Here is a 144179-nt window from a genome sequence, read left to right on the forward strand (position 1 = left end):
GCTTCCATTTTGAATGAGGCATATTTATACTCCAAATGCCACATTTACTTATGTATTTCCAGTGTGTCTGAATATTTTGGGAAGGAAACAAATAGGATGATTATGTAATTGCCACCAATATGTTTTGCGTTGCTTTGTTTCGCTTTTGAAATAACAACCGTATTACACCATAAGTGGCCGATTCAGTAAGGAAGGAAACAAATTATTTGTTGCATGTGCTGTATGTGCCAGGCACTGTCACAGGCTCTGCCCTCAGAATTCTGCCTCCATAAATTTTGTGGACTAAGGAGGGGAGCTAGCCAAAGAAACAAGCAGTTGCAATGAGTCTATGAAGGCAGGTGAAAACACAGTTAACTTCAGGGCATCTAGGCAGGAGCACCTGGTCCAAGCTCAGGAAACCAGAAAAGCCTTTGCAAAGGAGATGACCACGAAGCGAAGTCCCAAAGAAGAATGGAATTTCATCAGGCAAATTCTGCAGGCTGGGACTTTCCAGACAGAAGGATAGCTGCGTATGCAATGGCCCTGATCCAAGAGAAAGAATGAAAAAAAGGTTGGCAATAGCTGTAAGTAGTCCAGTATGGCTAAAGCAGAGTGTTACTGGTGTAAGGGAGGGAATGGTTTGTGGAGTGATGAGGGTTAATGTCAGACAGGAAAGCAAGGGCAAGATCATGAGAGGAGCTGAATGCCATGCAAGGAATTTGGATGTCATTCTAAATAAGAGTGATATGTAATGCTTTCCTCATGCTTATATGGGTACCATATTGCTCTAAACTTATCTCACTTAGTGTTCACAGCTGGTGACTTTATAGGTAATGAAACTGAGGCCCAAAGACTAAAAGTACATTACAAAAGTTGCACAGGTGGGCAGTAATAGAGCTAATAAAGACAATGGGATGGGGCATGATGTAATATTTGTTTTGTGAAGATCATTCTGGCTCAAGTACGAAGGTAGAAATTGAGAAGACATTTCAGTAACCCACATAAACTAAGCTGAAGACCTGAGCTAAGCTGAGTCAGTTGGGAAAGAAAGAAATAGATAAGTAGAGAGATGATCAGGGGCTATGGTAGGACTCAGTGATAGGTCAGTAAGATGTGAGAACAAGTATGTGACCAAATGGGCTTCTCCAGATAGGGCATGAGTACCAGATTTTAGGTCATATACAATCAAATATGCATTTCCTATGACCATATTTGTAATTGAAATGACTAAAATAAATATTAACTAATCTCTGGTGACACATAAATTAATTTGAATCATGGCATAATTTAAATGAAGAAATCGAAAGACCTAGGTTTCACTTTATAAAAAATACTCTATCATCTACTATGATGTCACTTCATTCTTCTGTTACTTATAGGACAGCTCTCTGTCTCTCCGTCTTTTATTTTCCTGCCAATTCTAATTCCCCAGCTGAAGAACCTCATCTACGACTGTGTTCTCTCGATGTTGACAGAAACTCAAAATTCAGGTAATTCTGCTGCAAATTTCAGTCCATTCTTGATAACTCAGATTCCAAGGTGTGAGTATCCTCTCTGATCCATTTTTCTGATTATCCTGCTTTGTATACTTGGGCTTTGCTCCCTACAGTGCCTGACATTCGCGTATCTTTGAATCCTGGCCTCTCAGGCTCAGGATCCCTGTTACCAGCTGCGAAACCTATCTATTAGCTCATTAACTAACTCATATTTCATGGTCTCTTCTCTTTTGCAATTTTTTGTAAAATGGTAATTTTTGTGATAAAACTAACATCTTTCAAACACCGTGTTGCTTTCAAATCTTCCCCATAATCTGTAATAAATTGCCAACTAATTAGTATTCTTTAGCTGTGTCCAATGGTCTAGTTCATCTTTGAAAAGACATGTTTGAACTTCTAGAACTTTTGTCACTTATTTTGGTGATGTGCCTGTCCTTTTTCCCTTGGCTGTAGAGCCAAGCTTTGAACTCTCATTCAATATTGTATCTCCACCTCCTTATCTTTATGACAATTATCTTTTTGTATTCATATTTCAGGTCTTCACCCAACTAATAGTCCTGCTTGTGCTTTTGGTTCTGATCTTCCAAATTCTGTCCAGTTACATTAGGGCCAATGTTCAGAGCCAATGTAATGAACAGCCATTGATCTCCATTTTAGATTAAATTATTATTGGAACAGCCAAAATTAGGGGAGTACCATAGCCATATTTTAAAGATAATCTGTAAATAAAAGGAAAGGTGAGGGATGAACATTTTATGTTGATTAAAGGACAGAGGAACACAAATTGCATTTATAAAAACTTTAAACATAAAAACAGAGTACGATGCCTTCATCGAGGCAAGAATAAAGCAGCAGCTAACATGTTCTTTGTTTTCATTTATCTCCCTGTATAAATAATATCTGTTATTTATTTCTCTGATGTAAATAACAAGGAAATCAAAGCAAGGTTTGAATAATACAGGATCAGGGCAAAATGATTGGTTAACAGGAACAAAAGATCCTGGATTTGGAATGCATTGTAAGTGCAGAAGGAGTAACAAAAGAAAAGCAAATTATCTGTTGAAGATAAAAATTACCAGGAGAGATTAAAAAGTAGAACTAAATTAGAATGATTAAAATGCTACCATCGGGTGCCTGGGTGGCTCAGTTAGCTGGTCGACTGATTTCAGCTCAGGTCATAATCCCAGAGTCCCAGGATCTAGTCCCACAACAGGCTCCCAGCTCCAATGGGGAGTCTGCTTCTCCCTCTAACCTTCTCCCCTCTCATGCTCTCTCATTATCTCTCTCTCTCGAATAAATAAATAAAATCTTTAAAAAAAAATGCTACCATCTTTCTGTCTTTATCATCAACATTTCAGAAATCATTCCGTTGGCGGATTTTTGTTGTTTACCCTACATCTGATTTCACAGTTTACTTGAGGGGTCAGCAAACTACAGCCCATGGGCCCATCAGCTAAGAATGCTTTCATATTTTCATAGGGTTGAAAAAAATCACAAGAATAACTTTTCATGACACAGAAACATTACATGGAATTTAAGATTCAGGGACCATAAAGTCTTCTTGGAAAATAACCACGTTATTTGTCTCTTGTTGTCTGTGGCTGCTTTTGTGCTCAAACAGCAGTTCTGAGTGATGGCCACAGAGACCATATGGCTGGGAAAGACTGAAGGACTTCCTCTCTGGCCATGTGCAGCAAAAGTTTGCCAGTCCCTGATTTCATGACTCAAATAAGTCTCTCTTATTTGATAAGAAAATTTTAACCAACATAGTTTGTAAGTATTCATTCCTAAACCAATGGACATTATATAATGCTATAATTTGGAAGTGAATAAAATAAGCCATTTCCTATACAGATAATCATGTTACTTAATTACCGGTCATAAAAAATTTAAAAACAAAAATAGTAATTTAAATAAAAAAATAAAAAATTACCAGTCATTTAAAAACAGGTTTTTTTTATGGCATATATAACAGTTGAACAATCTAGAAAAGTTATCTAAAATATTTTATTGCTTGTTTATTGACTCCTATTTACTTCTCTGGAAAATTCTTTATAAGGAAAACAGGTTGATTCGGACATATAATGAGAAATAAAAATACTTAGAAATCCCAAAAAAGAACAGAGAATAGTGACAAGTGGATAAAGGAAACTATGTAAAATGTCATTTTTACAGCATATAAGAATATCCCTTCAGCAATTAATAGGACCCAAAAAAAGGATATGTATTTTTGGAACAAGTTTACCATGCTAAATTGAACTTGACCCCTGATATGTGAAGGCCATTGAAACAATTCCCTCAACAAATCTATTATATTTATCTAGATCATCAGTGCACTCAATAACTTCATTTAGCTTTTTAAAAAAATAAGAGCTTTTAAAATAAACAAGAGCTTTAGTTTTTGTTTACATATTCATAAATTTGGGGATTAAGACGACAACAGTATATACATCACAAGTAAACACATGGATAAGAAATTATCAGAAGGCAGGTCATGTCTATATTAACCAACAGATTTTTTAAAGTTTAGACAGAATAAACTGATAAGCTGATTCAATTTGATAAACTAAATTTGGGACACTAATAAAATAAATTAATAAAATTATATAGGAATGAATGAGAGGTTTAAAAACTAATATTCCAAGAAGTTAAATGTTCTATCATTCATGTGTTTAATGTATTTATTTTGGAAATAATATGTGTTTATTCAGCCTGTATCCATCATAGCCAGTGGTGTGGCTAAGCACATAGGCTGTGGAAGGTAAAGATTTGAGTTAAAACCTCAACCCCATCTCTAGCTGGCCAGATGTACTTAGACAATGCAACTTCCTTGGTTTCTGTCCTCAGTTTCTCTCCCTAGAAAGTAGATACAATAATATGTTCATGTCATAAAGTTGACTAATATGTTATTTCATTGTTATCATTTTATGCCAGGCCTTTTGTGAAGAATTTTTATGTCATACAAGCATGAACATTTACCGTCTTTTTTTATTTTTCCTTCCATCAGCTTATTAAGCAGATCCTTATTCCAGGTCTCTTTAACTGTAATTTTTTTTTTAAATAATCTTGGTGCATTATGAGAAAACTAAAATGTTTCAAACAACTCTGTCACTTATGAAATCTACCCATCATCCATCCATATTAAGTCTTCAACCAGTAATCTTTAGTTTGTATGTATGTGATAAATGATAAAAATACAACCACCATTGACTGTCACAATATGGGAATTTAGGGTAGCTGGTCAAAAGCAACTTCTGGATACATATTCCTGCTCTGTGAACTTTCCCTGTAATCACAGAGCCAGTCCCACAGCAAGATTGTGGGAGCCAGTCCTACTGTAAGCTTCGCTGAATGAGGTCCTGTTTTGGTCTGGTGTTGGCTTGAGGAGATTGGAGCACACCCAGTGGTCACATCCAGGACCTCGCTGGGAATTTCCTTTAACACAGGCATGACTCAGGTTGGGTGAATAAAACCAAACATTCCTAAGAATGGGAATTTTATGTTGCTGATTGAATTGCCATTTCTGAATGCCTATTCAATTGTCTGACTTCTCTGTCATACCACTGTTGGGAAGTTTGGATCCATCCTATAGCAAACCACATAGCAAATGATGCAACATTTTGGCAAATCATCTCTTTGTTCAAAAGGCATACATGTTTCTCTGAATTTATTAGACCTAGGTTGAAAGTGTCGTGCAGTTCACTAATAGGCGGGCTGGGGGAACCACTACAAGTGAAATCTTTCCGGAAGATTTGGTCTTGGTTTGGTTTGATTTGGTTTGGGCTGCCAAAAGATCCATCCAGGGGGACTCCTTACAAGTTTGAGAAACTCCTTAATAGATATACTGTAGAAGAGGAAGCCGGACAACTCTGGAATGCTGTCATCTTTTCCTCCAAAGAATACTTGTGATCTTCCCCCAAAGGGGAGAGAGAAGATTCTGTATTGTCTTGAAAAGGTTGGATCATCCTCAGAGGTGACATTGAGGCCACTGAAGGAATGACTCAGATGAGGTGAATTAAATGGAAAGTCCCCAAATTTCCTCATAGAGAACCTTGGAACCAAATCTTTCATGAAAAGATTTCTGTACCAAGAACCCACGCTCTCTTGGGAAGGGTGTTTCCTGAGTTTGCCATTCTCCAGGCTATAGGCTATCTCTAGACAGTCAAGCTGTGTTGGAGTTCAGAAAACAAAATGACACTATGTCTAAAAAATCCCCACATTTCTGCATATGCAATGGAAAATTAGATGTATAACCATTGAATTTAACCAACTTCAGTCAATAATCTTTCATACACACACATGAAAACAATCCATTGTAACTTCAAAAGTTAGCCAGTTTGTTTCACCAAGAGTTTCTTTAATAGTATAAAACTAGTGCAATGGATACTGCCAAGTCCTAGGCATACGGCTCCACCATGTGGATGAGCCTCTGCGAATAATACTGACAATAGTTTTTTTAAAAAAGAAGTTAGTTATAATGAAAATTAGCAATCATAGGTCAAACCCTCATATTATGTATGAGGAAGAGAACTAGAGAAGTTAAATTATTTACCCAGTTATGTGCCACTATCAAAGCTAGACTTGGGGACTCTTATTATAAAAGAAATTGCTTGAATTAATTTTACTTTACTGTTAGTTCACCCATCCTTTTTAATTATTAAGTAATTAGATAATCATGTTCAGTGGGTATTTGCTTTATTTTTGACTGCCCACAATCCAAACCCCTTTCCTATTTGGTTAGGAGTTCTGTTTGTAAACATGGTGAGGCAAACCCCCATTTCCCTCGAAGGAACTGGAAGAGCATTCATCCCCTCTTCTTACCCCAAGCGTGATGCAGGCGTGTCACTTAGGTGTGACTGGCAGGAAGGTCTGTGTAGGAATTTCAGATAGTAACTGAATCAGAGGTAGGTAAGGGCTGTTCTGGAGGCAACAGAGCAGTTAAGTCACCGTGATAGCAGCTGTTCTTATCAACCGGGTTGGCACAGATCTGATGGCAGCCTGCTGTGGCAATGTCCCCTCCACGCTGATCATGAGATATGAGCTTCCCTACATTCTGTACTTCCTAGTGCCTAATTCAGACCCACTTTCTGAGCTTGGTTCTTCAGCCCTCCCATGGACTATCTAAGCCACCCTGTATTCTTCCACTGGAGGTCTTTTCTGCTTAGTGGACCCGGAGTCAGTTTTTCTTGTGCAACTAGGACCCCAGATTAAAAGAAGTTGTTACCAGTAATGAGTGGTAGCACAGAACCTCAGTGAAATTGGTAAAACCCAGCTTTCATCTGGCCTGTTTGAGGGTGAAGGAATTTAAAATCCTAGTCATTTTAGGAATGGAATTTTGATCTGCCTGATCCTAGTATGCAGAAGTGAAACATCAGTTAAATTATTTTCTGTGATCACTGGGAAAGAAATCCTGCTACCCTGTGGCATCGTGCTGTGTGTTCACCAAGAGAGCCCACGCGTGAGTGCTCCAGTTGCCAGTCCTAGTCCCTGAGTCAGTCCAGTCTAGGCACCAGGTATGGACTCTAGCCCATAGCTGCTGAGTCATCACCAGGCTTTAAGACTCCTCGCTGAGGCAGCAGACATCACAGAGCAGGGAAGGGCCATCTCCAAGGGCCCACAGAATTCCTAATCTGCAGAATTCATGATCATAATGAAATAATTGTTCCAAGCTGCTATGTTGGGTGAATTTTTTTGTGCCACAAAGATAACCAGAACAGGAATCTACACCCATTTCAATGACTAATGGACTAGTTGGATGGCAAGGTAGTTGGAAAAGCAGGATTGGAGGGTTGTGGAGGGAGTTTAGGGAAAGGTTACACTGAATGGATCTGATCTCTCAGAATGAGCCTAGAATGTGAGTGTATTTCTCGGGAAGTTATATGTTCACCAAAAGGGCTGTAGTGTAGATAAGATGACCCACTCAGTAGATACGTATCAACCTCCTTTCTCAGCAAGCCCAGTGGATTCATGAACCAGGTGTCCATTGTGGAGGGAATGAATATTATGTATAGCAATGGCCATCTGGCTACAGCCTTGATGAATACTCCATTTTCTATTATCGGTAACTGATCATGAACTCTTGAAAAGCATGATACCTAGTGGACCAAATGAGTATTTGGTGTTAGTTTGTCTGTGTGAGATACTACCCTATTATCTTCTGGACAATGCAGAGTAGGGAACAGCAGTTTTTCCTTATTGCAGTTGATTATTTAGTTTGGGTTTGTTTTGTTTCCCTGGTCATTTTTCTTTGTCATTACATGAGCCATAGATTAATTGGTTGCCTTATACAAGGCCATGGTATTCCAAGCAAAAGGCTTCAGTTTAAAGGAACAATTTTGTTAAAGAAACAAAGCAAAGGGTTAATGTTCAAGGAATTCATTGGTATTATTGCATGCCCCATTACTCAGAAGGAATGAATCCTTGAAGATTTAGATGTGTTTTATCCAAGAGTCAACACCTCGGGAGTCTGATGTTCTACGGGGCGTGGTTTGTGTTCTGAACAAATGACTGTCACGTGGACTTCTTTTTCCCCTTGGCCAGAATACACAAGTCTGGAATCCTAGGGTTCAAAATTGTGATGGAGGCTCTTAGGATTATACTTACTCTCTCTTTTGTCACTTGTTTGCTTTCTGTCCTTTTGATTTTGGATTCTAATAGCACCATGAGAATAGGGGTTCCACTGATCTGGAAGCTAAGGCTGAACCTAATTAATTTGGTTCTTCATGCCCTATGTAAGCAAGTAAAAGCAAAAATCGAAAGAGAAAAGATGGTTACTGTTGTCACTGTGTTACTGTGTTTGCTTATTCCCCTGGAGGGAAAGTAGAGTTATTGCTACTCTTGTGGGTAGGAAGAAAATGTCCCTGTACAGCTGCCTTATTTAAGCAAGGCCACCAAGGGCTCGTATCCCTCACCATACTGGGTCAAGAATCATGACCCACTGAGTTTCAAGCTGAAGGCAAAGGAAAGTGTAGCGGAGGAGGGCAGTCATAAAATTCAGTTAATCTCTCAGCTGCAACACAGAAGAAACACACTCAGTCCCCCTGTTCCCTTTTTACTGAATCATGTTGCTTTGTTTTTGCTATTTGCAACCAAGAATTCTGACTAGACACAGTCTCCTAATTTGTTGTTGATTCATTTTCTGGAAAATGATACAAAAGGCCATAGATCAATGTAAGTTTATAACTATTGGAGTAATATAAATTTGTATCTATTTTAATTATATTACTTACAGGAATTATTGCTCTGAGTAAATAGACATAAAAATTTCAAAATAGAGTTTATTTGACTTAAATGTTTCATCAGGTAGTTTTTTAGGCCCCAAAGAGTTTATCATTTTTGGATTTTATAGTTGTGGAGATTGTACCTGGGAAGTTATTGGTTTTAGATAATATTTTTATGACTAAAAATATTTATTTCTCAACTTAACATAAAATTTTTCCGGTGCTCATCGTAAGAGTGACATTTCAACTAGTCTCTATCATGAAATTGAACTGCTTTCCTAAATATTCTTGATAGTAAAGTAATCGAGTCTACAAATAGAGCATTATTACTTTAGTATATTAAATTAAGTACCTTATTATTGGGAGGAAAAGTGTCAGATTTTAACTCTAAGCATTTTTCATATTGGAGAGACTAAAAATCACTGTGATACTTAATATATTAAAATATCAAAATTATTTTGGATTTTAAAAAATGATAACCAACTATGAGATGGAAATAAGCGTCTTACAAATGTTAGAATTATTTGCTACAGGACAGTAAAATAAATTCCTGAAGGATGCAAATTTTGGATCATACAACGAGAATAATATAATATTTGAGGTTGTTGGAACCTTTCAAAATAAATTGGTAGTTATGACAGAATATTATTTCAGTATTTAAGAGTAATTTATCACAGAAAAATATTCAATTAAGATCCCAAAATGATTTACCACAGACATTTTAAGCAGATCCAAACATTTCCACATAAATTAAACATGATGTAATTTGAGTGTTACATTGAGCAATGCACCACTGTTGATTCATGTGGAAATCACAGAAGTTTCACTGATCACTGTCCTTTCAGTGTGTGCTAATGGAGATGCCATAGCCGTTTTCATGAGGGTCATGCTATAAATCAGCCTTGATATACTGACTGAGGTAGAGTTGTCAAAATGTCATAGTCTATTTATGCAGATTCATATTGTTTAAACTTAATTTATGAACAAGTACTATTAGGACTACTTCAAATAAAGCCATATATTTAAATAAGTCACTTTTCCATGCTAGCTCTTTGTGTTTATCAACACAAATTACTGTCTGTTAAAAAGGGACACTTTTTAATGGTTATTTTCTATTTCAGCATAAACAAAATTAAGGCAATGGGCTGTTTCATAATTCTGGTCTTTTGCATTTCCCAATAATCACAAAAATTATTTGATCCCTATTTATTTATTTATTTACATCCACATATGCACCAAAAACAATTTGGGGGAGATTACTGAGTTTTTTTTTTTTTTTCATATAGAAAGATTTAGAGAAAAATTAAAAATTAAAAATAAATAAATAAAAAGACTTGGACTAAAAAAAAAGATATAGAAATTTTCTAAATTAGTGTTTTTAAACATGGTAAGGGAAAATTAAGAATAGAAAAGTTAAATGGAACCAGAGTAAGGTTAATATCTAAAAACCATACACTTGCTAGTGATGAGCCACAAATTTGGCTCCAAGCTCTTCAGCAGCCAGATATTCCTTAAATAGCTTGGGGCTGTCTTCCTACAGAAGCCAACAACCAGTCTGAACGACCTTGAGGTTACTCAGCCTTGCTTAGTATGGTATAAGAAGATTGCAAGTAGACTGAGCTTTACACAATAGGTTTGTTACTGAGAAACTGGACAAAAACGGAAACTTTGCACATGGATCATGCTAGAAATGTAATAGTGGAAGGATCCTAAAGAGTTCCTTTTAAAGAAAATCTGCAAATGATTCCTTGTGTACCATGGTACAAATACACCTACTTCTCATGCATTTGGAATGTTCAAGATTGGATTTTCTGAAATCAGTGTATAATATTCTAGGACTGTCCTTTTATCTCATTATCATGGTAGTAGAAATATTCAATAGATGTGCTGAATTTTTCTGTGATTTTACCATTATGACAAAACCTCTCACTTTTGTTTTGTCATATTCTGTTGTGTTGGTCATGTTTCATTGCCTTGCTCAAGTTTCTGAGGGCACAGGGAAGCCTCCACATTTAAATTTTTGTGTGCAATACACAAATATTTGAAAATATAAATACACATATCTATAGTCATATTCAGAGATGCCCCTAGTTAGTGTCTACCCTGTTATTGTCTACCAAACTCTAAATACAGAACCAGGCATCACTCAAAATATCTTTATCTTTTAAAAAAGTTTTGTTTGTACTAAAATGTGTCTCCTGATTCTGGAAATGAAAACAATTAGATTTAGCAGAGACTTAATATTTAAAAGGGGCCTTATAGATAAGTTATATTTCCCATTTAGCAGGTGAAGAGCACAGGATGAAGAGAGGATGAAGTTTCTTGTCCCATTGTGTCCCAGGACTACGCACTGAGCCCAACACATAGTAGGTTCTCAGTGAGTCCTGTCCAAGAAGGCTGAGTGCTGGTCTTCCATGATGACACTGCTCCAGGAACCATCCGCAATGCTTCAGTTAAGCAACAGAAGTGCATGGACACGTCACCTATGAAAGCAGAGAAATCGCCCTATGGTGTTACATTCCCATTTAAGAAGCATAACTTTCTGTACGAATACGTGGTGGTTTCACATGCTAAAAGATCTAAGTCAAAAAGTAAAGTCATATTAGTGTCCTTGCCTATAATCAAGACTCATGACAAATAAAAAGCCCCATTTAAACTAACATTTATGAAGTTGAAAAGTGCTTTAGGGCAATGATCCTCTTGGGGAAAAAAAAATGTTTCCGGTGTGGATGACTCAGAAAATAAATCACTAGCAACACAAAATGAGGGCATAATCACTGCAGACAGACTAAATCTGTAGATGTCTAGCTAGTTTACTCCAACATGAATGAAAAATAGATATACTAATCAGCCATACAACAAACTATATAACCTAAGTGACAGAAACTATCTTAATAGCAGGTGAAAAGAGCCTTTAATTTCCTCACAAGGCATCTATTTGTATGGAATAAATGTAAAGAAATCAAAAGCATTTCCTCTGTTTGCAACAGAGAATTGAAATAAGAAAATAAGACAGGAATGATTAGATATTCTTAGTGACAGATCATTATCATTTAGTTCTTCTGACAAATTATTTAACCAAATATAGTGCTATTTAAGACCTAAAGCTGTCCACTACCAACAATGAAAATATAGCCAGTCAGTCAGTGTATCCTTTGAAAGAGACATAAAACAGATTGAGAGTGAATAAAAGGATATTAGAGAATCAACTATGCATAGCAAAGAGAAATGAATGGTAAAATAGTCTTATCAAGATAGAAAGTAAAGGGGAAAAAATGAAAAGGTACTAAAAAAGGAGCACTCTTGTATTTTATCTTTTTTATTTTTTAATTTATTTATTTGAGAGTGAGTGAGAGAGAGCACAAGCAGGGAAAGTGGCAGAAGGAGGGGGAGAAGCAGGCTCCCCACTGAGCAGGGAGCCTAGCCAACATGGGGCCATTGATCATAGGACCCTGGGATTATGACCTGAGCCAAAGGCAGACAGTTAACCCTCTGAACCACCCAGGCGCCTATGGGAAGCACCTTTGCAAAAGGAAAGAGGAAAGGAGCCGTATCTATATTTGCTGTAGTTTGCTAAGGTGTGTGTGGGGGCGGGGCAGGGGGGAGGAAGGAGAAAGAGGAAAGAAGGAAAGATGAATATAGTTTTTTGAAGTGAAATCTTACTGCCAATTGAAGACCCTACTCCAGAAGTTCTCAATCTCTTTTCTCTGCTAGACAGGCCATTTCTTATATATAATTTATAAACATAATAGCTCTCTTTGAAGGCAAGAAGTTTAGTTTTTGATGTGTTTGATTATTTGGTTTCAGTCATTGGTTGTGGGAAGACGATTGATTGACCTGCTCTTCTGATGACAAAGAAACCTCTTCATCCATCTCAGCAATCTTATTTGTTAATTATTTTGCGAATCTCAAGCAACACTTAAATTCAAGAAGAAAAATCGCACAGTCCTTACTTCTATTTTTGCATCATTGCCTCCATTATTCACTGCTACCTTCATGTTTATTTACATCCTATGGTATAATCAAACTATACAGATCACTTAGTGCTCTGCTTTTCAGCTTTTTGTTTCCCTGTGTTATTATACAGTCCATGTTTATAATTATTTGAGCGAACAAAATATTCCAAGTGGATGTTCCATTTATCTGTTTGTCTGTTGTTGAACAATCAGTTTGCTCCTTAGGTTTTATTTATAATTAACACTGCATTTGAATTCTCTCTACTTTTATGGTTTTTTTTTCTTTTTAATTACTGCCTTCGGATAAATTCCCAGGAATAGGGGAAACTGTGCCAAATGAGATGAACATTTTACCGTACACTCCATAAATGTTGCCAAATTGGTTTTTTTTAACAAATATACTAGTTTCCACTTTCATCAGCAATATCTGAATGTATCAGTTTTACCTAAAAGTTGACAGGAGTTTTGCTTATCATTTGACCATACTTGTGCTTTGGGTGGCATTTCTTTTCTTTTTGCCCCACTATCTGAAAGGGATGAGTAGATGAACTTGGAGGGCATGGAGTTTTCACTCAGGTTGGAATGACTGAGGAAACCTGTTTACATTCAATAGACATTGTTACAGCCACGCAATGGAATATTACTCAGGAACAAATAAGGATAAAGAGAAGTGCTACATAGTGACATCAAAAACACATTCTGGAATTCAATTCAAAGGATAAGGAAGACTTAGAGGGTTTGGCTTGTCCACTTATGTTTCCAAATCCACACCATCTGAGAGACAACTGTGTATACTCAGCCTTGTTTTATGCCAAAGACTTTCTTGCAACACAGTCTGTTTCCAAGGGTAATACAAATCTATTTTTCTAAGAACATTGCTCGCTGCCTAACCATTTCTAGCTACCTACAAAGTTCAGAAGAAATGGATCGAATGTGAGGTCCTGTAATTCTGCTGGATGGACATAAGGGGCCAGTTGGGAACATTGCAAAATACTATCTAAAAGAATAGGACATCTAATTCTTTTCTTGGTATTTTTCTATCTGGTCTTTTTCTGATTAATTGCAAAAAATGTGCTTTTTAGAATGTTTGACTTAAACTGTAATATTTACAAAAATACCTGCTCAATATTAAACTCTTCTGTATTTGTTTACAAGAGTGAACTCTGGAACTAGATTGATTGCATTCAAATGCCAACTTTGCCACTTAGCTGTGAGACTTTGCATGTTACTTCACCTGTTCTCTGATTCAGTTTGCCCACCTGTAAAATGGGGATAGTAATAGTAATAATAATACTACCACCTGTCTCATAGGACTGTTGTGAGGATTAAATGAGCTATGATGTCATCGTGTCTGGAACCACATAGTAAAGCACTCAATGAATTGTCTGCTATGTCATTATGTGAGAAACCGGATTTTCTGTACTACACAGACTCCAGAAGCCACATCACAATAGCTTATTAGTGACCTTCATTTCCTCTCCTTGAATTGCCATTTTTCCATTTAAAATATAATGCATAGCAGAAATCCTAATAACACTAGCTGACATAATTGAAGGATTCTTATGTACCGTGCACATGCTTCATACATATTATCTCATTAGTCATCTCAGTTACTCTTTGAAGCTGATGCTGGTTTTCAGATGCAGTGACAAATGCTTAGAGAAACTAAACAACTTAACCAAAGTCCAACTAATAAGTGGCAGAACTTGAACTTGAAAGCAATCCTGCTCATCAGAATATGTGTAGAAAAGGAGAGAAGATCCAAATATTGCTAGTGGTTTTCTCTGGATCATAAAATTAGGAGTAATGTTATAAAATGTCTCTACATTTATCTCTGTTTTATGTAATAAGGACATATTACTTTGATAATGTTATTTAAATCTCTTTCAAATTGTGTCGATATTAACATTTCTACTTCAAAATGAATAATAGTTACTTTATTGCTCGCTCCTTTGAACTAAAAAGTAGTCTATCTTTGAATCAGTCTTTTTATCCTTTGGACAAAGCAGTTCTATTACAGCTTTCTAAAAATGAATAGAGTGTTTTAGAATTTGAATTTCATCTACTTGTTCTTAGCACAAATGTAACATGCACAGATCGTTTAAAAATTCAAGTTAAAATCCAGCGTTCGTTTTAACTTGGCATCAGAAAGTCTCCTTGCTCTTCCCCTTTATGTCTCTAAGGGAAGTGCCCTCATGAGTTCACATGGGGATCAGCAACAGAGAAGAGAGGCCTAATGGAAGCAGAAATGGTCTAGTGACATTCAGAGGAGGCTGGTTTGTCCCTCAGTCACTTCCCAGAACTTAAACAGAATGGGGAAGAGGAAAGAAAAGCAGAGTGTGACAGACCAAATTCATGGTCAGCTAACATTTATTCTAGTGCCTACTAGATCCTAGGTGCTTTTACCAGTGCTATCCCATTCTGTTTCCCAAGACGGGAGTGAAGTAAGTATGATCAGTCCCACCTTACACTTGAGGGCAATAAGCTCAGAGATCAAGCGGCTTACTTGAAACCATGCAGTTGGTAAGTAGCGGACAAGGGATTTGAAACCTGGTCTTGACCCTACTCTTTCCCTCTATATAATGCTGCCAACACATTCATCATGCGTAATGCCCAGAAGTTAAAAAAAAGAAAAAAAAAAAGGCAGTTAATCTGTTAATTACTATTATATGTAAGAAAGTACCCATAAATCAGAATATTGTAACAAAAAAGAATTAGAAAAAAAAGAAGTACGGGTCTGTGTGCACATCAGCTCTGTAGCTCTGTACTTCCTTCGTTTTTGTTTTGTTTTTTTTACATAAGAACATATTCTTTGATTGCATGTTTCAGTTCAGGATAGTGTTTACTAGACCTATGGTTCTTGCTGTAAAGTACAAGGCAAATTTTCATTTAATGATTTATGGTAAGTAGGTCTCATTTATAAAAACAAATAGTTGGGCCCATAATATTACTGCAGCTAGAACCACAATCCACAGACTTGCTAATTATTTTCTCCTCTGAGGTCTCTGGAAAGGTGAGGATAACCAATTCCGTGACCTATTTCTCTAAGGCTCTCATCATCTTTGACGTTTCTGTCAATTTATTATTCTATGTATCTGTCAACATGGAGATTACACAGAGAAGAGTGTGGACTTAGATTGCTTTCAGAACTTTATGAGGATAAGGACGTTTAAACAATGGAATATGTTACTGAAGCATGTTATGAAGATTTTTTTTTTTTTTCTAAGAGGCGGAGCTGTCATTTGCCTGGAATGTTTCAGGACAGCTCTGCCTGGAGGCAGGACTATGGACTCATTAACCTCCTAGCCCTGCAACTCTGTCAATCTCAATTCTCTCCACGGTTTCAATCAGATACAGCTGCCTCCAGTTTCATTCTGGTTGGTTTTCATGGGGCTGTGTGCTCTTGCAATTTTCTGTATTTCAGGGAAAAAAAGCATCTTCAATATGTGTCTGTAGCTGTGCATGAGGCAGTGTGTATGGTGTATCTTTCCTTACCAAAAGGCCCAGCATAAAATGTATTAATAGATGAGTGCACTGGTATATAGAAAAGCGCCGTGTGCCAAATATAGATGACTCTTATTATTTCTCTTTGCATATAGATGAATACACAGCTGTGGTGCTCTCAGGAGGCCTAGGAGTCGACTTGGTCCAAAGGAATGACTGTGCTATTTTTGCTCTTTCCCTCACATTATTTCTCAAGGCTTGAGGGAATTTAAATGTGACTTACTTGGCTGACAAGTCTCTGTCCCCTCGGTGCCTTCCGAATGAGATCATTTACACAAGTCACTTCACCATAGCTCATTCTATTTCTTCATACAGAAACAATATCACTTAGATAGAATCTAGATTTCAAGAAAGGACAGGTCCCCCCCCCCCACCAAAAAAATTGGCTACTTTGAAACATACTACTATTAAATTCTTAGTACTGGTATGATAATTCATTAAATATATGTTTTCTAGAAGAGACAAGGATCATTCAATAGAACCTCAGTATTACTAATGAAGAAACAGAGGCTCTGAGAAGTTAAGTGGTGTGGATAGGCTCTCTCAGTGAAATGATGGCATTGTGGAGACAGGGACCCAGCTCTCTGGTGTTCTGGCCCAGAACACAGACCTCACTGCCTTACTCAGGTTCCTTTGCTCTCCCTAATGAAATCGATTTTAGCAAAAGCAATAAAATCTCTCCTCCTGAAATGTTTGCAATCTTATCATGAAGTAGAATTTTGAAACAAATATATTTATTAATACACATATATGTTATTCCTTATGATTCTTAAAGAATTCTATTACTTGTGAAACAGTGAAATTTATCCCTTTGTGGAAACCTATTAAAATGGAGACAAGCAATAGTCAAGCCAAGCTTAAAATACACAGTGAATACAAATTTGGAGAAAGTGGCCATTCAGTTGTTCTACTCTATAGAAGGAATAATAAAGGTCTTGGAGAGAAGTGGGGAAATGGTTAGAAGCAAATGCACTTTACAGAGTGGGCACTTAATGAATGTTTTCAAATTTAATAAGTGAATTCACTTAAAGGAACTTCTAAGTTTGTAAGCCATTTTTACAAGTGCTTTGAGAGATTCTGTGCGTTCTTAATGTACATATGTGTATTTATGGCAGAATATGTTTAAATGGAAATCAGGACAACTTTGAGCAAATTTAATCTGACTAACCAAAATTTCCTTGATGTCTCTTTTGAATTTGAGGAAATTCTGCAATGTTTGTATCAAGATTGAATCTGGCCATTGTCATGGTACAGTGCTGTCACTCCTATTGGCTACCACTGTTTACATACAACACTCGTAGGGAGATGGATCAATATTTCTAATGAGATAGTACAAGAAAATATAAAACGATCTATTTCTCACTTAGGCAAACTAAAAAAAAAGTAGTTTACTGAATTTCTCATTCATTCTTTCAATAAATATTTGTATCTCATGCTTAATACAACAGGCAGTAAGGAAGAACGAGGATTCTGGACTCAGAGTACCTAGGTTCGTGTTCTGGTTTTCTATTTATTAGATATGTTATCTTGGAGAATTTGTTCCTTAGTTTTCTCATTTGTAAGATGGAGGTAATAAGCAATACATATTGTTATAGGTTAAGTGACTAATACCGATAAAGCATTTAGAAGAGCATAGGGAAAGGATAAATTAATGATAGCTGCTGTTGGTAATATTCTGCATTGTGGACTACAGAGGAAGGATTTATATAAATAGATTAGCTCTGTCCTCATGGAGAGAAAGGTTAGTAAGAGGGAAATAGTCATTAAATAACTTGAACAACTTTATAACTTTATACTTACATTAAGTGCTAAGGGCAATATAGTGTGAATAATAGAACACAGATGTAACATTTCTCTAAACAAGCATTCATGTTTCATTTTCTTCTATTGCAACCAAGTGAAACCACACTTCACTTTGATATTCCACACCCTGGTGACTGAGTCTCAACATCTTTGATATTTCTAGGGTAAATCATACCCTTTCAAGTTTTTTACATCAGAATTTTACATCAGGAACATTGTGTTGAAAGATGCCCTTGAAATAATGTATTTTCCCATTATTCTTCTCATTTTTTTATGACCACTTAGAGTTTTAAGGAAGCATTCCTAATTTCATGTTGCAACATTCCTTAAAGCAAAACTCTTCGTGATGCTCCAGAGACCTTCGTGCTGATCAAGACAAGTACTTCTGGGAAGAAATGAAAAGACCAACTGCCAGTGTTTGTTGAAGAGGAACTTGGTTGTTCCTCACATTCTGCAACAGACGGCATTGACGGCCTGATGGAGGAGGAGGAAACATACATTCCCGTTCACCCAACCACTGCGCGCTCACTCCACGACACCATGACAGAATTACATATTCTTTTCTTCTTCCTCTTCTCTTCCCTCTGCTCAGCCTTCTAGAAGTGAGCTGACTTGGATGATCTGCAGAACTATTAGCCAGATATCCCTTAAATGCACGTGGCATTTTGGCCCCTACTCAGATATCAAAAGATGTTTGAGGCAGATTTTAAATTCCTATTTAAATGAATGTCAGCTTGTTCCACAGACAGCTCATCTAGACAAGGATTTTAAAAAGAAAAGAAAGCTGTCAAAGCATCTTCAAGAAGTCAAGCTTATTTCTCTGATTTTCTTTTCTTAAAAAATAAAACAACACGATTCTCACTAATTAGGATTCCCCCAAATCAAGACTGGGCAAGGAGTAAGCCCAAAGTCCCAGAGTTACTAAAAATTATTCACGCTACCTTCAACATCTGTATTCATGACCTGTCTTATTTCTGACACAAGATACAGGGATGGTCTCTTCCAAGATACAGGGTTGGTCAAAATATTTTATTGCCTTTTTTTTTTCTCCTTGCAACAACATGGATATTCCTTAGGATAGGTGAATAGGAAACTTTGGACTCACCCTCTAAAGTGGAAGACACAGATAACAAAAGTTCAGGCGGCCTACAATGCGGGGAGGTGCAGTCCAGGACGGCCCGGGTTATGGAGTGAAGTGTTAAAGCGATTCCGCGGTGTGGTGCTTGACTGCACTAAAAATAGGTAACCCTGAACTATCCTGCAGTTGAAGGACAAGATAAAAATAGGAAATAAACTTGAAAAATAATTGTATAAATAGAGTACTGGGATTAACAACTCAACCCACAGGATCGAATTCACTAATAAGATTTGTTATTTTTATTGGATGCAAAAGATCAGGGGCCATTTAGATATTTAAGGGAAATGTTGGTTATCAAAGTATTCTGAATTTAAAATGACTGACATTTAAACGGTGGTAACTTACACTATTATTTGGAATAGGGTTTCTTTAACCTTTTTAGCCAGGATATCTCTTTATGTCATTTAATGATACTTGTCCCACTTTTCTAGAAACAACTATACAAAAAAGGAAACAAAGAAACTCGGATATTCTCTATCAGATGGATAGATGTAACTCGTCTTGCAGAGTGACCTCAAACCGAGCAGTGATTTGGAGTGCCGCGGCTTTGCTCTTGGGCTCAGTTTCCAGTAAATAGTCAGAATGGAGAAGAGCCGAACACAGGGAGGAGTTCAGTATTCATTTAGCTACTACAGAGGCAATATCAAACGGTTTAAGATTCTTCATATCTCCTTAAAAGACAATATTTAAAGTTTAAAGATTCTGTTTTAGAAAAATCTATCCTGGGGCGCCTGGGTGACTCAGTGGGTTAAAGCCTCTGCTTTCGACTCCGGTCACGGTCCCGGGGTCCTGGGATCGGGCCCCACGTGGGGCTCTCTGCTCAGCGGGGATCCTGCTTCCTCCTCTTTCTCTGCCTGCCTCTCTGCCTACTTGTGATCTCTGTCTGTCAGATAAATAAATAAAATCTTAAAAAAAAAACTCTCCTGGGTTATTCACTCTTGGCCCATATTTCAGCCCTCTCCTGGTTCTGCCTCTGTGTTTCCATCAAACATACTATTGGTTCTTAGCCCTGCCTCCCTGTTCTGAATTTTTGTCGGTAGCTTCAAATGCTACCTCCTTGTGGTTTTGAGGTATATTCCCTTGATTACTGATGAAGCTGAGCTGCTTTCATGTTTATTAGCCAGACATATCAATTCTTCTGTAAAATTCCCATTCATGTATTGTGGAACTTAACAAGTTTATTCTAAAATTTAAATAGAAAAGCAAAGAGTCAAGAATGGCCAAGACATTTCTGAGGGAGAAGAAAAAGGAGGGACTTCTTTTCAGTATATGAAGACTCGTTACAAAGCTATGGTAGTGAAGAGAGCCATATTCAGGAATTGGTGCAAGAATACACATCTTGACCCACAAAGGAGAGAAAATGAGCTCCAAAGGAGACTCATTAATTAAGGGAACTTCAAAAATGGCAAAGATGATGTGTCAGGTCCCTGGAGAAGGGCATGGTTATTTAGCAAGTGGAGTTGAAAATATGAACTCTTCATACAGAAGACAAAAGAGAAAATAAATTGCTGTCTCACACCATGTAAAAAAAAATCAACTTTAAATGCATGCAGACTTTAATAACTTTACAGTTTACAGAAAAAATTCCATTGAATACCCTTTTCTGACCTTAAGGTAGGGAAGGATTTCTTAACTATGATAAAAAAAAAAAAATCCTGACCATAAAAAAAGATAATTATTTACTGAATTACTTTAATAAGATTCTTTTTTCATTAAAAACACAACTTAGGGGCACCTGGGTGGCTCAGTGGGTTAAGCCTCTGCCTTTGGCTCAGGTCATAATCTCAGGGTCCTGGGATCAAGCCCGGCATTGAGCTCTCTGCTCTGCAGGGAGCCTGCTTCCCTCTCTCTCTCTCTGCCTGCCTCTATGCCTACTTGTGATCTCTCTCTCTCTGTCAAATAAATAAATAAAATCTTTAAACACACACACACACACACACACACACACACACAACTTAAAGAATAGGAAACGGGCTACCTCGGTGGCTCAGTCGGTTAAGGGGCTGACAATTGATTTTGTCTCAAGACATGATCTCAGGGTCAGGAGATTGAGCCCCGAGTGAGGCTCCATGCTGGGTGTGGAGCCTGCTTAAGATTCCCTTTCTCCCTCTCCTTCGGCCCCTCTCCACCCTTCTCTTTCCTCTAAGAAGAAGAAGAGAAATAGGAAACAATAAGCTACAAACGTGAAAAAGATATTTGCAATGCATAGCATGAAAAATGGCTAGTGTCAAGAATATATAAAGAATCCCCCCCCCCCAAAAAGGACATAGGACCCAGTAGAAAAATAGGCAACATAATTTTCTAGCACCCTTTTCTTTTATGACCATGTTTCATGAACTCTAGCTGGTTTATAATTCTTAGAGCACTGTAATTTTTCTTAGTTATCTTTGTTTCCTTATCACTCTGCTCAGTGCCTGATAGAAAGAAAATGAGCATTCAACAAATGCTCATTGAATAAATGAACAAACTTGCCACTCTAGAATAATGTAAGTTCCATTAGTAAGACTCACCGTATGCACAATCACTTTCAGGGTCTCTGCTCACATTTTCAGCTTGGACACTTTTGTTCCTGTATTTACATTACCAACTCCTGTCCATCTTTGGAAGTCTAGATCACCATCCCTCTTTACATCATGAAGCCTTCACTGCCTCTTCTGTCTACCAGATGTTCTTTTGGGACATCTCCTGCACTTGAATTGTATTACTCCATATTTCTACCTCTGGGCCACTTCTCTGAGATTCTAAACTCCTTGAGGACAAGGGCCACTCTCTTCTAAAGTATCCTTCACAGTTCTATGAGATATTCAATTCATATTTAGTGAAGACATGTCACAACATCAAGTAGAAATTTACAGCCATCCTTCATGTATCAAAATGGTAGAAACACTGGTCACTTCATTTTGAATTTTCCCAGTTTCAGGCATTAGAGATCAGGTTACAAAGGCTAGGGATATACTCTATAAGAAATAGCTTGTTGGAAAGGAAAAACAATAACAGCAACACAAAAATTTGGTGATGATTGATTGTTCAAGCACAAATTTGTGACTGGAAACAGGCAGCAGAGCATAGTGGAAAAAAATTAGGGCCTTGGAGCAGATATCTGTCTTTAACCTTAGCACCACCCGAGGTGAGGGCATGCCTTAGCTGCTCTAAGCTCGTGAGTAAAATGGGATGATAAAACTTACCTCACAGATCACCCAGCGGATTAGTGGTGCATAGATGATACTTAACACATTTTATTTTCCTTACTTCTCTCCTCCCTCTTACAAATAATGCTATCTTCAATCAGATCTTGGAGTGTATGTTTTTTTAGTTAACACTTAACTGTCAAAACTTTTAAGAAACTTTGCTAACAGCAAGTTGTTCTTGTCAAATGAATGGTTGCATTACATCATCTCCCCTGACTTGGCTAAAATTCTTAATTAGTGAAAGGGAAACCAATGACCAAAAATTAAATCTCTCCCTCCCCACATTATATAGTGCAGCTGGTTGCTATAATAGGAGTATCTCAATAATGCATTTCCCAACTTTATTATTAATAATTTAAAAAATACAGGAAAAGTCAAAATCATCTATAATTATAACCCATATACTTCCCACCTAGATTTAACAATTGTCCTAATAATTATCATAATAATAATGCTGAGGTTAATGAGGACATTAGAAGAATTTTTTTTTAATTTTTTTATTAACATATAATGTATTATTAGCCCCAGGGGTACAGGCCTGTGAATCGCCAGGTTTACACGCTTCACAGCACTCGCCATAGCACATACCCTCCCCAGTGTCCATAACCCAGTCACCCTTTCCCTACTCCTCCCCCCAACAGCAACCCTCAGTTTGTTTTGTGAGATTAAGAGTCTCTCATTGTTTGTCTCCCTCCCGATTCCATCCAGTTTCATTTTTTCCTTCCCTACTCCCCAAATCCCCCACGTTGCCTCTCAAATTCTTCTTATCGGGGAGATCATATGATAATTGTCTTTGTCTGATTGACTTATTTCGCTCAGCATAATACCTTCCAGTTCCATCCACGTCATTGCAAAAGGAAAAGATATTGTTTCTTTTGATGACTACATAGTATTCCATTGTCTATATATATACCACATCTTCTTTACCCATTCATCTGTTGATGGACATCTAGGTTCTTTCCATAGTTTGGCTATTGTGGACATTGCTGCTATAAACATTCGGGTGTATGTGGCCCTTTGGATCACTACATTTGTATCTTTAGGGTAAATACCCAGTAGTGCAATTGCTGGGTCATAGGGTAGCTCTATTTTCGACTTTTTGAGGAACCTCCATGTTGTTTTCCAGAGTGGCTGCACCAGCTTGCATTCCCACCAACAGTGTAGGAGGGTTCCCCTTTCTCCACATCCTCACCAGCATCTGTCATTTTTTTAGCCATTCTGACTGGTGTGAGGTGGTATCTCACCATGGTTTTGATTTGTATTTCCCTGATGCCAAGTGATGTTGAGCACTTTTTCATGTGTCTGTTGGCCATTTGTATGTCTTCTTTGCAGAAATGTCTATTCATGTCCTCTGCCCATTTCTTGATTGGATTATTTGTTCTTTGGGTGTTGAATTTGATAAGTTCTTTGTAGATTTTGTATACTAGCCCTTTATCTGATATAGAAGAATTTCTTATGTATATTATTTACAGATGATTTGAAGGTATCTAAAACCCACCAGCAAAAGTTACCCAAAGGGTTTCTTCACTGTGAACTCTTCAGTGAACCTTTCCCCATTCATCACAGTAGGGTTTTTTAGGTGGTGAACTAACAAAGAGAACAAAGTTTGGGCTACTCTTTTTCATAAGGCCACTTCCTGGTTTCTTGACTTAGCTGGGCCTTGGCCTGCTCTTTATCTTTTCCCCACAAGTACATATTCCTTCTTGCTTCCATTTACTCCTTCCAAATTTTCATGAAACAGTGGGGTTGCCAGATTTAGTACAGAAACATATAGGACATCCAGTTAAATTTGAATTTCTGGGGTGCCTGGGTGGCTCAGTTGGTGAAAGCATCCAACCATTGATTTTGGCTCAGGTAATGATATCAGGGTCCTAGGATTAAGCCCCACATCAGGCTCTGTGCTCAACAGGGCGTCTGAGATTATCTCTTTCTCTGCCTTTTCCTCTTAAAGCAGACAAATAAATCTTTAAAATTTTTTGAATTTGATTTTAATTTTTTTAGTGTAAGTCTAATCCAAGTATTGCCTGGGACATACTTATACTGAAAAGTAATACATTGTTTATCTGAAATTCAAGTTTCATTGGAAAATCTGTATTTTATCTGACAACTTTATTACACAGATGAGTTCAAAAAGCATTTGAGGGGGCTGTGGATCTCTTTGATATTTGGGCTCTTAGACTCACAAGTCTAAAGATAAAGTGAGAGAGGAAGATAGAGAAAGGGAGAAAATATTTCTGCACCACAAATAATAAGGGGATGATTAAGCTAGAATTGTTCTGAGCTAGCTGGGAGTTAGAGTGTCTGAGGTATTTTTGTGTTGGACCTAGTAAGTAAAATAGTCCTTGGGACTCTAGGGAAAATAGGGTATGTGGATCTGAACAGATTGGATTTATGATTAGGGTTAAAGTCATGCATGTATGAATTGGTTTAAGAACATGTATTGCATCTATTGCCACATTAATTCTGCAAACCCGCCAATCATGAAACCTCAGAGATAGCTAGCAGGTAGCATTTATGGCTCACGCATCAGCGTCAGTGAGGGCATGGCCATGTGGCCCTTCTGATGTTACCTATAGTTGCTTAGGTCTGGAGTTCTGACTGTTGAGAGCTCTAGGCTGGCCGCAGCTGGGAGCTCTGCTCCTTACATCTCTCATTCTCTTCTGAGGACCATCCAGCTCATTCAGATATCTTTCTCACAGCAGCATTCCAGGCACAGGGAGAGCATGCAAACACATGCAAAGTTTTGAGGCCTACTGTCCCAATTGGTACAATTTCTACCTTATTTTATTATTCACAAAACCTACTTATACAGGTGGGGAAAGAGCTTTGTCTCTTTACTGAGGGAAAGTGCAAACAGCAAAAGGTGCGGATGCAGGTGAGTAAAGAACTGGGGCCACCACAATGATCTGCCCCAAGGAACAAGGGTGGGTAGGGACATAAAAATCAGTTAGCAAGTAAAGAAGTCACTTGTTTTGAAAACTATAAGTTTGGAATGTAGCACTTCTCTTTCTCCAAGATGAGTAATTTGCAAGACTTCCAAATGAATCTCTCCAGTTTGTGAAGCAGAAATGCCAACAGCTCTACACAAATTACCAGAATGTTTCACAATTCCTCTCGAAATACCTGTCAGGAAAGTTCTTCTGAGGGAGCACATGGTGGCATTTTTCTTGCCATAAACAAAATCTATCCATCCATATGAAGAGTCTGAGGTGTTAAAAATGAAAGCTTGCAAGAAAGTGGTAACACTGAAAAGGAAGACCAACTAAGATCCAGAATAAGTAGATCACAGTGTTGTGTCCCTTGAAATCTAGCACCCTTTTCTTCATCATTGGCAAAGTTCAGCAACTGGAAAGAGCATACTGAAAATTAGATGTGGGGATCTGCCACTTGTTTGTTTGTATGACCTCTCTAAAGTAGCAATCCCTTTGTCTACTTTTTTGTTCCATAAGTAGCTCAAGTAATAAGAAAATTATGCGTAAACTCTAACACACCAAATAAATGAGCTATTTTTACATCAGAAATAATCTAAGAAAAAAGCATTCTGCCCATGGAAATCTTCATTGCGGCCTCTAATTTCAAGTTCTCTTTTCTTTCATTTATCAGAATCAATAGATAGTAAAAATGATTAATTTGATTCTCAGCTTTTTACAATTATTGTGTCTACTTGTAGTGGGTACAAAATGAGCTGGCACTAGACAAATAATTGTATAATTTGGGACTCTTTTGGTTTCAAGTGCAAGCAGCTTCAGGTCTCCGGTAAAAGACTGGTCTCATTAAAGGACTTGGATCAGGCAGCAGAGTATGGATTCTATTGCCAATGCCTGGTGGACAAGCCTAGATCAGACCTTAAAGTGGGAGGGAGGGTAGCACTCTTCAGAAGGATGGGGAATATATTAGGTAAGTAATACCTGTTCACTAATAGCAGTAGTAAAAATAGACAGCTTAGGGCGCCTGGGTGGCTCAGTGGATTAAACCTCTGCCTTCAGCTCAGGTCATGGTCTTGGGTCCTGGGATCGAGCCCCGAATCGGGCCCTCTGCTCAGTGGGGAGCCTGCTTCCCCCTCTCTCTCTGCCTGCCTCTCTGCCTACTTGTGATCTCTCTCTCTCTGTCAAATAAGTAAATAAAATCTTAAAAAAAAAAAGAATAGATAGCTATAGGGGCACCTGGGTGGCTCAGTCAGGCTGAGTGTCTGACTTTTGGTTTCCACTCTCGTCATGATCTCATGGTTTGCGAGATTGAGCCCCAACTGGAACCCCAAGTCAGCACTGTGCTCAGCGGGGAGTCTGCTTCTCTCCCTCTCTGCCCCTCCCCCCACTCACATGTTCTCTCTCTAAAATAAATATTTAAGAAATATATATATAGCTTTAAATAATGAATTGTATGCCAAACTCTTAAAATTCATTTAATCCTCACAACCAATTTCATGAGGAAAGTGTTTTATATTTTGAATATTTACTTATTTATTTTAGAGAGCGTGCACATGTATGTGTGCAAGCAGGGGGAGGGGCAGAAGGAGAGGGAGGGAGAGAGAGATCTTCAAACAGACTCCTGGCTGAGTGCGGAGCCAGACACAGGGCTCAATCCCAGGACCCTGAGATCATGACCTGAACTGAAATCAAGAGCTGGCTGCTTTAACCAACCAAGGTGTATTATTAATGCAGTTTTTCAGAAGTTAAACTGAGGCACAGAGAAAAGGTAATTTGCTCAAGATCTCATGTCTTGTAAGTGGCAGACTTGTGATTCAAGCCCAGGTATTCTGCCTTTACGTATAACTGTGTACTACAGCAAGAAACAAGTAGAACTATGAATTGAAATATGAAGGGGAACTCTCTATATGCAAAAAGCTCTTCCTAAATGTTGCTGGTGTAAAAGGCAACTTGCTAAATGATATTAGATTTTTAATGTTAAAAGCAGTAATAACAATGAAAGGGGAAAAAAAACTAAGTGCAAAAAGGCAATATAAATATACCTGTATGTATTGGGTACAAATATACTGCATTGGATATATTTATGTAGAGATTTATATCAAAACGTTAACAGTGCTTAGGGTGCATTGGTGGCTCAGTAAGTTAAACATCTGATTCTTGGTTTCAGTGCAGGTCATGATCTCAGAGTTGTGGGATCAAGCTCCGAGTTGGGCTCTGCTCTCAGTGTGGAGTCTGCTGCAAGTTCTCTCTCTGTCTCCTTTTTCCCCTCTGCTTCTCCCCCACCTGCATGCTCACACATGCACTCTCTAATAAATAAATAAAATCTTAAAAAAATAACAAAAACACTCATAGTGGTTATCTCTGGAGAGGGGAGTGGGATGCTGGAGACAAAAAGGAGTATTTCATTTCGTACCCCATAATTTATATAGAATCTGGATAACTTAAAGAATGTGTATTATAAAGAAATAACCTGATGGGGGAAAGGAAAAGAAAAATGTCTATATGCAAAATATTAAATATGAAAATGGAAAATTGGTTCTAAATCATTTCTGTATCTTAATTCTGCTATTACTTAAGGATATGGCTGGTGAAAACTACTTGTCTTAAATTTCTTTCCCAATAGAGTAGAGAGGATAGTGGATGTTTTTCTCCAGAAACAGTGGGGATAAGGCAATCTTTTCAGAATATATATTTATTAATGGCTCATGTACATATCATACCCTTAAGTACTATACAATCTTCGAAAAATATTTTAATTATAAACTACTTCAAGTATGTTAAAATCTGGAGTAATACAAGTACACTTGACCCTTGAACAAATGGGTTTGAACTGCTTGGGTCCACTTGTATGCGGATTTTTGTCAGTATAGTAGTGTAAATGTACTCTCCTCCTTATGGTTTTTTTTTTTTTTTTAAAGATTTTATTTATTTTATTTGACAGATAGAGATCACAAGGAGGCAGAGAGGCAGGCAGAGAGAGAGGGAGAAGGAAGCAGGCTCCCTGCCAAGCAGAGAGCCCAATGCGAGGCTTGATCCCAGGACCCTGGGATCATGACCTGAGCCGAAGGCAAAGGCTTTAACCCACTGAGCCACCCGGGCGCCCCCTCCTTATGATTTTCTTAATGTTTTCTTTTCTTTGGTTTTATTGTAAAATCACAGTATATAATAATATAACATATAGAATATGTGTTCATCAACTGTGTGCATTTTCAGCAAGGCTTCCAGTCAACAGTAGGTATTCAGATTTGAGGGAGTCAAAAGTTATTACGTGGACCTTTCACAGGGGATTGGCCCGCCGAATCCCTGTGATTAAGGGTCGGGTATATCTGTTTTAAAACTGTAGTTTATAAAATACTGCAAACACAATGGATGACACCTGTCCATCTTCCCCAATCCAGTCTTCATTTCTTGGTACCCACTAGCAAACCTGTGTATTTTTTTTTTCTATGTATACAGCCATAATATCCGGTGTTGTTTTGCATATTTTATATAACTGGTGTCATAAATCATGGACTGTTGCATAACTTGTTTTTGCTCATTTTTGTGCTGCATCTGTGTTGACATGCGTAAGCTTGGTTTAATCATTTTGACTGTTGTACAGAAGTCTATCATATGAAGGTACTAATGTTGAGTGCTGGTTAGGACTTCCTTGTGCTGTTGTACACAACGCTGTCATGACCCTTTTTTTTTTTTTTTTTTTTTTTTGATGTTTTAATCTCTACACCCAGTGCAGGGCTTAAACTCACAAGTTGAAGAGGGATTTGCCTGCCCTACCCACTGAGCCACCAGGACCCCATTGTTAATATCTCCTTATGCACCTGCAGAAGTACTTGTTTAAGGAAACATGGTAATACATCTTTATTAGATATCAAAAATTTGATCATTGTGCCAATATGTTTTCCCATCAACAGTGAAAGAGTTCCACTGCTTTGTTGTCCTTGACAACACTTGCTATTTTGAAACTTAAATTGTTGCTAATTTGATGGGTGTGATGTAGTACTTCCTTGTGTCTTAACCAGTATTTCCTTGATTAGTGAACAGTATTCTCTCATTATTTATTGGCCTTTCAGATTTACTCTTGTAAGAAATCTTTTTTGTTTTTTCAGTGTGCATATTTCTTTTTTTTTTTTTTTTAATTTTTTTTTTAATTTTATTTTTTTTTATAAACATATAATATATTTTTATCCCCAGGGGTACAGGTCTGTGAATCGCCAGGTTTACACTCAGTGTGCATATTTCTATTAGGTAGTCCTTCATGACTTCCAGGAATTTTTATTTTTTTATAGATTAAAAACATTCTTATGGCTTTTTTCACTTCTATAGTACTTAATATACATATAAGTCTCAAATTTTAATATAAATTTATACTTTTATGAATGTCCCTTTGTGTCCTATTTTTTTCCATGTTGAGGTCTGAAAACTGTTGAATATATTTGAATATATTCTATTCATCTAAGTTTTAAATGTTACTTTTAAAAAAGTGTCTTTAGGGGCATTTGAGTGGCACAGCTGATTAAGTGTCCAACTCTTGGTTTCAGCTCAGGTCATGATCTCAGGCTGCTCAGACTGAGCCCTCCGTTAGGCTCTGTCTCAGTACAGAGTCAGCTTGACTGCACCCCGCCCCCCCACTCTCTCGCTCAAATAAATAAATCTTTCCCAAAAAATGAAAAATGCTTTTAATCCAACTCAAATATATTTGTTTATGGTTTGAAGTAGAGATCCAGATTTATTATTTTTTTTAAAGATTTTATTTATTTATCCGACAGAGAGAAAGAGAGATCACAAGTAGGCAGAGAGGCAGGCAGAGAGAGAGAGGGAAGCAGACTCCCCGTTCAGCAGAGAGCCCGACGTGGGGCTCGACCCCAGGACCCTGAGATCACGACCTGTGCTGAAGGCAGAGGCTTAACCCACTGAGCCACCCAGGCGCCCCCAGATTTATTTTTTTCCCAAGTGGATAATCAATCATAATTCTACAAAAAGTCACTCCTTTTGCTACAATTTACAATAACAGAACTTAAGTTTCCATATATAAGGATCTCTTCAAGTCTGATTTTTTTTTTTTTTAAGATTTTATTTATTTATTTGACAGACAGAGATCACAAGTAGGCAGAGAGGCAGGCAGAGAGAGAGAGGAGGAAGCAGGCTCCCCGCCGAGCAGGGAGCCCGATGCGGGGCTCGATCCCAGGACCCTGGGATCATGACCTGAGCTGAAGGCAGAGGCTTTAACCCACTGAGCCACCCAGGCGCCCCTCTTCAAGTCTGATTTAAAGAAATGACAACATTTAGCATTTAATGTGCCCCTGACATGTATCAGGAACTATACTAAGCATTTTAAATGGTTATATCATGCACTCTGGAGTCTGAATGGGCCTACCTGTCCCCTAGAGAGCCCTGATGGATGGTAGGCCTTACTGTGACTTTTTTGTTTACTTGCTGATAGAGATAGGTCATCAGGTGAAATTCCTAAAGATGCTGATGGACACACACAAACCAAATATATAACTTGCTTTTATTAAAAGGGGGGGAGCGTGGAGGAGGGTAGAAGTCAACACATTTTCTGAAAAGGCAGATATCCCAAGAGCTTTAGTGAAAACCAACGTAATATCAATTTGTATGACCAAGCTTTTAGAATAAAAGAGTGATTAGATTCTTAAAGTAGGACTAGAACATGAATGAGCCCTAGATCCCAGTACAGTTATAAGCCAACAGATTAGGCATTGTTTTGCTTAACAGTTTTAGCTTTAATGTAAATATATATTATTATTTAGAATATTAGCATCTGAACTACATAAAGACTTTATCATTTTACTTTAATTAAAACCAGGACTTATGGAACCACCAAGTAGCCTTTGAAGTTTTCCAATATGGACATGGACTAATCCCCACCTATTCTTTGCTGCATATCAAAAGTGAAATAATTGTCACAATAGATCAACATTGTCATAAGGTGATTTCTAAGGCTTCTGGCACATAAATGTATAATATCTGTGTGACAACAATGTCATGATTATATAAAAAATATTTAAAATATTCCTTGTGCAACTTAAGTCCTAAAGATTAAAAAAGCAAATGTTCCATATTAATATCAAAATACTATGAGCTTCCCATAAATTTGACATTGATTTTGTAATTACACGAAGAACACATAAGACTTGCTCACTAAATGATTCATCATTTTAATTAACTGTTGAACCAAATATACTTATTTGGTATTAGTTCTCTATAGTATACTTTCAGCCAAAACAGACTTTAATATAACTTAAAAACATTTCCAATTAAACTGTAACATTGAGGCAGCAAAGGTCAGATCTATGTTTGCCTACCTCTTTATGTGTCACACAAATATAAGTCTATGAATCTCAATTTATCCTTTTGTCTAAGTCACCACGGTAGAGAATGTGTAAATGAAATCAACAAAAGGTGACCATTTCTCATGTGAAAGAAAATGAAAGTCATTAACACCTTGTCTTAAAGTTCTAAAGCAGCATATTCAACTTTTAAGGCCATAAAAAAAAAGGGCCAAAAATATCATAACTTATAAATTCTGTAATTCTTCTTGTGGCATTAAAAGCCACAGCACAAATTCTTACACTTTAATAGACAATATATTAGTGTACATCTGAATATACATTTGCCAACATTCTCCATTAGGATGAAGGTGTTCTTGAAATAGAGGTGATGAAGTGCATTATCACAGGCAACATTTAATGACCATCTTGGTCATCAGGTGACATGGAATGGCTGAGTCTTGACCTTCCATTCACAGATATTGTATTTGATGGAACAGTGACCTAAGAGAAAGAAACACATTTTGCAGCCATCCATTTAAAATGGAAAAGCTATCTAATATTCAGTAATTACCACACTTTAACTTCTGCTTAATTGTAAATGAGAATATTTAGCATTTAGTATTCAATAAATCACAAATAATCAAGAAGAAATGTTCACTCTACCATAAAATTAAAAATGAGAGAGTTGTTATTTCCACAACAAACAAGTTAAATAATCCATTAATACATCTTAGTCTTTACAAAATTACCAAATCAACTCAAAGGACAAGAGCACAAACAGACTGCAGGCCAAGCTGTTGAAAAGCATTTTTTGCTAAATCAATTCTGGCTCCCCAAAAGTGCTTTGGAGAATGTAGAAAAATAAAGTGAATTCCACAAAGCAAAGAATTTTACAAATTCTAAAATTGTATTGGTGATCTATAGTAACATGAAGTTCCCCTCCCAGGTACCCCTTATTTATAAGAAAATACAGCTTTTGTTTTTAATATGTTTTCATATAGGGATGCCTGGGTGGCTAAGTTGGGTAAGTGTTTGCCTGCAGCTTAGGTCATGATCCCAGGGTCCTGGGATGATAGAGCTCTGCATTGGGCTCCCTGCTCAGCGGGAGAGTCCACTTCTCCCTCTACCTTCCCCTGTTCGTGTTCTCTCACTCTCAAAAAATCAGAGGGGGAGACAAACCATGAGAGACTGTGGACTCTGAAAAACAAACTAAGGGTTTTCAAGGGGAGGAGGGTGGGGGTTTGGGTGAGCCTGGTGATGGGTATTATGGAGGGCACTACTGCATGGAGCACTGGGTGTGGTGCATAAACAATGAATTTTGGAACACTTGAAAAGAAATAAAATAAAAATGAAAAAAAATGCTTTCATATAAAGGGCTAAAAGAGTCAAATCTAGGACTATTATGCCAAAATAATTGCAGAATGAATGAAAAGTAGTTTTTTTCTCCCAATAAACTCCTAAGTAGCTTGAAATTCCAAATTATTTAGAACATTTTTAAAAAGACATATGCATTCTGGACAGTTAATAGGTATAATATTTTGAAATATTATACATAAAATAAGACAATATTTTAAGAAAAATTGTTAATCTTTATATTACAATTTGGCTAGTGTAGATTCTTAAACGAACATTATCATCTTCTCCCAAGAAGAAAACTGAAGTACAAGAGGCCATAGATTCTGCTTAGCAACAGAGTATGTTAGTGAAAAGGAAAATAAAATGGGCAAATTTAGTTTGGATTTGATTTCCTTGTGCTTTTCTGCCTTTTATTAAACAAAAATTGATCATCTAAACTAATCAACTTTCTTGACTGTCTATGAATCCAGAACGTAGTAGAGTGTTGACACTATCCACCTGAAAAAAAACAAACAAAAAACAAAACAAAACACAAAAGAAAAGTTGCCACCAGAAGAAGGAAAGCTCATCTGCATTTTGTTTAGTATTCCTGTGGGATTCCTTTCAATGAACAGCAAACAGGTAATGACTTTTCATTATGTAACTTTGGTCTGAAAAGTTTCAGTGTGTAGGAATTATTTTTGTAATAACTGCCAAAATTGCAGTTCTCATAACTCTTTGTAAAGTAAAAGAAATTTTGTTTTAAACGTTTAAAAAACACACTGATGACTCTAATACAAGTTAAGAGATGTTTTTGTAGCACCATTTATAGACTGGAAAAACCAGAATCCAGTTAAATGTAAGGAACAACTAAACCATGGTTCATTCATAGAGTCAAATACTATGTAGTCTTAAAAGAATTGTGTGTGTGTGTGTGTGTGTGTGTGTGTATAATAAGATGGAAAACTTCAAAGAGATATTCATGAATGTTTTACAGGATTCTATTTTTGTAGGTATGTAAATGCATTTACATACTACAAAAGTGTTCTGGAAGGTTTCACAATAATCTATCATGAGCAGTTACTTTGGGGGGATGGTATTTTGTTTGATATTTAGAATTTTGTATACTAAACTTTCAAGCATGAGAAGACATTATAGACTAGTTCATAAGTTTTGTGAGATCAGAAACCTTGTCTATTTTAATGCCCCATTATACGTGTGTTTATTTTAGTGCCTAGCACAGTGTAGGATCAATGGATATTTCTTGAATGGAATACAGTAACTTTTTATAAACATTATAAAGTAAAAAGGTACTGCTTGAGTTTTTTGAATAATGAACATGATACAATAAAGATATTTTTTAAAGAACATTAACAAATTTACTGATAAGAGCATCTGCTAGTTGACTGTCTACCCTTTAAAGACTTTTCAGGAATATTCACGTAGCTTTCTTATTCTTATGAGAAGCATTAACTATGAAACTATCATTTATTTTTAATTTAAAAATATAGAGAAAGAAGTGCCAACCTGAAGCCTTTAGACTGTTCAAATTCCAATCAAGGAAATAAGAATAAAAAGCAGACTAATTAAACAAATAAAACAAGCCAGCAAGATTCTGGGTGTCTTATCCAGTTTTTTTCTTCCTTCCAGATTTCCATGTAGCCAAAGATAAATTTTGTATTCTGAAGGAATGGTTAATATCAACCACTAAATACCATTTGTCAGTGTATTTTCAGACTTTATTTTTACAAACCTATATTCTACTTGTAATGACCTTTAGTAACTGAAGCATCATCAAGAACCGAGAGCAGCCAGAGAAGCTCTTTTATCAACACAAGTCAGAGATAATAGGTTCCTTAATCTCTTATTCTCTGAAAACAATTTGCTGATTCACATATAAATCTTAACACCAAACGCATATTGTCAAATTCTGAACCGGATTTACCGAAACTTTGTAAGAAGACAATACAGATCTCTGTGACTACACTGGGGTCAAATAGGGGTAAGGTGTGGAGAAAATCTGAAGAAATATGGAAAAACGTGGCATGTTCATGACTACATTTACAGTAAAGCAGTCAACTAGATAATTGTTCTAATATGAACCAATTATTATAATGAAGGTTAATTACTTGGGTATGAACCAGAGCCATAAGGCAGGTTGGTACCTGGAGTTAAACTGAACATTTGGGAGCCAAAATATAGGCAAACCTGGAGCCAACTTTCTGATGAACAATGTAAACCTCCTGTCAAAATCACTGAAGATTTTCTTTGGCACTCTCACTGTTGTTCTATAAAAGAAATGTTAGAATTTAAAACAAACCAGGAGAAATGTTCAGCACAGGACAGAAATAAGGGACTTAAGCAAAGATCACAAGGAATTAGAGCCTTCCTGTGCCCATTTCTATTTCCTTTTGCAGTATAATGTTTTTTGAAATATAATACGCATACAGAAAAGTGCCCTGAACGTAAACAAACAACCCAATGAAAACAAACACAAACATATATATAATCCAGCACCTAGGCCAAGAAAAGAATAGCTCCAGCTCCCTACTGAGCTTGTCTTTAAAATGTTGACATTTTCTCTATCACTAAATGTCTATCATGTAGACATTTTAAAAATACTGCATTAATATTTATCTTGATTACTTATATTTTTGGTTCCCTCTTAAATTGTGTGCCTGTCTTGCTCCCACGAGCCACCAGTAACCCCTTTTCTTTCCGTGTGGAAGTAACCCTATCATGATTTCTATAATTACTTCCTCACTTTTAAAAATAATTGCCACCTACGCATGCTGTTGAACTTTACACATATATATTTTTATAGGTCTTTACACTGTTGTGTTTAGCTGCATTTTGCCCAATTAATTGCTGTTTGATAGTCCATTCTTTGAATATACTATTTATCCTCTTTTTGGATATTAAGGTTATATTTATTTGGAGCTGTTACAAACAATATTTCATGAATATTCTTATATGTGAGTCCCGGCACACAACACACACCCTGTTCGGGTATATAATTAGAAGCAGAAATACTGATCATGGAGTGTGGATATCATTCACTTTACTTGACCTTGTGTCCATTTTCAGTGGGATAAAATGGATTAAGTAAAGAATTTTCATTAAACAGAATTTAGGAACTGGCACTCTAAGACTCCGAGCTATCGATAATATCCTACTGAAAGAGATAAAATTTAGCCTCGATAGAACCTAAAGTAGTGAGTTATAAACAGGGTACAATTATAGGATCATCATTTAGGGCCTGCTTTCTATGCTGATTCACATCCAGCTCATTCTGGAAGCAATGAGAGTTTTATAAGTGAAGAGACTGCCAATTCAGAGCCCAGAACACCAAGCACACAGCTGCTTGCCTGTACAATTCTGTTAGCCGAAAAGACATTCCCAGCTTCAAGCACTGTTTTCTGCGACGTAGCCATTGAAACGGGTTACTGTATCCAGTGACTTTAGTACAAAGGTACTGCAACGATTTTCTGTGTAGTTCCTTGGTTCTCCCCTGGACCCGATATACCACTGCTATTCAGTCTCAGGCTGTCAACACCCAGAAGGCAGAGGCTTCATTTTATTCATCTTCCTCTCCCCAGTATCTACTACAGTGGGTTTTTTAAATTTTGTTTTGTTTTTGTTTCTTTTTAGTTTGGGTAATTTTTTTTTTAATTGAATTCTTTTTTTCAGTGTTCCAAAATTCACTGTTTCATACTTTTGTGCTTAAAAAATGGTTATCAAGGGATGCCTGGGTGGCTCAGTGGGTTAAGCCTCTGCCTTCAGCTCGGGTCATGATCTCAGGGTCCTGGGATGGAGCCCAGCATCGGGCTCTCTGCTCGGCAGGGAGCCTGCGTCCCCCCCCCCCCCACCGCCTGCCTCTCTGCCTGCTTGTGATCTCTCTGTCTGTCAGATAAATAAATAAAATCTTTACGAAAAAAAAAATGCTTATCAAGTGTACTGAACTGAGAAAGCTTTAAATCAGAAGTGATGGATTTGAAACTCAACCTTAATTTAAAAGATTAGAAAGAGAAATATTTCCCTAAGTGAGAATGTACAATTTATTTGCAGGGGCCTATTTCCCCATAAAAATATAACTGTGATGACCTGTGAAATACTAGTTTTAATATTCAAAACCACTTTTTTTGTTTTTTTGCCACCTGGCATCTAAATTCAGACTCTACAAATACCTGATAAAATTCAAACCTAGTCCCCTGAATCACCCCTTCACGTTTTCCTCCACTCCTGACAGCAGGCAGTATTTTGCCCCATCTTCCTGCTTGCCCAATTGGGAGTGCCAAGCTCTACGTGAAAACAGCAGTCACTCATGGCTCCGCTGAAACACAGGGAGAAAAGTGGCTAGCGTAAGCAGGGCCGGCCGTGGAGATGTGCCCGAGATGCCCTCCCCTTTCTTTCTCTCTCTGCAGCATTCCTGTCCCTTCGCAGATTTCATCTCTGTTGAGCTCAGTGTTTTGCTGAACAAATCTCTTACTCTTCTCTAAATAGCTTCTAAAATGATTAGAGAAGGAATTCACAAAACGAAATGCCTAGGGAGTCAGGGGAATAATGAGTACTTTTCTTGTCTTGGGTGTTGAGGAACTTGCAACCAAGACAACTAAGGGGAGAACAAGAAAGACATTTAGGGAGACGACAGTCTCTGGGAAGTCTGTTATGATGCGAGGCTCCAGGCTTCACCACGTGCATCCTTTCTGAGTGGGTGAAAGTGACAGAGGGAGGAAACTCACCTACAAATAATTTGCTGTAATGTTTCTTTGGCATTTGCTCCAAAGAGAGGTAAACCAGGAGACCTGAAGTTCTCTTGCACCTCAGTAAAGAGGAGCGAGCCACTCGGGCAGGCCACTATTAGATCAGAGTTTCTATATTCGATGTCATCTAAATTCCTTAGGTTTTTCCTACACTTTTTTTTTTTTAATATTTTATTTATTTATTTGACAGAGATCACAAGTAGGCAGAGAGGCAGACAGAGAGGGGGAGAGAGAGAGAGAGAGAGAGAGGGAAGCAGGCTCTTGGCTGAGCAGAGAGCCCGATGCGGGACTCGATCCCAGGACCCTGAGATCATGACCTGAGCCGAAAGCAGCGGCTTAACCCACTGAGCCACCCAGGCGCCCTTCCCTACACTTTTTGTCTAACCTATAAAACAACACCCACCCCCACCCAATCCCCTGCATAGGGCAGTGAACTTTGATCACCGTGGGAGCTAGGACTGAAACCTTGCAGGTTCTTATATTGCTGGTGCAGCTTTTCTAGATTAAGGAGGGATTTTCTTTCTGAAAGAATTTTTTTCTTACTGTGCTGATATAATTTGTAAAGTAAGAGTCCAGGGTACTTTCTATGTAAAGTCATATAATAATGAGCAAAACCCATGTCCTGCACCTGGCCCGTGGTGTGGAAAATAGACCGGACATATTTTTAAGTATGTGTAAGACTCTGGACTCTTTCAGCTTGTACTTCAAAAATGACCCTTGACATCAAAGAGTAACTTCTGGCACCCGCCCTCTTCAGATTCAAAAGCCAGAAAACAACTTACCCTAAGTATTAGTTTGACAATGTTGAAAACAGACCCACTGCCACCCATTTGATAAAGAAAACTTACCCTTTTCAATTTGGCAGCAGCCTCTCCAGAACGGATCGCAGTCAGCAAACTCTGTCGGATCTGTTCTGGGTCAGAGCTTTGGAATGTTAAAGAACTTTGTCTCTTAAGAATGAACGATGGGCAGTCAGTTGGAGATGGTATTTGGGAATTCTGTTCATTGTGTGCAGAGTTATTTCCCTATAAAAATAAATGCAAAATATTTATATGAATACCAAGTGAAGAATGAGTCATTTTTTAAAAAAATGTCATCATCAATATTCTTTAAAAATCACTATTTGCCACACTGGTGTTTCAGACATAGCTTAGTTTCCTTGCCCACTGAATTATCTCTGCTGCCAGAGCTCAGCTAGAAGATGAGGGTATTACTTTCTCTTGTCTTGAACTCATGAGGCTAAGGAAGAAAAGTGGTACATCTCTTTGCTGTAAGAATACAGTGGTAATTTTACTATCCTTAAGTCAAATGATGCTGATTTTGCCAGTGAGAATTGGCTAGAAGAGCTAAATTAAGAATAATAAAAATTCCACAGACTAAAAAAAAAAAAAAACAACACACTTTTATAGTTACAACATAATACGTTATGAAATTATCACTTTTGACAGAACAAAATGGACAAATTGACAATTTTATATTGGCTGAATCTAACATATCTTCTAATAAAAGAATATTAATGACTGTGCTACATGTAACAGCTTATTTTGTGTTTCTGGAAGTCACAGGGGCTAAATGATGACCATGTTTTATTTTTCCCATGAACTAAAAATAAGTATTAGGAATCTCCAAATTTAAGAATCAGAAATTTAATTAAGCTTCTTAGGAAGGAATATTTAGTAACTGATTTAACTTGGAACTATTATCAAATAATCTTAAAAAATGTCTTTTTTAAACTGCCAAACATCTTTACGAAAGATGAACTAAACGGAGTTCAGGCATGACTCAAAAACTGTATTATCTAAATCAAACTTCTGTTGTTTAGTAATGGCATTCCATCCTAAGAAGAAACACAGGCTTTGTTCCCAAGTAAAGAATTAATCTCTATATCATATATCTCTTCCTGACATTATATCAAAGTGAAGAAACATAAATGTGAAATATACAAAGAAACATCCTTCGAGATGAATATTGCTTTGAGACTATGGAAAAAATCTTTACTTGGCAGTGTGGTTAATGTTCTATTACTCTAGGAATGTTTGAATAGTACTGTAAAATACTTCTGGAACTGTCACACAAATCTGAATGTATTCTTTAAACACTATCAGAGTAAAGGTACACAAAATATTTTTTAACTTGCAAGGGGATTATTGTAATTCATACTGTAAATGTCATCCTTTCCTCTGACTATATTATTTGAATCTACCAAATTATAACACTCAGTTGACCAAACATGAAGTCAACAAATGTCCCTTTTTATGTCAGTTATTAAGGTTAGACAGTGGTTAAATGATATTTTAGTCAATATACCAGTAACTGGTAAAGTTGACACTGAATTAACAAAAATGGGAAATTAAGAAAATTACATATTTAAACTCTGGTTTTAGCTTAAGTTATTTCAATGTATCAGTGTTTGGTAACTGAGGTTGAGTGTGTGTGATTGAAAATGTCTAGCTGGGAAATGTTTGGTTATTTTATCTAGTCTATAAATACTGCTTATGTTTCTATATAATTAAAACTATCTATTTTGCCACTATGTAGAATTGGAGAAGAAAAGAAACCAGAAAATCCAGAAAAGTTGTAAACAAACTGAGAAAAGCAAAACAGGAAAATAGAGTCAGAACTATAAAGCAGTAAGCTATGCAAATGTAGGAGCGAAGAAACTTTAAATTACAGTATTTGCTAATGATACAATTATAGAATGATAACCTTTATAGTACTACCCAATCATGTTAAATTGATAGTAACTCCAAGAGTAAATAATCAGATTTTATGTGTTTACTACTCTTTTTTTTTCCTGATGGTAGCTTGCTATTAGATTAACAGGAATTCAAAATTAAGTAACAGACAAACACAACACGCTTGTCGACCCTCATTTAAACCAGGCTGTATTGGAATCCCTTATTTTTAAAACGGTCACCTTACCTCCTCACTCACACACAGCTGTGGGATGCCCACAACCTGACGTTCAGAAGGAGACTTCCCTTCTTCTGCGTCAGGTGGAGGGTGGGCGGCCGCACCCTCGCCGCTCGGCTCTGGGCGCACTTTGCTGAGAGACTGGGACCGTTTCACCACAGCAAGGGCAAAGGGAGACGGAGCAGAGCTCACGTAAGGTCTCGGGGCCCCAAAAGTTTTCAAAGTCTTCAGATTTAGTGCTGCTAATTGACTGTCCAGAAGAGGAGCAGGTTTTGGAGCTCCGGGAGGAGGAGAGGTTTCAGTGGGCTTCTGGCTGCTGCTGCCATCCTGAGGGTTTTTCATACGGGGCTGTGGAAGGGCTGGAGCTGTCTTACTTAAGGGAGAAAGAGTTTGCTCCTCCGGAGGTGGTATCGCATCCCTTTCCCCCTCTTTCTTTAGTAGTTCTTTTGGAGTGGGGTTAGGGGCCACGTGGACACTCCTGGCAGCTGCAGATGTCACATACTGACCTGAAACTCTTTTTTGCATCTGCAGGAAAAAAGAACTTGGTTTGGTCTGGGGATTTGAAACCCGAGATTTAAGTTTTGACTCCAAAATATTGTTTATATCTTCCAAATTCGGCACAAAAGGAGCTGTACCAGTGTCTTTCGTCGTTCTGGGAGGAGGCTTCAGAGGATTTCCCATGGCGAGGTGGGGTGAGCTCTCCACGCTGTGCACTAGATGCCCTGTTCTTGGGGGAGGCTTCAGCTGAACGTCTGCCTGTGGCACCTTTGGGCTTTCAGAAATAACAAAATCTTCTGTTTGGATTGCAGTTTCTTTCAAACTCTCATGAATGTGCTTTCTTCCTAAAGGATGTATCTCCTGATCATCTTTATCCCCAGTGGTTTCTGATTCCCAATTTTTCAATATCTCCAGGGATTTGGGAGGCACAATTTTATAAGTAGTCATTCCAATTTTGGGTATGTAGTCTCTCGTTATTTCATTTGAAGGTTTTGGCTTGGGATCATAGTCCTGTCTATAAAGTGGATAATTCTTCACATGAGAAATAGCTGAATCCTTATCAATCCCATCTATAGGAAGCAAAAGATCATCATTACCGTGTGAACCAACTGGACCTTTGATGGGAAGTTGATTTTCTGAATGTACATTTAGGGGGCCCTGACTCCTGAATGTTCCTGAGGCATCTACAGCATCCTGGGGACTTGAAGAGGAAGGCCGAGTTGATTTATTGTTACTTGGAGTTTGCACACTTTCATTAACTTGGAAATCCGACAAATCATGATCTCGGTGGTTCCCGTCAGAGTTGTCAGTGGAAGGGATGGTCTGAATGGCTGCATCCTGCATTTTGGTCTTTTCTTCACTGGGTTGATTCAGTTTTGGGTCCTGTACTATTGAAGCAGCCAGGTGATCCTCCTTGTAACTGCCAGCAGTATCAGTTTTATGCGCTTGATAGTCTGAGAGTCTGTCAACTTCCGTGTCCACATTGTTACTTTTGGCAACGCCTCCTACGTTGATTATTGTTCTCCTCACTCCATTTTTCATATGATCTTCTGTGTTTGGTGTAGTGACAATTCTTTCATTTTGATCCACTGAGAGAAAAAATATTGTCAAGTCAAATGTGAACAAAGGAGAAAAACCTCAAGTTTTCAATGCCTGCCTTCCCCAAACTGAAATACATTGGTTTGAATTCTACAGATAATTTTCAGCTCACTAATGATACAAAAGCAGGTAAGAGCATCAGGAAAAACAGCTTGGACTTTGGTATCATAGAAACCTGAGTCTAGAACCCAGCTGGACTTATATGTTACTTAACCCCTTTGAGCCAAACCCAGCTTCCTCAGATGTAAAAAGGTGAAAATATGTATTATATTTTATATGTCATTTATGTAACATGCTAATTAGGATAGGATATTCCCCAGAACAAAAAGAAACATGCATGCAAGAGAAAAAAATTATGTTGCCAGGTAAATTTGTATATGAACATACCTTCATCTTTGTACACCCTACCTAATTGCTTGTTTTTTTTTGGTCCTGGTTGTTAAATTTTCTATTATGTTGCAATGTTCTTAAATTAAATATCTAATTTTCAAATGAACTTCATTTTTATTCTTCCTTAAAAAAATGCAACTGATTTGCAGAATATTTGTTTTCTATACAAGTGACCTCTCAATGACTCATAATTATTAACTTTTGTGACACATTTGATTAAGATTCATGAAAAAGACACATTTCTGCCTATCTTGTTTTTTTACTTGGTTTGTAAGTATTTTTAATATCTATATGAAAAGTGCTATTGTCAACACCTCTATAAGCACAAAAGAAATGGTCCCTGGTACTAGGGAATGAATGTAAATGTATTCCCTTCTTTCTTGCCTATTTCTCATTTTGAGTGAATATAGGTATAGCCCAGTTACACAACAGAAATATTTTCCAAAACAAAGTAAATCAACATATTTTAAATTCATTTCCCTACAAGTCCTAACTAATTGCTTTTGGAACTCCAAATGTCTATTTTTCACTATTCACCAATTCTGAATTTCTCATCAAAATCTCACAGTTATTCCCAATGACAGGACTGGAAACCTGGAATCACTGCTGAATTTAGTAGCTAATCCATCCCCATACATACCTGATAATGACACCAACCAAATGTCAACGAATGGTTAGGTCATTTTCCAATGATAGCCAGTAGAAGGAAAAGGTAAATTTTGTACTATCCTTTCCTTCCCCTACTCAAAACTGACAACAACATCTACAAAATGAATCACCTGTCAGAAGAATGATTGAAACAAGTATATAGTGTAGATAAAAAAGGAAGAAAACTATAAAACTTTTTAAGATAATAGAAATAATTTATTTTAAAAATTGCCTAAATACTTTAATTTTAAAAAACAGGGAAAAAAAAACCCACCTAGAGTCAACAGAGGTCATTGCAAATCAAATGTAAACCAAAAAAATATCATTCTAGAAATATGCCTGTGACCCTAGCACTAACTTGATGCCAAAATCTTAGCTAAAATGATCCATCATTTTTAAAAGAAGGAAGCAGCATGATTTCTCAGTAAACTTCTATTGGCCATCAGAATGTATGTTGTGAAGAACTGAATCAAGAGGAAAAGGACGGGGAAATTATATACTTTTAGAACTTCTCAGTATTCTATCTCAGGATGGTACTGACCATGGGGAAAATGAACCAGAGACCTATTTGAAATAACCAACACATCCTACATAGGTAAAACAACATATAGCTACATCAGTCTATCCACTTGTGACACTGGAATAATCCACATTTTATCCAAATATGAATATGTATATGCCTATGTTTTCTAAGAATCTTCACCTAGTTTTGCATATTAGTAGACTGGACTATGAGAATTCATAAGCAAATTCCTTCATATCTTCTTAAAATACCATTGTTCATTCCTCGCATCTTCTATTTGTGTAGTGTCATTTTTCTGAACTTCAACCTTAAGTACAGATCTTCCTCAACTAATGATAGGGTTACATTGTCACCTAGTCCATCATAACTTGAAAATATTGTTAAGTCAAATGCATTTAGTACATCTAAGCTACAGAATATTACAGAATACTATACTACTTTAAATGTGTTCAAAACACATTAGCCTACAGTTGGACAAAATCATTCTCTCACAGAGCCTCTTCTATAGTAAAGGGTTGAGTATCTCATGTAACTTATTAACTACTGTACTGAAAGTGAACAACAGAATGGTGGCAGGTGTGAGGGCTCTTACCATTGGAAGGCTGACTGGGAGCCAGAGCTGCTGATGCCTAGCATTGTGCGAGAGTATCACACAGCACATTGCTAGCCCAGGAAAATGCCAAAATTCAGAATTCAAAGTACAGTTTCTATGGAATGTGTATCACTTTCACACCATTGTTAAGTCAAAAAAAAGAAATCTTAAGTTGATGACTTGTATATTTTAACAATAGGTCAGTATTCTACTAGGTGCTATGAGGAATTCAAAGTATTGGATGTAATTTCTCTGATCCAAAAGACTGCCCAATCTGGTTGAGCAGACAAGACCTTTTAGAGAAATACATGGCTTCTAGTAAGCAAGTAACAAAATTAGTGAAGTGACAGGATTTGGTGGATAGTTGAATGAATGGGTGAAATCATATGTCTTGCAAAGAAAAAAAAAATGAGCATAGTCCTAAAGACAGAATGGAGTGAAATATATCATAACAAGGCAAAGAAACATCTTGACTTGGGGGTTGGGGTGTGGAAGATACTGCTGAATAACATCACATAATTAGAGGTCAACATTACGTAATTAGATTAAAAATCATGCAGACAAGTTTCACCTAAGTAAAACAGTTTTGGACTTCGGAGTCAGTAAAAAGAAAAAAAAGGGAAATAGATCACAAATGGATGCACAGAGTATACATCTTTAAGATCCAAGATCTAGGTTAAACAACGTCTAAGATTTAACAACAAAAATAATACACACAGTAGTTAATAGCACTCGTGACAGTAATATTGCCTGAGTTCAAATCCAGGGTCCACTACTTACTAATTACGGGGACCTTTGTGAATTACATAGCATCACGTGGTTCAATGAACCATAAAGTGGAAGTGAAAATAGTGAGACCTGTAAATGAGTTAATATACAAGATTAAATGAGTTAATGTATATAAAGTTTTAAGAATGGCCCTTTGGCATACAGTAAGTGCTCTGAAAATGTTGGCTATTAGTGTTTATGGAACTCACCATTCTCCTGGTATGGGCCCAATGACTTCAAGTTTCTTACACTGTCAACTACCCTCTCTTCACTGCTTGCGTCATATACCATTATGTGTGGCCCTCTGCAAAACAGGATATTGTATGTTACATACTGATACTATATAAACACACACACACACACACACACACATATACATGTGCACGCGCCAGATGAGAAAAGAGGCAATAATTTCCAAAGACAGATGGATTGAAATAATCATCTTTCTTCTGCCAAATACTGGAAATTTAATAACAAAGAAAAAATACAACTGAGAGGAAATGCTGCTATGAACCATTAGCTTTCAAAGAGTGGTCCTATTATAAGGAAGGATCTAAGAAGCTTGGTAAAATGGATACTTTTCCAAAAACAGTGTCTTTCTGTTATTATTATTTGTCTTTTAAAGAAAAAGGAAACTGAATGAAATATTTAAGTCTTTCATCTGACAAAGCCAACTTCTGGCAAATCAGGATGTGGGCTGACCTCAACTGTTTTTTTGTCTTATTTTTAGTGATAGAAGGGTTTAATTTGGTGACACTCCCATGAAAATTATAGTAAAACTTTGATGAAGATGGTTTACTTTGCTTACTTAATTTCATTTTTACTCATGATGTGGCATTTCTAGCACAATATAAGCATACTGTACTGTAGATTTCAATTCCTAGGGCCAAGTGGAAAGTGCTCTCTCCGCATTATAAAGTTGACTATAAAAATTAAATTAGTAACTTAACATCATAATCTAATATGCAGAATTGTTTTATACATCAGTGAAAATTCTTGAGAAGCATTTGGTGAAAATTAAAAATTAAATGTTTCATTTAGATCAAACAGAAAATAGGCAAAACCCATACAATACAAACAAACAGATACTTTTATATTTGAGTCACACAAATTAACTACATGCTATGGTTTGTCTCACACAGGGATACCAGAACTGTTGATTTTGATTTTAGTTAAAAACAAAACATGCAGGGCGCCTGGGTGGCTCAGTGGGTTAAACCGCTGCCTTCGGCTCAGGTCATGATCTCAGGGTCCTGGGATCGAGTCCCGCATCGGGCTCTCTGCTCAGCAGGAAGCCTGCTTCCTCCTCTCTCTCTCTCTCTCTGCCTGCCTCTCTGTCTACTTGTGATCTCTCTCTGTCAAATAAATAAATAAAAATCTTAAAAAAAAAATGCATATGGATATTTTATTAATAAGCATTCTGGTAATGATGGTGAACAGAGTCTAAACTAAAGAGACTACTATATTTGTGTTTATAACATCAGATCTATAATTCAGAGACTAGTACTCATCAAACAAACCATCACCGACACTTCCAGCAAATAGACTACTTACTGTCTATCTGTGTTTCTAGCTTCTTGTTTTTCTTCTTTGGAGTTCTGTGAGGACTCTCCAGTAACATTGCCAAGGGCTGAGTCAGGATCATTTTTCAGTGTATTTATTATATCAGTAGATCCAAAAGGAATAGCTTGTGACTTCAGAGAAATATTTTCAGTCTCATCTTTGGGCACTTCACTCAGTTCTTCCTTTTCATCTATCTCTTCAAGGCTATGATCAGAGCTTATTCCAGCTACAAAGAAATGAAGATATAATCCTAAATATTAATTTGCCTCATTCATCCTATGCAATCCCAGCAAGAAAGGAATTTTAAAAATAATAATTAGCTGGACTCTTAAATGCTCATCCAAAACTAATAAGAAAATAATCCTCTAATGATGAGTAATCTCATTAACATATAGTCAAATTATCTCGGACATATACAATTCTAAAAATAATATGCTATCATGCTAGGTTTTATTCATGGTAGAGAAAAAAGTTATTTAAACTCATAATCTTCAAGTTACATGTCTCAGTCTGAGAGATAGCTATGTATCTTTGAATTTAAATGATTTTACATTCATACAATAGCTCTAAATATTAATTAAAAGAACATGAGATTTTAAAATTTTATATCTATACAAGTATACTTATAAAATCTGACTCAGAAGTTATCAGAACTACAATGGAGAACTAACTATCTGAGTCCCTTTTAAAAATACCAGTGTTCTCACCCTCTTCACACCTGTTAAATCATAATCTCTGAAGGGTGGCACCAGGAATTTTTAAGGCTCCTAAGGTGATTCTAATACAAAACCAGAATTAAAAGCCATTTAGACACTTAATATACTTTTTGAAAATACAAATAAGTATTATACAATGAAAATTATTCCCACTCAGTTTCTCAGAGGCAACTTCCTTTAACAGGTTTTTCCTACATATTATCAGAAAGTATAATGAGCATACAAGCAGATACACATACTCATGCTTCCTTTTTTTTTATGGGTCCATTTAATATAAATGGAAGCATACTATAGCTGATGTTTTTCACCTTCTGTTTCTCCACTTAACTATGGCTGAAAAAATTATCCCGTATCAGTGTGTGTGTGTGTGTGTGTGTGTGTGAAAGAGTGATTCTCTTCAAAAGCTGCAGTTACTATTTCATTGTATAAGAATGAGTTTTGTCATTGTTCCTTTAGTACCAACAACAAATGTCCAACAGATTAAAAGAGGAGACATCCTAATTGGTATTCATACTAGCTGTGAAATGTAATTTAAACCAAAGAATGAGTCTCTGAATCTTTGCTTATTTAAGTATAATTTAACACTGCCATTTACACAATAGCAGCTGAACAAAATTTAATTTTACCACAATGGGGGAGGGGGATGGTGTAGCATTAGATTATAGTGATCAGCACATCCACAAAATTTAATAAAAACTTCAATGTACTTGAAGAATATTTAAAGTAATGTATGTCTTTAATTTTATCTCTAGGCAGAAAAGTATGCTATTTATGCTATTTAACAAACAAATATGGAGACTTTTATTGACAGTTTCATTGTGAGTAAAAAAAAGGAGATTACTCAACAGGAAAAATATTAAAGAATTTGAATTTAAATGAATTTTTTAAAAATATATTTTGGCAAGTCTTATTTTATTATGACATGTGAAAGCATCATTATGATACCAATGTGTAATATTATGTGCCTACAATAGCATATCATGTTTGTGCAGTAAGAGTACATTTATATAATTTGAAAACTGTGTTTGAGAAAATTAACGTCTGTTCCGGTTTAGATGCAAATGTGTTTTATAAATGGCCCCTTAGCATATCTTAAGCTCCTTACAAATTAGTTTAACTGAGGAAACGCTTAGCAAGTTATTGTTATCCCTATTTCTCTCTTGCCCATCAAAGCTATTTCATATAGGCGTCCTGGGTGGCTCAGTTTAGCATCTGACTCTTGATTTCAGCTCAGGTCACGTATCTCCGGGTCCTGGGATGAGCCCTGCCTTGGGGGGCACACTCAGCAGGGAGTCTGCTTGAGAGTCTCTCCTTCAACCCTCTGCCCCTCCCCCACCATTCCCCACTGGTGGGCACAGGCATGCATATGCTTTCTCTAATAAATCCTAAAAAAAAAAAAAAAGTACTTCAAACAACTTTTCTTTAAGTATGGGACCCCTCACTGAGAAACCAGTCTCAGTTAAAGAATGAGTTATGTATTTCAATAATCTTTTCAAATTATTTTTCTGAAATTTTATAACTTGGTAGTTATAAGCATCATATAGGTTTGCTTAAATATATATATATATATATATATATATATATATATATATATATTATTAGCTTGAAGAGTATTCCTATTCTTAAAAGTCTTAGGAAAGACTATGATTATTTTTAAAAATTCTAATAATCCAGGGCATCTGAGTGGCTCAGTGGGTTAAGCCTCTGCCTCCAGCTCAGGTCATGATCTCAGGGTCCTGGGATCGAGCCCCACATCGGGCTCTCTGCTCAGCAGGGAGCCTGCTTCCCCCCTCTCTGTCTGTCTACTTGTGATCTCTCTCTGTCAAATAAATAAAGTCTTTTAAAAAATAAAATAAAAAAAAATTAAAATTCTAATAATCCAAAAAACTTTCAGAGTTGGTTAGTTGACTAACATAAATTTCCCCAAGCTTCGAAAAATAAGAAATCAACTTTGTTTTGTATATGTTATATGATAGCCACATTTTAGGACAATAAAAAAAACTGGGTGAGGGCTGTGAACAATGAATAAATTCCACAAATAATGCAGCACAATGATCGTATTTCAGCTTCATAAGTTTTAAGGGAAGAATACTCACTTTCAAATAATACAGTGTTCAAAATCTTTGTAAAGTTTTAAGATTTGACAACTTCGAAAGTATAAATGTTTAAAAAATCACAAAAGTCGTCTTTTGAAAGTTTAATTATTACAATCACAATCAAGATAGAGAACAAGTCCATCGATCTCCAAAAACCCCAGGCCCTCTGGTGATCATCCCTTCCCCCTAAGTCTAGACCCTAGTTACTCTTTTCCCTATAGTTTCACCCTTGCAAGAATGTCATATGAATGAAATCATTCAACATCTAGCCATTTATGACTGGCTTCCCCATTTAACACAAGGCTTTTGAGATTCAGCCGTGTCACCGCATGTAGTATTCATTCCTTTGGATGGGTAGGTGGTAGCTTTCCAATGTACAGACTGACCATAGTTCATCCGTTCCTCAGTTTAGGGACATCGGGTTGTTTCCCACTTGGGGCAATTATGAATAAAAATCCTAAAATAATTTACATGTCAAGTATTTGTGTGCACAGAGGTTTTCATTTTTCTTGGAAAATCCCTAGGAGTGGGACTGCTGGGCTATACAGAAAAATGAATGCTTAAATTTTATTTTTAAAAATTTGTCGTGGTGCCTGGGTGGCTCAGTTGTTAAGCATCTGCCTTCGGCTCAAGTGATGATCCCAGGGTCCTGGGATCGAGCCCCACAGTGGGCTCCCTGTTCCACAGGGCGCCTACTTCTCTCTCCCTGACTCCCCCTGCTTGTGTTCCCTCTCTCATTGTCTGTCTCTGTCAAATAAATAAATAAAATCCTTAAAAAAAAATTATCAAACTATTTTCCAAACTGGCTGCACAATTTTGCATTACTTTAAGCAGTATGTGATATTAATTTTAAATGATTTTAAATAAGGACTCATTTTGAGTTAATAAAAAATTGAATAAAATTATTTATAATGAAATGCAAGTATTACCTAACTATAAATTTTTGCCATCTGGTAACAAAATAATTCCAATAATTTAATATAAAAATCCCAATCAAAAGCAATACTTCAGAAAGTAAGTCAGGACTAGATAACAAAAGAGTGGTCCAAGAAAGAAAAAAATTATATATTATATATATATATACATATATATATATTCTTTAATATTCATAAAATTGAACACTGAAAATAACAGAGTTCAGAGTTTTGCCCAAAAAAGCAGAAAGCCAAATAGAAGAAAAGCTGAAATCCTCCAGAACCACTTGTTTTATTCATCTTAGGCCTTGTCATATTCATCTGGTTAGGGAAAACATCATAACCTCCAAACCTGTAAGAGAATTTCAAGTGAAAGGAGGAAACTAATATTTCTTTGAGACCTTTTTACACAAGGGGTAACCAAGTAATGAAATGCTGACCTGGTGATAATCTTAATCTGCATTAAACCAAGCACCAGGCAGGAAAGGCCCAGCCACCTACATGTCAGAGATGTTACGGCCGTCTCTGGTGTTCCAGGGCATTCGGAGAGAGAGGGTTCATCCAGCAGTCTGGGCACGGTGCAGTGTTCGTGACTGGGGAGCCCGGGGCCAAGGAAGGAGTCTGCCAAAGAAGTAAAATCTGTGGAAACGGCACTATTCAACAGAGTTAAGGCAAGCAGAGAACAAGAAGCATTTCAAAGAAATCAGATCTGTTAGCTCACAATTATCCATGTGTTAAACGAGAAGAGCTAACAAGGGGGAGAAAAAAGGAAGAAAAAGAGAAATAGATACCAAGCAAAGTCTGAATAGCATTCACACCTCTTTTCTAATACTTTTGAATCTTCTCATTTCACTTATATGGTTTGATATTATTTAAATAAAATTCCTTTGTGGAACAAAAGGAATTTTTTTTTTTACTTTTTTTTTTTACTGTGAAGTTTTATTTGAGAACAACTTCAACATTTGAACATAAATACAAATATTACTTTAGGTTTTTTAATGAGGTTGGCAAATATATATAGATGGTTGGGCTCTTTTAAGATTTTGAACATGAAATATACCAGGATTATAGTTAACGGACATGTATTATGCTAACATGTACATTTCAAAGTTGAAAGATCTTATAGTACTTGGTTTAACATTAATTCAATTGACAAAGGATTTCTAAACAGCAAATTTAAACATGTTTTGAACTTTTCCAGAAAGTCAAGACATGCAAAATGTATTCCAAAAGGCAGACAGACAAAACATTAAAGACCATTATCTTTCGCAAATAAATTCTGCAAATACAGCAAATGAAGAGACTACAGCATGAATTAGTATTTTCAAAGGTGCTGGAGGTCCAGAAGCCTGAGGTATCATTGATATTATTCTGGGTAAGACTTAAGAAATAAGAAAAGTCACGACTAGTTATATAAGGATAATGTTTTTAATCACAGAGGACAGGAGAATTCTTATATAAGATGGGTCAAAATCTCAAATTCCTAAAAATCACCTAAGTATTTAAAGATTTAGGAGCATTTAGGTGCTCCTGAGCTTCTCCTGTGCTTATGAACATTAATTATAAAAATCAGATAGGGTTATATTGAGCAATTTTCATACCTATAAAATTATACCCATGCTAAAGTACTGACAGAGTAATATTCTATTTTTGGTTAGACATTAGTCTTTCATATTCATTTATAGCTAACATTAAGTCTAAGAATTAAGAAATTTTACCATATTTATTCTTATAATAGCTACTATTAAAACATAGGGAAACAGTATTAAGTTAATTTTTACTGGCATTTCATTTATTTAAAGAATCCAAAATGAGACCATATAATAGGAAATACTTCAAGATAACAAATTTTTACCACTTAACCAGGACACTATGTACATCAGATTCATACCTACGACAGTTGTGTAAACAATGGTACCTTACACACTGGTGTAAGTTTCTTCTGAACACACTAAGGTACATTCCTAACTAACATGTGTCATTCCTCTTGGGAAGGACATTAATAAGTGGTAACCTGACTTTGCATAAGGAAAGTTCTTATGGTACCATCACAGAACTAAAATTTTGAGTCCTGTCAGTTTCATACTCAACCCAGGGTGGAAATTTTTTCGTTTCAGAATATAAAATTTGGGAAAGAAGAGTCAAAGCATCTGTGTCTCCTTCACAGAGCATTATAACTAGATTCATTCCTCAACGACCTTGAAATGTCTTTTTCCAGGAACTACCTGACTTGGAGTAAAGGTGTCCTACCTGGGCTGGGCAGCCCCTCAGGGGAGTTTGTTTCCAAAACACCGTCCGAAGGAACTGCGCGTCCTGCCTGCAGGACTGGGAGACAGAAGCAGCACACCTTACAAACAAGTCACAGATGTAGCAATCCCTTAGTAGCTTAATTCATGTGTATGTAATTTGGGAAGAGATAGCCCTAACTTTGTTAGAAGCCATTTCACCACCCAGCTTTGAAGCAACTAAAATCAACTTAGCTCCCCCTTCCTACAGGGAGTCAATCCTGGAACGAGAGTGTCCTGAAGAGATTCACAGATGACCACACGCTCAATCTGAGGGTCAGGGAGCCATGCAATTTTTTTTTTATGTTGCATATTTTCAAAAGGTAGTTAAGTGAGAATAATCAGGGGCTATCTAAATATTAAAATTAATTAAAAAGCCTTAGTGTAAGTATCATCTTTTAGTAAGAAGACCTGATTTATAACCTCTATCACTTTACTGTCTGTCTAAAATAAGACCTAATGCACACGTAATGTTAATGGGAAAAGTCACGTTACCAGTGATGGGACTGTTGTCATCACTTTGATGCAGGGGTACTTTGGAGGGTGGGGAAGGCGCTTTTCGCTTTGTCCTTTTCAAAGATGAACTGCTGGCAGATGTGCTGCTGAGCTGCAGAGAGCCGGTCCTCACTATGCCTGCTCCACACGGGCTCTGGGAAACAAAATGACCAGACACAATCTCTGTTTAGAAATTAATAGCGAACTCCGGGAAGATCCTGACCTTTACATCGACTGCTTCATATGCCGAGATGCAACATAAGAGTCATTCCTTCAAAACACATTTAGGGAGCATCTGCCATGTGCCAGGAGCTGAGCTAGGACATGGAAACACAGCAAAATAAAATAGGGTCCTTCTCAAAAATCTTAGGCCAGGATGGAAGAATGGCATACGAATAACCAATTATCATGTGGAGGACTCATAAGCATAAGAGTGAAAAACTAGCTTCCAGAGAAAAATAGGGAGAAAATATGGATGTAGAGCAAGAGGCGAAAAGGGAAGAATGTATGTTAGAACAGCTGGCTCAATTAATCTTTCCTTTTTAGTACTAATGTATTAATGACAAACATCTCAAAAATTTATATGTCTACCCACGGCAAGGTCACTTGAGGTCACCTACTCTCTCCAGAGCCAACGTTCACACGCCTGGCATGTGACTGTCCGTGGACCTGCAGACAGGCCTGCCTCAGCGCCACCTGCTACTCCCTGGCGCACTGCCACGTCGTCTCACTCTTTCTCTTTATGACTGACCTGCTTCCAAGAGCTGTTCATAGTTTTTGTTTTTTTGTTTTTGTTTTTTTTTTTTCTCTCCAACTTCTCATCCCCCACAGGAACACTTCCAACCAGATATTTCCCAACTTTTGATCCAGTAAAATTATTCCTATCAAAGTCATCAATGATCACCACCACAACTAAACTAGTGGTTAATTCTTAGAACTCATTTATTTGATCTGTCTGTAGCACTCGACGGAATAGGCCACCCTCTCACAATTCTCTTTTTCTTACTCCAGATTACCACATTCCTACTCTGCACAGATCTCAATGCTCCATTTTCTTTTAGGGTTCCTTCTCATCTCAGTCCTTGGGTACACTCTCTTCAGTATCTATGTTCACTCGGTTGGTAATCTCCTTTATTCCCTTGGATTTATGTATTATTCATACGCCAATTAATTTCAAACTTGTGCCTCCATCCTGGACCCTTATCTGATCTCCACTTAAAATACCCAGACCTAATCCAGCAAGGAAAGACTTAAAACCTGCCACCCAAACCCAGATTGATTCAGTCCCTACAGCCAATTCTGATTAAACCTAAGGGCCATCCCTCACCCCCTATCCCCTCCAGAGTGGATGTGTACACAGATCCTTAATTGCTGTTTGGACTTTTGAAACAATCAGAAGAAGGACTCTTGGCAATAAAGGTCTGAGAAAGAAATGCACTATAACATACAGCTGGATGAGCAGTATTTAATTATCCTTTTGAGTAAAATATAAAGTTTTCTTCTTATTGATTAATGATATATCCCTGTGCTTGGAAACTTTCATTTGCTATCTTATAAAATTAACAAGTTGAGAAGTCATTAGGAAAAAGGCCAAAAATTCTTCTTAAACAATGCAACACTTCACTTTTCAAAATGATGATGTAACTATCAAAAGCTGTAGAATATGTCATTTTATTTCTCAGGTGAATTTACTCTATAAAGCCCTATCAAGGCACGACTCCTTTCTCTCACAGACCTACTTTACCAGTAAGAACACAGTTAGTGATCAATAAGTAACTGCTGAATGCACAAATTTGGGGCAGCACTTGATTTTCCTCCTACGTCCACGCTGAAAACTTGTGTCCCCTGCTTCGACTGATTGCTTTCATGAGGTTTAGGATGCAAACCTGTGTTCCTCTTCGAGCCAGATTCCCAATTACTGTCATTTATTGGTCTTTTCTATTACCTGATAAAAGCAGTCATGACTTGAATTAGTCACGAATTTTTCAAATGACAGTATCTTTGTACGAGTTAGAGCTCTTAAATTTTGGTCATAATAAAACATACCGTATAGAAACTAGAAGGGTGGAATTTATATGGCAGACTCCAAAGTTTATATGAACCTATCCATAACTCAAAGACAAAATAAAAATAGACTCACATATTTCACTTATGTCCCCAGAGGTCTTAAAAGAAGCAAACTTTTATTTTTGTACAGGATATTTATATTTCTATGGATAAAGAATTTAAAATTTGTCAAAATATACAGACTTTAGTTTTACTAAAACATTTTCAATAGCATTTATGAAGACAGCTGAGGGAAAAGCAGAGCAAAGACATGAACTTTTTGAAGGAGGACATCTTTTATAACTTTATCCTACAGAATTTAACTCCCTTGACACTGTTGTGCAGGTATAACATGAAAACAAATGGACATACACTATAGAGCTGCAATGGAACCACAGAGGCCAGGAAGGAAGACATTAAGATAGCATGATTGTCACTGAGTGGTACCAGAAAGATGCACGTGACCTGTCATAACTAGATTCCATGCTATAATTAATGGTTAAGACTTACTAAGTTTATGACAAAAGTGTAAATTTAACAACTTATGTAGGATAAGCAAAGGGCAGAAGTTTTCAGGGAATACGAACGATCAGTTTAGATAATCAGCTAAAAAGGAAAGGTAAGGTAAATAAAAATCAAAGTTGGGAGTTATTTTGTATTAAAACAAAACATCACTATTAAGACCAAAATAGAGGAGATCTTGGACCATGAGAAAGGGATGTCCTAGGGCACCTGGGTGGCTCAGTCGGTTAAACCTCTGCCTTCGGCCAGGTCGTGATCCCAGGGTCCTGGGATCAAACCCCACATCCGGCTCCCTGCTCAGCAGGGAGCCTGCTTCTCCCCCTCCCTTTGCTTCTCCCCCTACTTTTTGTGCTCCCTCTCCTCTGTCTCCCTCTGTGTCAAATAAATAAGATCTTTAAAAAAAAAAAAAAAAAAAAGGAGGGAGAGAGAAAGGGATGTTCTATATCTACTGCAAACGGTCTTTTCCTGAGTAAAAGCCCACTGGAAAAGAAGCAGCATTCGAGTTAGAAGATCTAGGTGTTCCTAAATAGACCGTAACCGAGAAAAGTGGTGTATACTGAAGAATGTGGGTGCAGTACATGCAGCCAGCATATAAGAGTAGAGAGCTCCTAACCCAAGAAGGACAACTTCTAGAAAGCAGATTCACTAAACCGCCACAGCTGCTTAAGTAAACACATCATGAGTTCCCATACAAAATGCTACGGCAAGGAAAGCAAAAATGAACTATATGGACTTCATAAAGATAAAAGGCTTCTGCACAGCAAAGGAAACAATCAACAAAACCAAAAGGTAACCTACAGAAAGCGAGAAGATATTTACAAATGATATATCTGATAAAGGGTTAGTATCCAAAATCTATGAAGAACTTATCAAGCTCAACACCCAAAAAAACAAATAATGCAGTTAAGAAATCGGCAAAGGAATGCCTGGGTGGATCAGTTAAGTGTCTGCCTTTGGTTCGGGTCATGATCCCAGGGTTCTGGAATTGAGCCCTGCAACAGTCTCCATGTTCAGTGGGGAGCCTGCTTCTCCCTCTGCCCCTCTCCCTGCTCATGCTTTCTCTCTCTATATATATATATCTCTCTCTCTGACAAATAATTAAAATCTTTGAAAAAAGAAATGGGAAGAAGATATGAATAGACATTTTTCCAAAGAAGGCATCCAGATGGCCAACAGACATGAAAAGATGCTCAACATCACTCATCATCAGGGAAATGCAAATCAAAACCACAATGAGATGGGTCAGAATGGCTAAAGTCAACAACACGGGGAACTGACGTTGGCGAGGATGCAGAGGAAGGGGAACACTCTTACGCTGTTGGTGGGAATGCAACCTGGTGCAGCCACCCTGGGAAACAGTATGGATGGTCCTCAAAAAGTTACAAATAGAGCTACCCTACGACCCAGGAATTGCACTACTAGATATATACCCAAAGGATACAAAAATACCAACTCAAAGGGGCACATGCACTCTGATGTCAACAGCATTATCAACAAAGCCAAATCATATTAAAAGCCCAAGTGTCCATCAACTGAGGGGTGGATAAAGAAGATGTGGTGTGTGTGTGTGTGTGTGTGTGTGTGTGTGTGTGTGTGTGTGTGTATAATGGAATTAAATTACCATTAGCCATAAAATTTAAATTAGCCATAAAAAAGAATGGAATTTTGCCATTTGCAATGATGTGGATGTGGATAGAGCTAGAGGGTATTCTGCTAAGCAAAATAAGTCAGTCAGAGAAAGACAAATACCATATGATCTCACTCATATGTAGAATTGAAGAAAAAGAATAGATGAACACAGGGGAAAGAAAAAAGAGAGGGAGGCAAAAAAGACTTTTTTAAAAAAAGATGTTATTTATTTGATAGAGCACAAGCAAGGGGTGGGGTGGGTAGGGGCAGAGGGAGAGGGAGAAGCAGAGAGCCTGACTCAGGGCTTGATCCCAAGACCCCGGGATCATGCCTGAGCCAATCCTGGGATCATGACCTGAGCCGAAGGCAGACACTTAACCAACTGAGCCAGCCAGGCTCCCTGAGAGACTACAGAGAACAAACTGAGGGTCGCTGGAGGGAGGTGGGTGGGGGGTGGGCTAAATGGGGGATGGGGATTAAGGAAGGCAGTTGCTGTGTTGAGCCCTGGGTGTTATATGTAGGTGGTGAATCACTAAATTCTGCTCCTGAAACTAATATTACATTATATGTTAATTAGAATTTAAATAAAAACTTGAAACATTAAAAACAAATGAAAGGCTAAAAAAAAAAATGTTAAAAAAAGAAAGAAAAAAGGCCAGCAAGGCCATCAGTGTCTAATCAAACTGCATGCTTAAGCCCTAGTTTTCCTGTGCCCTTCAGGAGTGTGCACCTAATAGTCTCCTAACCGCCCTACCCGTGCATTACTCAGGCTCGAGCTACTGGGTATTTTTGAAGGTGAGTTTGTGTCTAACTGGAGAGAAGCTTCTAGAGGGTTTGCAAGTTGGAAGGCGGCCTAGTGTAATGCTTACCAAACAAATGAGCTTTGTTTGGGCTTTGCCAGGGCTTGAACTGGGGAGCATGGCTATCTAGTGTCTCTGCAGTGTTCAGCCTCCTCATCTATAAGGTAGGAAAAGTAAGAGCACTTACACCTCAGAAGGGTCCGGATGCTTATGGGAAATGGCATGTGTGAAAACTCAGCACAGTGCTTAGTATACAGAACCTGCTTCGTAAACATTAGCTAATGTTACATGCAGCTCATCTACTTTTAAGTACATGAACGTGATCTGTAAATAAAATAAGCAAATGATAGTTCCTACATAGATTGAAAAGTATGGATAAAAGGAGGTACTTATTCAAAGACTATACTTTGTCCTCAGTGATGGTGGTGGTAAGAGTCCCCTTAGAGTTCATCTCCATAATAATCAACCTTAAGACCCCAGCACAGCGCCCAGCGTTCAGGAACTGGCGTTTAGTCCACTGCAGAAGCCAGATTCATCGTGTGTAATTCACTGTGTGTAAAAACTCCTCCTTGGTTACCTCAGGCAGCTCCATCCTCCCCAAGGGAATTTAATAAAAGCACAATACTTCACATTAATTTGCTAAATCTTGGGTATGGGTATATGAATGTGTATAATACATAAATTTGAATATTTCATAAATTTAATGTAAAGAATTAAAGTTGAAAAACTATTTAGAGTGGTTTTTAGCTTCCGGCACCAAAACACATTTCCTTTGGCCAAATTATGGCTGAAATTTTTAAAAAGAAGTTGAGATTAAACTATATTTAAATCCAAAGGGTTTACAAAATAAGAACACAGAGAGGTTTCTACTTACTAGGGTAAAACACTTTGGTTAATGATTAGAGATGTTCAATTATTTACTTTAGTTAGAGTCACTAAGTCTGCCTGCCATTAGCAAAAACTGCACCCGTAACAGAAATGCACATCACTGAATTTTACAGTCTGTGAAAAGGAAAATACTGCACAGAGAAGAGAACACTAGTGAAAGTGGCAAGGTCAAGTTGAAAACATGCCAGATACTTAATCCCTCAGAATTCACACCCAGATCAGGATTTACTGGTTCAAAATGGAACTAAATTTAGCTGAAGAAAATAGAATTGAATGGCATTCAGTAGATTTACTGAGTCCTAGCTCTGTACAAGTTATTAGATCACTTATTAATCACTGTTGAATTATATGATGTGGGTCACTGAAATCAATAGATTCTGTAGAAAAGAGTAAAGGAAAAACTACAAGTAGAAAAATAAGAAAAAAACTTGAATCAAAGGACAGAAATACGGTAGCCCAACTTGAAGGACATTGTTAAATGTTTCTGTTACAAGCTTTGGGGTTTTATTTCCGTTTATAATTTCTACACGTGGGAAGAAATGGGTTAGAGGAGAAAACCTGGGCCACCCCTTGAAACTCGTAAAACTCACCTTTTTTCCTTAAGTGCCAGAATCACATTATCCTTCTCCAACCTGAATATTCTCTATAAATATTACAACATACTATTTAATTTACTATGAATTATATCCCTATGCATGACCTGTTACCTAAATAACTAAAGGTCAAGTCTGAACTCTTAACTTTTTTTTTTTTTTAAGATTTTATTTATTTATTTGAGAGAGAGAGAGAGAGCACAAGAGAACACAAGCACAGGGGGCACCAGAGCTAGAGAGAGAGAAGCAGGGAACCTGAAGCAGGGCTTGACCCCAGGACCATGACTCGTGCCAATGGCAGACACTTAACCAACTAAGCCACCCAGACACCCCAGGTCTGAATTCTTAATTCCTGATGGAAGAATTCTTTCTAAAATAAGTTTATAAGTTAGACAACAGGTCAGTTTTCTTAAACTTCAAAACATATAATTAGAATAAAGTAAATGTAATATAAAAGTATGAAGTATTATAATGAATTTGCAAAATAAGCAAAGTTGTACCGGCAAGTTTTTTTAATCACAATGAATTCAGTTTTATTGTTGATTTGATCATAAAATTGGCAAAATCTCCTATAAGATACAAACAATACATACAATGATGAGGGAAAAAAAGAAAAAATCCTTGTAAACTCCAACCAGTATAGGTTACCTCATAGAAGTTTTGGTGTCCAGCCTTTTATACATATCCTCTATACTTGGGTATACACACACATGCATTTTTTTACTTGAATGAAGGCATATATGCCAGTTTCTCTCTTCATTAAGTCTTTAAAATAAAATGCTATTTTGGTGAGGCTAGGACATGTTTGTATTTCTGTCCCGAATCTCCTTCCACGCCCATCCCCTTCCTTAAATGGCACTTCCTCCTGACTTCTAAAAATCTATAACTTCTATATCCTACTTTCATGTTCTTTCAATAAACCTGTTTAAAGATCCTTCACTGACAGCACTGAAAGTCTTCGCCTGTCTAGGTCAACGTAGACGAAGAAAACCCCTATCAGGGAAGGGGTGTAAGAACTAGAGGTGATGTGTCCGGTCCCAGACTACTGTATGTAGGGGAAAGAGAAACAGGGTAGTAGTATCAGGGCCTGGAGCTCTTAAAGCCACACTATGGAAGCAGTCATCTATTCTGCCAGTTTTAAGGGTGTTCCTATCAACTTGCTGAAATAAATTCTATGACAGCAAGCAATGAGATTAGAGCTGGATTCACATAGAGGTGTCTAAATACCACCACCACTTGTATCTTTTTTGGTTACTAAAATAATAATCCCTTCAGAGGATTCTGAGTGGCCAAGCTTGTTACTAGATTTCTCTCAAAATGGTCTAGATTCAAATTCCTTATTAGTCAATGATATCACCTACATCCTCCAATTAACAAATTCATTAACTTGAGCATATCTTCCTCAAACTCGGTATCCTCTACCTCATTTTATTGATGTCCAAAGCACCAGTGTTCACTTTTGTGTTACAGTCAGAGGTTCAGGGAGAAAGATGTCAGTTAATCCATGTTGTTGTTGTTTTTTAAAGATTTTATTTATTTATTTGACAGACAGAGATCACAAGTAGGCAGAGAGGCAGGCAGAGAGAGAAAGGAGGCAGCAGGCTCCCTGCTGAGAAGAGAGCCTGATGCGGGGGCTTGATCCCAGGACCCTGAGATCATGACCTGAGCCAAAGGCAGAGGCTTAACCCACTGAGCCACCCAGGCAGCCCAGTTAATCCATGTTTTACTTCATTATTGTACTTTAGAGTTTCAAAAATCCTCAGAGAAGTAATACTAGGACTAGGCATCAAAATCTGATTAATACTGATCAAACCAAAGATCCATGTAACAAAGCACTTTTATCTGTTAAAGGCCAATTCTAAAAGACAACAAAAGATAAAATAATTTGGCCACACTAGAGTTGGAAGAGACCTTTGGAAATTTAGTTACAAAATCTTATTGTACAGAGGGAAACCTAAGCCACAAAGAAGTTCAATGGCTTGTTCTTCAAGGTAGAAGACAAAGAAGGCAATGAGAAAAATTATGACAAGAGACCTATTGGTAGACTCAAGGCTCTCTCTCAAGCCAGAGTAGGGCTCCTTCTACCATAGTATACTTCCTTTCCAGCCCTTCTCCATGTAGGTCAGAGACAGGCAAACAAACAAAAAACCCACAAATTTTTCAACCTGGGTTATATACTCTTGCAAGATTTTTAAATTTCTCTCCCTAAGGCAACCTGTGCTTTCATTTCATCAACACTATAATACTTTGAGATATCATAAAACCAAGTCTTATTAGTGGTAATCCCTTACTAATGACATTTTTTAAATGTCCAAAGGGCCTAACTCAGTAATACGTCTCAGATGAAAAAAGAGAAGATAAATCAGGAGAAATCAGAGGTCAGGATCAAGTTAAAAAGACAGACTACGGTGGTAATTAAGGTTCTCCGTGGTCAGTGATCAGAACAAAAAAATGTCCAGGGGTAGGGTAGGAGAGTAGGGAACATCTATAGATTAACTGACTTATGGCCCCCACCAGAGTAAAGCAGCAACCAAGGGAACAAACAGTGATCAACTCAGTTAATCTTGGAAAGGGGGCCAAGGATGTATGGCAGATGTTACCCAAATGACCCCATAGTTTTATCCCCATGGCTCCAGGAAAGAGGCCTGCTTTTCTCTGCCCTGGTCTCTGGTATATGCTGGTTACCAAAGAAAGGCATGTTCTCACCTATGAGGTCCTAAATGTAATAGCGGTAGAAAGCCTAAGTAAGCTTCATTCTATAGGAACTTGTAGAGGAAGATTCCTAAAACTGATTATCTTAAATATTTTATCAATTCAGTATGTACTTCAGACAGACACAACTTTTGTGTACTGGTAGATAAGGGAGAGAAATCCACACTAACTCCATTAATGACCTATTGTTCTTTGAAGTGTATTATTCTTTAAAGTCTAACAGCTTTATAATGAGCATAGTTCCTTACATTTGGGTCGGAGGTAAAGCTGGCAGAAACCTAAAAAGTAATGGCTCAGAGGAATTTTCAAGAGCATTAAATGAGTAATGTGCTTAGTACCCTGGTCTCAAATATTAGTAAGTGCTCTGTAAACATTGGTCATTAATTTTGCTCTTGTGATTAAGACTCTTTGAAAATGTGATTAAAACTACCAAGACTAAATATATTTATATATATGGGAAAGCCTTAAAATGGGAAAGCAGATAATATTCTGTTATGCTGCACTGGTGCATTTCCCTACTGAATGAAACAAGTCATATTTTTGGAAATACAGACAGCTGTATCCCGTATATCAAACAAAAAATGCCATGGCAACCACTGTTCCTAGGCAATTGTAGAATTATGTGTGTGGTTTTCTTTCTATATGATAAATGTAAGTGGCGGGGAAAATCAAATGTTGTGTGATAACCTGGAGGAAAAAACCAAAAAGAGATATTTCTTAAAGATTACAAATACATGCTCTTTTTACAACAACCTTAATGACTCTGCATAAAACATCTAGGATTAAAACTCATTAAGTGAAACAAAGACCAAATATATTCTTGCACATTTTATAAACATATGACAATCTATCATCTTACCTGCTTATAAACCATAATAAATATTAAAAGGTAACACTGAGTAAAAAATGAATAATGTCAAATATTTCTTAAAAACAATTAAATCAGCTGTTAAAAAATGAACACACTGTAAGTATTACATTTCATTTGCATAATACTGGTTTGCAAAGTATTTCCATTTCTCGCCATTTGAGTGTTTGTTTGCACCAGAATGCAAAATGAGACCAAATAAAAAGTTCAAGATATGGCGGGCCTGGGTGGCTCAGTGGGTTAAAGCCTCTGCCTTCGGCTCAGGTCGTGATCCCAGAATCCTGGGATTGAGTCCCACATCTGGCTCTCTGCTCCGCAGGGAGCCTCCTTCCCTTCCTCTCTCTTTGCCTGCCTCTCTGACTACTTGTGATCTCTGTCTGTCAAATAAATAAATAAATAATCTTTAAAAAAAAAAAAAAAGTTCAAGATAATTCCTTATTGTGTTTCCAGCCAGAAGCCAATATCCTAAAGAAAATGGAGTTCCATTCTATTAGCCCAGGAAAAGCTGCTTTACTGCTGTATACACACATAACTCCAAAGAGCCAAACCATACCAAATGTGCAAAAATAAAGAATTCTCCAAAAGCTTCTGTAGATTCTGTGGGTCAAAATTATCCCCAACTCGTGTCCAACTCTTTCTCCTCTTCTTCAAATGTAAAATCAGCCTTCATGAAAGGTTCATTTGTTGGGGCACCTGGGTGGCTCAGTGGGTTAAGCCTCTGCCTTCAGCTCAGGTTATGATCTCTGGGTCCTGGGATCGAGCCCTGCATCGGGCTCTCTGCTCAGCGGGGAGCCTGCTTCCCCTTCTCTCTCTGCCTGCCTCTCTGCCTACTTGTGATCTCTCTCTCTGTATCAAATAAATAAAATTAAAAAAAAAAAAAGAAAGGTTCATTTGTTAATAATCCTAGGACATCCTTTGGCCACAGATTTTATTAAATGTGTTCCTCGCGGAAACTTGGTCAGTGAACGTGGTACAGATACTGGATTTCGAACTTACTGTCAATCTCCGAATGCTAAGTGATTTTTGATGTAAGCCAATGTCATTGCATTTCTGACTTTTGTCATGTGTGAAATAAATGACAATCTACATAAATAACTATATACACATAAACTTATTATAAATAACTGTATACATTTATACAGTAATATAGGGAATATGGTTTAGGTAAACAACAGTAGGAGCCAGCCATTACATATGTTGTTGCATAAATGGCATTTCAAATCTTTAGGCAGAATCATATTCACAAAAAGCTCAAAAAGATGGGAGGAAAACTGCCAGAAAATTTCTAACTGGATAGTTTTCTTCTGCAAATAAAGATTTCCATAGAGGACAGCATATTCAACATTATAAGGAACAGGAAACAAGGCTTGAAACGTAAAGGAGTATAAGGAGCACAATACAAGGCTTAACATGTAAAAGAGTAGAAAACTGTAGAAATTTAGGGACATGAAAAAATAATACAGTAGCAGTGACAGTAAACTACATGTTCTTCAAAATGTATTCCTTAGGTGGATCAAATAATTTTAGTTGCAAAACTGTCCCCAAACACAGGTTAGGATAAATCAGTTTACTGACTGGTGTCTTTATTGACTTCTCGTTAGAAACTGCACAATCAGTTGCCACAATTACCTCAGAAAATCAACAGCCTTTTATGTGAAGAGTTTCAGTTTAAGCTTTAAAATCACTATCCAATACTTTAATTTACCAGTATGGAGAAATGCCTTATGAAATGAGACAAATCATTAAATATTGACAGCCAAAAAGCATAAAATATGTGTGGTGAACAAAATTTTTGCAAGCTACCGGTAGACTGACTTATCCGTAAGCCTGTGTAAGGCAAACAGAATATCAATGACTATTTAAGAGAATACTAACATGAAGGGACAGTGCAAAATGAAGAAAACTGCATTAATTAGATATCACTTTGTCATACATTACTGTTATTTATCTAGCTCTATTTTCTGAAACTTCACACACAAGAGATAAGCATTTGCTATTTCTAATATAATGTAACTATTTCCAGTATTTTCTTTCTGCTTCATTAAAGGATGCTTTGGGGGGAAAAAAAAGTGTAAAATCAGACTGTTGTAGGTCTGTTAAACAGCGCACCCTTGTGGTTTATTCTGACTCCTGAACAATAAAAATCTCCAGGATAATGTATCCAAAATTCTTCAGGGATTTGAAAATAATTTTTTTTCCAGATACTTTATCCCCCAGCCTGCCATTACTTTTGATCATCAGAAACAGGGCCTTTTTAAAGCTTCAAATTCAAAACTAAGTTGTTTAACATAAAATGTCTATGGTAATAATGACATTTTTAAATTTTAAACATAAAACAAGCAATAAAGGGGCTCTTGGGTGGCTCAGTCAACTAACACTTGACTTCAGCTCAGGTCATGATCTCCAGATCATGAGATCCAGCCTCACATCAGGCTCCAAGGTGGGCGTGGAGCCTGCTTAAGATCTCTCTCTCCCGCTCCCTCTGTCCCCCCCGCCCCCTCAGGCTTGCGTGCACACACTTGGGTGCGCTCTCTTTCTCTCTCTCAAAAAAAAAAAAAAAAAAAAAGATAAATATGTGAGGTGATGGATGTGTTAATTAACCAGATGGCAGAAATTCTTTCACAATATATATGTATTTCAAATCACCACAATGTACACTTTAAATATTTTACAGTTTTCTCTCAATTATACCACGACAAAGCTGCAAAGAAACAAACAGAGGTATAACTGCCCCCCCCAATTTGATCGGTTTGTAGAGGGCCTTGAATGCATCAAACGTACCTGCGAGTTATCAAAGTTTCTGCATTGGGAAGACAAGTTAAGTACTGGTCTTATCCTTACTCTGCACCCTGGACTTCTCTAAGGCATGACTTCAGCAGAAGGAAAGAAAGGGACAAGGAAAGATAAGGGAGACTGAAGGGAGGACCCGCCAACTGGATGCAAAAATAAAGAGAAAACACAACCAACGCGATCCTGAGCTTTTAAATCTGGGAGAACAAAAATGAGCCTGATTTTCAGTATGCTAATTTCCAGGTAGTGATGAGGGAATAAGCAACCCCAACTTCAGTCTGCGGCTGGAATAAAACACTGGGATTGGAATTACAAAACTGACATCGGTTTCCCAGGGCTGTCGTAACAACTTAGCATGACCGAGTGGCTCAAAACAACAGAAATTTATTCTTTCACAGTTCTGGAAGCCAGAAGTCTGAAATCAAGCTTTTGGCAAGGCCATAGCTCTCTGAAAATACAAGGGGAAAATCCTGCCTTGCCTCTTCCAGCTTCTGGTGGCTCCTCGAATCCCTTGGCTATGGAGGCATGACTGCAATCTCTGCCTGCATTATCACGTGACCTTCTCCTTTCTATCATTGTGCATGTGTCTCCCCACTTACAAGAACACCAGTCTTTGGGTCTGGCCCAGCCTAAAGTCCGCAGTGATCTTACCTCTAGATCCTTGACTTGAACATACCTTCTGGAGGGACACTATTCAAACCACTACAGTTGAAAACTCAACAAAGAACATGTCTTCTCTGAAAGAGTAGAGTGAGTATAGACTAAGACCATGGATTCAGTACCTCCAGATTTAGGAGACAAGTAAAGGAAGTGGAGGCAAGGGGAAAAAAGAGAGAGAGAGAGAGAGAGCTGAAATATAAAGAGAATCAGGACCAAGGAAGAGAGAAAAACCAAGAAAAATCAAGACCAAGGGGGTGATTTTGCACATCAAATAGAGTGAGGAACTTAAGGAAATAAGTGCTGAGATGCCTAGAAGGGCACGAGTTCACATGAGCATGCACACACCCCAAACCATGGCTTAATTGTTAAGAATTTTTATAATGAATAAATTAAAAAAAATGGTTTTTCAGCTTCTCTAGGGAAGTACAAGTTATTCTGGGTCCAACTTAATAATACATCAAAGAACTACCCAGATGTCCAGATCAAAAGAAAAAATAATTAGAAAATTGTATAAAGATGTCCAGTTTGCCAAAGGCAACATATAAAAAAATAAGATTACTTAACATGGGAGCATCAACTGGTCATAAAGCACAGGGTGAGAATCAAAAGAAATGGCTTTTGGTGAGGCCACTGGAAGCACAGGCTAGAGTTTTAAGAAGCAGACTATTTCTCAGACAATGTAGGTCTCTTCAGGTCTAAACACAGAGGAAGTTTACCAAAACTGAATGCATGAGGTCATCTGGAATAAAGATTTGTGACCAGGAGCAAAGATTTATTTCTACATAAAGAAAAGACATAGGGCGCCTGGGTGGCTCAGTGGGTTAAAGCCTCTGCCTTCAGCTCAGGTCATGATCCCAGGGTCCTGGGATCGAGCCCCACATCAGGCTCTCTGCACAGCGGGAAGCCTGCTTCTCCCCTCTCTGCCTGCCTCTCTGCCTACTTGTGATCTCTGTCTGTCAAATAAATAAATAAAAATCTTAAAAAAAAAAGAGAGACTTTGGTAATTAAAAAATAAGTTAAGGTTTTATTTATTTCTTTAACAGAGAGACAGAGAGAGAGGGAATATAAGCAGGGGGAGAGGGAGAGGGGGAAGCAGGCTCCCCGCTGAGCAGGGAACCCGATGCAGGAGACTCAATCCCAGGACCCTGGGATCATGATCTGAGCTGAAGGCAGATGCTTAATGACTGAGCCACCCAGGTGCCCCGCTAATTAAAAATTTAAAACAAACCTGAAAGTGCTGCCTTTTAAAAGACTTACTATGGGCGCCTGGGTGGCTCAGTGGCTAAAGCCTCTGCCTTCAGCTCAGGTCATGATCTCAGGGTCCTGGGATCGAGTCCCGCATCGGGCTCACTGCTCAGCAGGGAGCCTGCCTCCTCCTCTCTCTCTGCCTGCCTCTCTGCCTACTCGTGATCTGTCTGTCAAATAAATTAAAAAAAAAAAAAAAAAAGATATAAAAAAAAAAATAAAAAAAAAATAAAAATAAAAGACTTACTATGACGAAATGTAAAGGAGTTACAGCCACAAAATGAAGTCTTTGGGGACCCTGACTTGGCCTCTGCTTATCTCACTCAATTTCAATCTCTCCTTCTCATTCATGCCCAGACATGCCACAGTCTTCACATTCCCACCTCTTTGAACATGCTTCCTGTTGCCTCAGGTACTTCCACATAGATGTTAATACTGAACCCAAGAATCACCTCTTCTGTAACACTTCACCCAACTACCAAGCAGTTACTTTGAAAAACTTTGTAGCAAATGATTCTATCATTTGAAAAAATAACAAATCCTCCTGATTTTTAAGGTGAGATTATATACCAGGGACATCAGACAAGAAAATCTTAATAGAAATAAGAAGACAGGGCGCCTGGGTGGCTCAGTGGGTTAAGCCTCTGCCTTCGGCTCAGGTCATGATCTCAGGGTCCTGGGATCGAATCCCACATCGGGCTCTCTGCTGGGCAGGGAGCCTGCTTCCTCCCTCTCTCTCTGCCTGCCTCTCTGCCTACTTGTGATCTCTCTCTGTCAAAAAAATAAATACAGTCTTAAAAAAAAGAAGAAGAAGAAGAAGACAGCTTAGCAGATGATTAGTTATTTTCCAAATAACTACTGAGTTTAAGCTTTTTTTGTTGTTGTGTTCATTTCTATCAGGGTTGTGTGTGTGTGTGTGTGTTTTGGGTTTTTTTTTAAGATTTTATTTTTTGAGAGAGGGTGTGTGCAAGAGCAAGCAAATGAGAGAGATAGCAATGAGTGCGGGGGGTGTGGGGGTATAGAGGGGTACGGGGCAGGCAGAGGGAGTGGACTCTGCTGAGCAGGGAGCCTGACACAGGGCTCAATCCTGAGACTCCAGGATCATGACCTGAGCTGAGCCACCCAGCTGCCTTGCTATTTACTTTCTAAAGGCATATATGATAGTTTATAAATTACAATTAAAAACTATATTAAAATTTTTTGAAGTTAAAACACAGAAATGTTTACCGTTGGTTGGGAGGAGTTAGATTACTTAAGTATTTAGTTTACTAAACTTCCAAGGGTAAATAAAACCCTTCAAGTAGATAAAAGAAAACTTCTCAGTGTCTCAAATATCTCAAAATAAAATTTGCTCTCAAAGTTACTTGAATCATTTGTCTGATAATAAGCAACAAAATATAGTGTCTCATGTTTAATCACATTTACTTAAAACTTCATTTATAGTCCACATGAATAAAGCAAAGAATGTAGACACTATAGGCATAAAAAGTAGTTGGCAAATGAATTTCCACAAAACAGCACACTCCAGGAAAAGGTGGGAGTACAAAGAAGCAATAGTCATTATAGGGAAAAGATGTACCCAGAACACTGCTTTGGGCATAAGAGTAGATAAAAGTAACTGCAATATAGTCTACATAAAAAGGCTTTTTTTTTTTTTTTTTAAACTATGGAGTGTCTCTGTACCAACAAGACACACAGATTTCCCTGTGAGCATCTCAGAGTCAGATCAAGAAGATACATCTAGTTAGAAACCCATGAATGCAACATAAAGATTTTGGTGCTATGAAAAAAAAGTTCAAAATTGAGTATTTGCATTCCCAATACATGCATTAACCAAGACCTCTGGTTGGGCCTTAGTAAGCCAAGACTTTAAGGTTTATGGGTGATTTATTTACTTGAAGATAAAAGCTACTTAGAATTGGCACATTGATTCTTTACTGTATCACAGAACTACGCATATGCAATCTCTTCCCAGGGCCAGTGTTATCAGCCACAAGGCATTCATCTTATCACATATTAGTGTTTGTTACTAATCTTATTAGCAGTCTACGTGGAAAAGGACAAGAGGAAAAATAGAATGGTCTCCTGCCCCATCCTAAAAACACAAAATGCAATACACATACCTTCTCTGTTTCGTCCATGCTCAAGGACTTCACTACACAAGAAGCTGGCCTCTCCTGGATGTGAGCAAGGTCCTGGGGGGTGCTCTGAGATCCCGGCATTGGAGGCAGCGGAGCCCGCCTCTTCTTGGGGGCATCCGATGGCAGTGTGCTTGAAATATATGGCTTGGATATGGTATTGGACCTTGTAAAAGTTGGGCGATGCTTACTTACTAGAGGAGTTGCAGGGGCACTCGCCGTCTAGTAAAGGATGAAAAGGCAAAACCTGTAGGTCATTTCAAGATAAAAAGCACAAGCAATTAAAAACAGACAAGAAGAATCTTACAAAATACTACATAAGAAAATACTTACCTGTTCCCGCTTTTTCCTACTGCGCTGAAAAAAGCTGAAAAACCCTTTATTTTCTTTCTCCTTCATAATGTCTAGGTTTTGTGATATTTGGCAGGATTCTAAAATAGAAGAAAAGCCTTTTAGTTTTGTACATGGGATTGTAGATTTACCTCCAAGTTTTCCCTCAGTTACTTTCCCTTGAAAAATGTACATGATGAGAGCTACTAATCATGGTCTACAATGAACCATGCATTCTTCTAGGCATCTTATATCTTATTTAATTCTCAAAGCAACAAAGAAATTTAGTATTATTTTTCCTATTTCACAGCACAGCAATCTGAAGGTTAAAGAAACAAAGATACTTGAGGCCAACCATCAAGCAATGACAGAGACAGGACATAAACTCAATTCTTTGTGACTCAGAGTCTGTTCTATCCATAATTACCAACACTTCAGAAGTAAAATGGGCATTTTGAATTAAATGAGATATGAAGCTCTCAACAGTTTGTTCCATTATTTTGAATTTTTTTCTCAGAGCTAAACAATTATGAAATATTTTAGTCTCTAAAACATGATTCACTGTAATTACTTAGTACTTATTAAGTGTTTCCAAAACATTATTTCTTTAATATGATGGTTCTCAACTAAGGGGCAATCTTGCCCCATCCCCATCCTGGAGAACTATAAACAATGTCTGGGGACTATGAACAATGTCTGGGGACAGTTTTGGTTATGACAACTAAGGGCTGGACAGGAGAATGTGCTACCAGCATCTACTGGGTAGAGACCAGTGATGATAGCAAACACAATGCAATGTGCGAGACAGCCCCCCAACAACAAGGGATCATCCAAGTCCAAATGTCAGTTGTGTCAAAATTAAGAAACCACATTTTAATCAGAATGGCAAATGTCAAACCTCACAAGTATATATTAACATTCCATTTTCCAAAAAGTATTTCCTAATGTCCACTGGAAAGGCCTACACAAACAATGACAGATCCAGTAGAACACTGGCCCAGTTGGTCTCTAAATAATCTTTGACCACTAAAAAGGGACCACAATCATGTAAGAATGGTTGATTCTCTGTCATATCAAGGATTATCTTTACAATGAGTCTGGAATATCTAATTAAAGCAGAGAGAAAGAAAGAGAAAGAAATCAGAGTTCACTGGGTCATTTTAAAAGGGCACAGGAATCAATCTGATACGCTTTTTACTGGCCAACATCAGGATAGTTTGGGTATCATGGAACTACTCAATAAATTGAAGCATTTTGCATATGTTTAATTCCATGATTTGTAGTGATGCTGAAACAATAACTGATCCTTACTGTTTACCTCTACGTACTGCTAAGGAAGAGTCTGTTATTTTAAGAACTGATAAAAAGGGACGCCTGGGAGGCTCAATCCATTAAGCATCTGACTCTTGGTTTTGGCTCAGGTCATGATCTCAGGGTCCTGAGATCAAGCCCCAAATCAGGCTCCATACTCAGCAGGGAGCCTGCTTCAGACGATCTCCCTCCCCCGTCTACACCTCCCTCACCCCATCCATATTCACTCCAAAATACATAAATAAAATCTAAAAAAAAAAAAAAAGATCCTCTTTATAAATAAATAAATACTGATGAAGGAAAAGAATCACACCTTTTTCCTGCCTCTTCTGAATGAATTCTACCTAGGTAGACAAGTAGCTGACTGGGGAAATTTGCTGTTTCAGAAATATCTCAATTAAAATTAAAGGAATATTTGCAGATTATGATTATTTTCCAACTCCTAATCAAGATTTAAGCAATGTCCTGGGATCAAGCCCTGAATAGGGCTCCCTGATCAGTGGGAGCCCGCTTCTCCATCTCACACTCCCCCTGCTTGGTTTCCCTCTCTCGCTCTCACTCTCTCTGTCAAATAAATAAATACATCTTTAAAAAAGAGAGAGAGAGGGGTGCCTGGGTGGCTCAGTGGGTTAAGCCTTTGTCTTTGGCTCAGGTCATGATCTCAGGGTCCTGGGACTGAGCCCTGCATCAGGCTCTCGGCTCAGCTGGGAGCCTACTTCCCCCTCTCTCTCTCTCTCTCTCTGCCTGCCTCTCTGCCTACTTCTGACCTCTCTGTCAAATAAATAAATAAAATCTTTCAAAAAAAAAAAAAAAAGATTTAAGCAATCATTATTGACAGCTAACATGAAAAAAGATAACTTGTGGGGCACATGGCTGGCTCAGTTGGTAGGGTATGCCACTCTTGATCCTGTAGTCATAAATCTGAGCCCCACACTGGGTACAGGGATTATGTACATACATACATAAATGTAACTTATCATTACATGACTGCTAATGTAAGTATATAATACTACCTATGAAGTATTCTTGCTGAAAATATCTCACCAAATCTGATCAAGTCTCTAGATTTAACAATCAATTTATAGGAAACAGAGACAATTAAGAAACATGTTAAATGGCACCACAGGATGCAAGCCACACTCTGAATGTGGGAAATTCAGTAAGACAAAGGACCCAGTTTCTTCAACAAATGAATTGCAAATTTTAAGAGACAGAGAAAGAGAGAAACAAGGAGTGGGGAATATGTCAATTTTGAAGACATTTCTTCTAAAGAGCACATATGTGTTTTGTGATAACTCACAGTATAATTTCAGTGATATTGGAAACAAAGTACGGCACTTAGAGGTAAATGTATGGCCTTAAATACATTTCAGCTTAAGTATATACACCTTTCTTAGGACTACATGTACAGTCTTTTTGTTTAAAAAAGTTTAAAAAATAAATTATGACAAAATAGGCACTACTCCAGGAAAGCAAAGATAGTCAATGCCAATAAATATATTAATGCAATATGCCTAATAACAAGTTAAAGGAGAATTATATTGCACAAATTAAAACTTCATAAATCTGATGCTTTAAATATTTAAATTATTATTAAATTTAAATATCTGAATAAGCAGTACACATTCTGTGCAATGAGTTTACTGAAAATACTAACTAATGAACATGTGGATAGCACTTTATGGTTACAGAATTTTTTCACATGCCTAATTTCTTTCCTGGAACAGTCAAAGAGGATTATCAGAAATTATCCCAAGTTATCATTCTGTGTCCTTTTTCTAAGTTAGGGAGTGTAAAGAAATGTTAGCAGATAGTATTGTCTCATCACACATCTGAAGCTCTGGTGACCACAGAGTTTAAATAACTTGCACCAAGACACACAGGCATTAAATGGTAGAATTCAGTATAATACCTACTCACTGAGGATGTGTAATACCCTTGACTTTTTTTTTTTTTTCCTAGAAATGTTATTTCCTTTACGCCTGGGTGGCTCAGTTGGTTGGACGACTGCCTTCGGCTCAGGTCATGATCCTGGAGTCCCGGGATCGAGTCCCGCATCGGGCTCCCAGCTCCACGGGGAGTCTGCTTCTCTCTCTGACCTTCTCCTCGCTCATGCTCTCTCTCACTGTCTCTCTCTCAAATAAATAAATAAAATCTTTAAAAAAAAAAAAAAAAGATAGAATCCTTCACTAACTGAATGTAGATATTTCATATGGTTGGTATGGGGCAATAAATATAACCAAGTGTTTCATATAGCTAATTTTGGTAAAGCAATTTCCAGGCACTCTGTCATCCTCCACACTAGTTAGTTAACCTAAGTCTTCACTTACAGATCTATGGCAGAGATCCCCACAAGTCAGAGTTTAACGCTAAGAAACACCAGGGCTTGAGCTTACTTAGAAAAACAACTCAAATTTATAGTTTCCTGTTTCCAGAAGAGAGGCTATAAGTAGCTACATACAAAAGCTCCAAGACTTCTGATAATATTAGACAAAATAAGGAGGCAGAGGCTTTTATAGCATTTGGATTGATCTTGTAAACTCTGACACTGGAAAAGGAGCTTGCTTCATTTTCTTATTCCAATCTCTTGAGGTTCTAGTCACAACAATTAGTACTCTGAATAAAGACCTACTTTCTAAGCTGGAAGGATTATTACAAACCAACACATTCAACACCTTCAAAATGAGCCCAATAAGATTATGGAATTTGCTTTGGGTTATGAATATAGAGAATGGCAAAGGTAGGAGCAAAAGCCAAGTACAAGTACCAGGATGTTACTACTAGAAAAAAAGCACAGAGACCACTTTTCCCAATCTATTATTATAGAAGTGGAAAGTGAGATTCAGACAGATAAAAAGCTATTTGCCCTATCGGCTTGCTAAATGATTTTGACATCTAATGCAGTTTCAGAATTAAAATGTCTTCTTCTGATTATTAGCCAGTATACACTTTACAAACCTAACAATTTTCAGCTTCTTTGATTAATCTAGTCTTCATGATATCAAGACACTAATAATAATCACACTATTACTTATGTAGTCTTAATCCTTGGAATTGAGAGGTTTACTGTGCCTCAGAAAACTGGAAGTGGTAAAGAAAGATTCCAGTAACACATAATGTGTATAGTTCCTTGTTTCTTTCTTTCTTTCCTTTTTTTTTTTTTTTTGTAGAGTGGCATTTATTATAGTAACTAATTATCTAAGCCTATCCTTTTTTAATGGAGAAAAAAGGCTTCCAGACTTTATTATTATCGGCTAATTTTTAATAAAGTTTTCTCCTATGAAAGTAATGCATTCTCATTATAAAGTTCTGTAATGTAAAGAAAAACAGGATGAAAAAAATCATCCATAGCCCTCCCACCCAAAGGTAACCAGTATTAAAATTTTTATGTACTTCCTTTCAGAAATTTTACATAAAAATTTTTTACATACTATATTAAGCACACTTAAGTGGTTTAAAAGTTAATTTTAGTCTAAGCATTTTCCATGTTATTATAAAATATTCACAATTTAATGCTGCAAAAAATTCCTATGATGAATATTCCCTGATTACTCTGAATAACTGTTCAAAGTACATAACCTGAGATCCTTCTATGGTACCACCAGACTATCAGCAACTATACTTAAAGAACCCAGAAAAATAATTTTTTCTTGTCTGAGTCAAAAATATGTTTCTTGGATGCCTGGGTGGCTCAGTTGGTTAAGCATCTACCTTTGGCTCAAGTCATGATCCCAGGTCCTGGGATCAAGCCCCACACCAGGATCCCTGCTCTGCAGGGAGCCTGCTTCTCCCTCTCCCTGTGCTCTTCCTCTCTCTTTCACAAATAAATAAATCCTTAAAAAATGTTCTTCACATTCTTAGGATGATATTAATTTTTAATCAATTATTGAAATATTATTATTGTATTAATTTCAGAAATCAAGGGGGAGGGCTTATAAATTATTTTTCAGGAAATAAAAGCCAATGGTTTTCTTACAGAATGTACACATTAGTAATATTAAGAAGACAGGTAAAATTAGAAGTTTATTTTCAATTTATCCAATAAAGTAGAGATTTCATGTTATAATTTTTTCTACTGATTCATGTCTTACCTTGTAAAGATGATTTATTGAAGGCAGTAACAGAAGTGGCTACAGAAGGAGGGGGTAAAAGAGGGTAAATTGACTGTAAAGATGATGTTTGTTCAAGTATAAAACATCACTGAGCTGAAATAGCAGTCTATGGATTATATAAATCCACAGTTTCAGGATAAAGTTTGAAGTGCTCAATGCACAGAGGATATAGGAAGAATTAATCCTTCACTAAACTTTTGTTTCTAATAAAACAAACAAAAAAAACCTCATCACTTTACCAAGTACAGAGAAGCTGAGCTGAATAAACAAGCTTGCAGTTGTCTACTAGCATAGGAACAAACACTATCTAAGATCTCCAAATTTAAATACATTCTATTAGTTCTATAGATTAATACCGCAAGCTATTTTTCTTTTTTAAATTTTGGAGTCAGATTTATTTTACAAGCTAGTTGATTTTGGGTGAACCTAGAAAAAAATGTGTCAAGAAACTTATAACTTTGAATGATAATTAAGACTCAGACAAAACCATGGTGAGTCTACAGTAATTCACATTTGATTAAAACAACAATGAATTGAAATGTAAGTCTTTATTTTCTGTTTAAATCTTACAGCCACAAAGAGTTCAGTTAAATCCTACCAAAAAAAATACTGGCAGATTGATGGAAAAGTATAAAATGTGAATGACAACTAAGAAAGACAAGTTTTTATTCTAATTTCAAAAACTGAAATCAAGTTGAATTTTATTACATTTCATTTTCTCTTATTCTCAATGACACATATTGACTTCTATTGATAGGATCCATTAACTCGCCATTATGAACTTCAGAAACCCTATACATAAACACGATACATGCACTTATATGCACATCCTGTCAAATGAATAAAACAAAAAGTCTTACTTACCTCTGCTGACATCCATGGCATATAGTTCTCTTAGTCCCAGGTCATTAAGAGATTGTGTCAAGTCAAGGGGCTCCTGAGATTGATAATCTTTCAACAATAGCGTATGGAGTGGATCAAACTCACATTTGCTGCATATAATGGGGACAAGTTCTTGCAGTGGTGCATGAGGGCTAACTCTCACTATTGTCTTCTGTGTTTTCTTAAAATTGATCACTACTCTCACAGTTTTCTGAAACACAGATTAAAGCCATAGTTATTACCATAATTTATTTACTAAAACTTTCTACAATGACATTTACAATAAGAGATGATCTACAAAATACAGTCATACAATAAACAGCATTTTTCTATTTTGGTATAAAATTATTATTTTTCTTTCCTAAAGCATATTCTTAGAAATAATTTAAGTAATCTAGATTAAATCCACAATCCCTTTAAAGTATTAGATCTGAAATCTAAAAGGAAACATAAGAGCCTCATATCTGATACTATGAATATTTTCATTTGTTCCTTAAAATATTTATTATAAAAAATTATTATAAAATGAGCAGTGTCCATAATAATACAGAGATATACATGTTCTATTTTATATTTTAGTTGAGGAATACTTATCTAATGGTTTGTCTGTTGTCTCAATGAAAAAAGGAGTATTTTGGTTAAAATATAAAATTTTTGTGCTTCTATTAAAAGGAATATAAATGAGATATCCCACATAAAAAACTTAGCATAGTATCTGGCACATAGTAAACTATTAACAAATAAACATTAGCTATTGTGATTACCTATTGTCTCTATTATTTGACAATAATACTTTGGCTCATTTTAATATATTAGTAAAGACTATTAAGATATTCCTGATTCAGATATCTAGTACTAATTAGAATTATTGAGAAAATTTTAAACATATCATTTTAATGTAATTAAATTAACTCATATACAAAGTGGAACTTAGAAACATGTTACCATGCTAAGTGAAAACTACAGTTTGCAGATCTTTAAAGTTTAACATGTATTAAATTAAAACACCAAGTATAATCCCATGCTGTAAAATAAATACTATTTCCACCTAGATATATAACATATGTATCTAGATTGGTAATAGCCCAATATCCTAATTAATTCTTAATATCAGTATTTTGTAGAACACAAATGTGTTCCACACAGTTAAAAATTAGCTTTTTTTTATAAAAAGTTGCATAACAATATGAAGAAAATATGAGAATATATATATTCTCAAGTCATATGTAAATAAATTATTAATTTAATTTATTGGCCTTCATATATTTCCTGAAGTTAAAAAAGCTGACATTCCTAATGAAAAAATATTTCTTGAAACCCACAAAATTCTACCTCTATAGCTTATAGAAACAGAACCATTTTATAAATAAAGAATTGCTATTAGAACAACTATGGTTAAAAATTTTTGAGAAAAAAAATTTTTGCTTAAAATTCATATATTTACAGAAAACTGAGTCATTATATAGCTTGAATTAACAACTTGGAATAAAACCACCACTTTACCGAGTACAGAGAAGCCAAAAAAAAAATTTTAATAAATTCTTAAATAAATTTTCATTGAAAGATTCTAAAACCTTCCTCTAAATATAAAATACTTTTTGGAGTGCCTAAGTGGCTCAGTCAGTTAAGTGTATGATTCTTGATTCTGGCTAGGTCATAACTCAGGATAGTAAGATCGAGCCCCACAGAGGGCTCTGTGTTAGTGGGGGATCTGCTTCTCTCCCTCTCCCTCTTCCCCTGCCCCAACTTGTGCACTCATGCTCTCTCTCTCTCTCTCTAATAAATAATAAATAAATCTAGGTAAAAAAAAAAAAAATACTTTTTAAAAGAGTAATTTAAAATGCAGATCATTTATAATTGTCAGATTCTGATATGGTCCTATAGATCATTTTAAAGTGTCTAAAACCAAAAGTATTCCCAAAATTCTTGTTAACCCAAAGATTAATAACCAAATGAATCCTAAACAATGCGGCCAAGGCAAACAAGACAGCCATGTTCACAACAAATTTAACCAGGAAAGTCCATTTTTATTTCATTTGAAATAAATATGAGCTGCAGGTTATAACTGAAAAATCAATTCAGTATTTTTGCCAAAAGACATCAAAATCCTAGTGACATTCATACCTCTGGTATTATAGGCGTAGGTTTTTTCTTATCCAAAATTTTTGGCTTTAAAATGACTTTCTCCACCTCCAACATTCCTATTGGTGTGTTTGGCTTAAATTTAATGGGGTTATTTTCAGCTGACTGCAGATCAATTGTGTAACTGGATGGATTTAAGTGATACTGTGCACAAAGGAATATCAACAAGTCCATCATAGGTTTGCTGTAAAACAAAAGTAATATTGATCGTAAAGTCCATAAAACAATTTCATTAAGTGTTAAAGTTACTGTTCCTAGCATTTTTCTTAGGGCCTTTTTGTTTTCAGCAGATAAAACAAGGCTATAAAATAGTATGTGTGAAAGCAACTTAAAAATCTAGCTACAAGGTCTTTTTTTTTTCCCCCACTGCAAAAGGAGATATATATATGGTAGCCTGGGCCCTGGACTAAAGTGTCTCCCTAACTACAAGATTTTTAAGTGAACAAAATTATAATACATAAAAAGTCCTGATTGGTACTCAAGACAGCTTGGATCTTAGTGTTAGTTTAACAATTATATTTTTTATCTGCCAAGTTGTCATCTTATTATTATAAATTTTAAGAGAAGTCCTTCCCTTACTCAAGAGCACTTACTTCAGCAAATGCTCTCCTTTACAATATTTTGAATACCAGCAGTCTTTGGCTTATAAACTGGTTATATTTCAAAGATTGCATAAAAATGAAGCATTAACAACCAGCACCCCCTCGGGGCACCTGGCTGGCTCAGTTGGTAGAGCATGTGACTCTTGATCTGTGTCATGAGATCAAGCACTGCTCTGGGTGGGGGGGGTGAGGGGGAAAGAATGAATGAACAAACTACCACCACTCTTTGAGCTTTAGAAAGTACAGTGAGTATCTATAGGAGGAAGCCCACAAAAGTATAGTATAGATTTCTTAATTCATTCGAATGACATTTAATATTTTCTACAGCCCTGGAGACACAATACAAGTGATATGCCCTCATTGATCTAAACAAGTAGATGGACTAGGCCAAGTGTCAGCAAACTACAATCTGCAGGTCAAAGTGGGCCCATGGCCTATTCTTTATAAATAAAGTTTTATTGGAATACAACCATGCTCATTTGTTTCCATAATATCTAGGGCTGCTTCTGTGTTAAAATGGCAGATTTGAGTAGATGTGATGGAAACTGAACGGTCCACAAAGCCTAACTTATTTACTATTTGGTTCTTGACAGTAAAACATTATGGGCACTTGTGCTGTAACAACTAAAAAGTAACCAAGTAAATGTATAATCTCAGCTCATGATTAAGTGTTAAATTTCATTCACATCCACAAAAGAACAATACAGTCTCCGAGTCCTTCTTAATTATCAGCCCTTAAGGAAAGACCACTAAAAAAATCTTCTGTAGTATGTGCTTTCCTCGAATGTCTGGTGATCTTAAGCTGTTAATTCATATTTAAGAGTGAGGCACTAAAACACTCTGTGAAAGTCCTATTTTCGTGAATGAAGGTATAAGTTGATGGGCTTCATCTGACAGCAATCAAGTATTTTTCCATGGGGAAATATAAATGTTGGTAAAAAAAATTCTCCAGTTTCTAAACTACATAATATGAACCTAGCTCCTGGCTTTCAGGAACTTGACAGGGAAATGAGGCTAGGAATCATCACTGAGTCTGACATTTTTAATTTAGTACATTTGTTTTCATATGCACCTCATCCTGGCTCTCTTAAGGGGAGTTCCCTCATCTGTAGCCTGTCTGGTTTAGCTTTTCTACAGAAGCAGTCTCCTCCTGGAAGAGGGTTAGTTGTCTGACATTGTGTGGTCTTGGGATTAAACAACACCTTATATGGATTCTCAAACCATCCCATGTTCACCCACCTACCTCACCCTTGCCTTCTGTGACTGTTGCCCATCCCTTCACATCTCTTCTCCTCTCCCACCTACAAGTAGCACCCCATTATACATATATCAAGAAAAATAATAAAAACCTAAGCCCCTCAGTTAAAAAAAAAAAAAATATATATATATATATATATATATATATATATATATATATGTATGTATGTATGTTTCAGTCCTCAAAATAAGTTTCCTATGCCTTTATTAGATGTTCCCACAATAATAACTTAGGAGTTTTATATCCTCTGGAGCCACTTGGTACGCTTATACATAAATTTGTCTATGATCACCCAAATGTTGACACTGAGTAGTAGATATTAAATTTCATCCACAGGAAGACTAGCATAATGGTTTTATTCAAGTTAGTTTTTTGGTAACGTAATACTCTATGAGAGCAATTTGATGCTACATAAAAATTCTTGACTTGGACATGGTACCTCCTTTCTCTGATAGTAAATAAAGTTTAAAGGGATTAGGTAATGTCTAGGTAAATACAATGTAATTATAAATACACTAAAGCTGGAAGAGGAGAGAACTTTCACTGACAACCAAAATGGAGAGCTGTCTACTACTGTTTATGAATAAACGGTGTTATGTTCAGATTGGATTTCTCTCTCCACATATTAATGTGCCAAGTAATAAATGTAAAAACACTAGAGCTTATACTTTAAACATTTTAACTCTTAAATGTGCATTCTGTAGAATCTCTGCCAGAAATACACAAAAGTTAACAAAATAAAAAGTTATTAATGCTACCATTTTTATCCCCCTATGTACAAAAATATAAACATTTAAGGAAAAAGATATTTTCCATTTTTAAAAGGTAAGTATTTAACACTCTCTACACACTTATTTGGCCTTTTTGATATGCCTTAATGAGTACTGTTTTTTTTATCTGTGACATTAGTTTTCTAATTTTTTTTTTAAAGATTTTATTTATTTACTTGACAGACAGAGATCACAAGTAGGCAGAGAAGCAGGCAGAGAGAGAGGAAGAAGCAGGCTCCCTGCTGAGCAGAGAGCCCGATGCGGGGCTCGATCCCAGGACCCTGAGATCATGACCTGAGCCAAAGGCAGAGGCTTTAACACATTGAGCCACCCAGGCACCCCTTGTTTTCTAATTTAATAAAAGAAGTGCATAATGGGCCAAAAATATTACAATAATGGCCTATTCCCTCAGTCAATTTGGTCATCTATAATCTTTGCACACGGTATCAGACTTCATGGCAAAAAGGCCGCAGGCTGACTGGACCTACATCATGCCTTTTGAATTCAACACTGACTAAATATTTTCTTATAAAAATGTCTCTTTAAAAGGCAACTAAAAAAAATAAAATAAAATAAAAATAAAAGGCAACTAAAGGGGCACCTGGGTGGCTCAGTCAGTTAAGTGTCTGCTTTAGGCTCAGGTCATGATCCTGGGGTCCTGGCACCGAGCCCCACATGGCACTCCCTGCTCAGCATAAAGTCTGCTTCTCCCTCTCCCCCTGCCTCTCCTCCTGCTCATGTGTGCTCTTTCTCTCTCTCTCTCAAAACAAATAAAAATCTTTAAAAAATAAAAAATAAAAATCATAGAACTTCCTTATGACTTTATTCTTTCATTCTATAATTCTACTTAATTCTTTGTTCAATAATTCAAGAAGCCAATTTTGTCTTGAAAATATTCCTATTTCCAGACAGACAAATGCAACAGACCAGAAAGTTCTATAACAGACACAAATGCAGATGAGAATTTAATACTACATATGATAATGGTATTCCAAATTTCTGGGGAAAGATCTGAGTCTTCAGCAAATGGTATGGAAAACTGACTCGGCATCTGACAAATAAAACTTATATCTCCATCTTATGCCTTACACTAAAATAAATGCCAAGTAGACCAGATATATATATATATGGGGATATGACTCTGGGTGGGGGGAGCAGAATAGAAATCCATCTCTATGTAGTTTATTATGTTCTAGAGCAGTGCTGTCCAACTGGAAATTTTCCATATTTGATACAGTGGCCACTTACCACATGTGGCTATTAGGCACTTGAAAAATACTAACATAGTGGACTAACAAACTAAACATTTCATGTAAACTCAATTTAAATAACCATAGGTAGTGAGTATTGGCCACTGTATTGGCCAGAGGAATTCTGGTACATTGGTTCTTAAAGTGTGACTCATGGACAGCAACATCAGAATCTCTAGGATCTTCTTGAAATACAAATTCTCAAGCCCCAGTGCAGATCACTGAATCAGAAGCTCTGGGAGTGGGGCCCAGCAATATATGCTTTGACCAGCACTCCAGCCAATTCTTACGCACATGCTACAGTTTCCTAACCTGCGATCAAAAGAGGATAAAGAAACAAGTAAAATATATAGTACGTCAGATATGATAAATGTTGTGATGAAAAATAAGATATAAGGGAGGTTAGGAACTGTTCTAAGTGGAAAAAAAAAAAAATGACACTAGAACAGAGACCTGAATGGAATGAGTTATCTGGGCAAAGAACATTCCAGGCAGAGTTGACAAGTTACAAAGGACCCGAGGCAGTCGTGGGCTCTACATGTTTAAGGAAAAATAGAAAGCAGACTGCTAGGCGGGGAAGTGGTAGTCTGAAACCAGAATGGCTTGTGATTTTACCAAGTGAGAAAGAAAACCAGTGGAGTTCTGAGGAGTGATGGGGTCTACTGTACATCTAAAAGGATTATATGCTGATTGTTTTCATTTTTTACTTTGACTTGAGAAAAAGTATGTTTTATTTTTAAAGTAAAACTAAAAAGCAAATGTAAATAATAGGGGTGATAAATGATTTAAGAAGCCACTATCCTACATGAAAAATGCTCAACATGACTCGGCATCAGGGAAATACAAATCAAAACCACAGTGAGGTACCACCTCATACCAGTTCGAATTACCAAGTCAGGAAATGACAGATGTTGGCAAGGATGCAGAGGATGCAGAGAAAGGGGAAACCTCTGATACTGTTGGTGGGAATGCAAGCTGGTGCAGTCACTCTGGAAAACAGTGTGGAGGTTCCTCAAAAAGTTGAAAATAGAGCTGCCCTGTGACCCAGCAATCGCACTACTGGGTATTTACCCTAAAGATACAAATGTAGTGATCCGAAGGGCCACGTGCACCCGAATGTTTATAGCAGCAATGTCCACAATAGCCAAACTATGGAAAGAGCCCAGACGTCCATCAACAGATGAATGGATAAAGATGTGGTAAAAAAATACACAAGGGAATATTATGCAGCCCTCCTAAAATGAAATCATGCCATTTGCAACAACACAAATGGAATTAGAGGGTATTAGGCTAAGCATAAAAAGTCAATCAGAGAAAGATAATTATCATATGATCTCACTCATATGTGGAATTTAAAAAACAAAACAGAGGATCAGAGGGTAAGACAGGAATATATAAGACAAGATGAAATCGGAGAGGGAGACAAATCATAAGAGACTCTCAATCAGAAAACAAACTGAGGGGGCACCTGGGTGGCTCAGTGGGTTAAAGCCTCTGCCTTCGGCTCAGGTCATGATCTCGGCGTTCTGGGATCGAGCCCCGCATCGGGCTCTCTGCTGAGCAGAGAGCCTGCTTCCCCCTCCCTCTCTCTCTCTGTCTGCCTCTCTGTCTACTTGTGATCTCTGTCTGTCAAATGAATAAATAAAAAAATATTAAAAAAAAAAAAAAGAAAACAAACTGAGGATTGCTGGAGTGGAGGAAATAAAGGGATGGGATCACTGGGTGATGGACATTAAGGAGAGCATGTAATGTAGTAAGCAGTGGGTGTTATATAAGAGAGGAATCACAGACCTGTACCTCTGAAACCAATATATGTTTATTTTTTAAAAAGCCACTGTGTTATTTATTCATTCATTTTTTTCATTTATTTTGTGTGTGTGTGTGTGTGTGTGTGTGTGTGTGTGTGTGTGTGTGTGTCTTAAAAGGTAATTTTCTTTTGTTGTTGTTGTATTCAGAATAGTTTGGAGAAAAAGTTACAAAGGTATTGCAAAAATTTAGGGGGAGATAAGGACGTAGTCAGATTTCAGATTATTTCGTGAGGTGCTGATACAATTAAAGCCAATGCCAGAAGAAAAGAGCGAGAAGACATGAGAAACAGGAAGAGGAGCTAAGCAGTAGGAAGAGGCCAGGACGGCTGAACACCAGAGTGTGGGAGGGCTACTGAAAGGACCCAACAGGAGGCCTAAAGTGCTTAATTAAATGATTTGCTATGTGATACACTTACTCACCTTTTCCTGGTGACCCACATACCATCACTAAGGTCCTGGTAGCTTCAGGGTGAGGTGTTAAATCAAGAAAAGAAAGGAAATTTCAGGGGTGCCTGGGTGGCTCAGTGGGTCAAGCCTCTGCTTTCAGCTCAGGTCATGATCCCAGGGTCCTGGGATTGAGCCCCACATCGGGCTCTCTGCTCAGCGGGGCGCCTGCTTCCCCCCCACCCCGCCTCTCTGCCTGCCTCTCTGCCTGCTTGTGATCTCTATCAAATAAATAAATAAATAGTCATTTTTTTAAAAAAAAGGAAATTTCAAAAGGAAGAGACTAAAAAGTAAGAATCCAAAAATAAGACATAAAGTCAGAGCCAGGACTTCAGGTTGGCTCAGTTAAATGCCTGCCTTCGGTTCATGTCATGATCCCAGGATGCTGGGACGGAGCCCCTCATTGGGCTCTTTGCTCAGGGGGAGTCCCCTCCCTCTGCCTGCCGCTCCCCCTGCTTGTGCTGTCAAATAAATAAATAAAATCTTTAAAAACAAAACAAAACAAAAAACAACAACAAAAAAGTCAGAGCCAGAACCTTAACCTTCAGGACTTTTCAATAATAATATAATTTAATAAAGGGGAGTGAACTTTCCCCAAGATCTAGAACAGGGGTTAAGGCCAATCTTATCTAGACCTGAGGGAATAGAGTGGCCTCAAGATGTTACCTGAGTTCCATTTATACCTAGATATGAACTCTCTCCTTTAGGAAGAGCTCTTAGCAGTGTTTATTCCCAGGACCTGATACAATGTCTGTACTAGTGAGGTCAGTATCGCTGAATGAGGATATGATAGAAACCAGTGATTATTTCTCTCTTAATCTGGTATCTCAAACACACAGCAGACAATATACAACAGTGTATGTATGTATACACACACACACACACACACACACACACACATATAACTCAATATATATGAGTTATCTGCATGGTATTGGATGTATGAAAAAGCAAAGTCACTGAAAAGAGATTCATATGCTTTAAAAACACACATAGGTATGAAAGCTGTTTTTTCTTAATTTACAAACTGAACTAGTAGCCTTGTATCGAAAGTCAAGACATCTTTACAGAGGTGAGATATAAGCATTAAGTTGGGTTAGACCTTTTCCAAAAATAACCTCAGACCAGTTCAAATGCTTCAAATAGTTCATTGAAGCCTCAGAATTTGGCACTAGAAGCACAGAAGAGAGGATCCTGACCTAGCTGACTTTGAGAGTGGGAACTGTCTTAACTCTCTCATGAAGGAGCCCTAGCACTATAAAAGTAGGACATAACCTTTAAGCAGGCTCCGCATGCCATGGGGCTGCATTGGGGATTTGCAAGTCACAAACTGCACCACAGAAAACAAGATCATCTCTTGCGTGTAGTTGAGAATTTCCCCCCCTGGAAGCCAAATTACTTCCAGCAAAAACAACAATTCTGTTCTGAGGAGAACTATCCCAAGTTGATGTACCAAACAGCAGTTGGCTAACAGGTTCTACCCCAGGATCACCCCAGGAAGGATGCTTATGTTCCTGCTTGCTAAAGTGGGAGCACATGCCAACAGGCCACCCAAAACTTGAGCCAAATTATTAAAAATAGGAAAGGATTGGCTGAATTTGGTCATCACTTCCTCAATCCAATAAGAAATAGTATTTTCCTCCTCCATATAACCCCATCACTTTGAACTATAGTTTGTTCTGTTATTTAACAGACTACTGTGCATTATTATTTTCAGATTTCTCTTGTGAAATAATTTCCTGGAGGGCAGATATTTTTTTAAGACCCTCTAAAATCTCTTTTCTCTTCTTTGAAATGGAGAAATCCCTATGAAATTTCCTACTCCCTTTAGAAGTAAATGACAATCCTTCATATGAATTTCATATCTATTACCTCATTTGAGCTCACAACCACCACAAAAGCTACTCCTACTTCATGAATTAAAAAAATTGAGCTTAGAGAAATTACATGACCAGATAATGAAGAACATATACACAATTAAGGTGCAGTCACAATTAGAATTTCCTGAGTCCCGACAGAGCTACATTTTAGCCTAATAATACTGTAAGTCAGGATTCAGAATAGGGTACATGGTTTGTAAGAGGCTAACTGCTATCTGCTGCAGTTTTACTTCAAAGAATGACGACATCACTAAATCACCCCCTAAATCCTAGCGTGACTCTTTCTGCATTCATGACACCTATTAGGGGTAAACTTGTCCTAGATGTGTTACCTGCTAGATAAGACCTCCATTTTTGTATTTCTAAAAATCCAACTGGGTATCAAAAATGAAGGTCATGGTTCACCAAAGAGCTCACAGATCAGCAAGAAGTCTAATAACTGTCTCAGTGAATTTCCAACCCTTGGAAGTGTTTAAACAAAGCCACTTACCAATAGGGTGGCTATGTAATTTATCATCCAATCTGGGACACCTGAGAGTGAAAGGGGGGCACTATTAGTACATAATCTGGGATAACAGGTATAAACAAGGACTGTCACAGGAAAATGAGGATGCATGATGATAAGGACTTATTATGAATAGATAGATTTCAAGTACCCGATAGGGGCTGAATTCTATGAATAAGATTCTTCCTTATTACGACACTTTAAATCTGTCTTAGTATCCAGTAAAGCATTATACCATTTTCACTGGATCCTCAAAACTGAGTTGAGTTGAATTAGTTCTCGCTTTCCCTTCCAAATGTATACCAACAACCCAATCAGACTTACCAATGATAGTGTGGGAAGTTTTAGAACACTGCCTGCCGGGCTGACATTTATCATATGCTAACCAACCTAGTTCAGTAGTGAGTTCACAAATGAACTAATGTTCTCTAATTATTCCTATGTGCATGAAATAAAGGGGATCAGGTACATAAAACAAATAAACCTAATCTCAAAATTGAGAATGCTTACTGAATTATGCTATAGGAAACACTTTGAAGAAAGTAACAGTTTTAAGATTTGAAGACAATAATATACATCAACTGACAAAATACATATTTCTAAAAGTAAAAAAAAAAATTGAAGCTCACCACTTTAGGCTAAATCTACTTGGTCATGTATCTTGGATGTTACATTCACAGCTAGTCATAAATAATTACCTTCGCAAGAACTGTGATTTAATAACATACCTATTAAACACACATACACACCCCTTATTTAAAAAAAGAGTATTATAAATATATCTCACAGCAATTGGGACAATTCAAATACAGACAAAGGATAAGATAAATTGTACTGACACAAAAGTTAGAAATCATTAACTGAAAAAGGGACAAGTTAAGAAGATGGCATGTGCAACATGATATCGGTTAAAAAGAAAAGTGACTATATAGGTATGTGTGTACACACACATTTGGGTGTGTCTGCGCATGTGTGTATGAATGAAAGATTATATACCATAAAGTTAATAGTTGTAATCTGCCTGTTTAAAAATGACATAGTATTTTAAATTTTTTTAGCTTATCCACATCTTCCTACTTTATATAGTGTCCAAGTGTTGCATTTGTAATTATAAAAAATTAAAAAAGAAAATTAACAAGGATCATTGTTATAAGGCAGGGATGCCAGGAAAGGAGAAAAGGGTAGTCCACCTAGGAATGACACTCAGAGGACATTTGTGAGTATTCTGTCACATTTTCCCACCAACCAGGAGTGCAATCAGCCTGCAGAGGCTTATGTGCTCCCTGGCTCAGGGCTGAAGGCTGTACTGGAGCCCAGTTAACAGGATTCTTCAGTCTCTCCAATAAAAACTCAAGCAGCTCTGGTATACTGAAATACTTTAGCAGTTACAATTCCAACTGTTATTTTAAGCAGTGACAACTGAATCAGTACCTAAACCAAAATTCAAGAATTCTTAGGGAGTTCAACATGATTTGTGCCATGGAATGGATTTTTAACAGTGTGTTCTTCAACTCTATTCACCTATTATATAATGTATTTACTACACACGTGTCATTATTTGACACTTTTCAATTAATGTAAGTATGTTATGAAATTGTGAAACTCTTCTGGGATTCATACTGTTGTATTATTGATTTTTTTTTTTTTAAATGAAACTGACCCACACTGATCCAGTATTGTCATTTTTCATAGTCTACTTTTTCCAACAGGTGGCACTGTAATCCATGTAAACCATGTCTGAGCTAGTTCTATGACCCACCCAGGGCCAGTCAAAACTGGGCTTACTCTCAACTCTGCTATAAACCGGTGCTGTTGGACAGGTAAATCCATGTCACAAATCATATGTAATGAGTCTCTGGGTAATTTTACAGGCAAAGGCCAGAAAGGTGAGATAACTTGCCTGAGGTCACACAGCAAGTTACAGAATCAACCACAGGGCCCAGGATCTCTAACTTCAAGTTCTATGCTTTCTTTATTTGTGTTTTCATTCACTTCATTTTCAGATTTGCTCAAATCAAAACAAATTTCTACTTAGGGTAGGAGCATAAAAGAAAAATATATCTTTGTTTATTATAAATGTTGTTGATTCCATTCCTCCCTTTTGTGGGAGAGTACTAGTATAGCCACACAATGCTCTTTCCACAGGCTAAAAAAAGGGGGATTAATGTCAATCTTTTGCCAAATCTCCCAAATGAAAACTACTTTTAAAGTATCCCAAAGAGAGGTGCCTGGGTGGCTCAGTCATTGGGCGTCTATCTTCGGCTCAGGTCATGATCCCAGGGTCCTAGGATCAAGCCCTGCATCAGGTTCCCTGCTTGGCAGGAAGTTTGCTTCTTCCCTCACCCTCTCCCCCTCCCCCTGCTTGTGTTCTCTTTCTAGCTGTGTCTCTCTCTGTCAAATAAATAAAATCTTTAAAAAAAAAAAAAAAAAAAAGGATCCTTTCAAAATAAATAAATAAATACATACCTACCTACATACATACATACATAAAGTATCCCAAAGAAAACAGAGGGAAAAGGAACACTTACTTTGTGAGGAATAATTACATACTGGGCAGACGCCTCATGATAAGGTAAGGATCTAGAGTGATAGGCAAACATACCCACATATTTCCTTATTCTCTGTAGTGTTCAGCTCATAAGCTCATTTTCATTAAAAATTAACTTTCCCCCACAATGAGATACCACCTCACACCAGTCAGAATGGCTAAAATTAACAAGTCAGGAGATGACAGATGCTGGCGAGGATGTGGAGAAAGGGGAACCCTCCTACACTGTTGGTGGGAATGCAGGCTGGTGCAGCCACTCTGGAAAACAGCATGGAGGTTCCTCAAAATGTTGAAAATAGAGCTACCCTATGACCCAGCAATTGCACTGCTGGGTATTTACCCTAAAGATACAAACGTAGTGATCCAAAGGGGCACGTGCACCCGAATGTTTATAGCAGCAATGTCTACAATAGCCAAACTATGGAAAGAACCTAGATGTCCATCAACAGACGAATGGATAAAGAAGATGTGGTATATATACACAATGGAATACTATGCAGCCATCAAAAGAAATGAAATCTTGCCTTTTGCGACGACATGGATGGAACTAGAGGGTATCATGCTTAGCGAAATAAGTCAATCGGAGAAAGACAACTATCATATGATCTCCCTGATATGAGGGAGAGGAGATGCAACATGGGGGGTTAAGGGGGTAGGAGAAGAGTAAATGAAACAAGATGGGATTGGGAGGGAGACAAACCATAAGTGACTCTTAATCTCACAAAACAAACTGAGGGTTAATGGGGGGGTGTGGGGGGGTGGGATTATGGACATTGGGGAGGGTATGTGCTATGGTGAGTGCTGTGAAGTGTGTAAACCTGGCGATACACAGACCTGTACCCCTGGGGATAAAAAGATATTATATGTTTATGAAAAATAAAATTTAAAAAAAAAAAAAATTAAAAAAAAAATTAACTTTCCCAAGTACTCAGAGACGCCACTACTTACGCTGTTGCATACTGCAGCACCTTCTGAGGAGGGCAGCCCCTAGGCACCTTATCTCTAACGGCAGTGTCCTTTAATGCTTACTTTAAGTAAGGCACAGAGCAGCTCTGTCTGGTGAAAAAGGTTGTTTACTCTGCCCACGCACACACACACACACAGATATATGTTTATGTGTGTATATATGCATATATGTACACATACAAATATATACATATACACACATAATATACATATTTATACACACACACACACTACATACATACAGACACACAGACAGACACACACTATGGTAAATATTTTAATTCCATCTCCCTTCAATCCAATCACCCATGACAAGAACACAGAAACGCCCGAGGGTTTGCGGGCTGGCATCATAGCTACCCTCAACATAAGCAAGGATTACAAAAAGGCAAGATGGCAGACAAGAGTGACTTCTGGTCCTTAAAGATGCATTATCATTAAACTCTAGTACCAAAAGACTGTAAATAAGAGTAAGGTTATCGACCTAAATCAGAAGTTTTTACTTTCCCCCTGAGCATAAAGTCTATAACCACTTCTGACCTTATTGTGTTCCCTAATCTGAATAAGCTCTTTGGTGAAAATCAATGTACAAATAAGGGCATTCTTCTGAAGATAATGCTATGTGTTCACATTCCTGCAAATGGAACATTCTAAGCATATCTCTGAGTAAGTTGTATAAGAAGACAGAGAGAAACTTGAAAAATCTTCCCCAAGAAGTCATTTTGGGGGTGGGGCTCCTGGGTGGCTCAGTAGGTTCAGCCTCTGCCTTCGGCTCAGATCATGGTCTCAGGGTCCTGGGATCAAGCCTTGCATCGGGTTCTCTGCTCAGCGGGGAGCCTACTTCCCCCTCTCTCTCTGCCTGCCTCTCTGCCTACTTGTGATCTCTCTCTCTGTGTCAAATAAATAAATAAATAATCCTTAAAAATAAAAGAAGATATTTTTGGGGGGAATATATATATATATTTACATATTTTATATATATTTATATAGAGATATATATCTGAACTTAAATGAAGCATTTAAGTTTTCTTAATATTCTAGTCTAATACTAATATTATTTTTCAAAGGAAATGCATATAAATAATACTATCAAAATAAATATCATACACAAGGAATATTTAGACAAATTAAGAAAAGATGGCCAAAAAAATTCTATTAAAGACTGTTCACAGTGACATTATGGAACTCTGAAATATCTAAAAGAACATTATATAGAAACTTATTTAAAATCACTCTTCCTTAATCTCCCACCAAATTCTTCTACTACTTTGCTGAAACTTTCCCTACTCCGTTCATAGTAACAAAGCCCAAAAGAAGTTTAAGTTATCCATGTCATGGGTCTTCACTTTAGGTAGCTAAAATTTGTATTTTGTGCAATTTGTTGTTACAGCTAAACAGTATTTCATTTTTTAACCATGGGCCAATGGTAGCTCCAACATTCAAGATACTCCAAGTTATACTTATTTTTTTAAAGGTTTTACTTATTTATTTGAGAGAGACAGAGAGAGCAAGAGAGAGAGAGAGAGAGCATGAGCAGGGGGACGGGCAGAGGGAGAGGGAGAATCAGTCTCCCCGCTGAGCAGGGAGTGGGAAACAGGGGTCAATCCCAGGACACTAGGATGATGACCCAAGCCAAAGGCAGACGTTTAACTGACTGAGCCACCCAGGACCTCCACTCCAAATTACACTCTTAATATATCCCAAATTGCAGCCTAAAATATCTATAACCACTCCTAACAACCACTTTTAATCATAAATACTTCATATTAAAAAATGAGTCAGTGCATCTACAACTTTAGTCATTCCTGAATGATAAAACTATTAAGAACAAGTCCCTGAACCAAACCCCCTAGTGAAAACACTGATATGAAACAAATTCTGCTCTCGGGAAAATTTTTCAGCCCTAAACAAATTTTATCATATGATCTCTCCGATATGAGGAATTTGAGAGGCAGAGTGGGGGGCTGTGGCGGGAAGGGAAGGAAAAAATGAAACAAGATGGGACTGGGAAGGGAGACAAACCATAAGAGACTCTTAATCTCAGGAAATAAACTGAGGATTGCTGGGGGGTGGGAGGTAGGGATGGGGTGGCTGGGTGATGGACATTGGGGAGGGTATGTGCTATGGTGAGTGCTGTGAATTATGTAATACTCATGATTCATAGGCCTCTACCCCTGAAGCAAATAATATATTATATGTTAGTTAAAAATAAACAAACAATCAAAACAAACAAACCACAAAAGCAATCAGAATTTGGGACATAACTTCTCTGGTCTCTATGTGGAGAAACTGTCTTTATTTAAAAGATCCTAGGAAAAGAACCAGGGACTATCCAAGCAAACGTCTCTAAAACATACCATTTAAGTCGTTACCTCCGTCTACATCTAAGAGTTTAGGGAGACAATATTCATGTTAATGTATTTATTAAATGCCTGCTATATTCCAAGAAACTGTGCTTAGCACAATAAAATAATGAAGCCTGCATGGATCTTGTGGTTTAATCAAGAAGACAAGACATGCATATTAATTAGCGCATAGAACACTATATGTTAACTCAATGGTATAAAATGTCAGAGAGTTTGGAAGTTGAGGGTAAAGTTCATGCTGGGAAGATTAGGGAGCTTTTATAAATAAAAGTGTCACTTGAGCTATTAACTTTCAAAAAGGTGTGGAAGTGGAAAAGTAGACTCTCTAGAACCAAAGAGTCACTTGGCTAAAGCCTGCGATATTCAAAAGTGAGGAGGGAAGGAAAACCCTACTTAAGAAGAAAGTCTGAGAAGTACTGGTGAGGAAACCATTGTTACCTCTCAGCATCAGTGAAGACCTAGGAAAAATACTGACTTTTCAAAAAAAATGACTTCGACTTCAGGGAGAATAAGAGGAACTGCCTTCATTACCCCTCGCCACATCCACTGTCATTATTTTTAAATCAGGGTAATAGGATTATTTCAATGATTGAAGATGATAGCCAGAGTTTCTAACTCCCAAGATGCCTTCCTTACCTACCAGAAGCACAACCCAGGTGATTACCTGCATCTGAGCTGGAAGCCCACCAAGGACAGACACACGTTTCTCAACCTCCTCAATACAATTCAACGTGTTATCTCCAACACCACTCTCCATACAAAGTCAAGGGCAAAATGCAACTTATTTAAATTTAATGAGAATTTAATACCCAATACTATGTATTGTTTGTTAATGCTAAACCTTTCTATTTTCACATACTTTCAATAATTTGTGAAGTGACACCTAAGCTTGATGGTAAGTCTTAAGATTAAGGTTATCTTGAATGAGTTTCTTCTAGATAAAACCACCCTGTAAGAATGCATTACCCAATACGTTGCTTATTCTTTTGTTCTACACACACTCTCTTTCTCTTTCTCCCCCCAAAGGTCAAATCAGCTTAGATTTCTAAAACAGGACTCCTGATAACAAACGGGCAGTTGAAGGTGAAAGGTAGAACAAGACCAAGCATACAACTCATGTAACTTTCCACTTCAAAATAAAATGGAAAATTACACCTGGCTTTATTCCATTTTTCCAATTTTTATGCAGGTATTAAAAATATCATTCTCCTAAATCACATTTTCACTTCTTGCTAGGTTAAAGTTTAATTTTACATTTCTATTAAACTTATCCACATTTTTAATACATTAATGAAATCCTTCAAAGAACTAAAAAATCCTACTAGTTTTACAGATACCTAAGAGAGTATGACTTTAAGAGTACTTAGTAACTTCTGCAAAAGCAAATTCAGAGAAGCAGCTTTAAAAAGGAAGGAATAATTTGAAGAGGAAAGGAAAGAATTTTCTTATAGGCCATTGGTGTGCTTTGTAAGTTGGACTAAACAAAATTAATATAACCAACAACTGTTCCTCTGGGAACGGCTTTTTTTTTTTTTTAAGAAAACTTATTAAATAAGTAACAACAGAAAAAAAAATCACTCTAAATTTCAAGAGTCACTTGACTGGGACTGTGGAATTCATTGATACTAAAATATTATTAGATAAACTTTATCACCTTTGGCATATTTAATTGATAACTGAGTGACGAATGAAGTATTTTGTCAAAGAAAAAATCAAGAAGTATACATGCAACAGAGAGTATCAATGACCGAAGAAGAAAAGGAACGCCTGCTCTTTCATTTGCTGTGTCGTACCTGCCATGAACAGTAGTCGATTTGATAATATCCCCAGGTAGCACCACTGAGAGTTCAATGTCTTTATCTATTGTGTTTTCTTTCTGTTCCATGATGCAAGTAGAGGATTCTACAGTATCATCAACTGGAGAGGCATCGAGATATCTGGTCTCAGCTGGAGGAAGTGGTGCCTTGGCTTTTGCTTTTCTCCTTAAATAAAACAAAACACAGAAAATAAAATATTTCTATTTTTAAAGTAACTTTCTAATATGATCTAACTTAATAAAAACACAATGTGCATGTGTGTTTTTCACATCTAGGTAAAAAATGCACCAAAATGTTTACTGCTTATTAGAGATGTTGGAATTAAGGGATTCTTGTTTGTTTGTTTTTGCCTTCTTTAACTGGCATTTTCTTTTGCTTTCAACAATATGACTACATTATCTGGTAATAAAAACATGATAACAAATAACTTTGATATTCACCTCCATTAAGTTCAACTAATGTGTTTTAAATATAGTGAAGAAAAAGTGTAATGCTTTTTTTGATGAGATAAATCATAAAAATCCTTACTATGTCAGGATGGAGATCAGCATCTCATTTCCACACCTCATAACAGCTCTTACCTATGTTTCTTTCATTCTGTTTCCAATCTAGTGTGTTCTGCCTCTCTATCCAGACAACCCCTACCTACTCTTTGAGGTCTAGCTGAAACCACCCTCCCCTAACCCCTCAACATTCAAAGTCTTTCCCTATATAGCATATACAACAGATTTCATAAATTTAACATTTTTTCCATTTTTTTCCTGGGTACCAGTTTCATCTCTCTGCCTACATTTATAACTCCCTACAAAAAAGAAGCATGCCATACTTCCCGTGGCACTTAGCGATGAACAATGAACTATGATTGGTTATTTGATGGAATATATTTCTGCTTCAGTGAAAAAAAATCTATAAATAATTACTCTAATAAATGTTTCAGTGTCACAAGGGCAACCTATTAACCTATTTATAACAGAAATAGGTAGTAGACATCCTGAAGAAATACACATGGGCCAATTCACTGACTTGATGGGTTGAAAAAATAAAACAAAAATAAATATAAAGTAACTACTAGTAATGACATATACCTAAGCTTTTGAAAATGTTACCTTTATGAAAAGCTAATTGCTTTTCGAAGAACAACTACTACTACTTTCCAGAAAAATATAAACTTTAATTCCTCCCTCTCCCCATTTCCTACACAAAGTAAAAAACCAAACAAGATAAAAGAGCTTCTTTGTAAGTAAATATGTAACATCCACCCATTTGTCATTTGCAAAATTTAAGGTTTCATAAATCCAAGTACCTCTCTGCATCTGATGGCATGGAAAGCAGAAACAAGCTTCCTACACTGTACATTAATTTTCTAAAATAATAAGCCTTCCATTTTTAAGATATAATTGGACAAATATAATGCACTTGAGAAAATATTTCTTTTACACTAGTGACAAAAGTGAATTTTTAAAAGTGTAACAATTAATACACTTATAAAATATCTATATAAAGAAAAACTTTATCCAGTTTCAAAACATTTTTAATCTGTAGAAATTAACTACTCATGGATTCAACAGACAATTACCTAACAGACAATTATGTGGCAGATTCACCTAAACACTGGGGATGTAAAAATGGTAAGACCCAGTTCCTACCCCAAAAGAGTTCGAACCTCCAACGGACTGATACATACAAAATGATGATAAAGTGTGATGATTGCCCTACTGTAGATACACAGATGATACAGCTACAGCTCATGGAAAGAGAAACTTTCTTAGGAACCCGGAAATGTATGACAGATGAGAAACACGAGAGGAGTTTAAGGGAATGAATAAAAACTCACAGGAAAAAACAAGAAATAATTGATATTTCAGGCACAGGACATCAAATGGAGACATGAAAGAAACTGCGACTTTACAGAATTGAACAGTTTCGTAAAAATGCACAGAAAAGTTAAAGGAGATAAGAAATCAGTGAATCAATTTTTTAAAAACATTGATAAATAAGAGAATTCATTAAAGCTGCTCAGTATATAAACACACTAAAGTCAATGGCCTATATAAACAAAAGCGAAACTAGTCAGAACATATAATGGGAAAAAAAAAAAACTTATTTTACAATAGCCACAAAAATGAATCTTAAAAATTGTTCTAATATGTATAACAAGAATTTTGAAAAATCTGTATGAAGAAAATTTTAAACGCCAAATATTCACCTTGGATCTCTCCCTTCAAACCCAGATTTATAAATCCAACGCCTGCCTGACATCTGGAGTCAGATGATTAACTGCAATCTCCAGCTTAATTTAACTTCGATTCCTCTTCCCAGCTCCTCCAAACCATACCCCTTTCTCTCCAAGTCTTCCCATCTCTGTAAATCACAATTCTTCCAGTTGCTTAAGCCAAAAAAGTCCCCTCACACACACGGTTGCCATCCAATCCATCGACAACTTCTGCCAGCTTTACGCGATAGACCTGGCTTCCACCGACAGCCCTGTTCACCGAACACCTCTCTGTTCAAGCTGCTAAGCAGTCTCCCAGCTCCCAGCATTGCCACTTTACATTCTCTTCTCAACAGCTGCTGGAGTGATCCTCTGAAATTGTTAAGTCAGATCCCCACACCTCCTCTCGTACCCTCCAATGACTTCTGACTTCACAAAGAATAAGATCTAGAGTTTTGTCCTCTTACCTCTGGTCTCTCCAATTTCCTTTCTACCTGCGCTCATGACCCTCCACTACTGTGTGTGACTCTTGCCCTTCCCTTGGACACACCTAGAATAATCCACCCTCTCCCCTTATTTTTTTTTTAACTCCTAGAACATTCCTGACAGAAGATCCTCACAGGATCTGCTCCTAACTTTAAAACTATTTGTTTTACGTTTTGCCTTAGGGCTTATCAGCAACTAACATACTTGTTTATCATGTCTCCTTCCATTAAAGATTAATTAATTACATGACAGTAGGGACCGCCCTGTGTCACACATATTTGAAAATGCATGGAATTTCTGGAACAATGTCTGCCTCATAGGAGACACGCATATTTACTGAATGAATGGATTTTTACCTCAGTGAGTACTTCCCACAAAACAAGAGTTACCTATGCATATAAAGTTCACCCCACCAAGGAAGAGAATGAATTTTTACATCAGAATTACCTGTTGGACTTTTAGACACTGATTATATCTTATTTTTAAGACAATGTGTACTGAAAAATACACATTGGATTCATTAGCAAGAAATAATTGGGAAACTTAAGGTGTTAAGAGTTTCATCAGGAAGGCTGAAGAGAAGCCACAGGCAGGGAGAGAAAGCAGCAGGGACAACTATGTCCTCAGTGGAGTTGGCTTCCAAGAGTGGCAGGACTGGGGTCTGACAGGCACCTTCTGCTGCTGCCATCCTCCTCCCAGCCCTGGCTTTCATCATGCCAGGCACTTTGTCATCTCCAAATGTGGCCCATCCTGGTCTCCATTTGAAAGCCACCCCCATCCTCTCTACCTTTACCATATTCTTTATCCTTTAAGGTCCAGACTGAGTCACCATTCCTTGGGACATCTTTCCTCTTCACTGCACACCACAGCAAATTCCGATTAACAGTTTTAATGTTCTATGTATGTGTGACTCTTATTTCTTAAAGTACTTGGAGTCTGTGATGAAAACTCAAATTACTAAAGATAAGGCTACTTAAAAAGAGAAATGGAGAGCAGAACAAAGCACTAATTGAAATATTATTTTACATGGAACTTCTATTATGAACATCCTAATGTTCCCTATTATTCAAATAACAAAGTATTTGTCACCTTTGGTGGTGATAATTGGAAAGCATATTGGTCATCAGACCAAGATCTTTCTATGGTGAACTAGCAATCCAACCAGGATAGATGCAATGTCTAAGTAATTAAATAATGAATACAAAGGAAAAATTAAGTGTCATAAAACATGAGTAATTTAAAAATTCAGAGCAATGAGAGCATCTTGAAGCTAGCTTTGGGGGAGTGGGAAGGTATACTTCAAAGAGAAGAGATATGTGACTCAGTTCTTGAAAGAAAAGTAGACTTTATGCAGGCAGAACCTGTAGGATCATTTATGTGTTGGTTCTCTATTGTGATCCATTTGCATTAGGTTTGGCAATGTGTCTGCAAATTAAAGTTTGCTTACCACACAACGTAATCCCTCCAGGAGAATACTGCGCAGAGGTCTGGATTTGGTCTGAATCCCGAGAAGCTTATAGATTTTGTTAACAGTTTTGTTTTGTTTTTTTTAAAGATTTTATTTATTTGACAGACAGAGTTCACAAGTAGGCAGAGAGAGTAGAGGAAGCAGGCTCCATGCTGAGCAGAGAGCAGGATGCTGGGCTCAATCCCAGGACCCTGGGATCCATAACCTGAGCCAAAGGCAGAGGCTTTAACCCACTCAGCCACCCAGGCACCCCCCCTCCAGCAAAATTTTTAAAATACCTTTTACCACCTCACATTTTTTCCAACCTTTTGAATTTCTTGATTGAGATGCTCTGAAGCAGTAACAAAATTAAATGTCACCCAAAGCCAAAGATATAGTGAAAATAATCAAAATTTATAGTGTAATCCAGGCGTAGGAAATTCTGGTAATACAAAAAAACAAAAACAAAAACAAGAAACCCACACCAATCAGCGTGCAATAACAATTATAATTTACTGCTTAAGAATACTAATTTTCATTAATATTTTAAAATCACAGTAAATGTCATTGAAGTCTCCCCATCCCCTTTATTTTTAAAAAACTTTATTTACTTGAGAGAGAGCAGGAGCAGGGTGGGAAGGGGCGGGGGGCAGTGCCCATGGAGAAGAAGCAGACTTCCTGTTGAAGGAATGGATTGACACTGGGCTCAAATCCATGGACCCTGAGCCTGAAATCATGACTGAGCCCGAGGCAGATGCTTACCCACCTGGGCCACCCAGGTACCCCCCACCCACCCATCCCCTTCCTTTTAAATAGAATATTTGAGCCAGTTTTCCTACCCAGGGGATTTTCACATAAGCTCTTCACCAGTGGCCTAGTTTGACTATCAGTTTTCACTGTATAGAGGTGTTACCATAACAGAAAACAATAGCAAATTTCACACAAGAGTGATGGAGGGGAAGTTATACTGAAAAGATACAGAAAACTCCTCTAGGTCTGGACAAATATGCACTAATCAAGTCTTAAAAATAACAAGCCATAATATCACAAATGAATACAGTGAATTGAGGAGCATTATTTACATCTATACTCTCATTTACAATTGATTTACATATGAATGCATGTTTCTGTTTAAAGCATGACATTGTTTTTCCCCCTCAGCTAGAGGTATAATTGGTATAAAAAAACACTGCACATTATTAATGTATGTGATTTGATAAGTTTGTACAAATGCATACACACGTGTTCCCATCACCACAATCAAGATAATAAACCTATACAAAATATTGATTTATTCATTAAAATAAATCATTGATTTATTTTAAAATCAATGATTGATTTATTGATTTATTCATTATCAAAAATATTGATTTATTCATTAAAATTATCTCAATATTATATTCAATTTTCATAATGAAAATTAAGGTACAATTTTACACTATGCCGTAACATTTTTAAAAATACCAAAACATAATTTTAACACAGAATTCAATCGGTATCTTATTTGTACTGATTGGGGTTTTTTTTATAACATTATTTCCAAAGTACTTCAAAATCATGTGCCCATTTTCCTAAAGATTTATTTATTTATTTGACACACACACAATGAGTGGCAGAGGCGCAAAGGGGGAGGGAGAAAGAGAATCTTAAGCAGGCCTCACCCCCAGTGTGGAGCCCCGCATCAGTCTCTGATCCTGAGATCATGACCTGAGCCTAAATCGAGAGTCAGCTGCTCAACCAACTGGGCCACCCAGGCACCGCTCATGTGTGCATTGTACACATTATTCCATCTCTGTCAATATTAAATCCTTAAAATAAATGAAAAGGAGCAATAAATGAGAAGCTCTGCAAAACAACAGTAATCTACTCAAATACCTCTTAGTTTGGAAGAAAAAAAGCTTTAAATTATATATGAGATATATGTACGTCTATAAGCGGCTACTCAAGTCCAATGGGATCTCATGTGTTTGCTCTATTTATATAGTATTCCTGTATTCACTCAGGGAAGTACTTTACAAAATACAGCTTCAATATTAAAGACAAAAATATAAAAGTGGAATAACAAGTCTTAAAACAATAGGCTTTTTACATATTACATTCTAATGACCAAAAATAAATTGAACAGCCACCCTTCCAATATTATAGTATTATACTATATAGTATTATAATATTAAAGTATATAGACCTTCAGTTTACAGGGCCCCCAAACATATGATGTATGATGTTGGTAAGTGTTGGTAAGGCAGCCCTTCAAAATAACTGGCCATGTTTGGTAGCCTCTAAGCCATGCATTTCAGCTATAAATTACGGACCAGTTCCTCAAAGCAATTTCTTAGCGTCTCTCTCTGCATTTAATGAAATAAGAGAAAATTGTAGTCAATAAAAATCTGTTCCAATGGTGGGCATAACATTGTGCTACATGCTTGAGGGAAAACAATTAAGAACAACAAAAGGTCCCTTTTCTTGATGAGCTTATTTGAAGTACAGTGAACACAGCAAAATGGCTTTAAAAGATAAACAGTAAATGAAAGGCAACAAAGGGAGGCCCCCCAAATTATATGACTCTGAACAGACATTTCTCTGGTCAAGGTCACCAATCACCTATGTGTGTCCAAATCTAATAGACAATTACCTGAGTCATCTCAGTTACACTTGAGTAAGTTCCTAAATTCCAATAAGGACACATTTCATAGTTATGCAGTAACTGTGCTTGGAATTCTTTTCCCTCAGTTTCTTTGTGTGACAACACAATCTCTTACGTTCCTTCACTGTCACTCCTCAATCACAATGCCCTCATCTCCCTGCCCAGGCTATTTCCCTGCCCTTTTCTCTTTCTACAACTCTCACCTGCAGGTGATTTCATCAAACTCCAAGGCTTACATCTGTAAGTTGATGACTCTCAAATTCACTTCTCCAACCCTGACCTGTTTATTGAACTTTGATTTATATGCCCAATAATCTCATGGTCATCTCCATTTGGATGTCCAATACGTATCTCATAACCCATATTCTGGATTCTCCTCTCTACCCCGATCCCCATTCTTATCCAATCCTCCCCCGCTACTCCCCATGCCTATAAAAGGCACCACACTAAACATCCCATTAACTCAAACAAAAGTCCTAGGTTTATTTTTATTCCTCTCCGTCACTACCTTCTATTTCCAAGCCACTATCAAGTCCTGTGAGCTCTTCACTCTAAAACACATCCTGAATCTGTGTACTTGCCACCAGCTTCTTACTGTGTACTTGCCACCAGCTACTTTCCACCTTGGCAATTAAAGCATAGTCTCTTGTTAGGACTATTGCAGTAGCCTCCCGACTGGTCTCTCCTGTTTTTCCTCTTGTGCCTTAAAATCTATTCTTTGCAATAGTCAGGAGTGCTCTTTTTTTTTTTTTTTCAAGATTTTATTTATTTGACAGAGAGAGAGATCACAAGTAGGCAGAGAGGCAGGCAGAGAGAGAGGGGGAAGCAGGCTCCCTGCTGAGCAGAGAGCCTGATGTGGGGCTCAATCCCAGGACCCCAAGGCCAGGACCCGAGCCGAAGGCAGAGGCTTAACCAACTGAGCCACCCAGGGGCCCCAGGAGTGCTCTTTTAAATATGTAAATCTGACACCTCGCACCTATGATCCTTCACTGGCCTCCAAGTGCGCTGAGAATAAAACCCAAATTCCTATCCTTGGTGTACAAGGCCCTAGATGAGCCATCCTGGTGGCTGTCAAGGTGTGATTTCAGAGGAGCAGCAGCGGCGGCACCAGGGACTCTGTCAGAAATGCACGTTGTCAGGCTCTACTGCAGACCTATACTAACAGAAACACTGCGAGTGGAGTCCTAGCAATTTGCATTTCACAACTCCCAAGTGATTCTGATGCCTGGGAGTCTCCAAATGCACTGACCTAGCCTCTGCAAACCTCTGAACTCCCCTCAGGTTACTGTTTCAACTTCCTCTGTAATTCACACTAGCATCCTTTCCCCTCCTCCAATAGACCAAATCCTTCATCCCTGAGGACTTAGACAGCTGCTCCCTCTATCCAAAGTGCATTTAACCTTCGAACTTCAAACTGCCTGCTCCCTGACCTCATCCAGACTGCAGATCAAATGTTTCCCCCATAGAGGTATTCTCCGACCGCATAAAAGAGATGCCAATGCCGATCTCCACCCATCTCTCCCTATTCTGCACGTACCTGTTTTGTACTCATCACATTTACCACTATCTGCTATCATCGTCTTCATTCCTGTATTCACTTGTTTCTTATTTGAGGTCAGCCTCTAGAATGAAAATTCCATGACAGCCGGGACCTGGCCTTTCTCATTCTCCACTAGCACCTAGAACGTCAAGTGCCACAAGGGTGGTTGGTAAGTGTTTGCTGGTTTAATTGAGGGAAGAAAAGAGAAGAGGGAGGGTTCTCTCAGTTCCCTGAGTTCACGGGACGATGAGAGCTTGGTAAGTTGCTGAGAATCAAATATTTCTGACCAGTCAGAACTAGAAAAAATTCAAAGAGACCAAAAAAGGTAAAAGTATTCAATCCTCAGGAATATTTTAAATCTTCTGCCTATTGGAGGGGGTGGCGGTGGGGGGGTGGGGACAGGATTAAGAATTAAATAGGACCAGACTGAATTCTAGCTTGGAAAGAAACCACCTCCATTTTGCCCAGATGTTCAGTAAGTTGCTGTGGGTCCAAATTCAGATGTTCCATCTATAGCTTAACGTGACCAGTGAGGACTGTGATTAATAGGAGGAAAGAATGACTTAATGGAATGCCTTTCTCAGATACATTTGGCATAATGTACCAGATAAAGAGGCAAAGATATTCTTCACATCAAAGTCAGCACTTACTAAATGCTAGTGCCTGCATGTCCCTAAAATGCCTCCCAATGGACACAACAGAAAAATAAAATAACTTCATCCTATTTTATTACCACGTCATCAAAACAGAAAATGCTTGAGCACTGACTCACTGGTGGAAACTGCCCAAAGTGATTTACATCTACTAACTCATTCTCACAACCCTGTACATGGTAAGTGAGCCCAGCATCATGTTCCAGATGAGAAAACTGATGGGCCACTTGTTTAAAGAACTTAGCTATCAGGGCTGGGATGAAGGTCTAAGCCCAAGTCATTGGATGCTAAAGCCAGTGCTCTTAACTATCATACTGTATCATCCCTTTGGGAGCTGAAACTTCCATACAAAACAACAACAAAGATGAATGGACAAAAGCCAAGTGGTAGAGAAAAAAAAAAATGAGCCGTTACTGAAGAACTACTGCTAAACACTGGGCAGGAGCCTTTGGCTACATTTAATCTCATGAGGCAGTTGTCATTGCCATTTAACTGGGGTCTACAGAGGTTAAGAAATTTGCTCCAAAGCACACAGAGCATGGTACCAAACCTTCGCGATAACCTTAACAAGGGCCGTCTAAATAATCCCTGATATTTAAATAGGAATGCAGATGCTAGATGTGCAAATGCCCACTCATACCGAGAGAGACTGCTACTTCGCCAGTTGGAGTAGTGGACTCAAGTACCAGGAATCAAAAAGCAGGGGAAGGTCCTAAATGGCTACTTACCTCAGCGTAAGTTAATCATTTCTCTGGTCCTCCATTCGTTCATTTACAAAATAAAGGTATCGAACTAGAAGATCTCAGGTCCCTTTCCTCATCTAACATGCAGAGATTTGTGCATAATAATGTTTAGAGCGAAAATAGTGGCTCAGATATCCTCCTCCTGAGGGCAGGGCACAATAATATTTTGGCGTGCCATCTACCCTGCACACCACAGTAGTATTACTGGTCACCAAAATGGAGAAGGAAAGGAAATTTTCTGTGATAATTTACAAATAACATTTGATTGAAAGAGTGGCATGGACAGAAACCCCATGCCCGGGGAGCTCTTCCTATCCTGAGAATACTCTGGTCCTGGTCAGGAAAGGGTCTCTCTCCTCTGAGCTCACAGGAAATGATTCCATTTCCAAGTGCTTTTCTCTGTCTTGGCATACACACTAGGAAAAAATGATGAACAGAGTGACAAACCCAAAAAACAGTTTGAAAAGCCTCTGGTTTCAGTCTCCCACACTCAATGGTTTCACATTTCAACACTCAGAATATAAGGTACCTACCACAAGCCCTTCATCACTTCAGGGTTTTTGTACCCACTGCACCTCCACTCAAATCTGATCAATAATCCAAACATGTTAACTGTATTCTGGGTTTCCATCACCCTAGATTTCTTTCCTACTCCCCAGAACACACACAAAGGGCACTGATTTCTATTATCTTAATTTCCACTTTCCTGTTCCTTCCAAGTATCATTTTATTTCCCGCCTTCCTTTTGCAGCCAAACTTCCAGGACTCTGCTACCTAACATGGTAGCCATCTGCCTATTGAGCACTTGAAACATGACTAGTGTTGACTGAGGGATTACACTTTTAATTCAATTTAATTTCTATTTTAAAACCGATACTTGATTCAGTTGTTGGAAAATATTTAAGTATATTTGGAACAGCTCAGATGTGTGGATCTATTTTTTACTATAAATTTTATACAACTAAATACAGATCAAGTCCTTCAAATGAGAATATACCATCAGGGGCACCTGGGTGGCTTGGTGGTCTGGACGTCTACCTTCAGGTCATGATCTCAGGGTCCTGGAATTGAGTCTCATGCTCCTTGTTCAGTGGGAAGCCTGCTTCTCCTTCTACCCCTCCTCCCCCTGCTCATGTGCACACACACGTGCACATGCGCGCTCTCTCTCTCAATAAAATCTTTAAAAAAAATAGAAAATAAAATACACCATCTGAATGGAGATGTGCTATAAGTGTAAAATACACACTGCATTTTATAGGCTAAGTAACAAAATATTAAATACCTATTAGTATTATTTTTATATCGATTACATATTAAATAATTTTTTACATACTGTTAAATGAAATCTATTACTGTGATGGAGAGCCTCTAAGATGGCCACCAGTAACCCTGGCTCCTTGTGAAATCCCCTCTCACTGAAAGTGGGTTAGATTTAGTGACTCGTGTTCAGTGAACAGAATGCTGCAAAGAATGTCACTTCAGAGATTATGTTACCAAAGACTGTGGTGTCAGTTCTAGACACTTTCACTCGCTCCAAGGGAAGCCCGCTACCATGTTCTCAGCTTCCCTTTGTCTCTGGCCAACAGCTAACGAGGACTTGCAGCCTGCCCACCAGCCAAGACTGTGAGCTTGAAAGCTGATCCCACCTCAGCTGAAACTTGAGCCCCAGCTGACATCCTGATTACAGCCTCACTTCCCTAACCAACAATCTAGAGAAGTATGATTCTACATAAACCCTCTGCCTCAGTTCCAGCATCAGGTGACCTAGCAGACCCGCTATGCTCGAAAGCACCCACTGCTCATGCCATGCACAAAGAGGACATTCTCTCTGCAATCAGCCAGTGAATATCCTCTCTCTGGATGCCTTGTCTTCCAAGAACCTTTCTTGTTCTATACATGGAAGTCCTTTAAAGTGCTTTAAAGGTGCTTTAAAATCTTTTAGTATCTTGTTTATGTTTATAGTAGGACATTTGAATAGATAGATCCTTTTTTTCAATAAGTAGCTATGATGAGCTATCACACCTAACACACTACGTAGATTAAGATTATATCCAAAGAGGGCACCTGGGTGGTTCAGTGGGTTAAGCCTCTGCCTTTGGCTCAGGTCATGAACTCAGGGTCCTGGGATCGAGCCTGGCACTGGGAATCTCTGTTCAGCAGGGAGCCTGCTTCCCCCTCCCCCTCTGCCTGCCTTTCTGCCTACATGTGGTCTATCTCTCTCTCTGTTAAATAAATAAACAAAATCTTAAAAAAAAAAAAATTTATATCCAAATAAGCTTTCCCTTCTAGCACTGACAGTATGGTAGAAAGAATAAAGAGAAAGCCAAATAACTAATTACAATAGAGGAATACAATACCCCAGGCTGCCCTGTGTCTTACAGCACACTTTGCTGTGCACCCCACCTTATCTGCCAGAAAAAACTTTTGAAGCAGAAATCACAAATATAACTTTTTGTATTTTTGGTTAATACATCACCTTCATCAGAGTATGCTCAATTATTTCTTAAAGAATGACCAATTCAACTATAGTTTTCATTTGGTTTATTCATTTTTTATTATATCCCTCTCAAGTCTTCCTTTTTTACTACTTTTAGGAACTTAGCAATTGTGTAAAGTGAGGTACAGGGACATAACAGAATCTCTTTGTAACACCAGGTCTTCCAGACTGAATCAGCATGAGTAAATGAAGCTTTTATGGCTTAGTTGTCATATACCCAGAGAGACAGAAGGGGCTCCCTTCTCCTATTTTAATCAGATATCCATTCCAAGAGCAGAAATACAACTTCCAAAAGTTATTTCTAGTGAGGAAACATTTAATATTCACTATGGTAGCCAGCTAATGAAATGCTAAATAACATAATTCACACTCCCCACTCCCATTCTACTTATCACCGGGTGATTTGAGAAATTTCTTCAACATTTAGTAACATCCAATAACATGTTCAATACCAAAAGCCTGATTTCTAGACGGCATTTTGTTTATGTATATAAAATAGCTAAAAACCACACAATATGTCACATTTTATCAAAGTCAGTAGGACAAAAATTTACTCCTGTTTCTAAGCCAAACTCTTTTTTTTTTTTTTTTTTTTTTAAAGAGAGATCACAAGTAGGCAGAGAGGCAGGCAGAGATAGAAGGGAAAGCAGGCTCCCTGCTAAGCAGAGAGCCCGATTCGGGGCTTGATCCCAGGACCCTGAGATCGTGACCTGAGCCAAAGGCAGAGGCTTAACCCACTGAGCCACCCAGGTGCCCCCAAACTCTTTTTTTTTTAATTTTTTTTTTTTTTTTAATTTGTCTATTTGACAGAGACAGACACAGCAAGAGAGGGAACACAAGCTGGGGGAAGTGGGAGAGGGAGAAGCAGGCTCCCCGCTGAGCAGGGAGCCCAATGCAGGGCTCGATCCCAGGACCCTGGGATCCTGACCTGAGCCAAAGGTAGACGCTTAACAACTGAGCCACCCAAGCGCACCTCTAAGCCAAACTCTTATTCAAACACACACAAACACACACACTCGCAATGCTTAAGATCGTAAGTGCATAAATTGGTTTTCAACTTCTTTGGTTGGAGAGGTGGGTATCAGTGGTGTGGCAGGAGGAAAACAAAAATAGCTCACTAGATCAACATACAGTATAATCTCCCTGTGACAACATGAAGATATGACAAGTAGAAAAGCACAAGGGGATAGAAAAAGGTATTCATTTGCAATTAAAAAGGAAAAAGAACCAACATATGAATCATCCAGAGGTACTAATGATAGAGTTCAAGATTTTGAAGTATGTTGGAGATCTTGGTCTGTGGTTGGGGCTGCACTTATTAGTTGGTCATTAATCTCTCTGAAACAATTTCTTCAGTCACGAAACTGGACAATATATCCCACCTCACAGGGTGGCTGAGAGGGTTAAATGGGTAATGCGTATTGTCTAGCCAGTGGTTCTCAAACTTGGCTACATGATAAATCCACCTGAGAAGTTTTAGAAAACACTAAGGCCTAGGTCTCCCTCCCAGAAATTGATTTAATTGGCTTGAGGGATTTTTAAAATCTCCCCAAGTGATTCTAAAGTGCAGCCAAGTTTGAGAACCACTAGTCTAGCATAATGCCTGACATATAATAGGTATTCAATTAGAGTTAACAATATACCTTCATAAGAACTTTGTAAATATTGGGGCACCTGGGTGGCTCAGTGGGTTATGCCGCTGCCTTCGGCTCGGGTCATGATCTCAGGGTCCTGGGATCGAGTCCCGCATCGGGCTCTCTGCTCAGCAGGGAGCCTGCTTCCCTCTCTCTCTGCCTGCCTCTCTGTCTACTTGTGATCTCTGTCTGTCAAATAGATGGATAAAATCTTTAAAAAAAAAAAAAAAAGAAAAAGAACTTTGTAAATACTAAAACACTGCCTGAAGATTGCTACTTAGGTCAATTCACTGTGTATAAATTTAGGAAGGTCTCAGAATCACTGAATATAACAAATCTTAAAAGCAGTCTAGGGGCGCCTGGGTGGCTCAGTGGGTTAAAGCCTCTGCCTTCGGCTCAGATCATGATCCCAGGGTCCTTGAATTGAGCCCCGAATCAGGCTCTCTGCTCAGCATGGAGCCTGCTTCCTCCTCTCTCTGCCTGCCTCTCTGCCTGCTTGTGATCTCTGTCTGTCAAATAAATAAATAAAATCTTAAAAAAAAAAAAACAGTCTAAAAGTTTTGTAATAACTTTTCCAAATCTAAACCTCCATTTGCTTCCTTTCACCAAATAAGGAATTCCTTATGAAAGAAAGGAAGCCTAAATCTCACTTGATATTTTCACTGAGATATAATACAGAAAAATGTACAGATATAAGTGAATACATTCCTTTTTTTTTAAGATTTTATTTATTTATTTGACAGACAGAGATCACAAGTAGGCAGAGAGGCAGGCAGAGAGAGAGAGGAGGAAGCAGACTCTCTCCTGAGCAGAGAGCCCAATGTGGGACTCTCAATCCCAGGACCCCAGAATCATGACCTAAGCTGAAGGCAGAGGCTTAATCCACTGAGCCACCCAGGCACCCCTAAGTGGATACATTCTTATTCATATAAACACACTCAAGGAACTACCAAAGACATAGATTAGAAAAATGTATCTATAAATTAAATATCAAATACTTAATTTCTCATCTGTTCCATAATATTTGCTGCAATTTCAGTTTGTCTTTGGGCTTTTCTAAATATCTAATGGGGATGTTTGTTTTATGCAAAGTTAAGAAACTCAAACATCAACAAGTGGTAGGATAAGGAAAGCCGCTGGTAGAAATGCACATTATCAAAGGAGGAGATAAAAAATTCATCAAAACAAATGAGCAAAGTTGAAAAACAGACCTGAAAGCAATATAAACAATGAGTAACAAGACAGTCAACAACATTAATTGGGCACCCACTGTGTGCTCAGTGCCACAGAAAGAAACTGGATAAAGAAATACCAGGAGGTCCTCAGATACCAGTAACTTAAAAACAAAATGAGTCCAATCGAACAATTTCAAAAATAACCTAAAAGGATCCTACAAAAGAAAAACTAAATTAACTGAATGCCCATCTAGCTCCAGGAACTAAATTTATTTAGCAAATAATTTCCCTCAAAAACAAATTGAAACTCTAAAACCATGCCTCAGTGCTCACTTGCTGCTCCATTTACTCTGTGCATAGATAGCCCTCTGCCTAGTAAGTAATAAATGTCAGGAGCAATGGGGCTCAGCATCATCTACTGAAAGCTTCCTCTGAACTTCATTATTATTCCCCTGAAGGCAACGTACAAGGGACAGTCAATGCACTTTATGAAAATTAGTCTGAAAAGGTAATAAAAATGATACTGATGCTACAATCTAAAAATTCAAAAATGATTAACAAAAACATGGGGACAGAGAATTATGCAACACCTCTTGGACCTCCTTTTTCGTAGCCACATAAAAATTAAGTATAAAAAACCCTATATATTTCCACTTTCTCAAAAGAGGTTAAATACTTACAAAACCTCAAACTAAGAGTTACTGATTAAATTTAAGATAAAAACTTATCAACAGATTGTTTCATCTTATTATGTCTCTGAAACAATAAAAGAGAGTAATTTTCATCCCTAAAAGGAAGTTCAAAAGCTCATAGTTGCAACCAAGATGTCCTTCAATAGATGAACAGACAAAATATGGTACATCTGAAATATTATTTGTCACTAAAAAGAAATGAAGGATCAAGGCATGATAAACTTTGGAAGACCCTTAAATGGGTATTCTAAATGCAAGAAACCAGTCTGAAAAGGCTAGCTTGTATGTTTCCAACTATACGACATTCTGGCACAAATACAAAGATAATAAAAAGATTAGTGGTTGTCAGGAGTTCTGGGTGAAGCTGGGGGAGATGAACTGGTGAAGCACAGAGGATGTTTAGAGCACTGAAAATTCTCTATATGATGCTATAATGATGAATACATGTCATTATATATTTGTTCAAACCTATAGAATGTACAAAATCAAGAATGATTCCCAATATAAATTGTGGATTTGGGGTGATTATGAGGTCTCAGTGTAGGTTCATCAATTGTAACATATGCACCACTCTGGTGGTGGATGGTGACAGTAGATGAGGCTGTGCATGTGTGGGGACAGGGTATGTATGGAAACCCTATGTACCTTCTGCTCAATTTTGCTGTGAACCTAAAACTGCTATTTAAAAAAATTAAGTCTTTAAAAGAAAGTTCTTAGATGGAATAATTTTCCGGTTTTCAAAAGCATTCTAGTAAAGAACTAAAAACATTAAATGTGGATATTATAATTATTAAAATACATACACATATGTATTTTAATACATATTATACATATACATATAATATACATATAATACACATATACCTGTAATTACATGTATATGTGTATACTATATACAATTTTTCAGTGTTCCAAGATTCCAAGATACATGTATATGTGTGTGTGTATATATATCTATATATGTATATGTATTTGTTTGTGTATATGTGTGTACCTATGTATATATGTATACGTATACATGTGTATACATATATATACCTAATATACATATAATAATAGATTAACCAATCATGAAATGAAAGCAAAGTTACCTTCAAGTCACAATTTCAATAATCTCTCAAATACAGGCATAACTCAGAGATATTGTGGGTTTGGTGCTAGACCACAATAAAGCAAATATCGCAATAAAGCAAGTCAATTTTTTTATTTCTCAGGGCATATAAAGTTATACTTAAACTATACGGTAGTCTACTAAGTGTGCAATAAATAGCACTATGTCTAAAAAACAATGTATGCACTTAATTTAAAAATACCATATTGCAAGCCTTTCTCAAGAAACAAGAAAAGTCTCAAACACATAACCTAACCTTATACCTAAAGGAGCTGAAGAAAGAACAGCAAATAAAGCCTAAACCTAGCAGGAGAAGAGAAATAATAAAGATTAGAGCAGAAATTAAGGAAATAGAAACCAAAAGAATAGTAGAGCACATCAATAAAACTAGGAACAAACCCCTAGCTGAACTAAACAAAAAGAAAACAGAAAGGATCCAAATTTAAAACAAAAAAAATCATGAATGAGAGAGTAGAGATCACAACCAACACTGAAAAAATTATAAGAACATATTATAAGCCACTATATGCCAACAAATTAGGCAACCTAGAAGAAATGGATGTATTTCCAGAGATGTATAAACTGCCAAAGCTAAACAGGGAGAAATAGAAAACCTGAACAGATCCATAACCAACAAGGAAATTGAAGCAGTAATCAAAAATCTCCCAACAGGGCGCCTGGGTGGCTCAGTGGGTTAAGCCGCTGCCTTCAGCTCAGGTCATGATCTCGGGGTCCTGGGATCGAGTCCCGCATTGGGCTCTCTGCTCAGCAGGAAGCCTGCTTCCTCCTCTCTCTCTCTCTCTGCCTGCCTCTCCATCTACTTGTGATCTCTCTCTGTCAAATAAACAAATAAAATCTTTAAAAAAAAAAAAAAATCTCCCAACAGAGTCCAGATGGCTTCCAGAGGAATTCCACCAAACATTTAAAGCAGAATTAATACCTATTCTTCTAAAGCTGCTTCAAAAAGTAGAAATGGAAGGAAAACTTCCAAACTCTTTCTATGAGGCCAGCATTACCTGATCCCAAAACCAAAGACCCCCCCCTAAAAGGAGAATTATGTACCAATATCCCTGATTAACATGGATGCAAAAATTCTTACCAAGATACTAGCCAATAAGATCCAACAGTACATTAAAAATATTATTCACCACGACCAAGTAGGATTTATTCCTCAGCTGCAAGAGTGGTTCAACATCCATAAATCAATCAAGGTGATATACCACGTTAATAAAAGGAAGGACAAGAACCATATGATCCTCTCAAAAGACGCAGAAAAAGCATTTGACAAAGTACGGCATCTTTTCTTGATTAAAACTCTCCACAGTCCCATCCATGTTGATACAAAAGTTGGGTATTCATCCATTCTGATGGAGGCATAATACTCCATTTTATATATGGACCATATCTTCTTTATCTATTCGTCTGTTGAAGGGCATCTTGGCTCTTTCCACAGTTTGGCGATTGTGGCCATTGCTGCTATGAACATTGGGGTACAGATGGCTCTTCTTTTCACTACATCTGTATCTTTGCGGTAATTACCCAGTAGTGCAATTGCAGGGTCATAGAGTAGCTCTATTTTTAATTCCATAAGGAATCTCTACACTGTTTTCCAAAGTGGCTGCACCAACTTGCACTCCCACCAAGAGTGTAAGAGGGTTCCCCTTTCTCCACATCCTCTCCAACATTTGTGAAATAAGTCAAAGAGAGAGTCAATTATCATACGGTTTCACTTACTTGTGGATTATAAGGAATAACATGGAGGATTCTGGGAGATGGAGAGAAGTGAACTGGGGGAAATCGGAAGGGGAGACAAACCATGAGAGACTGTAGAGTCTGAGAAACAAACTGAGGGTTTTGGAGAGGAGAGGAGTATGGGGTCGGGTGAGCCTAGTGATGGTACTAAGGAGGGCACGTATTGCATGGAGCACTGGGTGTGATGCATAAACAATGAATCTTGGAACACTGAAAAAAAAATTAATTAAAAAAAAAACTCTCCACAGTGTAAGGATAGAGGGAATATAACTCAGTATCATAAAAGTTATACATGAAAGCTCATAGCAAATATCATTCTCAATGGGGAAAAACTGAGAGCTTTCCCTTAAGGTCAGGAACATGACAGAGATGTCCTGTCTCACAACTGTTGTTCAACATAGTACTAAAACTCCTAGCCTCAGCATACCCCACAGATACAAATGTAGTGATCAGAAGGGGCACCTATACCCCAATGTTTATAACAGCAATGTCTATAAAAGCCAAACTATGGAAAGAGCCCAGATGTCCATATACAGATGAATGGATAAAGATGTGGTATACATATGCACAATGGACTATTTATCAACCATCAAAAAAATGAAGTCTTGCCATTTGCATATGGATAGAACTGGAGGGTAGGTATTATGCTAAGTGAATTAAGTCAATCAAAGAAAGACAATTACCATATAATCTCACTCATATGTGGAATTTAAGCAACAAAACAGAAGAGCATAGGGGAAAGGAGGGAAAAATAAAACAAGACAAAATCAGAGAGGGAGATAAACCATAAGAGACTCTTAATCATAGGAAACAAACTGAGTTGCTGGAGGGGAGGGGAATGGGGAGATGGGGTAACTGGTTGATGGGCATTAAGGAAGGCACATGATGTAATGAGCACTGGGTATTATATAAGACTGATAAATCACTGAACTCTACCTCTGAAACTAATAATATACTGCATGTTAATTAATTGAATTTAAAGAAAATTAAGTTTTAAAAAGATACTATATTGCTAAAAAATGCTAAACCATCTTCTGAGCTTTCAGTGAGTTGTAATTACTTATTACAAATCACTGTAACAAATAATAATTCAAAAGTCTGAAATAATGTCAGAATTACCAAAAGGTGGGGCACCTGGGTGGTTCAGTGGGTTAAGCCGCTGCCTTCGGCTCAGGTCATGATCTCAAGGGTCTTGGGATCGAGCCCCGCATCGGGGCTCTCTGCTCAGCAGGGAGCCTGCTTCCTCCTCTCTCTCTGCCTGCCTCTCTGCCTGCTTGTGATCTCTGTCTGTCAAATAAATAAATAAAATCTTTAAAAAAAAAAAAAAAAAGAATTACCAAAAGGTGACATAGACACAAAATGAGCAAATGCTGTTAGAAAAATGATGGCAATGACTTGGTCAATACAAGGTTGCCACAAACCTACAATTTGTTTAAAAAAAAAAAAAAAAAAGCAGTACCTGTTAAGCACAATAAAGCAAAGCACAATAGAACAAGGTATGTATGCATGTACTTTGGTAAATATTAAACAGCAGTCAGTCTCTGTTAAAGTTTTAAATCTTTGTTGGGGAGTGGTGTGTTAGAGTAAACTACATTCAAACAAAACCTTAACTGCATACTGATAAAGAAAAGTCCTTGGAAGGAATTTTCCCAGCTAGAGGTTTTATCGAATACTGGCTAGAAAAACTACTTGGAAATAGTGTCTCAGACTTTGGAAATACTAAAATCTAAAGTAGCACCTTATTAAAAAATTGGCCTAATGCTGATCTAAATATAAAATATAAACTTACAAAGTGTTTAAAATACAAGAGAAAATGACAAGATAAAATACAAGAGAAAAAACAGAGAATATACTTGGGACCAACACTTAGACAAAAGGCTCTTAGACATGACACCAATGACATAACCCATCAAATATTTTTTTTTAATATTGATAAACTGGACTTTATTAAAAATTTAATTTTGCTCTGTCGAAGACCTTGTTAGAAGGATGAAAGACAGAATGGGAGAAATATCTGCAAGTTATATGTCCAAGTGACTTCTAACCAGAAAATAGAGAGAGCCCTCTAAACTCAACAGGAAGAGGGGCGCCTGGGTGACTCAGCCAGTTAAGGGTCTGCCTTCAGCTCAGGTCATGATCCCAGGGTGCTGAGATCGATCCCTGCATCAGGCTCCTTGTTCAGTGGGAAGCCTCCTTCTCCCTCTCTCTCTGCCTGATGCTTCCCATGTGTACTCTCACGCATGCACACTCCCTATCAAATAAATAAATAAAATCTTTAAAATTAAAAAACTAAAAAATAGGGGTGCCTGGGTGGCTCAGTGGGTTAAAGTCTTTGCCTCTGGCTTGGGTCATGATCCCGGAGTCCTGGGATTGAGCCCCGCATTGGGCTCTCTGCTCAGCAGGAAGCCTGCTTCCCTTCCTCTCTCTCAGCCTGCCTCTCTGCCTGCTTGTGATCTCTCTCTCTCTGTCAAATAAATAAATAAAATCTTAAAAAAAAAAACAACTAAAATTAAACTCAACAGAAAGAAAACAACCCACTTATAAAATGGGCAAAAGTTCTGAACGCTACCGAAGAGGATACGAATGGCAAATAGGCACATGAAAAGATGTTTAACATTATTCTCCATCAGGGAAATGCAAATGGACACTATGATGAGATACCACAACACACCTAAATTGAACACTACTGACAACATGAAGTGCAGACAAGAGTGGGCAGAAACTGGATCTCTCACATGTGACTTGTAGAACTCAGAATGGTACAGGCACTTTGGGAAAGACTGGGAGTATAATATGAGGCCAAACACACACATCGTATGACCCTGCAGTCTACTCTTGGTATCTACAGAGAGAAATGAAAACTTACGATCATCTAAAACCTGCACATCAATGTTTACGGCAGCTGACTTTGCGACAACCCCAAACTGCAAACAACCCAAATGTGCTCCGGTGTGAGAATGAATAAAACAAACTGTGGACACCCATATAATGAACTCCACAATAAAAAGCAACAAAGCCTTGATACACTCAACATCTCAGATGACCTCAAGGGCATCATGCGGAGTGGAAAAAAAAAAAAAAAAACAAACAACAGTCTCACAGGGTTATGTACTGTAAGGTTCTATTTATGTAAGAGTCCGAACATGACAAACTTAAGGTCATAGGATATAGATCACCAGCTACCTGGGCTGGAGGCAGGGTGTGACTGTTAAGGGCTGATACAAAGGGGTTCCTGTGCAGTGACAGAGCAGTTCTGAATTCTGATTGTGGAATATCACACAAATCTATATCATGTAGTAAAATGTCATAGAATTATAAATCAAAACAAATAAACAGTTGATAATAATGATAAAAATGCATGTAGGGCACCTGGGTGGCTCAGCTGGTTAAGCCTCTGCCTTTGGCTCAGGTTCCTGGGTCCTGGGATCAAGCCCCGCGTCGGGCTTTCTGCTCAGCAGGGAGCCTGCTTCCTCCTCTCTCTCTGCCTGCTTCTCTGCCTACTTGTGATCTCTGTCTGTCAAATAAATAAATAAAATCTTAAAAAAAAAATGCATGTAAAAGTTGATGAAATCCAAACAAGGTCTGTACCTGACTTGATAGTATTGCACCAGTGTCACTTCCCTGGGTTTAATAATGTATTATAATTATGTATGATATTATTATTGGGAGAAGCTTGGAAGAAGTCATAAGGAAACTGCATTATTTTTGCAACTTCTGGCTAGTCAAATTATTTAAAAACAAAAAGTTACAATAAAACTAGATTTTTCTAAGACAGTGATTCTCAAACTTTTGATAGGCATTAGAATCACCTACGGAACTTGTTTCAATTTGATTTGCTTGAGTGGGTCCACACTGTACCTATTTAATAGCACCTGTATATCGGGCCCAAGTGATATATCCTGGTAATCCAGCATATTACAGTTTGAGAACCACTGGACTAAAATAAAGGCAAAGGTATTGGAAAAATAACTATCCCCATCAATACGTATTATTCTATTTAATAGCCAATTACTAAACTAGTCGTACCTGCACAGACCCTCATTCATTAGACTACTTAACTGAACTAAGAGGCCCTCACTTATAGACACAGTAAGACATACAAATGAAATTAATTCTTGATCTATTTTAAAAGCACAAATACTATTATTCATAACAACAATCTGATATATCCATACAGAAGTGAAAATGCTATTAAAAAAAAAAAATACATGCTATTAAAACAAAGGGATGGGGGCGCCTGGGTGGCTCAGTGGGTTGGGCCGCTGCCTTCGGCTCAGGTCATGATCCCAGGTCCTGGGTTCAGGCCCCGCGTCGGGCTTTCTGCTCGGCAGGGAGCCTGCTTCCTCCTCTCTCTCTGCCTGCCTCTCTGCCTGCTTGTGATTTCTCTCTGTCAAATAAATAAATAAAATCTTAAAAAAAAAAAATAAAAAAAAATAAAAATAAAACAAAGGGATGTGGGGAAAACATAACCACAATAAGAAACAAAGGCCACATTTTTAAATGTCCGTTACCTGTACTTCTATGTTAAAAAAAAAAACAAAAAACAAAACCTATTGTTGGCAAATCATACACACACACATAATAAGCATCAAGACATTTGATTTAAAAGCTTCTTTTGTTAGGGAAAAAAAAAATGAAAAGACCAACCCATTATTCTATATGCAACATAATAAAAATTAAAATCCAATCTGTTATGACATCATTCAAGGCCATTCACAGGGACTGGTAAGAGCAGCACATTCCATACCCTAAACCCATGACTTTGGCATTTGCATTGGGTGTTTCTGTCCTAAGCAGCTTACCTTAGGGAGGAATGATTCAGTTTCCCAATGTCACCCCTTCCACCTTTTTACCAAAAGAAATGCAGCAATGAAACAGAATAAGTCAAGTCTTGGAACACCATTTCTGAAAGCCTGCTAATCTCGATCTTTAAGAGTTACTACCAATTTTTTTTTTTAAGATTTTATTTATTTATTTGAGAGAGAAAGAGAGCATGAGAGTAGAGAGGTCAGCAGGAGAAGCAGACTCCCTGCTGAGCAGGAAGCCCGATGTGGGACTTGATCCCGGGGCTCCAGGATCATGACCTGAGCCAAAGGCAGTTGCTCAACCAATTGAGCCACCCAGGTGCCCCGAGTTACTACCAATTCTTAAATGCCAGCTCAATTGCTCTCAACTCTGTGGAGAAATTGTTTTGGATGAAAAAAAAATTAAGCCATTTTCTGACTTATGCTCAAATAGTTCAATATAATAGTAATTAGCAAATATAATAATAAGCAAAATCTAGATGTGGATATCCTACAGCTCAGTTTCTCCTACACATTGACAATGTGGAGGGGAAAGGTGGGGAAATGGGATTGGGCAAGAACTGACATAGAATGGGAGATTTTAAATGCCATAACCACCAAAGGAATGTGGGAAATTTAATCTAGCATGGACAAACTGACTGCTAGAGAAATCTGAATGAAAATGGGTTATTAGATAACATGTTAATTTTGCTATATACAATAATACCACAGAAGGTATGTCTAAAAACAAGAGCCCTTATCACTCATACATATATAATAAAATACTTATGAGTAAAATGGCTATAAGTGGAATTTTCTTCCGAAGATAAAAGGCAAAGAAAACAGAGGCAGGGAAGGAGATAGCTAAAGCAAGATCAAAAGTGATTTCTGAAGCTGGGTGATGAGTAATGAATACTCTGCTTTTTGGGGCACCTGGGTGGCTCAGTGGGTTAAAGCCTCTGGCTTCGGATCAGGTCATGATCCCAGGGTCCTAGGATGGAGCCCCATATCTGGCTCTCTGCTCCACGGGGAGCCTGCTTCCACCCCTCTCTCTCTGCCTGCCTCTCTGCCTACTTGTGATCTCTGTCAAATAAATAAAATCTTAAAAAAAAAAAAATACTCTGCTTTTGTGTTTGTGAATTACTAATATAGAACCCCTCCCCCCAAAATCTTATGTCCTATGGTACAGATGAACAAAACAATTAGAAATAATTAAGGGGAAAAAAAGAAATTACTAAGGCTAATCAAAAATGCATATTTAGAATATATATAGATCAAACATACACTGATCTCCTAAATGAAGGTCACTTCTGTCTTTTTGTATGCAAAATGAAGAGTTATGCTGAAAACTCTGTGAAGTTTCTTCAACTCTAATGTTCTCAGTAAGTGCTTTAAATAAGCGAAGATCATCATTTTCTTTTTATATCTGTGTCCTAGCCCTAGACTGCCACTAATCTACTTCCTGTCTCTATATACTTGCCTTTTTGGATAGTTCATATAAATGGAATCATAAAATATGATTTTCTCTTTTTTTCTTTTGGCTTTTCTCCGGCTTCTTCCATTGGACCATAAGAATGTTGAGGTTTATCCATGTTGTAGCTTGTAAATGTATTTTACTACTTTTTATTACCCAGTATTATTCCATTATATGACTATACTACATTTTATTTATCTGTTCATGAATTGATTTATTTATCTGTTCATGAATTGACGGGCATTTGAGTTGTTTCTGCTTTTTGGCTACTGTAAATAATGCTGCTGTAAATAGCAGGCAAGTCTTTGTATATACCCCTTTTTGGCATATTTATTCTTGTCAAGACTTCACAACAAAACTAATATAGCATGTTCTTAGTACTCAATGTAATTCCTCCAAGATCCCTCCACGCACATGGAAATAATTTAAAGCCATGATTCTCCAGTTACTTGACATCACTGGCATTTAAAAGTATAACATATTCATTAAGGACCGGCAGATATTAAAGAATTATTAGCCGCACAGATTATACAAAACACAGCCTCAGACACAAATTGATTATCCAAGAAACACTTTTATTATGATTCAAACAGTTCAAGAACTGCTTTTCCAGTAAGACAGTCTTCTTTCAACTACAGATCAATGAGTTAGTTTAAATATTAAATGTGCAATATATATATATATAATAAATATAATTAAACTAATTTGTTTTAAGGCAAGACACAAAGCAGCAATCAATGAATAGGCTAACACATCTAACAAAAAAAAGAGGTAGCTGGGGACGCCTGGATGGTTCAGTTGGTTGGGCGGCTGCCTTCGGCTCAGGTCATGATCCCGGCATCCTGGGATCGGGTCCCACATCGGGCTCCTTGCTCGGCAGGGAGCCTGCTTCTCCCTCTGCCTCTGCCTGCCATTCTGTCTGCCTGTGCTCGCTCTCTCTCCCTCTCTCTCTCTGACAAATAAATAAATAAAATCTTAAAAAAAAAAAGAGGTAGCTGGTATAATGAAAACACAGCATAATTGCATTTCCATACTGATTTCACTACCTAAACCCAGAAAAGATGGGATTCCCTCCATAAGTGTCGCTTACGCAATGTGTAATTCAAAATTGTACTTTTAAACTCAGACATAGAACTGGAGAAATATTCTTATATTTTTCCTACATATTTAATGAATTCTTTTGGGGAAAGATTTCTCTAGTTTTAATTATGTATTATATATAGTTATTGTATATATTATATTTAATATATAATAGGTATTGACAAATATTATATATATTATATATATATATATATATATATATATATGTATTAACAAAGAAAACACTTTGGGAATAATGATTTTGGAAAATGATTAAGAAGGAACACAAATACAAAAAAAAAACCATCTAATCAGAAATTCATTTAAACCACCACTTAAAATGTGAAATCAAAAGTTCAAGTAAACCTTAAACATTTTATTTGGACTTAAAATACACAGATGTAACTCCTTCATTGATCTCTGATGTAGAGTGAAAGCTTATCTTTGCAAATGCACACACTGATTGGATTTTCACTCTGTTGGTCTGTGTAACTAGCATGCAATGACTTGCTTTCCACATCCAGTCTTTGAAGTGAGTTAAGGATTTCAAGACATGGGCAAGCAATGTAATTTTTTTTAATCATTTTATTTTATTTGTATCATTTTATTTTATCTTTTTTGGATTTTTATCATTTTTATTTTATTCTTTTCATGGTCCCATTCATATAAAATTCAACAGTACATTTTTCAGGGGTTTTTTTTATCATTTTATTTTTTCAAGGATTTTTATCTTTTTATTTTATTCTTTTCATGGTCTCATTCATATAAAATTCAACAGTACATTTTTGGTAAAACATAGTAAGAGGTAACAGCAGACAATCTAGGGCTCTAGGGGTTCTTCTGTGCCAAGCACAGCCATTTCAGCATGTTCTACCAAGGAGGTGGAAGTCTTATTTGACCCTGTGAGAGAGCTCACTGAAATTTAACAGTTTCTACAGTATTAATAGATACAGGATTGCTAGAGAACTTTGATCCATATGCTGAGAAATCTTTAAGAAATCATGGCCCCAAACTCATTTTTATAGTTCATCCAAACACTTGCAGGCTAAGCAAAAAACACATCAGCTACCTCTTCTTCTTGTAAGAAAGGTAGTAAAAATGAGAACACTGGATCAGATCACAGGTCAGGAATTATACTAATAATTCTTTCAATAGGATAGCATTCCAAGCAGTATTAAGATACAAATACATAACATGTAAAAAAAATTTTTTAAATAAAAATAAATAAATACATAAAATGTAACCCTCCAGAAACCATCATTTCTATCCTTCTATAGATATAATCCCTTCAATTTGGGGAGGGAATAATCTGGAACTACCCTATTTTTATTAATTAACTGTTTTCATAACTTTTCTCAAATCCAAAGTAAATAATTTAATACAAAGTAAAAAAAAACCTAGAAACAAAATGTTGTATGCATCATCAGAACTGAAAAATCACAATGAAATTGAAAACCAACAAAGAAGAGGTCTCTAGGAAAGAGTTTGCTTTCCTATCTCATTTTTTGGTGTCTCTTTATTGCAAGCACAAAATGGCACATTAAGCAAGGAAATCCCTGTTTACATATTATATGCTTTTCACACAGCAACAATGTTCAAAGGGCTTACTGTAAATGTTCACAATTCTGACTAGTCATTAGTTCAGATTAGTGAAACCTGATTAGTGACTGGAAGCTTGCTGAGTCCAGCTACTTAAATGCTCTAGATCAGTGCTATATCCTGAAGGAGATAGAATATTTTTTGGCACAAAGAAGATGGTTAATAAAATTTTGGTTTTTTAAAAATATTTTATTTATTTATTTGATAGAGAGAGAGAGAGAGCATAAGCAGGCAGAGCAGCAGGCAGAGGGAGAGGGAGAAGTAGACTCCCTGCTGAGCAAGGAGCCCAACTTAGGGCTAGATTCCACGGCCCTGGGATCATGACCTGAGCTGAAGGTGGCCACTTAATGGACTGAGCCACTCAGGCACCCCTAAAATATTGTTGAATAAATGAATGTTGTCTTCGGATACACACAAAGTCAGGTGCTCAAATATTTCCCAGTTTAAAAAAAAAATCCTAATTTCTTAACAACATGCTGAAACAAGACAGTTGATATATTTGGTATGAAATTAAAGTTTCACCATCAGACCCTGATTCTCAGAAAGAAAGGAGAACTTGCACAAAAATACATTATTCTCAATCATATAAAAATCTGGTTGTCTTTAAGTAATGCAGAGAACCAACCAACCACTAGGATTCCTAATATCTATATCCCTTTAAAGGAGTTCTCTTCCTCCTCCTGTCTATTATAAAGTCTTTTAACTTTTACTAACATTTTCTCACATTGTTAGTGTGACAACTCCCCCAAAGAAATTATTTTATATATATCCTCCTCAATATCAGCCATATATATTATATTCTTTTGTGTGAAAAAGTTCAAATTATAGATTAATTAAAATGAGCTCACTTGATAGAGTAAGCATAAAGTTAAAGGTAATGATACTTAGGGGTCCCCTGGGTGGCTCAATTGGTTAAGCATCTACCTTTGGCTTGGGTCATGATCTCGGGGTGCTAGGATCAAGCCCCATGCAGGCTCTCTGCTCAGCGGGCAATCTGCTTCTCTCTCTGCCCCTCCCTATCACCTCCGCTCTCTCTCTCTCTCTTCTCTTGCTCTCTGTCTGAAATAAATAAATAAAATCTTAAAAAAAAAAAAAAAAGGTAATGATACTTAGGAAAGAACTCTGAACCAGGAGGTAAAGCAACATGAGTTTCCCCACACAGACCACCACATGACAGCATTTATAAGCTACCATCATTAGCTTTGGGTAGAAAAGGAAAAACGGCATTTTCTGCACTCGAAAAATTAATAGCTTACTATTTTACTCAATTATACATGAAAAGTCCCAAATGTTACCTTGTTCTCCCTTTCTCTTTAGGTGCCTTCAGTTTAGCACCCATAATAACATCAATCGTGAACTCATGAAGCTACCATAGGTGGGAAACTATGTATGCGTTATAGTTAACTCTTAAAACCACCTTGCAGAGTTGCTGTTTTCTGTATGTTCTAGCATAAGGAATGAATTCCTAAGAGGAGAATTAACTTGTCCTCAGTCACAGTTAGTCAACTGCAGAGTAGCTGATCGCCACACCCATTTCCTTTCCCCCTGCCATTCCGCTGCTGAATCTCCTACTATGTATGTCCGGGACTGATAAAACAACAATCTGAGGCTTAAAATTCTATTTGGAATGACAGGGGAAAAAAACTGTATGACCTATTCAATAAAGACAATTCATTATTATTTTCTATGGAACAATATCTAAAAGAAGCCCTGGCTCACCAGAAGAAAACCATGGACATGCATGCTAAAGACTAACTCATGCTCATCACGATCTATAAAACTGCAGCTGGTCTCTTCAAGCAAAGAACCCACATTCTGAAAAGTAAATTATGTGTCATCTGCCTGGTTTAAGCAACCTGAAATACTATTTCCAGCCCTCCTAACTACCCTATAGTTCAGCTTCACAGAAAGATAGCTAATTTAGGGTAGAAATACTGTAAAATCTATTGCAATTTTTCCTCCCTAGAAACAACAGAAGGAAATGACAAAGAAACATACAGTAACCTCATTCATTTATACAAACTTTCCTTGAGGAAATAGGCGGATCTAGAAACAAAGGCATATATAACATGCCAAGTACTGGTGGTCAGTACAGCACAAAGTCTTAGCAAAGATTCTGTTCAAAAATAGCCCTCAGAATATCAAAGCCATTAAAACAACTTTAGCACAAGAATTCTGGTATAATAGGTGTGTCGTGTATTATGAATGCCAAGATAAAGGAGCTAAAATAATAACTGACATTCACTTTTTGATCCTAAAATAAAAACCAATCGGATATATTGCAATGCTCTCATAAAAAGATTATATGCTACTCTTTGTCCCGAAAATTTCATAAGCATCATTCACATGTTATTCTTACTCTAGTGTCTCAATCTCTTTCTACTACTTAAGGAAAAGTTCAAAAGTAAAAAGTAAAAATTAAAAAATATAAAGAATGTTACTTACATTTTATCACAAAAGCAAAACTAATCTTTTATTTCTTTTTGTTGGACTGTGGCTTATTTTCATGAAATTGATGGGATATCTTATGTCTGCACTTCAAGAAATGATAGCTAACTTTGACCAATCTTTTTCCCAACTATGAAAATCATCATTCTGTGATTCTACATGAGTAATTAAAAAAACAAACAAAACCCCCAGCCAAATATAATCACTCATCAATTAATCTTCAAATTATTTTTTTTTAAACAATAGTTTTAGGGGTGCCTGGGTGGCTCAGTGGGTTAAGCCTCTGCCTTTGGCTCAGGTCATGATCTCAGGGTCCTGGTACTGAGAGCCACGGAGCTCTCTGCTCGACAGGGAGCCTACCTCCCCCTCCCCCTCTGCCTGCCTCTCTGCCTACTTGTGATCTCTCTCTCTCTGTGTCAAATAATAAATAAATAACTCTTTAAAAAAAAATAAAAAATAAACAGTAGTTTTACATTGTTTTCTAGCATTTCTCTTTGGGGGGGGGGGACTTAGCTACATCGTTACAAAAAGTCAAAACTTTTAACAAACAAGTTACCCCACAAACAGAATCACCAGTGGACTATTCAGACAACTTGAGAGTTCTATGACATAACTGACCATAGGCTAAAGTTTAAAAGAAAGGGAGTCAGTACTAAGCACAGCATTGTGGAAAGGTTGAAAACAGATGGGGTTTAGAAAGAACGAGTTTCTAGTTGTGTATCTCCATATATACAGCTTTTGGACTAACCACGGCATTTTTTCTTTGTATGAATAAATATCCCCTTTCCTTTGACAAAGTTAAACAGCACTAAGAAGGCATCTAAACATTCCACTTGGAGTTATGACTATATAACTTCAAGTTTATGTAGAAAACACCCAAATTTAACCTTAAAGAGTGATGCATAATCGTTCCAAACATGAAAATGCAATATAATTATACACTTAATGTTGAATGTATAATGAGTTTGTGTTAAATAATTCTGTTACTCACCTTAGTTTTTTTCCCTATTCCATCTGTTCAGTAATTTGCTTTCTAAAGAACATATGCTTAGTGGGAGTAAATAAGACACCACAGAGATAGATTCTCCTCTTATTAATGACATCATTAAATCTGCCTGATTATAGTCTCAACTATCTGACCTCATGGCCTACATGGATAAATGGATTTGTTTAGTTTATAATCCTCACTGCATGATTAGCAGCAATTAACCAGATAATAACTTGATGCATTTTTTTGATCTTTAAAACAAAATATGGTGAGATTGCATTTTCTGTTATTTTTCTATGTGTGAGTCTTTAATGTTTCTTCATGATTAAAACTGAAAAACATAAATCTCATGTATTTATTTCTATAGGAAAACTAAATTTGAATTATGCAAGTCAGATTTCCACAAAGTATTCAGAAACATAGCCCCTGTTTAAAAAATTAATCACTCTGATCCTAGTGAACTTACTATTTTCCAGGTTTTAGATACTTTTTATAATAGCAAGTTCACTTATAATTTCAACACTTAGAATCTTGCCTAGGTACAAACAATTGTTACTTCTCCATTCTCTAAGGTTTTTGTAATTCCATAACCTTTGGGAAGGCTTCTTTAAATACTGAGCAGCTATAAGAAATAACATTTGCACACTGTTAGTGCGAAGGTAAACTGGTATAGTCACTATGGAAAAGAGTATAGAGCTGCCTCAAAAAATTAAAAATAGAACTACCATATCATCCACGAATCCCACGTCTGAGTACATGACCAAATGAAATGAAAAGAGGATCTCAAAGAGATAATTTCACTCCCGTGTCCATTACAGCACTATTTCATAATAGCCAGGACATGGAAACAATTGTCCATCAATGGATGAATGAATAAAGCAAATTTGGCATATAAATGCAATGAAATCTTATTCAGCCATGAAAAAGGGAAAGAAATCCTGCTGTTTATGAGAACATGGATGAACCTTCAGGGTTTTATGCTAAGGGAAATAAGTCACACAGAGAAAGACAAATACTGTATCATATCAGTATACATGGATACATGGAATCTAAAAGTGCTGAACTCAGAAACAGACTAGAATGGGGGTTTCTAAGGCCAAGGGATGGGGGAAACGGGGAGATGCTAGACAAAGGGTATAAACTTCCAATTATAAGACAAATAACTTCTGGGACTATAATGTACAGCAGAGTGTTTACAGTTATTTATACTGTATTATATATTTGGAAGTTGCTCAGGGAGATTTTAACCATAAAAAAGGGGGAGACACCTGGGTGGCACGAGCAGTTGAGCATCCAACTCTTGGTTTCAACTCAGGTCATGATCTCAGGGTCATGGGATCGAGCCCAGAATCGGGCTCCAAGCTCAGTGAAGAATCTGATTGGGATTCTCCCTCGCTCTCCTCTGCTCCATTCTGTCTCTCAATCTCTCTCTCAAATAAATTAATTAATTAAAAAAAAAGTGGTAATTATGTGATGTGAGCTGAGCTGAAGTTCTGGTGGTAATCATTTCACAATATATATGTAAGTGTGTCAAAACAACACACTGTACATCTTAAACTTATACAATGTTTTATGCCAATTATATCTTAATAAAGCTGGGAAAAAATACTTTGTACCACAAGACAATGTTAGTTCACTTTGTTGACCTTATTTCTTTTAAGTCCCCAGACTTCCAGTGGGAGCCATTTGGAGTTTCAATGAAAGGGAGCATTTTGATTACCACAGATATTCTACCCCAAAATTTTAGTATATACAAAAAGACTTGTCTTCACATTCATCTAAGATTACATAACACCAGGCATCTATTTAAAGGATGAGGTTAGTGGGGTCTCTAAAAAGAGAATGAAGTTTTGGCACACACATTTTTACAAAGGAATACAGTATTATTTATAAGCAAAGTGTTGAGTCAGGTTGTGTTCTTTGATTAGTTAAGTAAGCAAAATCATACAATCAAGTACCAGCCAAGTCGTAATTTCCACTCACAACGTTCTTATTCATGGATTATGCTGCAAGAGTTAATATTACGCTCAGGGTCTGCTCTAAGAGTAATGTATTAAGGATTGGTTCTTTGTGTTTGTTTAATTTAGGCAAATTTGAATGCTATGCTATTTTTACTCCCTAAACAGGTGTTAATATAGAAAGAACCCATGCCAGTACAGTATTAAAAAAAGAATACCAACCTGGGGTTCCAAATGCTAATTATAGTTTGAATTTCTTGTTATTTACTATTACTTACTTATTTACTGACACTGAATGAAGAAAATATTCAAAGTACGCTTTATAGGGTTCTTGTATTATAAGAGATAGTGTTTAGTACTTGGTAAAATTGAAAGCTCTAGATAAGTATAATTATCATAGTATTTATTGAAATGTTCATGATAATTTGCTTAACCAACTGAACCACCCAGGCATCCCAAGAAATGTTCATGATAATTTGAAAGGAAAATCACCATGGCTTAAAGCCTGAAAGTATATCAAACATAATAATACATAATAAATAATAGTAATAAATAAAATTTTAAACAATAAAACAAAATTTTAAAAAATAAAATTTAAACAAAACATAATAAACAGTATTATATGTATACACAGAGTTTAATGGATTAAGTATTATATTTAAATTTTTCTTCTTCTTCTCCAAAAAGCATAAATTATATCATCGTATATACATCTAATGTGTCAAGGAGAATAAATGATATAAATTAAAATGTCAATTCCTAAAACCATTAAGTTCTTCAGCTTTTTCTATAAAAATTCTGACAGAGTCCTTAGATATATTAAAATGTTTAAAAGTAATAAGAGCTCAAAGAAAAACATTAGACCATTTTTAAAAGCAGAGGCTGAGGAATTTTAAAGTTATCATAAGTTTACAAATCAGAGGTACTTACAATTCTTTCATAAAACCTCCATGAAATGGTACCGTTCCTTTGGCTATTTACTCGTAGAGAATGCTACACCAACTGTCCTGTTCTGTTACTGACTCTTCTGTTTATCATGTGTGTCAGTGCCAGGCACTTCTTACCTCTGGCAAATACGTAAAAGAAGGAATTTACTGGTCTTTCAAAATCATTCCAGGAATGATCATGTAACATTTTCACAGCTTTTTCTGAAGGAAATGCGTTTCATATAGAAGTTTTAAAAAGTTGCTTCTTATTTAGCAGCTTAAAAACCAGAGATTCACTGTTTTTATAAAATTATAAATTTTTGCCGATTCTCTACATATATGATTCTTTTAAAGTTCTAAGCAACACCTCACTAGACAATTTAATTAATCAATAGATGCTAGTGCTCAGAAACATATCTGTAGGATATTTAAGAAAAATCTTAAAATTATCTGTAGGATGATAATTTGAAGAAAGTTGGGTAGATAAAAAAAAAATCAGAGAAAAGTTCAGGTATCTGATTTTGTAAAAAGGAAAAGGAAACAGGCACATTTCCTGCAGAAGCCCTAAGACTTCTATTTATTCAAAGCAAACACCATTTCCCATCATAAAAACCCCAATATAGCCAATGGAAGCTGATAACTTGAGTTACATGGCTCTACCCCTACCAGACCAGAAGACTATGGCCCTGAAGTGAATGGAGTAGCAACTAAAAGGTTGGATTTTATAGTTCTTTTATAAATCAAAGGTTATCTTTGTAACAATTCAGAGTTTTTAAGGATGCTCAAAATCAAATACAGATTATTCAAATAATAGCAACAGAAACTGTGGTCCAAAATTACATGTCCCATTATTTTCACTCACAAAAGCATTATTTCTTTTTCTACTTGTGCAGTATTGCCTATGATGCAAGCTATAGCCTCAAATAAACCAAGGGCTTCCACTGGGATTTCCCTCCAGTGTTGATGGGAACCAACAGTCTCCAAAAGAGCTCTGTTTTTCACCTACATCTCTCTCCACTACAAAACCTCTTTAAAAGGATGTCTATACTTTTTTTTGTCTACTTCCTTACCTCATATTGGCTGATGAGTCCACTCCCATTTGGCTGGCACTCTTTTTTTTTTTTTTTTTAATTTATTTATTTGACACAGAGAGATCACAAGTAGGCAGAGAGGCAGGCAGCGGGGGGCGGGGGGAGGGGGGGACGGGCAGGCTCTGTGCTGAGCAGAAAGCCTGATGCAGGGCTGGATCCCAGGACCCTGAGATCATGACCTGAGCTGAAGGCAGAGGCTTAACCCCCTGAGCCACCCAAGCACCCTTTGGCTGGCACTCTTAACCTTACTGATACTGTCCTACAGTTTCATGTCACCAAATACCTTTATGTTGCTCTGGATAAGAAGAGACCTTGTCTCTGTTCTTATCTCACTTGACTTCTTAGCACTACTCTAAACATCTGATATTACCAATCCTGAAATATTTTCCTGGAACTAGATTCCTACATATCATACCTTCTGGTTTGCCAAGGGAGCCACAATTTACCTCTGTTGTCCTTACTTTAGTATAGTAGTTGAGTTTTAGTAAATCCCAAATCCCACCACACCCCTGCTTCCTTCTCCAAGGTGTCCCACGTTGCATAATCAATCACATGGTCACCCTACTGGGGTATTACTGCCCATTTTCTTTCTTTCTTCCTCTTCTTTTTTCTCTTTTTAGATTTTATTTATTTGAGAGAGAGAGAGAGTGACCATGATTGGTGGGGAGGAGCAGACGGAGAGGGAGCAGCAGACTCCCTGCTGAGCCAGGAGCCTAACTTGGGGCTCAATCCCAGGACTCCAAGATCATGACTTAAGCCAAAGACAGAAGCTTAACCAACTGAGCAACTCAAGTGCCCCAGGCCATTTTCTTTATATCTCTCCTGGCTATCTAATTAGGCATGTCAAATTTGGCAATGCCAAAAACAAAATCTTCACTTCTCCTCCCTTAGTCTTCTCATCCCAATAAACAGCCCCAGGAAAACCAAAAATCTGAGGGTTAACTTTGATTCTCTTTCCTTCACTGTTCAAATGTAGTCTAAAATCGATGCTGAATCCATATACTCAATCTCCATTACAACTTCGGGTCAACCTATCCCTTCCACATATACCACCAGTACAGTCTCCCTGCCTCCGCTCTCATGCTGCAATCCAATCTCTGCTAAACACTTCAACAGTGATTGTTTTTATTTTTATGTTTTTTTTTAAAGATTTTATTTATTTACTTGACAGAGAGAGAAAGCAAGAGCAGGAACACAAGCAGGGGGAGTGGGAGAAGGAGAGACAGGCTTCCTGAGGAGCAGGGAGTCTAATGCGGGGTTCCATCTCAGAACCCTGGGATCATGACCTGAGCCAGCTGAAGGCAGACGCTTAACAACTAAGCCACCCGGGCACCCCTACAGTGATCGTTTTTAAATATAAACTCAATCAACTCATTCTCTGTTGTAAATCCTCCAAAGACTTCCTATGGTTTTAAGAGTAAATCCCAAAACTTTCATCAGTGCATAAAAAATCCAACCAGACTGACCCTATCTCAGTCTCAGACTCCTTTCATAAGCCTTCTGTGCTCTAGCAACACTGACTTTCTTGTAGGTCTGTTATTCATAAGCCTCCCAACCTTAGGGGCTTTGCCTTTGCTGTTCCCCAGACCTAGAATTCTTTTCCCCCTGTGCTTTCCTCTTTCCTCATTACTCGTATCAGTTTAAATGTTAACTTCTCATAAAGACTTTCATGGATATTGTCTAAAGCAGCAAACCATTTGCTATGACATCACCCTATTTTAATTCTCCTCAAAGCATTTATCACTGTTATTTTTCTTTATTTTTTCTGGCTATTCTCACAAAACCCAGTTTCCACCCCACCCCTCCTCCACTCCCTAGAATCAAAATTCTGGGAAGAAGATACCTCGCTAGTCTTTCCGCTGTAGGATATCTCCCAGCTTCCCACAGGCACTCAGACCCAGGCAGGACTATCTTGTCAGAACAGGAGGGTCCTTGGGAGCAAATCTAGCAACAAGGCCCTTTAGCTCCTGCAGCAGAGACCACATGGACTAGGATTCCCCCACCAGCCACCGTTCCAATAAATCAGTCTAGAAGGAAAGAAGAGCTAAGGTGGTAGAGTTCCATTCGTATAGACGTGAAATTAAAAGAAGAGTAATGTTAATAAGGAAATACAGGCTAGGCCCCCATCTTTTGGAAGGTTCTTCAGGCTGCACTTTGGCCTATTGAGAACGGTTTGCTTCATGCACTTCTTATATTTTAATTAAAAGGTAAAAATACAATTATTCTTATTCTGTAGTTCAGATAAATAGTTGCAACATCACCCCACTATCCTATAATTCCAGCAAAGTGCTACTTTTGCTTAAAGGCAGAAGCAGTCTAGCAAGATAGTGCTGACTACCTGGGCTGATTCCTAGCTTAGCCATTAACTGGTCAAGTGTAGAGCAAGTGACTTATCCTCACTCTATCTTAGATCCTCATCTGTAAAATGAGGTAATAACACCTACTCAGGGGTTTAATATGCTACTATAAAGAAAGTTCTCAGCACAAGAGTCTGCAGCATAGAAATTGCTAAAACTTACTGAGTATTCTAATGTTCCAAAAGAGAACATAAGCAGGCATTTGCAATAAATATTTTTGACAGTGAAATTAATTCTATGCTATCCCTTTTAAAAAAAGTATATCAGTTTAAAAAATGTAAATCTATAATTTACTAGTCAATTTACACTTAAAGATACAAACACAGATGCATACTTTTTTTTTTTTAAGGCCTCTGGGTGAATCACATGGAAAAATTTTGAGATTTGTCATGAGGGCTTTTTCTAGATCAACTTTCTTAGTGTGGCTTCCTCTTGGAAAATAATTAATAATTCAACATTAATTCTAAAGCTAAATATGATTATTTTCCTTGGTTCCTAGGATATGGGGTTACAAGCTGTACAAAGACACAGGTATTATGATCACTGCCTAGTACAGACAGAAGCTGCAGTTCTCCTATTCATTCAGGAACCACTCTACTTTTGTGTCATTCCATCTTAGTGCCTTATTTAGAAGCCAAATGATGTTTGCCCTGGGCGGCCTTGCCCGTGTCTCTGCCGGGTGAAGTGGAAATCCAAACAGCAAAGTAAGCAACAGACACAGTGGAGAAGCTTTGTTTTCATGAAGACATGCTGTCACCTTGTGAGGTCTCTGGGCAAGAAGTAAATAGGATTCTCAGTCAATAATTTGCTCTTCCACTTAGTCAAGCTCCAGAATAGACACCCTTTAAGAATACCTTGCCTGTGATGTGCATATTTTCCTCTGGGCGTTTCCTTCGTCTTGGGAGAATTTTAAATAGATACATGCCCCCTTCAGAATTCTACCAGCAGTGAGCAATCTGTTTCCTTCCATAATATTCTGAATTTCATAATGTTGCATTTTAATTGTGAAAGTAACTTTCACTACTTTAAAATCAAAAGCACAAAAATAAGATTCAGCACCTTACATGTAGATCATAATGAATACCACATAGAGAAAAAACAGACATTTATCTTCTTTGCAGTGATTAAACTTTTTTTTTTTTTTAATCAGAAAGGCTTTTATTTTTTAGGTGCCCTATATCCACGGGGCGGGGTGGGGGGGACGAAAAGAAAAGCACAATAATGGTTCTATGTCCCAAAAAAAAGTATATGATTACTAATGGATAAGGCTGAAACAGTACTGTAAAAAGTCACTAAAAATAAAATTATTACCAACAAACTGTAGCAGTATTGAGCTAATGTTTTGCAGAGGGGGTAGGGGCAGAGCAAGAGAGAATCTTAAGCGGACTCCATACCTAACTCATGAGCTGAACATGGGCTTGATCTCATAACCTTCAGATCATGACCTGAGGTGAAATTATGAGTTGGATACTTAACCTATTGAGCAACCTAGAAGCCCCTAACATTTTAATTTTTAGATAAAAGAAAGCTTTAAAAGAATCATCATGAGCCCACATACTGTGCACTTTCTGCAGACCAGGCTTTTTGAAAAGTGCTTCTCAAGCATTCCTTCAACCTTTCTCATAATAAGCCAAACAGGCATTCTGCTGAGATACCTAAGAATAGGAACAATTTAGAGTTCATGAGGTACCTAGGAGGCAGTATTTGAATCCAGAACCTATACTCTATCCATTAAACTTAGAGTCTAATTTAATTTCAAATGTGCTCCAAATTAAATTTTCCACCCTGATTTTAAAGGCTTGAACTATGAAATGACTTATCTATAGGTGCTCTGTACTCAAAATATTAAAAAAAAAAAAAAAAAAAAAGGCATGAGGTAACTACATGCCCAGGGAAAAAACAATAAAACTGACTTATTTTCAACAGACGTCAAGACCATAAGAAGGTATTCAAATCTCACTGTTGCTTTTTCAGAAAAAATGTAAAAATCATTTCCTAAATAATTGACATTATCAGTGTATATATTTTTTAAACTGAACAAAGCCATGCATTATTTTCTTAACAGTGTTTTCTCTTTAATCTCAGAGAAACTATCCAGTAGAAAAAAAAGGAATTTTTATCCTTATAATTTTTCATCTTAACAATACTTCTAATTCCCTTGTTACTTTGTATTGCCTTTTATGTTTTATAATTTAACATTTCCATAGATTACAGAAGTAAGAATACTCCTTTTTTTTTTTAAGATTTTACTTATTTATTTGAGAGAGAGAGAACATGTGTGGGGGGAGGAGCATAGGGAGAGCGAGAAGCTGAGCAGGGAGCCTGATGTGGGACTCCATCCCAGGACCCTGGAATCATAACCTGAGCCAAAGGTAGATGCTCAATGACTGAGCCACCCAGGCACCCCAAAAGTATGAATAATTTCTCAGTATTATTATGGTTATGTTTTAAATGTTATCAATAGTTCAGTAGATTGTCTAGCTTTTCAAGATTTTTTTCTTAAATTATGCAAAGGGAAGATTAAGCCTTCAGCACATAATTACGATGACCGTGTGTGGGGACTGCCACGCAATAATCCAACGAGTGTCAACATGCCACAGGTCTTTCAGAGAGACAGGACAAATGCCTCTTGGGTTGTGGACTGTGGCCCTCAGCAGCAGTGTCAGGAGCATGTGTTCTGGCTGCCTGGGTAGATCCAGATACTAAAAATCCAGACACTAAAATCTCTTCTTCCTTCCCAAACATTCCAAACACACCCAAGATTTAGCTCAGACATTCTAATTCAAGAGATACAAAGTTACAACCATCAAATACCAGGGGTGCCTGGATGGCTCAGTAGGTTCAGCATCTGTCTTTGGCTCACATCATGATCCCAGGGTCCTGGGATCAAGTCCCACGTTAGATTCCCTGCTCAGTGAAGACCTGCTTCTCCCCCTCCCTCTGCCCCTCCCTCCCCCCCCCTCACCCCCACCTTGTGCGTTCTCTCTCTCTCTCTCTCAAATAAATAGAATCTGGGGGGGAGGGCACCAATCATGGGAGTGGATGTTGTCACACACTCCACAGGTGCTGAGGCAGCCGGAAGCGGGGGTGGCAGCAGCAAGCCTAAGATCCAGGGCAAGCCCAGGATCTGGGCAAGAGAAGCAACAGGTCCAAGTGGGCCACCCTAACCTTCTATGGCTTCCTTTTTCTCCTCAGCTCCTGGTGATCTCTCTCATTTCACAGCATACACAGCACTTAACTCTTAACTTCATTAATATTAATTTTATAGACCGACTAAAATGCTAAGTTTTCATTTATGCATGTTTTATATTTGCAAATAAGATCTTGAAGAAGGGAGCACTATCACCATAAGCACAGCACATGGAAGCTACTCAAACACTATGCATATAACCCTAGATTGTCTTACTGATCTATTTTTGTGTCTGTATTTTGAATCTCTAATTAAATTTTAGTTCCTTTCTTTAAAGAATTCACAGATAGTTCTTCAGTCCCACAAGTTCCCTACACATTGCTAAAGCATATACACAGTTCCCAATACACATATTTTGCACAGCTCCTTCTGTGAAACCCTTAGTGATATGTGCATATCTGTTGTCCAAAACACTGGTTGTCCAAAAAAGGCCAGTTCTAATGTTAATTCCTCTGAGAAGACACCCCTACTTCTCTCCCCCTTCCTCCCATTGAACACTCTAGTTCCCTGTCCTATGTTCACTGAACACTTAGAAAAGGACACTCACTTATTACACATCATCTATTTCCCATCCTATGTTATGGATCATTTAAGGCAAAAAATTAGTCATTTTTATTTTTTTTATTCTATCAGTATAAGAAGAGTCAATAAGTTATTTTTTAATAATGAATATAAAGACTAAATTGATATCTAAGGAAAAGTAGTCAGATATTCATGAGACTATTTCTAGAGGATCCCATGAAAAACTGAAGTAGTCAAAGATTTAAAGAGTTGGGGCTTTTGTTTGTTTGGTTTGGTTTTTGTGTGTTTTGTTGTTTTTAAAGACAAAGCTCCTCATGATTAACAGGGGACAGAGCCTCAACCTCCCCCAGGGGTCAATACCGAAAGTCACACCAGTTAACATTTTTCATGTGAGCTAGGAGCTCCAAAAGTGAGAGACAATGTAACTGCTGGTAGTTGCTATGGTAGCAAAAATAAACCTTGTACAGACATTCCAGTCATCCTTTAACTATGCTTTCTCTTTGCTAGGGGTTTTCGGCATTCTTTGAGCCCAAGATAGGGGGGAAAAAATCTGTGGCTTATTCTCCAGGAAGAAAATAGGAAGCTGATACATGAATTACAGCTGAAGTCTTCTTTGATTAATAAATAGCTAGAGGAAATCCCCACCCCACCCCCAAGAAAGGGGTTTTTTTTTTTTTCACCAGACAGATATATAACAGGCAACTGAAGATAGAGACTGAAATGAAGCAGTGACAGTAAAAAAATAAGTCTAGCTTTTCAGATGAATGTATGTCTTAAGTTCAATTGAGAGTTTTTCTAAGTATACAAATAATTCTTGTTAACAAAGTTGACCGTACTGCATGGAGAAATGTATTGGTAATATTCCAACACATGGATTAAAACTCTAGGAACCTGGAGGGCTTCTTCTATGCTTTGGAGTCCCTTTTGACTGCCATGTTCAGCAAGGTATTTTACATGCACAAAGGGAAAGGACTCAGGCTAGGCAGTACAAGAAATGAACTAAAATATGCAGTCCTGCAATAAATACACACAAAGCATCTCAAGAGTCATGACAAATAAAACAATATACGGGGTGCCTGGGTGGCTCAGTGGGTTAAAGCCTCTGCCTTCGGCTCAGGTCACGATCTCAGGGTCCTAGGATCGAGCCCCGCATCGGGCTCTCTGCTCAGCGGGGAGCCTGCTTCCCTTCCTCTCTCACTGCCTGCCTCTCTGCCAACTTGTGATCTCCATCTGTCAAATGAATAAATAAAATCTTGAGAAAAAAAAAAACAAAACAGAATATATATCTGGGTAGAAGTATGAAGAAAACATCCCAGAGGAGGTGAGGGTGGACATGGTTTTACAGGAGGTTGATTATAGACATTGAGACGGAGTGGGAGAGACATTTGGAGAACTGCTTATGTGAGCAGAGGCAGGCATAAGTGGGACTCAGAAAAGAGCAAGTAGCTCAGTTTATGGGTAGACTAGCAGGAGTGGCTCAAATAGCCAGTGATAACACTAACAGACAACAAAAAATTTCTTAAATCACTCCACAAGGAGCCTGAATGGTCTATTTCGTAAATCCATACCTCTCAGCCTCAGATCCCTAACACCTGTCACCAAGTGGCTTAATGTCACTTTTCCAGGTTCTTTCTCACCAATCCCTACCCATAGCCCTTTCAACAGGAATTCTAGAATTGCTTTCTGATTCCCAAGAAGCTCATGTAGACTACCTTTTCCTCAGTTATGCCATCTCCATCACAGATCTCAAATGGCAGATCAGGGAAAGGGAATGGAGTCAGCATCTTCCTAAATCCTTTCTGCACCTTCCACGGGAATGTGTTACTCTAGCTCAACAGCAACACTCTTCTTCCTCCAAAGGTATGGCCATCAAGGTATATTGCTGCTTTATCCATGTAAATCACTTAACCCCAGGCCGCCTTCTACAAACACTGAGGAACTTGACGTCTGGCTCATAGTAAACTTACCCTTCCTTTTCCTCTTACTTAAAATTTCAGAGCTCACATTGATGGTCCATCAACACCCTATCTAAGTTCATTGACTTCTTCACACTTGCACTCCATCACCACAGGGCCTTGTAATTACCTGAAATTTTACCACATCATATATGTCAAACTTTAATATCCTATCCTGATTATAACTTCTTACACCTTTCAAATCCTGTACCTACCCCTCAAATAAATACCCTAGCTTCATTTACTTGCCGTCCACAATATACTCCTTGGCTAATCACCTGAGTTACACTTTCAACTACAATCTCAATTATTTTGCATTCTTTATCCTCCAGCTTATACAACTCATAAAACCCCAAATTGGAATTACTAAAATAACAATACCTTTCCTACTCCCATACGAATTGTCCCAAGAAAGTAAACCCTATAAAATTATTTCATTGACTTCAGACTGTCTTCTTTTATGATTCAGTCTTCTAAATTTCTGTAAGCAAACTGGAAATAAACTATCAGCATTTGAAAATGTTTCTTTTTTTATATTGAATAAAAGTATCAGCCACCATAACAAACACTTATCAGTGGCTTCCCCAGCATCAATTTCATACTTCTTGCACAGTCTGGCAGTCCTGGTGACTAGCTGGTGACCCATTAATTAGCCATGTAAGTGGGCCCTAATTACCCTAAAACAAACAGCAAAATCTCACAACCTTACTACTGAGATTGACAATAACTCAGGATCAAATCAAACAGAGGCTGGCATTACTCTAGCCATGGGCATAGCTATGGAGACAGTCTTCAAGCCAATCCAGAGTGCAGCCCAGGAGTCTGACAATCAGAGTTAAGAGACCTTGTGAAGAAAGACTGATGCGCAGATGTGACATCTAGAACTGCTGATCCTTTGTGCAGTCGTGCATCAGAAGGCCTGTGTTCACACCCAACTTTCCTCTTCTTCCTCCTCTCCCTTCCCCTCCCTTGTTTTAATCTAGAAAAAGGTGATAATGATAGCTTTCACGGAAGTTATGAAAATGACAAAAGATATATGCAAACACTCGACCACTGGGTTATCTGGGCCCACTTTCTCCCTCCAGTAGCACCCATCAGCTGGAGAACTGAAATGGGAGCAACTGCAATTTAGGCTGATTGGTTTTATGGTTGGTGGCATTCTGAACAGAAGTCTATCTAGGGAAAAGAGAAAGCTTGAAACTGAGCCAGCTAATTGAAGAAAGTTAAAATGACTGACCCTAGAATTTAGACAGAAGAGAGAAACAAATGCATGAGAAGCAGATGACCAGAAAAATAAAATATGTTTAAGAAATGTAAAAAGCAGAATAGGTGAAATAGGAAAGAAAAGAGAATAAGAATTTGTAAAGAGTGGAGTTTCTGAATTTATTATATCAGGGATATGCTAATTCCAGTTAGTAACAAAAGAGATGGTTTATAGGAGTACAGGAGTTCTAATTAAAAACAAAAACATTAAGATAGGTGGCAGATGAGTCAAATACCCTATCTTAATAAAGATCATGATGACAGGTGGGAGGGGACAGAGGAAAAAACTGTAGGAGATGGGCAGCTATGAATGTGGTCGAGAGTATTTGGCCAATGGTATGAATCTCCAAGGCAGTGAGATTCTTGATTAATTGTGCCCTCGCTTCCAAGAATAAAGGATAATATGAAGCAAAAAAGAGGGCATAAGGAAAAACCAATATTAATATTACCTCTGTGCCCAGGAGAATAATTATCTTCCAAAGGAAATGCGATCTTATTTAAGAACAAGAATAATGCGAGGAAGTAAAGGGAGATGGGAAGTTGAGGCCATGTCTGTCACAGAGCACTGGCTCAGAAGATAACAGCTATGTATCTTGTAGCCAATCCATTCATGGTGGTGGCTAACCCACTAATTCTCCAAACTCTATTTTTAGCCTTGTATTATTTCTATTCACATTTGAGAACAGGTGAAAATATAAGATTAATTTAATTACTACTTAAATATCTACCTGAAAACCTATAATCAGCAAGCCTACCTCTCATATCAAAATCTAGATTGTAATTGCAGACATTCTCTCTGCAATTACCCCTTTTATAGGACATTTTCAAAAATGAGTAATCACTGAGTACAAATGGATAATTCTCTGCTAAGATTATTACTTACTTTCTTATTCTTAAGTTGATGGATGTTTTACACATACTGGGCTGATTACATAACTATGAACACTTCCAAAACAGCCAGCTGGAGTGTGTGTGTGTGTGTGTGTGTGTGTGTGTGTTTTCTTTTAAACTTACCAGTTTTTTTTTCCTCCTTATACTCAAACGCTTTGAGAGGAAACACATGAAGACAAAAATATAAATATCAAGATAGAAATATCAAATAAAATATTCTTTGTAACTAAACATGAACAAAGAGACTCCTTCCATTTTTTCCCTTAACCTTCAATAACTGGTATTATATTTGCTTACTAAATATAAAAACTTTTTAAAAAATGGAGAGACTACACAAGGAACTCCAGAAAAAAAATGGTCTACATAATATAGCCTCCATCAATGAGGGGAAAGTGCTTTGGAGAACTCTCTACTTCTCTCTAGAAACCAGTTAAACTTTTGACAGGTTTAAGCATCCGAAGCAAAAACGCTAAAAGACAGAACACTAGCCTAGAAATTACTTTCTTTCCACACTCTGCAAAATTTGAACTATTACCTTCTAATGTACTCTCCACATGATAACTCTCTTCAGAAATCCCCAGGAAAATGCATATCGAAATTACTTCACTTCAGGAAAAAAATGTAGGTAACTATATATGTATGTTTATATTGTAAACACTTGATTCTCTGCAGCTTATCTCTGAAAGAGTCCTCTGAGAAATATTCTTCCAAAAATATAATAGATTTAGAACACTCCCAGAGTTACAGTTGCTATCTTCTGGTATTTAGGAATTAAAAACTAGAGAGTAGCTCTAGCATCCCCTGTTGCACTTGCTATAATATCTAATTTCTCAAAATTTAAAAAAAAAAAAAATCTTCCACAGGACACATGAGCAGAAAGGCCAAAGGTGATATTTTTCTAAGATGTTAAAAATATAACAGCTTTATTGTGATATAATTCACATATGGTAAAATTTACCCATTTGAAGTATAAAATACAGTGTTTTTTTAGTATATTCACAGAGTTGTGCAACTATCAACATAATCAATTTTAGAACATTTTCATCATCCCAAAAAGAACCAAAGGTGATATTTTAATGAGGGCTTGGGGTAAGGAAAGTCAGGAAATGTGGCCATGTAAAACAAAGTAGGGTCTCATCTATCACTAAGGTCAATGTTAAGGAGCTTACTGCCTTTGTTTTCTTTTAGGAATTTTATGGTTTCAGTTTCATACATCCAAGTTCTTAGTCCATTTTGGGTTAATTTTTGCATATGTTATAAAATAGTGATCCAGTTTCTTTTTTTTCTTTCTTTTTTTTTTTTTGCATATAGCTGTTTTGTTTCCCCATTGTATATTCCTGCCTTTGTCATAGATTAATTAACAATATATGTGTGAATTATTTCTGGGTGCTCTAATTCTACTCCATTGATCTATGTGTTTTTCTCCCAGGACCATACTTTTTAATTACAATAGCTTTGTAGAACAACTTGAAATCAGGGAGCATGATAACTGCAGCTTTGTTCTTCTTTCTCAAGATTACTTTGGCTATTAGAGGCATTTTGCAGCCCTATACAAATTTTAGGATTACTTGTTATAGTTCTGTGAAAAACACTGTTGATATTTTTATGAGGATTCCACTGAATCTGTAGATTGTTTTGCATGGTATGGGCATTTTATCTTTTTTTTTAATATTTTATTTATTTATTTGACAGAGAGAGAGAGAGAGAGATCACAAACAGGCAAAAGGGCAGGCAGAGAAACAAGGGGAAGCAGGCTTCCTGCTGAGCAGAGAGCCCGATGCAGGCCTTGATCCCAGGACCCTGAGACCATGACCTGAGCTGAAGGCAGAGGCTTAACCCACTGAGCCACCCAGGTGCCCATGGTATGGGTATTTTAACAAAATAAATTATTCTAACCCATGAGCACAATATATCTTTCCATTTATTTGTGTCTTCAATTATTTTCATCAATGTCTTATAGTTTTCAGAGTAAACAAGTCTTTCAGCTCCTTGGTTAAATTTATAACTAGGTACTTTATTATTTTTTAATGTAATTGTAAATGGGATCATTTTCTTAATTTTTCTTTCAGCTAGTTCATTATAAGTGTATAGAAACTCAACAGATTTCTATATATTAATTTTGTATCCTGCAATTACTGTTTATTAATTCTAACCAATTTTGGTAGTTTCTTTAAGGTTATCTGTATGTGATAGCAATCTGCAAATAGTGGCAGTTTTACTTCTTCCTTTCTAATTTGGATGCCTTTTATTTCTTTTTCTTGCCTAATTTCTTGTCTAGAACTTCCAAAACTATGTTGAAAAAAGGCAGTGAAAATGGACATCCTTGTCTTGCTCCTGATCTTAGAGGAAAGCTTTCAGCTTTTCAATGCTGAGTATCTCAGGTGTAAGTTTGTCACAAATGACCTTTATTACATTGAGGAACATTCCCTTTATGTATACTTTGTTGAGAGTTTTTATCATGTGTTAAATTTTGTCAAATGCTTTTTCTGCATCTACTGAGATGATCAATATGGTTGGTGTATCATGTTGATTGATTTGCAGATGTTGAACTATCCTTGCATCCCTGGAATAAATCCTATAATCATGGTGTATGGTCTTTTTAATGTAGTTGAATTTTGTTTGCTAATATCTTGATAAGGATTTTTGTTTGTCATGGATATTGGCCTGTAATTCTCTTTTATTGCACACTGTCTAGTTTTAGCATTAGGGTAATGCTGGCCTCGTAAAATAAGTTTGGAAGCATTCCCTTCCCTTTAATTTTCTGGAATAGTCTGAGAAAGACTGGGATTAAATCTTTGAGTGTTTGATAGAACTCACCAGTGAAGTCATCTGGTCCTGGACTTTTGCCTGTTTAAACTTGTTTTGATTCCTGATTCAATCTCTTGAGTAATCTTGATCTATTCAAAAATTATTTTTTTCTTCACAATTCAGTCTTAGAAAACTGTGTTTCTAGGAATGAATCCATTTCTTCTAGATTGTCCAATTTGTTGATATATAATCATTAACAGAAGTTTTCTTATGATCCTTTGTGTTTCTGTGATACCAGTTGTGACTTCTCTTTCATTTCTGATTGATTTTATTTATTTAGGCCCTCTCCTTTTTTCTTGATGAGTCTGGCTAAAAGTTTGCCAATTACGATTATCTTTTCAAAGAAACAGTTCTTATTACGACTGATCTCCGTTTTCTTTTTTTGCATCTATTCCATTTATTTAACTCTGATCTTTATTATTTCCTTTCTTCTACTACTTTTGGGCTTCATGTCTTCTTTTTCTAGTTCCTTTAGATGTAAAGTTGGACTGTTCATTTGAGATTTTTCTTATCTCTTCAAGTAGGGCTGTGTCAATATGAACTCCCTTTGTTGCATCCCCTAAATTTTGGAATATTCTGTTTCTATATTAATTTGTCTCGGGATGCTTTATTTCACTTTTGATTTTTTTTTTTTCATCAACCTATTAGTTGTTTAGCAGCACATTGTTTAGGCTTCATGTGTTTGTATTTTTTTTCCAGTTTTTTTTCTTGTAACTGATTTCTAGTTTCATACCACTATGGTTGGAAAAGATGCTCGGTAGGATTTTAATCTTCTTAAGTTTATTGAGATCTGTTTTGTGGCCTAACATGTTATCTATCCTTGAGAATGTTCTGTTTGTACTTGAAAAGTTTTTGGATACAACATTCTGTAGATGTCTACAAAATCCATCTGGTCTAATATGTCATTTAAGACCAATATTTTTTGTTTATTTTCTGTCTGATTTAACCATTGATGTAAGTGGGGGTATTAAAGTCTCCTACTATTATTGTATTGCTGTCAACTTCTCCCTTTAGGTCTGTTAATATTTATTTCATATATTTAGTTACTTCTATGTTGGGTACATAAATGTTTACAAATGTTACATTCTGTTGTTGATCTTTTTATCATTATGTAATGCCCTTCTTCGTCTTTTGCTACAGTCTTTGATCTAAAGTCTATTTTGCTTCATATAAGTCTTACTGCCCCAGCTTTCTTATCATTTCCATTTGCATGGAATTTCTTCTGCCATTCCTTTCTTTTCAGTCTGTGTGTGCCTTTTAGATTTGAAGTGAGTCTCCC

The 144179-nt window shown here is 37.2% G+C and overlaps 1 protein-coding gene across 1 annotated transcript; it reads right to left on the bottom strand.

Moving 5' to 3' along the window:
• Positions 1 to 31882: 31882 nt before the first annotated feature.
• Positions 31883 to 95139, bottom strand: LOC111142774 (cordon-bleu WH2 repeat protein like 1). The gene is made up of 13 exons (XM_022496072.1): positions 94957 to 95139; positions 78749 to 78950; positions 76607 to 76835; positions 70323 to 70420; positions 69975 to 70211; positions 53099 to 53252; positions 52569 to 52643; positions 50820 to 50957; positions 46584 to 46818; positions 45239 to 45333; positions 40522 to 42098; positions 38448 to 38624; positions 31883 to 32002 (listed from the first exon to the last, which is right to left on the bottom strand). The coding sequence occupies exons 1-13, from the start codon at positions 95046 to 95048 to the stop codon at positions 31916 to 31918; spliced, it is 3396 nt and encodes a 1131-aa protein (XP_022351780.1). The 5' UTR covers positions 95049 to 95139; the 3' UTR covers positions 31883 to 31915.
• Positions 95140 to 144179: the final 49040 nt, after the last annotated feature.

The sequence above is a fragment of the Enhydra lutris genome, unplaced genomic scaffold (genome assembly GCF_002288905.1).
Source record: "Enhydra lutris kenyoni isolate GAN:26980312 unplaced genomic scaffold, ASM228890v2 scaffoldscaffold1, whole genome shotgun sequence".
NCBI lineage: Eukaryota > Metazoa > Chordata > Mammalia > Carnivora > Mustelidae > Enhydra > Enhydra lutris.

Bases quoted from the DNA above. Each gene is read 5' to 3' on its own strand.
- LOC111142774 (XM_022496072.1), bottom strand. From the start codon at position 95,048: ATGGAACAGAAAGAAAACACAATAGATAAAGACATTGAACTCTCAGTG. The intron at 70,212-70,322 runs GTAAGTATTTTC...ATCCTTTACTAG, and splicing joins GTAGGAAAAAGCGGGAACAG to ACGGCGAGTGCCCCTGCAAC. The intron at 52,644-53,098 runs GTAACGTGACTT...TCTGTCTCCCAG, and splicing joins TGACAACAGTCCCATCACTG to TCCTGCAGGCAGGACGCGCA.